Below are 144179 nucleotides of genomic sequence, written 5' to 3' on the forward strand. Positions count from 1 at the left end.
CAGTTATTCAGAGATGGAAGTATACCTCATGGTCATCATGTAGGTGAGTATAGAGACAAATGCCACAGTATGTAGGTGAGTATAGAGACAAATGCCACAGTATGCAGGTGAGTATAGAGACAAATGCCACAGTATGTAGGTGAGTATAGAGACACATGCCACAGTATGCAGGTGAGTATAAAGACAAATACCACAGTATGTAAGTGAGTATAGAGACAAATGCCACAGTATGTAGGTGAGTATAGAGACAAATGCCACAGTATGCAAGTGAGTATAGAGACAAATGCCACAGTATGTAAGTGAGTATAGAGACAAATGCCACAGTATGTAGGTGAGTATAGAGACAAATGCCACAGTATGTAGGTGAGTATAGAGACAAATGCCACAGTATGTGAGTATAGAGACAAATGCCACAGTATGTAGGTAAGTATAAAGACAAATGCCACAGTATGTAGGTGAGTATAGAGACAAATGCCACAGTATGTAGGTGAGTATAGAGACAAATGCCACAGTATGTAGGTGAGTATAGAGACAAATGCCACAGTATGTAGGTGAGTATAGAGACAAATGCCACAGTATGTAAGTGAGTATAGAGACAAATGCCACAGTATGTAAGCATAACTGCAATGCAGATACCTCCCCACTGTAGTGAGACCCTGGAGTTAGAATATATAGTAAGGGGTGTGTAGGGGGTACCACCCCCCCACATTGGGGGGAGTGGGGGGTAGCACCCCACCTATTTTAAATATTTTGAACTATACTCATGGATACTTGCAATTTCAATAAATTACTCTGGGGGGGCTATACCCCCCACACCCCCAATGTGGGGGGGTGGCAGTGCTCCCACACACCCCAATGTGGGGGGTGGTGTCCCCCTTTACTATATATTATAACTCCAGGGTCCTACTACAGTGGGGAAAAGGCCATATATAATTTTCAGAGAAATGAGTTTTCAGTGAATTGTGCTTTCAGTGATTTGTGCACAGTCATTTGACTTTCAGTGAAATGTGCTTTCAGTGAATAGTCCTAGACCCGTCTCATCATACCCGCTCCAGCATGTTAACTAGTAATAATGTCTGACAAGTAAAAGAAGATCTATAACCAGAAGAGAGACAGACAGGGTACAATAGAAGTGAACAGAAGAGAATGATGCATAATGGTTATTTTATATATAGTATTATATATCAGATTAGTTACACATAGCACAGCATTATGACATTGCATATACGGATCATAATTGATTTCCTATGAAGACTCTTGTGGTGTTTCACGTCTTTTATCTGTTCTGATGTAGCCTGTGCAATGCTACCAGTCAAGTTAGTGTCGCCTCATATCTTTGTTACTAGACTGTCGACCTCTGCAGAACTGAACATGTGTACCTTGAGAGCATCCCTTTCCTAACCACTACTCCTGTAAAACACTAATATATCTACTTCTAATTTACCTGCGGTTCCTTGCAATTTAAAGTAACCTCCAATTTTCCACAATCATTTCTTGCTTCTAGTTTCTAACAGTCCTAGGTACTTTTCACCAACACCTTATCCTCCATACTTCTATCTGTCTGTAACCCTCTCACTCTCACCCTCTCTTGTCTCCAAAGCTTACTGGCCATCCAGTTTAACTGCTTACTCAAAGCATCATTTCATACTCACCTCACTAGTTTCCTTCACAGTCACATAGCTCTTCTCTCTCCACTTTTACCTTCATTTAATCACCCTTGTCATTCCTTTGTACCTGCACATCCAGGTATCACTTCTTTCAGTACCACCGACCTTATGACATCAGCCTTCCATCTCTCTCCAGTTCTTGTTTTGCTCTGTGTTACTCCACATGTTCTCTCTTGTCTACACTATCTTCCTTCTAACCTCAGTTCTTTAGTTTGAACCTTGTTGTATCTTAGAAAGATGAACACTCTAAGGGTTCCAAAACTTTGATATGTGATTGAGACAATATGGAAGCAAAAACAAGAACAGTTTCCACAAAAGTGAACAGAATCTAGTTGGATTATGCAGGATCCAAAATACAACTTCATCACAAACACATCTTACTTTGAAAAAATACATAGTCTGGATAGTGACCCCCAACCCCATTCTTATGCTATGATCTTTGACAGATCTACTAAAGTAGTTCCACATGTAGACTTTTTTAACTGTAAAACTTATTTCATATTTCTATTTACTGTCTACATCTGAGCCTATTTTTTTTTTGCATTTAAATCTGATGTGTACAAATCAGCTATGGATGTCAGCCTTCAAAATATAACCATTTCTACATTTCTACGACAATAAATCCATCACCCCCGAGACACAATTCAAGAAATCAGCAGTCTTTTTTCCATATGTCTCAGCTTTCATTTTTCCCTTCTTATGAAAAGTGTACAATATTCTCTGCTGGGCCCTAGATGAAACATGGAGTGGTCATAAAATTATATTAAGAATTTCTTTCCTATTTAAAAAGATTGTAAATGATATACTAGTGAAACAATATCCACTATCAGAAACTAGCATTTCTAAAATGTTCCATATCCCAAAACTATGTTTTTCATTAATTGTCATTAATTTATGATATACACATCCACCCATTCTAAATAATCATCAGACAAAAACTAAAAACATTTTCTGATAAATGGGCGAACACAGATTGCATCCATTTTAAATTGTGGCTTTGGAAAAGTACATTAGGTGGTAATCAGCTATTTTTTTTCACACCCACCATGCTAATTTGCTTCCTTTACCACATTTTCACAAACTGATCCATGCCAGGCTAAAACACATATGATGCTTGATGCATCATTTTCACTGGTATAAAATTACCTCAGGTGGAAACTATGTCTATGAACCCCCATAGTATAGACCTGTCTGTGACACTTATGTCTATTGCATAATGTGTATTGGCTCAGTAATTACAAGTGAATTTTATTATTAAAAATTACAACAGGCAGAAACGAACTAGGAAACAAGCAAATCTACAGGGGAAGGGTACGGTAAAACAAACCTGAACACTGTCAATTTAAAAAAAATAGAACAATGCTAAAATGAACAAAGAAATAAACATTAACTTCATCTTCATGAGTAGCAAACATATTTAAATACATAGTGAAGAAGGCAAAACAAAAGAAGAAAAGTAGTATCTACTTTTAATAATTCAGTTCATTTTAACTTCTGTTTTGTTGAACTGAGACACTCACATACACACACACATACACACACACACACACACACACACACACACACACACACACACACACACACACACACACACACACACACTAACCAAGTAATGTGAGTCTACAGAGATTCTAGAGCAAGCATAGTTATGGACAGATCCCTCCCCTGGGGGATTCTTCCAAGCATTGACTCCTAATCTTGTTCATACTTCTGGTTCTAATCATCGTAGAACTGGTGTATGTATAAAATTCTTAAGCTATTTTCAGATATTCCCTTTCCCATCAACCTATCTAGGACAATCACTTTTCAGTGGGGAGATCTCTCATTGCCACCATCATGGAAAACATCTTCATTTTTAAACTCTGCTTTATAATTTCATCAACTTACACCCATGTTTGGGAGAGGTTCTGTTTATCTCCTGGAAATGACTTTCTCACTGGCCAGCATATAGCATAAAAGCAGTTGCAGTGCATGTTTATCCAAATTATTTGGGGTCAAAAGGACCAAAAAGAAAGAGAGGTTGGCCTGATACACCTTTCCTAGCCCAAAGAGTTTCATATTCCTATGCACATCTTTCAGGAACTGTCACAAGGAAAGGCAGTCCAAAAAAAAAAAGCACAACCAAGTACTATCAGGAGGGAAGAGCTACACCTCCAGTAATTTGTCATAGTGTTGTGAACTTCAGTCAGCCTTGACCCACTATAAAGGTATTCACATATGCAATGACATCCAAAAAGATCTAACGTGCAAAACAACCTCCTAATGCCAGTAATAATAGCTATTCCCTAGTGGTCATGTATGAGGTGTTCCAAAAATCCCTCACAAGCCAACCATAATGAAAGAAATGAGGAGAAAGCAGAGGCCTGCAGAGATTAATAAACCTTAACCAAGACCCTCCTTATGGATTTGTCCTTTAACAATTTGTTTAAAAATGCATCAAAGGGAGCGGATACTGGAAGATGATAATTTAGTGAGACATCTTGCTAGAACATTTCTCACCTATAAAAGAGGAAATCTATGGGTTGAAAATTCTGCTAGATCTGAAGGACTGCACCCAAGAGAAAATAGATCAGTGAGTTCAGGGTCCAGAAAATCCACCGTATACAAAATCCATTGTTAACCCCTGTTCATGAACTCGATCTTTATTTGCTACATCAAAACCTCAATTTCCAGATAAGGAATAGGGAATGACAAGCAAGGGGAAAGAACACACAATAAAGGAGATAGGGTGGGGTCCTGCATGGCTGACTGTGAGACAGGCCCAGCAGACAACAAGCCCAAGCATCACAGTTGGGTGACCATTTGGTCATCTGGAGGCCTGATAAGCAGGGCCTGACAGTGACATGCCTCTATCAGTCGCAATAAAAATTGATCCATGGTGACACTGTGGGCTTCCAGCTTGGGGTGAATGACCTTAGGTGCTCTACTCAGATGAACATGAGGAAGGATATGATTGATCTTGTTAAGCATTTCTCTGAGACACTGGTCTTTAATAGTATTTTTCCATCGCCCAGAGTGATGCCAAGATTAAGAGACACAGTAACTGGCTTTAATAATTGCCTTCATAGCTAGTGTCATTTTATGGGGATCCAGTATGTGTCAACTTGGGGCAATATGGCTAACAATTTTTCTTTCTTTGCCAAGGATTGTCTGTATCTGTGTTACCATGGAATTCTCATTCTGACTAATGTTTTTGCTGTTTCCATGATGCCTTTTTTTAGGCAGAGTCCGTCTGCTGGGCATTCCACCTTAGTAATGTCTAGTTCAGAACTCATTAATGTGGCTCTACTCAGTGCCAGGAGTCTTACCAAAAAATGCCTGAACATGAGTTATTCTGCAGCTTAAACACATTCACATACACGTACTTACAGAGCCATGGCTTTGACGCAATGAAGACTGTCCCTCCCTCTTTTCCTGGGTTTCATACTTATCGTGTCTAAGGACCTACTGCCACCTGCAGCTCACTGTCAGTAGTTGTCAAAGGTATCATCACCTGAACACTTAGATGTCCAAATCGTCTTAAACAAGATCAGTTACTACTTCAAAGCTAGTTATATAGCACCCTCTGTGCCTTGCACTGACCACAAAGTCTGTCTTAATGCCTTAACCAAAATGACCACTAATCCCATGCTAAGTGCAGAGATCCCAGCAAGTTTTGCTGCACGTAATGGAAAAGAAGAACTCAAAGCAGAGTTTTGTATGACTAAGATGGTGTTTTGAAAAGGCTACAGCTGTAAATTATGTACCCACACATAAAATGGTTCAGCAATACCCATATTTATGAAGACATGATAAAATGAAGTATTTAAGGGTGTGGATTAAAAAGGCTTTCGTTATGGCAGCTAAGGTGGGAAGAGACAAACCAAAAGATAATACAAAAACTGGGAAACTGGATGGTCTTGTTTATGGATATGGATAGCAAGATACAAGCTTTGAAAATGTCTTATTCCCTTCAGTTTTATATATAGGTCAGACATATTTTTGTCAACCAGAGGAAAAGATGTGGACAATATTTAATAAAGAACAAAAGGAATTTATTTGGGAGGGGAAGATGGCAAAGGTTAAGCAGGATAAGATGAACCTCCCAATAGATTAAGGTAGTTTAGGATTACCTGATTTGAAGGGATATTGTAGATCTATTCAGTTAAGGCTCATATGCCTAACACAAATAGAAAGCTATAATTCAAATAGAAAAGGGAAGATGATGATGAAACAGGGGTTAGAATTCAAGAAATAAAGAGAAAGTGGGATTTTTTTATGCAGAACCTTAAGAAGAATAACAACCACCATACAGAATATTATATTCATAAAGCAGCAGAAAGTATTCTAAGAACTAAGTCAGCATGAGACTGTAGAAAGGAGATGTTGCCAGTAGGGATGACTATAATTAGGGGTACAGGGAATAGTCAACAGAGGGCTGGAATTTACTGGGGAAAACTGTCAAAGGAACCAAGGCATTGGGAGCAAATAACTAGAGAAGGAAAAGTAATAGAATGGGACCAGGCCAGGAAGACATTTTTACTGCAGGCAAGAGAGACTGCCTTCCCTAACAGGGACTGATATCAGAATATAGGCAGAGAGATAGGGATAGGGGGATTTTAAGTGAAAGACCTACTCTGGTAGAGTTTTTAGTAGAATCCAGAGTAGAAGCTGCAGTTAAAAAATGATAAATTAGTAGAGCATGTAAAATAGTTCACGATAACTACAGGAATCAATCAGAGGAGGTTAGAAAAGATTGGGAAGAGAAACTGGATAAGCAATTTACAGGGGAATAATGGGGCATATGTATGGCTCCCAAGTATGCAACATAGCCTAGAAGATTTAGGAATTTTACTTGGAATTGTTTGCATAGTTATTTTATATCCCAAGCAGACTCCAAAGAAGTTTTACTCAGGTAGATGGCAAATGTTAGAGGTGTGATGGAAAAGAAAGAGGTGACTGGGAATATATGTTTTGGGAGTGTAATGAGTTGGCAGACTTTAAAAATTCCTTACAGAGTACTTTTTGGATAGTGATCTTTCTTATGATGGTCTAGGTATACAAACTAGTGATAATAAGAAACCTATTCATAGGAATAAATATTTACATAAAAATAGTATGCATGCAGAACATATGTTTAAAGGAATTGTGAAGGGACAGTATCTCCGGATTAGTAAGTTAAATACTGATTCCAATAGATGCCTTAATCAAATGCAGGAAGTAACTAAGGAATTTATAGCTAAAAGATATACTGACAGCTTATTAACAACTAGCATTGATGAGGTAGTTAATGATAGAAATGGTAACGTGCAACCTTATTTTTGGATGACTTCTATTCCTAATAATACGGTTAGATCTTTTGAACATAAAGATCTTTTACACTTTACTACTAGATATAGTAGATGCAGTAATGAGATTGAAAAAATTATTAAAAACAACTGGTGTATTTTAAAATCATTGCCTGAATTAGGAGAATATATAAGGTGATGCTCCTAGATTTTCTTATAGGAATTGTACTAACCTAAAAAGGTGATTATGTTATAAAGAGATGTCTTTTCCTAAGCAATCTAGGTCCTCTAGGGTAGGGACTGTTCCCTATTGCAATTGTTCTAGCTATGAATTAATTAATTCTGAAGACCTTTTTACACATACTGTCATGGGTAAACAATTTAAATGTTCTTGGTTGGCCACTTGTAATTCTATTACTATATGTAAAATATGTACCAATTTTAATATTGGAAAATCTACTAGCAAACTGAAGGATAGAATAGCTGAGAATAGGTCTGAGATGAGAAGGGGCACAATGACTAATTCCATAGCTCGACATCAAAAAGAAAAAGGTAGTGACCATTTATTTTTTTTTACTTTTAGAGTCATGGATATGCTTTCCAAGAACATTAGGGGCAGGGATTTAAATAATAAACTAAAATGTAGAAAACATGAATGGATTTTGTACCTGCAAGCAGATCGCACACTAGGCATTAATAAGATGGTCCCCAGGATTTAATAAACTCCACGTAGGCAAAATGTAGAGCCTACATGGAATGTATCCATGTACACTGCTACAGTTCCCCCTCGGCAGCGCAGCATGCATATTAATGATGGTGCTGAGGGAGATCATAGGAACAGGGATATTGAATCAGTGTAGGGAGATGTGTAGAGGCTACCCATGGTTGTGGATCCCTGGTCAGATGTTATGTACAGAGTATGGCTCCCTCTAATGCACCTCACTACTGTTCAAATGCTGTGAATTGTGTAAAATGTGTAATATATAAGTTATATGGTTTTCTTTTTTTTTTAATTTTGCTGCATGTTTGTGCAAGGTGGAGCATAGCAATGCCAAGACAGCTGACACTTGCTACACAAGCAGAAATAGAAACCAGATGTAATCAATCATAATTAATTATTTTAGTTTTTCATTTTTTTTCTTTTTTGCAATTACCGTTTGCGCGGCACAAAGAGCCACAGAGCTGAGCACCACTTATACATACATAGCCGATACCTGACAGACATGTAAAATAAAAACCGGATGTAATTATTTATTTATTTATAGGTTTGTTTATGCGTGTTTGTACAGTGTGGCACAGTGCTCAGCAGTGCCAACAGGTAGCCTAGCAATATATGTGACGGGATACTAGTTTTCATAATACCCAATTAGCCAAATGTGTAAAGTTACAGCGTTATGTGTAGTAGGTCCTGGGTTCAAGTCCATAGCAGGCAGAACATGCTTGTAATTTAATGTACAATTTTTGTTTAACAGCAAAATTGTGAAATATGGCACTGTTGTACTCTGCTAAGCTTTGCTCAACCATGTTAAACACTGCATAAACATGCTAATGGCTACCAATGTTTACGTGGTGCTAAGCTTTACTAAAACCACAGTTGTGTGAATTTTCACACTGCTCAGCTCTTCTTAGCTGCTTTACACACTGCTAAGTGATCCGGCGCTTTTTTGAATGTTGCTCAATGACGTGTAAGGGCAGGAAAACAGCCTATATTAAGTGTAATAGGCAGGAATTCTGTACCATTCATTGGAGTTCAATCAACTGTTGATATGGCAGGCAGTGCTGGTGAAGGTGCACACTTTTGGGCAAAGAACTGGGATATTCAGGAGTACATGGTCATGGTTGGGCTCCTGGTAAAAAAACATGTAACTAGGCAGCTGCAGGGTGGTTTCCAGGGTACGGAGTGTAAGGTAGAGACCTGGAACCATTGGAATAGGGAACTCACCAGTGTTACTGGTATCCCCTGCACAAGTGAGCAGTGTCATCACCATTAGGATGAGCTAAAGAGGAGAAAGAGGGAACCTTGGATACATGGCCCAAGAAGCTAGAGCAGGGAATGCTCCACAAATATGTAAGTACTTTTTCATCTGTTTTACCAGTATGCAAGCTAAACATCTTCAAAAGTGGTATGCATAATAGTGTGCATCTCTCCCAACAGCTGCAGCTGAGAGGGCTCGCAATGTCGAGTCCCATGCCAGGTGGTTGCCCAGGTTGCACCGTGAGTGTAGTAAGTACAGGTGGATTATGCTAACTGTAGTGCAATAAGCAAGAAAGAGTAAAGTATTTACTGCAATAAAGTATACACAAGATAAACTGTAGTACAATAAATGGGCATGTACAACTGTAGTGCAATAAATGGGCAATTAGAGCTGTAGTGCAATAAATGAACAATAACAGTTGTAGTGCAATAAACAATAAACAATATGAATAGCAGTAAGTGAAATGGTGTACAGCAGGATTGCGTTGTCATAACCATTGCCGTAGAGCTGTATGCATTGATTGTCGATGGTAAGGTTGCTGCAGTCAAGTGTAACACTGTAATAGCTGTAGAATTCAAAACTAATGGCCTGCAAGCTGTATTACTTAACTCATAGCACTGTCCAAGGCTGTCTCCAGGCCAATGTTGGTCACATAATGCTCTCTGTTCCTCCTATGTCAGGTAATAAAGGTATATGGGTGAGGTAGCCCACTCCATGGGCAGATATTTTGTGTGGACTTCACAGATATTTCAAAGCAATACCAATAAAAAGCATTCACCAGCATTGCTGATTCTAAAATAAAGCTGTATTAATATATGCAATACAGTTGTATTCCATGCATTTGTGTTCTACAGTCACTGCAGTCAATTATAACACTGTAATAGTTCTAGAATGCAAGAAGAATGTCCTGTAACTATTGCTTAGCTCATAGTATGGTTTCAGGTTATCTCTAGGCCAGTATCGGTCACTCAGTAATCAGCAATGACTCAGTAGTTCAGTCTGTTAAATGCCTTATGCACAGTACATTTTTCCACACACAGTCCTGGGTTCAAATCCAGTGGTGTGCAGCATTTCATTTTCAGTATCAGTCATGTAATGCTCACATTTTCTCTCCCCTCAGGAACAAAAGTTATATGGATGAGGTAGCCCATATTATGAGCAGATATTGTGTTTAGATTTCACAGAATTTTAAAATCAATAGCAAGAAAGTGTTCACCAGCATTGTGGATTCATAAATAAATCTGTTTGTTTGCAGTATGGCTGCATTCCTTGCATGTCTGTGCTAAGTTCCTGCAGTCAATTATTACATTATTTGCAGATGTCCCCTGCAGTCACATCTATTGGGTTCTATCCCCATGCCTCCCAACTAAGCCATGATGGTTATCTAGTTTATGTACTTTACACAAACATGCCTCTGAACTGTCACGATTTCTTGTAATGTAATTAAAACTGCCTAATCTGTCTGTCACAAGATTACCAGAAAAAGACTACCTGGAATGCAATGTATTACCAAATCAACTTACAGAACATCTTGGTAGTTATATTAGTCCACATTATGTGAAACTGTTCTCTGTAGTTTTATACCAGTATTTGTCAATGCTTGTCCCATACTGACCCATGCTAACAGCTTGAAAGGTATGTACATGCTGCATCAGCTATAGCAGAATTTTAGTCACTGTACCAAAACTGACACAACACACCTGTAGACTATTTATTATCAGTGTTTTCAGAGATATTATCTGCAATGCCATTAATGGAATGGTTTGCTCTCTCTCCCCACCCCTTATTTTCATTTATTTATTATTGTTATTTATTATTATGATTTAATATTAACACGTGGTGTTAAACTAACTATATTTTTGCAAAATGTGATATAATATTGTTATGTATTATTATGATTCACTATTAACATACTTTGTTAAACTATTGGGTTGCCCTTATGGCTTACTTCTTACTTGCATGCTGTTACCATACTGACTGTCATGTTATATATGTTATTTACTGTTGTGTTATGCATACTATACATTAATATGTATTTGCATGAATTAAAATGATGTTCCATTCTGTTAATACTAACAAAGGTTTGATTATTACTAACTTTAACCTAGTGCTATACTTCTATCACCATAGCACCTCAAGGTAGGCCAGTTCCGGCTGATCCCCCTACCTTGCCTCAACAGGCCATGGCACTGGGTCCCAGCACTTCTGGGACTCAGACCGGTGGTGCTCCCTCTGCTACCCCTGCACTATCTGTGGCATCAGGTAGTACCTCCCCATGGGATGGGGCCCACCCCCCTCTGGGAGCAGTAGTGGAGAGGGTGTTGTCACCCAGGATGAGCCGCTGGTCTTGGTGTACAGGATAGTCTATCATGGGTTTGACCGCCACCTGTGCCAGATTGAGGGTATGCTGGCTGACCTGGTGGAGCAGCCTCACCCTGGTTCCCAGCTTCCAGCTGCCACTCTCAGGGCAGTGAAGGAGCAATGTCGACAGTCTCATGTGTGGGGATGTGAGTCACACTGCTGCCATATGGAGGCACATGGGACTTGGATTCCATAACACCCTCCTTCACCAAGGTGTTCATCCACCTCATGTGTCACACACCACCCCTGTCTGCTGTCTTGTATGTTTGCAAATGCATCCTCACCTACCCAACTTACCTCCCCCACATGTACCTATCTCCAGTCCCCAACATTCCACTCACACCTTAAACACAAATGGGCACCTGTCCCAAAAACAAATATTGCCCCATACATAGCTCTCCATTTCACCCACATGTCCAGTGGACACAAATAATTTGATCCAATTGGCTTGACAACACAGTTATGTAGTCCTCACCCCTCTCTCTCTGTGGATGAAAGTTCAAATCCATGCACATATTCTGTCAAAGTGCACAGTTGTTGCTGTAAAAGAAATGGATAGCTATAGTTCTTTTCTATACCCTTCCTGCACATCCCTGCCTGCCTTCCACTACGTTTGTCCCCCTGCTTGCACCCCATTCCATCACTTTCCTATCTTCCCCATTTTTCTTTTCTTTATATTTTGTTAGCAAGATGCTGCGCAGCCTGCCATGTCATGCAGCTTCGCTAACCTCAGCTAAATAGAGCTATATTGATTATATGTGTCCTTAAAATTCTATTACACATTTAAAAAACAAACACCTCTTCCACGTTTCAAACCCGAGACCTGCAGACCAGGACATTAACCTGTCACACCACACAACTCTTACTTAAAATAGATGCTTTAAAAAAACATAGTAATTGTCAGTTGCAATCATTAAGCGCATTTCAGCATAGCTACACAGCACAGTGCATCATGCAAACTTGAATAAAACTTAATAGAAAAGATGGGAGTGTTCCTGGGACTCTGATGCAATAGTACACCACTACAAAGCCAAAGACATAATAATGGATGTAAGTGAGGCTTCAGATAGCGGGTACATGTGCCCTTTTATCAGCAACATGTAGAAAGACACCTGCTAATGCATTAATGGCAAAATACATGTGCAACTGAGACCCTGGTGCAGAAATACATCCATATAAAGCCTTGCACATACTGATGGATGTAGAAAATGATTGTCACAGCCTGTAAGTGTGCAGATATCTCTTCAAATAGACCTGCTGCAGCAGTGACACAACAGCTCAGTCTGTTAAATGCCTCATAAACAGTACATTTTTGCCACACACAGTCCTTGGTTCAAATCCAGTGGTGTGTAACACTGAATTTTCAGTATTGTAAAGCCAGCAATTAATGGCAGAGTCATGAACTCTTTAGCCACACAATACATGTCAAATCAATTGACTGCTTTTAACTGATGGAAGTCACAAGCCTGCAGGTAGGAGCACACTTCATGTATCCCTATAGCAAATGTATATGTGCATAAATTGTCACATCATGCAGTAATATGCATTCATAGAGAATGTCAGCTCAAGTACTGCAAATGAGGGCCAATAATATCAGAGTGCACCACACAATCTTTTCATAGTCACAGCGCAGATTACCACAGCTGAACAACAAACATTCACATTTGAAGTCCTTGCTTGTAACAAGGACTGCCCTCATACATGCTGCAAATTACTACCAGACTGTAAAGTATGGCCTGGCAGATGACCACATGGTGGACATATTCACACACACACACACACACACACACATATATATATATATATATATATATATATATATATATATATATATATATATACTGTTCCTGGAGGCCATAGATATTGGACAGTCAGAAGGTGGGGACATTGAACAGAAAAGTGTGGCAACTATGGCTCCAGTGAGTGTAGACACTGGCCATAGCCAGAGAGCTTTCGAGGCCCCACACACGTGGATTGACAGGAGTGCTTGTAGGAGGCCTGCTGTCTGTCCACAACCTGTTGCAGGTGTCACATCACAGGTCATTCGGCTCATGTTTTGGACTATCATGGAGGCACAAGCATGTTCTGAACTGAACACTAGATGTATGCTTAGGGTTATGGATACAGCACAGTCTGACATCAGTGACTGACTCCACCGCATTGGGGACATCCTGGATTGGTTCACTGTTGCAGTGGACAGACAGTGGGCTGAGACAGTGTCTGTCTTGGATTGCACATTGTTTCTGCTGGAATATGTGGTTGGAGTTGAGCATTGGACCTGTGGATATAAGTCAGCAACCCCATCTGCTGAGAGTCCAAATGGCCATGCACACTAACGCTCCCATAGTGGCAGTACATCCAGTGCTACAGAGGGGATTGTGCTGTCCACACCATGATGTGGCAGGCCATGGGCTCATGGTCCTGGGTGGTCCAATGGGGAACATGGACCCAGCAGAGAGCAGTCACCGTCAGGTACTAGCACCGCTTCTGACCTTGGGCATGGAGGTGCTAATGCAACTCCTGGCAAAGCCAGTTCCAGTGTTCTGGGCCAGAGATGGTGAACTGTCATCTCTACCATGTATGGTCCAAAGCTGTCCAACATACACACGTGTAGGGCTAGCACTGAGCTTGACTGTGTATATGCACACACTCACACACCACTGTCAAATGCAGGTTGCCTACAGACACACACAGCACTTCTCCGTGGTTCATAGGTTCATAGGTAGGTACTAGGCTATTGGCCCTAGGGCCTATATAAGCCTCGCCAAATGGCACCCTGGCTTTCGCCACCCAAGAAAATTATTTTCCTGTGCCCCTGTAGAGCTGAGCCACAGAATAGATCCCCGGGGTGAATTTCCTATCGCCCATCCAATCAAGATTTTTCTTGAAAACTGCTAATGAGGAGCTTTGTTTGATACAGATAGGCAGTTTGTTCCAGAGTATGGGAAGTCTCTGGGACAGGAATCTATCAATCAAGTATGTTCTGTTTATTGTGGTAACAAGGTTTAGGTCCCTAGAGCATGTAGCTCAGAGGGATTGGGATTTCTTTAAGTGGAGCATGTTCAACAGCTCTGGGTTTGACATAGCTTTGTATGTTAGGCAGAGATCACCACTGAGTAGGCGATATGTGAGGAGTAAAACTGGAGTTTTTTAAACGGTCTGCGTAGGGCATCTGTTTGAGGCTGTTAATCCTCTTTGTGAGGTATTTCTGCTGCCTATCCAGTTGTTGTAGATGTCTTGTGAGGTACATACCAAAAGGGGCATTGTACCCTATAATGGGTCTAATGAGTGACAAGTAAAGGGGAACAATGACCTCTTTTTTCCTGGATGAGAAACCTTTTGTGATGAGGTGTGCCATGTAGAAGGATTTCCTGACTACTGCGGTGATGTGATTATCAAAGGAGAGACTACTGTCCACCTGTGGTTCAAGGTCTCTTATCACACTTTCGGTGTTAAGTAGACTACCGCCTATGTGGTAGTTCATGGGTACAGAGTTTTTTACCAAAAGGGATGACAATGCACTTTTTGGCATTGAGCTTGAGGCCATGGCTTTGACACCAGGCATCTGTCTCAGTGAGGCCCTTTTGTAGGATGTCCACATCGTTAGCAGTTTTGATTATGGCTCCTAGATTTCAGTCATCTGTGAACTTCATTAGCCAAAGACCTTCTGTGTTAGCCTGTACTCCAGAGAAGTAGATACCAAACAGGAGAGGACCCAGGACTGAACCCTGTAGTACTCCACTTGTCACTGGTCTGAAGTTGGATTTAGAGTCTACTACTTTCACAGTGTGGGTTCTGTCAGTGAGCCAGTTGGCAACACATCTTGTGACATAGGGATTTATACCTAGTTTAGTGAGTTTATCTATAATTCCAGAGTGGGGGATGGTGTTGAAAGCCTTGGTGAGATCTAGATAGACTGTGTGAACCACCTTACCCTCATCTACAGCTTTGTTGACCACTTCAAAGAAGTCTATCAGATTTAGGAGACATGATCTGCCTTTTATAAACCTGAATTGGGTAGGGTCCAGAGTTTGGAGATTACCAATGTCATTGTTTACAAGTTCCATGATGATACGTTCCATAGCCTTGGCTCCACCTTTGTGGAGTGGGATAACCATTGCTGTGCACCATTCAGTGGGCACATATCCTGAGGTGAGGCTATGATGGAACATGGTACTTAGGTTGGGTGCCAATTTGTTCTGTAGTTCGTGTAGAACGCAGCCTGAGATGGTGTCAGGTCCCATGGATGCTGTGTTCTTGGCTTTGTAGAGTGAGGTTTTTACCTGTGCAGCCGTGATTACAGGAACTCTGCATTCTTTAGGTGTAGAGATGGGCCCTTTAGGGGATGAGAGGGGGGGGTAAAGTTAGCACTGAAGCTATCTGCCAGGATGTTGGCAATATCAGTTGGTTCTGTATATTTAGTGCCATTATGCTGTAACTCAGAGCAGATCTGAGTGTTGCCATTGAGATTCTTGGCATAGCTATAGAATGCTTTGTGGTTGTCTTTAGAATCAGTGGTGATTTTATTTTTGTAACTAGCTTTGGAGGATTTTATGAGGGATCTCAGCTTCTTACTGAGGCTGACAAGGGAGTTGGATTTTACTCTTTTTTCCAACAATTTCTTTCTTCTGTTGTAGAGTTTGTTTATGGCAGGGGACCACCAGATTGGCTTCCTTTTTTTGGAGGATAGCATATTGGTTCTGTTAGGGATTTCATGATCCATGCACTCGTGTAAGTGCATATAAAGTGCATTTGTGTAGGATTCAGCAGTCGTACCTCTATTGTCCTTCAACATGGGTGTTGTGAAGTTTGCCACTTATGTCTTAAGAACCGTGAAGTTAGCTTTGGAGAATTTTTTTACGGTAGTTTTTCTAATGGGGGGTGGGGATGGGATGTGGATGTCTAGGGTGATTAGCTTGTGGTCAGATCTGACCAATGAGGCATTGACCTCTGGTGTGGAACACCGGTTGCCCATGTTGGTAATGACCAGGTCTAGGATATTGCTGCCCCTGGTGGGGGTGTAGATAAGTTGATCCAAGGCATTGGAATTTATGAATTCCAGAAAACGTTGAGCACAAGAGTTGGTACATGAGTAGTTTTCCCAGTTAATGGTGGGGTAGTTGAAATCACCCATTATTAAGCTGTTGGGTTGTACCCTAATATTTTCCGGTGTAGCAAGAAATGAGGAGTGGGAATCTTGGGGCATGGTGGGGGATCTGTAGCAAGCTACAATTTGGATTGTGATCTTGCCCAGAGTTAGTTGCACTTGGATAATCTCGGATGCATTATGCTGAGCAACTAGCCTGGAGGTGTGGATATCCTTAATGAATATGGACACGCCTCCGTCTTTAGTGTTTCAATCCAGGTTAGGTGCCTGAAAGGTGTGGTATGAATTATAGCCTGGTAATGCAGGGGTGCTCTCTAGAGCCTTGAACCAGGTCTCTGGCATTGCACAGATGTCGATGTTCTCCATTTTAAGGAGTACCTCTAGTGAGTGCATTCTGAGGTTTAGATTTCTAGCATTGAGTAGCATTACACCCAGATTTTGCTTGCTTGTACCTGTTACGGTGGCAAATTTGTCATTTGAACATTTTGCCTAAAAAAAGGCACTATAATATAATAATATGACATAATTATATATATTAATAATAATATATAATTATATTAATAATAATATAATTATATTAATAATATAATTATATATAATTATATATAATTATATGTATATATATATATATATATATATATATATATATATATATATATAATTGAATAATATAAGGTCTATCTTACATGCTCCCCTCCTGACTCACACACATGCTGTCTACTGTTTGGGCCAGCCTAGTCCTCCTGTACCTCCACACAACACCCTGTGCAAGTGATGATACCTGTGTCACATCCCTGTCATCCTAGCCATCATTGCAGGAAAATGAAGCTATGTATCTGATGCACAGGGTAACTATATTAGTTAACATGAACTTGTGTAATGCAGTGTTGATTCAGCATGCCTCTTGTAGTGGTTACTGAAAAATACTGTATGCTGGCATTTGTCGTGAGTACACCACATATATTTGTGTACCTTATGTTTATGATGTTGTATTGGCCGTACAGCATAGTAGATGGATGACTCACTGTAAGGACAATAACCTAGCATGTGATATTAGTTCTACATGTTTGTGGGAGAGATTTGTCTAGCAGACTGAAATACACCCTTGGAAAAGAACCCTGCCTAATAGCACACAGAGCACCTCAACACATGCCATCTGTCTGATTGTCTGGGTGACCATCATCTCAACACAGGGTGTCTGCCTGTGTCCCTCTAGGAATGGAGCAATATGTGCTGATCCTGTAACTATGGGTATGATAATGTCTTTGATCGTGAGGGCTGTATGGCCATTATTCTAGTTCATGTCAAACATCCTATGGTTCCATAACATGATGTACAATGCTCTAACAGGCTCACACGTAAACATAGCTACATTGAGGCTAGCACCGCTTCCAATCACTGCATACAGGACATGCCAAGACACACATGTATTGCAAGTTGACTATGTGTAGATGTGAACACTTACCTGTATATAATGGCACATACTACAGATCACAGTACGTGTTGCTCGCAACACAGCTCATGTCTGCTTGTACTATCAGTTTAGGACATATTATACATGATGACATAAGCAGGCCTTGTTGTGGTCAGTCCTTTGGGGGGGCCACATCACCAGCTACAAATAAAACATTGCAAAACACTACCTATGTCTGGGTTATACCATATGGATACATACGCATGCACCAAGTGGGCTGAAGGGAGATTAGAATCGCTACCTATCTAGCCTTATACACTACAGATCACAGTATTTATTGCATTCTCCACAGCTTACGTCTGACACAACATTGTCAACTGATAGGCGTAAGGTGGCTGACATCATCAGGTCTTGTAGAAGGGGGCAGCCAACAGCAAGTTACAGACCCAAAAAGTGCATAACCATTGCAGGTGGATAGCTCATGAGAGCATTTCCATTGTTTTGCAGTGGAATACAAGCACACACATACACACCAAGTGAGCTGGAGTGAGATTAGAACCCTACCTATCTAGTCTTATACACTACAGATCACAGTACTTATCGCACATGCCACAGATTAAGTCTGCTGTGTATGTGGTTGCAGGTACAGCACTTTTAAATTACACAAACTAGGCTTGTGTTGAACAGTATCTGTGGCCTGCAAAGTGATATTGCTTCATACTGTTATCTGCAGCTAGTATCCTAGCAGTGAGATAACTTTTTTTTTCCTAGTTATGTGTGTACAGTTACCAGTGTGGTCATATGTGGCTGCTTGCAGTTACACAGGCAAACCTGTGGGCAGGGACAAAGTGCCCTGTCCATATATGTGCTGAATACATTATACATTACACCACCTGCTTACCTGTGTCTGTCTATATGGTGACATCCAGCGGGCATAGGGTATCTGTAGGTAAGTGGAGTATCTACTGTTGCTCCCTTAGTTTGGAGCCTTTGAATTACAGTATGGCTGTGTGATAGTGCAGATTTACTCACCATATTAGGGCATGTCAGACAATATAGACATCCACACACATATTTCTATATATAACAGGGATGTATATATACATGTGGCTGTGTGTGTGTATGCTATGTATATGTATTATGTAGATATATGGGGGAGTGTATGTAGTGCATGTATCATTTTAATATATATAGCTAAATATATCGATATATATCTGTTTGACACTACATAGCTATAGATAAACTATGCATGTGTGAGAAAGAGAGATAGTGACAGATGGATATGTATACGTATATGTCTGTGTGTATAGACATTTATACATAACAGGTCATTCTGATGAAAGGGCAACATATTTGCGCTCATTTTAACTATGTGTCTGGGCATGCCCAGTGGGACTGCCAGTACTTATAAAGTGACTACAGGCCACACATACCTGTACTCCAGTCTGGGATTTTGTATGTTACAAACATTAACATCTGCCCGTTTCTGCAGTACTGCACTTCATTCAAAATGTCCACAGCATTCCCCAGCTGTGTGCTGTACTTAATCTGTGACTGAGGTTGGTATTGCTACACCATCAACAGACTGAAAGTCTGCATACCTCTCAACTGTCCTGATGTTCACAGAATGTCCAGAGTTTTGTCTCATATACTTGCTCTGGTCTGCATACATTTGTGGTCTTCTGGTGAATTATTGAATATTGACATCACTACATTATACTAAATACAGACAAACATTTGTGTTTCAGACTTTATATCCTTCAGAAAATATGTAATAATGCAACACCTTTAATTCCAGCAACTTTTACGTTTATGGGCACAATATTTAAATTCTGTCCCTATGTTTGGACCTCTGTCACCCCCAATCTTTCTGGCTTTGTCCAGATTTTTTGCACTAAAAGGTTGAGAGGTATGACAGTCTGTGAAAACACCAACATAGTACTACCTCACATGCAAAAGATGTGAGTAATTCCAGATTAGAACCATCAACATCATCACCCATGCTAGCTTCCATAGTCCACTGAGCCACACAGGTCACCAGACAGAGGGGAGTTATTCATCACACAGTCAACAGCATACATATGTACATTGTTATCCTCCATGAAGAGAGACATACAATGTGTGAGAGATATGTATGTTACAGCCTTGAGATTGCCTGGTCCACTGACATACCATAGTTGATTTCTGTTAAAGCAGTTATATGGGTACAGTGCTGTGTTGGGGGTGGGGGAACAACAACACATGATCAGCTTGGGTAAACACTTGTCCACATATCATGTGTGGCCACTGTTTGACATCTCCCTTGCCTGATGTCGTGAATATTCCAACCATGAGGCCTAGTGAATATTAAGGAGCACATACTATTGGACTGAGTGTCTGTAGTCCTTACAATTTGTGTGTAGGTTAGAGACTCACCTTGTGAATGCAGCAGTTGACAGACCTGTACTTCAGGGCTGACTATGTGTGATGTAAGCAGTACACAGCCAATACATGGATAAGTACAGGTTGTGTGGGTTGCCTGGCAGCAGCTATTTTAATATATGTATGTGAGTAGGAGAAAGGTATCAGTCCCTAGGGCCCTATGTTGTCAGTGAATGTGCTATGCATTGTCTCCTAGCCATTGCCAGGGTGTACTGGGCACACCTACGTCTGCCTACACAGACAACATCAGGGGGCTCCTCCTCTGAGTCCTCCTGTGAGTTTGGCTGTGGTGGCTTAGGTGCTGGTGGGGGGCTGTGTACACCTTCCCTTTGCTGATCCTGCTGCAGCTGTTTCCATAAGATCATATTGTGTAGCATAGCACATATTGTGAATATGTGTGCACATGTGGCTGGAGTGTACTGCAGGGCTCCACCGGATATATCAAGGCACTGGAACTGTGACTTCAACAACCCAAACACATGCTCTGTGATGTTCCTAGTTTGCATGCCATGGAACTTCCCATGTTGGCACATGCATGCATGCCGTCCAGCAGTGTTTACTGGATCTCAGACCTGCTTACTTTCATGTAAGTAGTGTGGCACAATGCCTACACAGTAAAAAAGACCATGTAGGCTTTATGACATTTTCCCTGATTTCTTTGAACCCTGTTCTTAAACATAAACAAATGTGCTTGAGATAATTTCTTGTAAATTGTTTTATTAGTAATGTTGGTTTATTGGCTGCATGACATCATGTGACTATTAATGTTTTATTATTTAAACTGTGATGTTTAATATGTAGTGTGTACTGATGAAGCATTTTTATCTGAAAGCTCTAAGTTTTATTTACTAAAGTCATTTAGTGTTCTTCAAAGTTGCAGAGTTCGTTTGGTTTGTCGTACATTGCCAGTATTGCCATACAGCACATTTTCACAAGGACTAATGGTGCAGTGATGCCTATTAAACAGGAATCAATGCAAGTTAGAAATTCAACAGTCTTGCTCTTAGTTTTTCTGTGAAAAGATTGATCCTATTGGTGCATCATTAACTATGTTGGTCTTCAAAATAAGATACTGTTTCATGCAGAAACAAAAAATATGTTCAAGCACACTATACATGTTGTGTGTGTGTGTGTGTGTGTGTGTGTGTGTGTGTGTGTGTGTGTGTGTGTGTGTGTGTGTGTGTGTGTGTGTGTGTGTGTGTGTGTGTGAAATATTGTCTGATCCCTGGATTCCCCATAGTCACTTCACTCCTGGCTTAGGAGGTACCATGGATGTAAACTTTTGCTAGGTGGGTCTCATCCCTCCTGATGGGAAGACCTTGCAGTCACCATGGCTATGACCCCCCCATGACCAAATAAAGGAGTGGAAAAAATGAGGCTATCATTCTGCAGCTAGGAGGTATTTGCTGAGAAGCTATAATATATACATGCTGGTATATCTCCTTTGAAGTCACTCTTTCCAATTAGATGTGGTCTAGGAGAATTGCACTGCACCCCCCCCCAGACATTAGCCAAATCCTTCCTTATCCACAGCCTCTGCTCAAAGCTCCATTGTCCATTGGGGCTACAAATAATAGCCTTCACTTGCAGCATGTCATCCAATTCCCACCCCTGCAGAAAGGCAGGCAAAGCCTCAGTACTCCTCTCCCTTCCACACCTACCATTAGTTAAACTCAGCCCATCTGGGCTGTAGTCTGGATTTCACCCTCTACACCAACACAGCTAGACATTTCATGTCTGTATTTGTTTTAAATATCTTATGAAAGGAAATTATTAGAATAAACGTTTGACTACAGCTTCTGTTAGAGACCCTATCGGACATGTTTTCTTTTTCATATAACTATATGTACTTGCTGTGCTAAGAATCTGTTTTTGAATGAGCACTTATGCCCAAAAGTAATGTCAAAGGATATTGGTACAAAAAGATAAGAATAGCAAAACATCTAGAATTTTCAGTGGGAGTGTCCTGGAGCATTTTTCTTGGACCATCAACAGTTTACCATCAATTGCTGCTGGTGCCCCTCCTCGGTCTCTAAGTCCCCGAAGTTAGCTTCTCCCCCAGAGTTAACCCAATATTCAGGAATGAATAGGAGATCAAGGCATTCCAGCGCAGAACCAACCTGCTGCCATGAAGTTTTTGCTTTGTTATTCTATTCCCATCTGCACAAGAAGACACATGCAATAACATCAATCATCAAATCCAGCAGACATCTATTGGTGCATTATGAAAATTTTGCTGGCTACTTTACACCTTAAGTCCTCACTGAGATTTGCAGCACAAACCAGAGCACACTACACCTTCCCCAAGATGTGAGCTGAGAAAATGCCATTCATTTCCTGTTCCTTCTGCTCACACCTCTCAACCTTGTAGAACAAAAAATCTGGGCAACCCCTAAAATATTAGTGGGACAAAGGCCCAACAATAGGGACAGACTTTAAATATCGCTCTTACAAACTTGGAAAGTTGCTAGAATAACAGGATTTATGTTCAAATGCATTTTCTGAAGGATATGAAGTCTGAAACTCAAATGTATGTCATTATTTAGTGACTTCAGTCCTCAGTGATCCTCAGTGATTTGCCAGAAAAAAAAAACGTTTGAGGCAAAAATCTGGATATTCTGCGAAAATCTGGACAGTTGAGAGGTATGTCCCTGCTGACTCCTCAGGAGAGACAGCATTGCTAATCAAACTAGTGCCTTTTGGTTTTTCATCAGACTCCGTCTCCCTCCACCATGTAGCTGTCCTTCCTGAATTTAAATTATTATGAGCAGACTTTATGCAATGAAGAATGTACCAAAAATGTACTTACAAGGGAAGGTGTTGTAAAACAAGACAGGCCAAAAAAATAAGTTCCTGAACTTGTTAATGTATTAAGGACGGAGGACTAAATTCTATATTCAAGGCTTTCTTTGTATAATATATGCCATGTATCACTCATAGATCAAGAAGAGGATTAAAGTTCCAGGGTATTTTGCCAAAACTTATCACGAGCTTCTTCTCCCATTTATATCTGTGCAAAGAAGCCAAATGTGTTGCTAGACTTTGTGAGTTAATATAAAGTCTATCAAACTACTCTAAAGGTCAGTTATGTTTCTCCATAAAATGATTGTTTCTTGATGATAGTGTTACACAGGGACTGTCCACCCGTGTGAAGTTGACTAATGACAATCCAAATGACTTAAAGGCAAAAGTAGGTTGAGTCATTTAGTAACAAATGCTGCAAAGTAAATTCACATTTCAAATCTAGCTGTATATTCATTCTGCAATCATTTGCCACATTTACCTAAACATTATTTCCATTCAAATCTCATTTTCCCTCATTCACAGATAAAAAGAAGCCTCACAAGTCTCTGCTTGTCTGTATGGAAAAATCCATTTAAACAAACATACAATGACTGATGTGTTAAAATTAGCACACCCTATGTTATTTACACAGATTGAGCAAGTGTATTAAAACCTGTGACTGTAACAATGGTCTGAACCAGATGTTACAGGTCATTTCATGATTACACCTGCTTAACTGATGATACATATAAAAATAACATAAAGTCTTTTTTTGAACTAATAAGAAGAACTGATGCTATGCTTGATCTCAGCCAAAGGGCCAAAAACAGATTCAGTTTTACTCCTAACAAAAAAGTAATTGACTAAGCAGCTAAAAAGCTAATTTTCCACTGTATTTCAAACAGCAGTAAAAATAAAATAAAATGTGTATCTTTAGAAAAATCTATTCAGTTTCAGAATAAACTAGACACAGTTAATCATGGCCTGTATCATAATCTGCCACATATTATAATGTGCAAATTAAAGTGTGCACCAAAGAGCTGCAAATTAATATTTCTTGATAGACGTGTTCACGCCATCATTCTTCACATGTAAATCATATTAACAAGTCACTTAAATAGGCCAGGGGCCAAATTTATAAATGTTGCTGCTAGGTGTACACAAGATGTACATCTCATGGTAATTTCTGAATTCAGAGACAGTCCACCTCAGTTATTTTGCACAGATATTCAGCACAGCAGTAGGCTGTCTTTGCATGCTAATGAGGTAGTTCAGGGCAGAAGTATATTCCAATAATCTATGTGCTTTCCCCACAGAACTGCCTACGGGAAGTCATTTATGCAGTCAAGTGGCTGCATAGATTAGCACGGCCACTCATAGCCTCTTGCAGAATAAGTACAGATAAAAGAAGTACAGCTAAAAGATGGGGAGTTTAGTAGTAAAGTAGTGTATGGGGAGGGAGTGTATATTAGGGGCTGCATATTTAAGCACATGTGTGAGAGTGTGTGTCTGCCAGCGAGAAAGCACTGGGGGGTTAATGAAGGGGTACAGTAAGTATATGCGTGTGTGTGTGTGTGTGTGTGTGTGTGTGTGTGTGTGTGTGTGTGTGTGTGTGTGTGTGTGTGTGTGTGTGTGTGTGTGTGTGTGTGTGTGTGTGTGTGTGTGTGTGTGTGTGTGTGTGTGTGTGTTGTGTGTATGTGTGAGAGAGAGAGAGGTTGGGGTGGCTGTCATACTTCCATACTCTCCTAAACTAATAAACAAAGCCTGAAGCAATGGGTTGGGGGCACCACTACTCATCATGTATAAGTAAATATAAGGGTCAGGGAAACACTATACAAGATGGAGAACTCTTCCTTTTGTGCTTTAACAACACTTACATGTTTTCAGGGATTGGAAGAAGCACATGACACCAGGGAGAACTCTTTATTTTGTGCCTTAATGGCATTTACATGTAACGGGGATCAGGATGGAAAACACTAAACACCAGGGAGAACTCTTTCTTTTTTTTTTTTTTTTTTTGCATTAATGGCACTTACACATCACATGGGTTAGAGTAATGTTAGACACCAGGGACAACTACTCATTCTGTAACACCGCTTACACTTAATGGGGGTGGGGGAAACACTAGACACAAGGGATAGTGTGCCTTAAAGTCACTTAAACAATAATACAATTAAGTAGCACATCTTAAAGGCACTAAAGAGGAATTAAACTCTGTACCCTTGCCACAGTTTCATCAACACCAACCACTCTACTAACTGAGATGTTAGCACCATGAGGACATTTTACACATATATTCTTCTGATCTGGTAATTGCTGGGTGAAGGCTTATTGCACATTTGTTCTGGTTTAATCACTTGTGGTCAATATTCTTGTGGCAGGAGAGGATAGCCTACACCCATCTAAGCTGGAAATTGCTGGTTGACGGTCTATTGTGTCTGTTATTCTGAAGTGTCTTACTTCTGACTTAAGCACTTGAGCTCCAAAACTGGTTGTTTTACATTGAGATGGTTTGTGCTCTAGACTCTTGTGGTGGGACAGTGTGGCCTACACCCTTCTAAGCTTGGAATTGCTGGTGAATTACTGCTTTATTTAAACTGTTTTTTGCTGCTGTGACTGTGATTTTATGCACTTTAAAATTCTAGTACCTCTGCATTTTATAGCATTGGCCAGATTGAGGCTTGCTGAATCTAGACTGTTTGGTATCACTTGAGCATTAAAACCAGCCCTTCACTGAGATACTGAAAGATCTGCAGGATTCGTTGCATCCAACTAACTATAAGTACCTGCTTTTGCTCCTCTTTCTTTAATTTGTATTTGCATTCTGCTGTCTGTTTGAATTGTCTGAACTGTTTTTTGCCACATTTTACTGTACACTGTACTAGTTCAACTGTAGCATAGCCCAGTTCCAGGTTTGCTGTTTCTGGGTCTGTTTTGTAACTTCTGAGCATCAAATTCAAGCCATACTTGTTGAAGGCCCTTCTGCACCCTTGTGGGAGGAGAGTGCTGTCTGGGTCCCATCTAATCTGGGATCATTAGTCTAGAACTCAGAGAGAGCATCCTTATTGGCTAGCTTGAGTTAAAAAGGTTATTTCTTGTTTTATTTAAGCTCTGCATTTGTACTTGTTTGCATGTAGTGCACCACTGTGCACTGCCATGTAGCAGTGGTTACCATATAGATGTAAACATTTTGCTTGTTAAATTTTCCCTTGGCACTTTGCTTGTGGTCCTCCAGAGGTTTTTCGTGGCCCTGCTCTACTATAAGATAGAACACTAAGCCTAGCCTCAGAGGTACCAACACACCTCTCACCCACTAGCCATTCCTAATGTGGCCTCTTTTCCTGACCATATAAATTTACCTAACACTATAAATAGACAATTTCCCACAGCTTCTCCAGCAAGCTTGGTTGACTTGGGCATCCTGAGGCAGTGTAGCAACTGCCTCATGTTCACCGACAACCCTCTACTCCTAGTCCACACAAACTCTACTTGTGAGTGATGCAACTATATTAAGAACCTTGAATCCATGCTCTCTCACACACCAGTCAGTACATATGACAATGAGCGAGTTGTCAGCATGCACATCTCACCTCCTACTCCACCTAAACATATGTCACACATACCTACATATGCGGAGGTCCTCACCAGAAACATACCAAAACACCAGCAACCTCACAAACACAAGATCGCTACACATAATACTTCCTCTACAGGACACAGTACACATAATAGCTCATGCACCAGTTTCTCACCTGTCAAGCACTTAAGGTAAAACACAAAACCAAACATATTAGTCATAGGTGATTCCATCGTAAGACACACAGATTGTCCCTCTCATAAGGCTGGATAAGGAGAAGGTCATGGTCAGCTGTCTGTCAGGTGCCAGGATCTGCCATATCACACATGCAGTCACGTCTCTCAACAACAGGTACTGTTATGACTCAGCCATAGTCCATGTTGGTGTGAACGACATGAGACGTACCTCTTTGGAGTATATGGAGAGAGACGTGACTGAGCTCTCAGATTATGTGTCTCAGGCAGGTATGTCCCAAGCCTTAAGCAGCATTTTACCTTCACCTGGGATGATGGCTCACTACAAACTGAAAATGATTAACTTCAATAATTGGCTTAGTTTCTGGTGTCATTCTAAGGGGATCCAGTATTTGTCAGCCTGGAATGACATGATCGACAGACCTTGATGCTTTGCCAGAGATGGTCTTCATCTGTCGGCCCTGGGATTTCAGCTACAGGCTAAGGCTCTTGCCACCCCCATAGTGCCTATTTAGGTAGTGTCTCAAGAACAAAATTCCTAATGTAAAAACTCCATCTAAAAACAACCTTCAAGGTTATACTGTTAAACACTAGGAGTCTTGACATGAAACTGCACTCACTGGAAGCAGTCCTCACCTTGGATGCAGACTTTTGTGCAGTCGACTTGGTTCAAGGCTGTTGAGAGCACACCACAGGGTTACACCTCCTTCCACACATTCAGACCACAAACTGAAGGCATGAAAACTAAAGGAGGTGGTTAGCAATTTTCATTAAAGATAAATACATCTCCACATTGGTTAAACCATATGAGTCCTTGGAGATAATTCAGGTGCAATTAACTGTTGGTAGGACACCTATTCAAGTCATTCTCAGCTACAGGACCCCCTCAGTGAATCAGGACACCCACTCTTCCTGTTTGAATCTACTTGAGTCTATAAAGATACATCTGAACACCATGGTATTGGGTGACTTTAACTACCCATCCATTGACTTACTTGTGCTTAAACTCCCTTGCCCAAAGGTTCCTTGACTTCATTAACTCCAATGCCCTGGACCAGCTGGTTGACATCCCCACAAGGGGTGCCAACATCCCAGATCTGGTGCTTACCAATATGGGGGACCACTGTAGCACCCCCAAGGTGAGGTCTTCCCTGGTGAGATCTGACCATAGTTCAGTCTCATTCAAAGTAACTATTGCACTTGACCCCCCCCCCCCCCGCAGCAATTAAAATAAAAAACTTCTCCAAATTAGATTATAACCTCTTACAGGATAGTATAAATAGCTTCACTGCACCCCCCACCCCCACCCCACCCCAGTGGAACTGGCAACTATGCAGAGTTCTACACTAAAGCTTTATACAAACACCTATATAACTGCATTGACTCAGCCATACCTAATAGGACCAAAACAAGCTCCTCAAGGAAGAGCAAACCTGCCCACTGGACAACTGCCATTAACAGGCTTTACAACAAGAGGAAGAAATGGCTGTCTGAGAGTAAGAGGGAGTGAGCCCTAAATTGTAAACATTCCCTACTAAGCTTAAACAAACAAAGACTTCTTGTGAAGTTCTCCAAAGCAAACTATGAATCCAAATTAAATTCCTCAACTTAGGACAACCATAAGGCATTCTTTAGTTACATCCATAACCTAAAAGGAAAGGCCCAGATTTGTGCTGAACTGGTAGTTAATGATACCACATACACTGAGCCTGTGGACATAGCTAACCTGTTGGTCAACAGGTTCTGTGAAAACGTCACTCTCCTGCCTCCGCTACACATACCCCATGACATTCCTACCACCTGTTCTCTACCTTGTATCTCTAAAGAGCAGGTCGTAAATAACCTCTCTAAGGCCAAAAACACAGCATCTATGGGACCTGATAACATCCCAGGCTGCTTCCTACATGGGCTCCAGCAAGAATTAGCAACACCATTGGGTACTCTTTTCAATCATAGTTTAAGCACTGGCTTCATCCCAGCTGAATGAAAAATGGCCACCGTTACTCCCTTGAACAAAGGTGGTGCTTCCACTGACCCTGGGAACTATAGCCTTATTAGTTTGACTAGCCTTATCTGCAAGGCCATGGAGTGAATCATCATGGACCTTATCAACAAAGATATAGGTAATCTCCAAACACTTGACCCTACTCAGTTTGGATTTGTCAAAAGGAGATCATGCCTGTTAAACCTGGTGGACTTCTTTGAGACATTCACCAAGGCCCTGTCCTGAATGAGGGGAAATCTGTGCATACAGCCTACCTAGACTTAGTCAAGGCGTTTGACACTATCCTCAACTCAGGCATCATTGACAAACTCACCCAGCAAGGTATCAACCTTTATATTATTAGATGGTTTGTTAACTGGCTCACTGATAGAACACATATACTCAAAACAGGGGAATTCACCTATAACGGCAGACTTGTAACTAGTGGTGTTCCACAGGGATTAGTCCTGGGACCTCTACTTTTTGGAATCTATTTCTCCGAAGTACAAGCAAAAGCTAAAGATCTGTGGCTGACAAAGTTTGCTGATGACTGCAAACTGGGAGGGGTCATAGAATTTCCAAATGATGTCAACATCCAACAAGAGGGTCTTACAGAAACAAATGCTTGGTGCCAAAGTCATGGCCTTAAACTCAATGCAAAAAATGTGTTATATTCCCTTTCAGTAATGGCAATGTTCCTGCTTACTACCGCATCAGTAGCAACACCCTAAGTACGCACTTAGTGGTGAGAGACCTGGGCACACAGGTTGACAGCAATTTTACCTTTGATCACCATGTCCCCACAGTGGTAAGAAGGGCATTCTGTATTGCTCATCTCATAAGTAAGGGCATTGCTTCCAGAAAAAAAAGAAGTTATAACCTCCCTGTACTCTTCCTTCATCAGGCCAGTAATTGAGGGCAATACCCCTTTTGGCATGTAGCTTTCCAGGAACCTGCAGCAATTGGAGAAACCACAAAGGTTCCTCACAAGGAAAATTCAAGGTCTTCAGCATCTGTCCTATCTGGATCATCTGAAATCCCTGTCATTTTATTCTGTTTCATACAGATTACTCAGAGCTGATCTCTGCCTTGCATATAAGGCAATCTCTGACCCTGCTTTATTGGAAATGCTGCATATCTGCAAGTCAAATGGTACACAGGTTACTTGCTCTAAAAACCTTAACCTGGTATGTGACATTAATAGAACCTAATGGAGGGACACAATTGTCTCCCAGAGGTTACTACACTACATTATTCAAGGCCTGAAACAGTCTGTGATGTACAAAGGGTTGGGGCAGTGAGCAGTTGGCATACTTTTCAACACTGTAGTGCAAGACAGGAGAACTGCTGGGATGCTTTTAAATTATGCCTCCTACAAACCCAGAAAGTTGCTAACCTAACAGCTTTAGTGCAACCCTGGATTTACTGAAGGATATGAAGTGTGAAACTCTAATGCCTGCCATTAATGACTGGTTGATATCATCTGTAATTTAAAAGGGCAGGAAAAAAAGACATCAAGGGCATTCTGACAATATAGGGATGGGTGTGGGTATGTGGTGTGTGTGTGTGTGTGTGTGTGTGTGTGTGTGTGTGTGTGTGTGTGTGTGTGTGTGTGTGTGTGTGTGTGTGTGTAAATGTATATTGTGTTTGGGAGAGTAAATGGGAGGGGTACCTGCACAACGGAAACATGATGTGGCCACCGCCTCTGTTAACTAACACATGAAGTGTTAATCTGCATTTGTGTAAGTTCACATCCGTTCAGAGACATGCATCTTAGCTGCTAATGAGGTCATTCCTCATTGGAGCTAATATGTCTCTGAATGCACTAATAGTACATTGTGGAAACAGGGCCTTTGTAGCACAGCCATTAAAGTTAGCACTAGTATTTTTTTATGAGTCCTCAGGCACATCTCCTGATCATTCTTGAAAAGTGGTATTTGTGTTTAATGGGGATTAACTTGTTAAATAAAAACAAGAATTATGTGGATCATATTGGCTATTGGAGAAAACTGTAATCCAACAGTTTAATTAGAAAATTAAATAAGGTAATTGATTTAGCTCTGTTAGACTCACATACATGCATGCATCTCTACCCACACATATGATATCCACATCATCATGCTAATAAAAAAATCATTAAGCTTTGTCTACCATTTTTTGACTTTTCTGTTCTGGGCATATTAAACTGGCTACATTTCCATGTTACAGAAAAATACTTCTTAATTTGCATCAGCATATGATAATCGGGCAATGCATTAATGCAATTGTTCTTATAGCATAACTGCAGCTGAGCAATAAAAACAAACCCCCCAAAAATATTACTTGAAATATACTTCACTAATGAAACAACCATGGTTCAGTATAAGGGGTGGGGTTGGCATAATGGTTAAGGTCTTCACTTCATGGACTTTAGGTACAGGCCTTGATTCTAGTCTTAGATTATTAGCTACACTTCAAATGACCCCTTAGGGCAGCTAGCCTGGTATACACCTATGAACACACATATTATTCAGAGTGTGCATGTATAATGAAAGCAAATTTCTGAAAAGTTTTGCTTTAAATGTAATTCAGACCAGGCCATGTGATGAAGATAAGAGTCACTAAGTCACTCTAATCAGTAAAGGTGATACCATTTACCACCAGTTCAACATAATGCTGTGTGTTTCCTTTAAGGTTTTGGACAGTTGTAAAAGGCCTTATGATTGTCTTTAGGCTGAAAGGTAATCTAATCCTGGTAATTGGCCTTGTCACATTTAATTAGTCCCCTTATTTTGTTGTTTAATTTAATTAGTGAGCTCTTGCCATTATGAGAGTTGTTCTTTCTGATTTTGACCATGACTTTTTCCTTTTGTTATATACCCTGTTAAGGTTGGAATTTCACCAGTGTGGTTTGTTTTGGACTTATTTCTGGTAGGAACAAAAGCCTCTGTGCAGCCATTTACATGGTTGTACAGGGTTTCTGTGAACAATTCTACATAGGTTGCTTTGAACTTGGGGTTCAGAGGGGCACTGAATTTTGACAAACTGTCACTTAATAGGATGCAGTTTGCTTTAGAATAGTTCCTAAATGTTACAGATTTTGTTGGGTTTTCCATGTTGATTTTTATTTTGAAGATGACAACTTTGTAATCCGACTTCACCATGAGGACATGACATGGGGAGTACAGCTCTCTCTCACATTGGTGAGTAGTAGGTCCAGTATGTTTGAACTTCTGATTGGAGTGTGCACTCTCTGGTTAAGAGTATTTGTGTTAAATTCCAGTAAACATGCCTGCAAGCTGGAAGCAGTGCAAGTTCCAGTCTATAGTGGGGCAGTGAAGTCTCCCATGAATAGGGCATTTGGCTGGATGGTAAGCACCTACAGGGTTATGGGATTCATGGGGCATAAATGTTGACCTATAGCTTGCAACAATATGCTAAGGGATTTTATCTATAGTGGTTTGCACATGGATGAATTCCAAGGCATCATCCCATTTAACCAACCTAGAGGTATATCTTTTGCTAATGTAGATCAAGACACCTCCACCTTTAGTCCCCGTCTGTGTAGCTGATGGTCTAAATATGTGGAAGGCACTGAAGCTTCGCACTGCCAGAGTACTTTTTGTGACTTTAAACCATGTCATGGTAATGGCACAGATGCCTATATTCTCCAAAGTAAGTAGAGCTTGTAAGGTAAGGAGTTTCATGTTAAGGCTCATAGCATTCAGCAGTAATACCTTAAGGTTCCTTTAATTTTTATTTGCTAAGTTTGTAATTTTGTTGATTTGGCATTACCTAAAAAAGGCTCTGGGGAAAAAAAAGTTTTAGTCAACATCCTGAAGCTGAGAGTGGACAAGGGCAGACCATCCTTGGGAAAGTAACATGGTCTATTAACCATGTGTTCCCATGCTGACAAATACTAAACCCCCATGGAATGATGTCAGAAACTAAGCCAATTGTTAAAGTCATTTTTTGATCATACTGTGACATCATCACTAGTAAAGGTAGAATACTGTTCAATGCAAGGCAAGTACCTGTCTGTGACACTTATTCAGACAGATCCATAATGTCTCTCTTCATATAGTCCAGTGAGGTATGTCTCAGGTCATTTACACTCACATGGACTATGATAGAATCAAACTGGTACCTGTGGTGCATTGACTTAAGTGCATGCAGATAACAACTAACTTTACTCATCCAGTCTTGTGACAGAGACATATGTGTGTCATACAATGGAGTCCCCTACAACAAGAGTTCTGTCTAGAGTGTTTGCTTGCCTTATGGGTTTCATTCTTGGGGGTCCATTGGGTGTAGGTGGATGTGTGGTGTTTGTTGTTGTTTTTGGTGTGTGCTTTATAGAATACTGAGGATATGTTTTGCTGTTAGTAGGCTTAGGAAGTCTTTGAGGTTTAGGAATATTACTTTTTATTGCCTCAGCATAAGATTGTCTGTGGGTATATTGGACACTGTGTGTGGTGGATGTAGTTTGTGCATTCTTGACAGCCCTGTTTGTAACTGAGATTTTTGCTTCCAAGGGAATTGTGTAGGTACATCTCTTGCATACCATGCTAGTTTCTTTAAGGATTAAAAGGTTGTCTGTGAACATGATGATGATGATGATGACGATGATGTGAACATGAGACAATTCCTACATTGTCTCAGGATGTCAATATCTACCAAGCTTGCTACGGAGACATTTAGAAATTACATGTCCATGTAGTCTGGATTTGTATTAGGGTAGGCAATTATGCTATGAGGACTAGGTTATACAGAGGTCTCCAAGGTAGTCTGTATAGGTTCATAGGTGTTTACTAGGCTAATGACCACAAGGGCCTTTTTAAGACTAGCTATGCATCCTAAATCTCTGACAAGTTCTGGTACCCTTGATAAGTGTAAGCAGGGGCCTGGGAGATGAACTATTTATAGGCTGTCTGTGTCCATTAGAGACATAGATGCCAAACCAGGGATGAATTTGATGTTCTCCCATCCAATTGTCCAAGTTACACTTCAGTTGGGTCATGGAGAAACTCTGTCTTACATGGATGGGGAGCTTGTTCCAGAGAACAGGGTAGTGTCTGAGATAAAACTGTGTACCTTGTGTCTGTAAGGTAAGCACCTCAACCACAACATCAACTCCAACCCTAGGGTTAGGGACTAGAGTTAGATAGGGCTAAGATATGTTATTAGTGCTTTTAGACACACAACCACCCCCATTTTTTTACTGTTGCCACTTCATACTAGGTCAGAAAACAGTAGCGGTGTGAGTCCTTTCATTTGGTGGCACCATGAGGGTCAATGCCTTGAAGTGGAGAGAGCACTCTATTCAGGATGCAGTTGTCATTTAATTCTTGCAGGTGATTTTTTTAGTTCCCAGTAGGCAACTAGATATTATCTTTGGACTGCAATTACAGTATACACTGTCTATCTCTGGATTCCACTTGTTTTTATTTTTAATTTACTATGATGCTCATGGTGGGAAATGTAACAGCAAATTGAAACACATTGATGTGGCCATTTTTTTCTTTCAGTTATTCACAGTCTAACATTGGAAGGATACACAGAAGGTGTTTTTTTGAGGATCAGGGGGGTAGGGTAGGTGTGAAAGCATATGTAAGTTATGATGACCGTTGAATGACTATTGATATGTTTTGAAATTGGGGCAATATGTGTGTCTATAACAAACACGTTGAATGTGTCACTGTGGTCATTGTTTCTTTCACCTTCTTCACAGCTAAAACTCAGAGATGCACAAATAAGGTGGCTATCTTTGGGGCATGAGGTGAGGAGGCATGCTTTTTGTGAAAGCACAGGGTAGTTACATGATCATTGTAGACGGATCATTAATATTATTTGTCAGAGCAATGTAGGGGTCTGACAACAACAAGCTGAAATAAACTTCTGTTGTCATTGACTTTCATTTTTCTTAATGAAACATTAAAAAATGTGTATAATAAGGCTGTCGTTTTTTGTGTGGAAGGCTGCACCTGAAAACAAAGATCAGTTAAACAATTGCTGTTAAATAATCATTGACAAGTCTTGCAGTGGTGTTAGAGTATGTCTCTGAGATCTTGAAAGCAGCAAGATTAAAAACTGGCCATTATGTCTACAATTTCCTCCCAGTAAAACATAATGCATCTTCTCAGAAGGGATACATTCTACTGAGATAGTACATGTGTAAAAGAAGTTGAAGTTTATGTTTATTTTATTTTTAGAACTACAGTAAAGGCACAACCCATGCTTTGATTTCAAGCTGTTAATGTTTCTTATACTTTCACAGCCTCCATAATGAAAAAAAAATGCCTTCAAAGTTAGCTAACAACAAACATGGACATTTCACTTTTTCCGACAGAGGTTACGTGTGAAATTCATAAACTCATAACTATATTTTGCATTTATTACTCAACAAGACCACTAATTCTTTTTCCATAAATGTAGTGTTTTACAACATTTTAAATGTTACATAAAAATTAAGCATTGCTGGGAATTGTAACTTGGAATTCAGAAGTAATTCTGTAGCCGTCCTGTTACCTCTGCACCTGACAGCACAATATAACTGTTTTATAACAGAATTTCCAGATGAGTTGTCAAAAAGAAACACTAAAAATATCAAACAGTATCAAAGGCAGGACTCTATACTGGTAGCATCCATCACCAGGCCTACATGGCTATTAGAGCATGTAAGGCTGCCAAGTTAGATTATACTTAGTTTTCATTATGTCTGGGTACACACACATTTTTGTCAGTGTAGTGGACTGCAGCCTATATCCAGAATATGTCTTTACTGGGTTCTTGTTACATTAAAGATAAAAAAGGAAAAATAAACATTTCACCAGCATGAAATATTTTACTACATATAGGATGAGGCCTTAAGTCAATGTACTGAAGAAAAAAAAACAGTATGATGTCATCAGTCCTGAGATGCAGTGAAATACCTAGGAACTGAGTGGGATTCTTGAGTGTTTTATACCAAAGTATCTTCCTAGTTGACTAATCACCATAACTTCTATGTGTCAGCAAAAACAGATTGGGTTATCTGAAGATTATTGAACTATAAGGTGCCAAAACATTTTCATACTCTGGCTGGGATTCAGAGGAAAAGTTACAACAAAGTATCAGCGGTTTGCTTAGAAGTAGGATGCTGTACCACTGTTGATATTATATTGCTGTGTCATTAAAAATTATCAGGGAACACGGTTATACATTTACATTATGCGTCTCTGTATCTCATACGCATACTATCTGTGTAACAATCTTTGGTAGGTACAAGCAGGCTTGCCACGTATCTTTCATTTTGTGGAACAATTCTAGTTTGGACTTTTTCAAGCTATAGAAAAAAAAAGAAAATGCAATAATATCTTCAGATTTTTCTCCATACATGGCAGAAACTATTCCACTGTGTCTGAAATGCTATGACATGAGACAATAGAAACAACTAATAGTGCATGATACTAATTCTCAGTTTTAATAATAAAACAAAATAAGGTCCATTGTTTTGGTTGCTTATGTAAACTGCCCTGCAAAATCTTGCTTTTTTGCTACATATGACCTACTTAGGATGGACATCCAAAAAGATGGTAAACCTAAGTATCTTGCACAGTCTAAGGTGCTTAGAAGTGCATTATAGCACAGAAGAATGTTACTGAATTGCTTTTTAATTAAAGTAAGTAAACTTATGGGCTTAAATGTAGTAAGGTCCAATCCTACAAATTAATGGCACTACACAGTGTTGGACAGTAGATAGTGTAGCAATGTATAACACCTGGATAATATGCAAGTAAATATCATTATCCTGTTTTGGTGTGGCATGCTAGGCATTTGTCTTAGTGCTGGTGCAGGTAAATATCAGTGTACTGCACCAAGTTGTCCTCTGCATAAGTAAATAATATTTATATGGATAATGTGCCAAACTGCAGACAATGCAGACATTCATGTTAGTGTTGTAGTGCCCACATGTGCTAGTGTATGACAATGTATTGTGCAAATACATGGTTATTGCAGGCAGTCATGTGTACCCAGCAGAAACATGATAATTGTAGTCTGATGAGATGCAGTGTTATATGTCACTAGAGTATGATTATACTCTGACAATGCAGTATGCACTGTCATGACAGCCTATGAAAGGCACACCATCTCATACATGTGCTCTGCATAAGTCACATGTAGAAAAAAACAACATGGCTGAAAAGAGGGTAGGAGAAATGGTATTCTGATGTATGGCATGGTGCCATAAGCACAGATCATGGTGCACAAAGAGCAGGGACAAACTTCTGTGTGGAATCTCTGTGAAGTGCCAAAACAGGGATATACACAGCCACTTTTATTTATTTATTTATTTGTTTAACAATTGTTTACCAGGAAAGTCTAACTGGGTCAGGAACCCATTTTCAGGGGAGGCCCGGGGAGAAAACCTCCAAATGATGCATGAAAGTTAAGACATTTTACATGAATGATACAAAAGCAAGTATTAAAGCACACATTAAATAAGTTGTTGTTGTGTCTTTCGGCTTTTCCCGGTTAGGGGTCACCACAGCGGAACTCTGGTCTGCTAATGATTGGCAGTAGATTTTTACGTGCCGAGTTGCCAGCCCTGACGCACAACCTTCAACGAAGGTACGCCCATTCATGCATGTCTCCACACAGAAGACACTTTAGCTGAGAATCGAACAGGACAACGTCTTACTGTGAGGCGACAACACTACCGCAGCACCACCACCGCAGTACACACATTGAATAAGTAATGAATACAAAATAACTACAGAGAGGTAGATACAATAATAAAACATGTAGTAGAGCCAATAATAAAACATGTAGTAGAGCCAATACTAAATAAGGTAATGTTTTTTTTTTTAATCGGGTAGGATTAAGGTAAAGAGTGAAGGTCATGCAGCGGGTCAGAATATTAGAAGCAAGCATAAGCTTAGAATTGTCAAGTAGGATGGGAATAGTTAAGGGTGTAGAAATACATAAAGTCTCTTTGGTCAATGTGGTAATGGTTAATGGATGAAACTGATGGTCTAGCAATCTCCAGTTGTAGAAAGGAAAGGCCCTAGAGAGCGAATAGAGTTCACCTGTTAGGGATATAGATATAGATATATATATATATATATATATATATATATATATATATATATATATATATATATATATATATGAGTCTCATTTCAATAAATAAAATTACGTTTCTATGAAATGTAATCTCACAACCTCTTTTTCCCCAGAAAACAAAAAAAACACACACAAAAAAAAAACCACAACACTTACCACGTTTATGCAGAGGGACAAGCCCCCCTGCACCCCCCCACACTCCCACTACTTATATATTCTCACTCTGAGATTGCACTACAGTGGGGAAAAGGGAATATTCCCTTATTCCCGCAGTGCTGCGATCTAAGCAACAGCCTCCATTGCTGTTCACTTAGTTGCCTTTTCGCAAAAGTGCATTTTCAGAAAAATGCACTTTCGGGAAAAGAAGATCACCTAATTACATTTCAGAGATTTTTTTGGGTTGAGTTAGACATATATAAAATATATATATATATATATATATATATATATATATATATATATATATATATATATATATATATATATAGCTATAGATACATAAATATGGAGATGTATATGTATTAGTATTTGTTAACAAGAGTAGAGCACTGATCCACATGAATGTTTTTCAGACTCAGCTCAGAAGCATTGTCTGGTTAAGTGACTTGCTCAGAGTCAAACAGCAGGCAAATGGAGGTGGAAGAAATCAAACTTTTTACCACTGGTTGTAGGAAGCAGCTTGTTAATAGGTCAGAGCCTTAACTTTCTGAGCTAATTGCCAAATTTACACATGTACAGAGCAGACAGCTGTGACTGTCATGTTCATGTAGGACTATGTAACTGCAAGAAATGGGGTTCAAAAACAGATAAGTTATGTGCACTCATGAGCTCAGTAGTGTGCATGTAACACACTTGTGATGATGCTTATTCACGTGACCTAAAAAGTGACTGCAGAGCAAACTCCCTACTGCTGTTATATGATAAGTGGAAAGGGAATGGGTGCTTAGGACAAGCAGAACGTGGGAAGAACAAGAAGAGGAATACACAGAAGTGCAAGTGAAAAGAAAAAAAGAAAGAAAGAAAGAAAGAAAGAAAGAAAGAAAGAAAGAAAGAAAGAGCGGCATGGGGGGTTAGGGTCATGTTTTGTTTTTGGTATGACAGTTGCCCCTTTATATTTTCAGGAAGGTTAGAGGGAGAGATTGGCAAGGGGAAGGTATGGGCAGGTAAGAGGGTATAAGGATGGTAGCAGGGGCCGGCAAACAAAAAAAGACAGACAGCCCTACTGGAGAGGTGCTAACACAAATGGGGGGATACAAAGGAAAGACACAGACAGACAGAGGACAGTTGCTGATCAGGAGGTATAGACAACAAACTAGTGGGAAGTAACACACATGGAAAGGGAGCATTGTAGTGTAGGAGTGGGTGGAATGCCAGCCAATTTCTATGCTGCACAGTGTCACGCCCAACCTACGGTCAGTCACCTCTGTGACCACTTTCATGGCTGGTACCAGACACTGTCAGCTATCTAATAAGCAGGTAAAGGCCAGGCAGCAATATAACTCTGACAGTTGCAATATGAACCTGCTCCAGGCTGCCAGAGCAGGAACCCAGCCATTAGTCCACTGGACCAACCCGGTTAACAAATGCAAATAAATAATTAATAAATAATAAGACCATCACCAGGCCTTCCACCTCCTGCCAGGTGACATAACAGGACCCACCTGTGCCCCCCCCCCCCAACAAGAAACCTACATTCTCCTCTATCAGAAAAACACTGCCAAAAGGCAAGAAGGAACCATTCAGGTCATCCACTGCAGGATGACCTATATCACCATGCAAAGAGGCTGGCCTGCAGACTGCTTAGGACCTAGTAGGTGACAGCAAGGCATGTGCATGGTGAGTGATCATTACTGTACCACATCCATTGTAGTGATGAACACTGCATAAAGTATACATGTAAATGGAGAGAAACAAAACAAAGGGCACATTTAAAACAAAAGAAGACAGAGATAAATAGAGAGGAACACAAAAGTAAAAGCGATAATCAGTAATGTGTGCTATACTGGGTGTCAGTATAATTCTTTGAGGAGAAAAATGCTGCTAAGTATACAGTGGTAAACAAAAAATATAGAGACAAGATAAAATAGTACTACATCAATATGTGTGCTACAGAGATCAAGATGAAATGCTACCAAATCAGTACCCAGTGTATAAGGCATGTATACAGTGCTTGAGTTGCAAATAGTCTGACCCCAAGGGGCAGTAAAGCTGGGCTGAAAAAAACCATAAGCCTGATGTGGCCAGCCCATAGCAGCTATTTACCAACTGTCTAACACATCCTCCCCCACAATACCCTGCATATCAATGTGGAGGCTGCATCATGTAAACAGCACCCCAGATGTCAAAAAGTAATATACATGGGATTCTGAAATCCAGTGAGAATAACATTCAAAGAAATAGGGCAGCTACCATGATGCACCACCCAACAGCTTGTCAGAGGCACATCCATGGTACGCCAGGTGTATCTTGTACACACAGGGGAGTTGTCTGCCACACTTTTGGGCCACCCACATGGAGTCCCACTACTGACAAGTATGAAAAAGAGAGCACTATCTGTCATAGAGCCTGCAGTGATGGTGCCAGATCAGCCTTCACAGGGGTTAGACCAGATAATGGTTGTGCTCTAAAAAATAAATGCAACCTTAGGAGAATATATTTTAAAGCTGATGACAGGTACAAAGGCATTGAACAGACATGATCTACTCATTCAGATCTTCTAACCGAGTTTGACACAGATGTAAATGACCTAAAGAATAGAACAGAGGTCTCTAAAGCTAAACTGGAACAGACAGAACTTTAACTTATAGATTTAGAGGACAGAAGTTGCAGAGGCAATTTATGATTTGCCAGTATATCATAGAGAGCAGATGACAGTGTTCCCCTGCAATTTATGAAAAAAACCTGGTAGACTGGACCCAACTTTCTCTGGAGGAAATTAAGTGATACAGCACACAGGGTGTCCCTTTCACAGCAATTGTGGCTTAGATTTCCACAGCCAATGCTAATAAAATGTCAGCCTGTGGCAATCAAGGACAAAAATACTCACAGTGCTGTGGTTACAGGGCAAGGTAATTAGGTAGCAGCAGGACTCTGTGTGATCATGACTCTGTGGTCATGCTACAGCTAGAAGGTCTGCTTTTTGGCCAGCAATAAAACTCTATATACAGGCAAAGTGAAGATGATGCCGTTCGTATCCTGCACAATTGAGAATTGTTCTGCTGGGGGTTCAGTTGTTTTTTTCCATTGCCGAAGACAATTAACAAATCACATCAGGCAAGCTCATATTCATCCACACAGGGCTCCACCCCCAATCTACCACCTATCAGTGAGGATGGTGCCCAGGAAATTTCTAAAAACCTTTTTGTTATTTATAGAATGTATGTTATCAGCATACAGCAAAAAGGATACACCAAATGATTGGAATGAAGGTGCATTTACTTGCTTTAACTTTGTTTTATTAACGCTAAAGTTTAGCTAGATGACAACTATCATATCAGTTCATAATTGTGAACTATCAGGCAAGTTGAGTGGAGGGTGGATTTGCATATGAGTGTCTTCCTCCCTTCTACCTTTTTCCAGCATATACTATAACAGCCTTATAATGGGTTTCTTATGCTAGTATATAATTTAGGAGGTATTTGGATTGAGATTGTTTGCACTTGTAAAACTGTGTTATGACAAATATGTTAAAACTTGACGAGTTGCAATTTAGTTTTTGGTATCCTTACCAGTTGAATCCTCCACTCTTCAATTCTTTCCTCTTTTCCTCCCTTCCCTCCCACTGTTTTCTGTTTTTTTTTTTTTTTTTTATATACAACTTCTGTACATATGTATGGGATTATATAAATTGTGCTCATAGCTGAGTGTCTAAGCCTCCCCCTAGACTCATAAAGCTTGAGGTATCTTCTGTTTCAAACTATCCCACTCACTCAGTACATACTGTTTCAAACTATCCCACTCACTCGGTACATACTTCAAATTTAAGAGTATTGATGTTTTTTTTCCATCTTGCTTTTAGCATCTGTAATATCTGGGACTAGATTCACAATGTTTTGCTGCTGGTGAGAGAAGGATTTATTTCCCAGCATTTCTGGAAATTACCAATCACTGGCAAACTAGAAAATTGCTTCTGATGATTAATGCTACTGCTTTGCTTCTGGTGAGAGAAGGAGCAGTTGGACATTGGTTCCTGCTGGTCTCTGCTAGGGTAGTGTGTATGGGATTTCACTGAGTGAGCAGGTTGCAGTTTTGATAAGAACCAGTTCAGTGTCTTTGTGCAGCTTGTCTTTCTGTTGTATCCAGCTGCTATAGGTTCTATCCAGGGTATCTATCAAGAGAAAACAATAAGAGGTGTACTAAACCTAGCAACATCTGGATGAATACTACTTGTCAGGGAGCAGCTTGGGATTACTGCTTCTCATTTGCTTATGGTGAGAGGAAGAGCATCAGATCATTGATTCCTATCTGTATGCAATGTATTGATACCAACACTATCTCCACTACCACACAGACAGCACCTCAGGTAATCAACCCCAAACCTTATAAGCGCTACTCTCCCCTTCAGCCCCTATTAGTAAGCACCTGGAACCATGAATGTGCACTTTTCAACCATCTCCACAGCTAACTTAGTTAAAACAAGCATCTTGAAACAATGTAGCAATTGTCCCATGTTTACTGATATTCATAGAATCCCCCCAAGACACTAACATCTTACAAGAGACTCCAGCACAGACAAATGACTGCTGCCAAAGCCACTGCTTAAAATTCTATGCAAAGAAATGCATTATAGTACCTTTTGGGAAGTCAGCCACCCTGGGAAATTACATCATCAATAAAACACCTCTTCGACCAACATGTATCCAATGTAGTAAGGAAATCCTTCTATGCTGTTCAACTTATAAGTAAGTGCATGGCATCTAGGTCCAGCGAAGTCATCGTACCACTACACTCAGCCCTCATCAGACCCATCATTGAGCATAATACCCCATTCAGTATGTACCTGACCAGACGCATACAGCAACTGGAGCATCTGCAAAAGTTCCTTATAAAAAGAAGGCATAAACACAATGCCTTGTGTGGATCACTTCAAGGCCGTCTGTCTACACTTGGTCTCCTACAGACTACTGACAGGTGATCTATGCCTGGCATACAAGACATCCCTGGACACCACTCTGATGAACCTTTTGCACATCTGCAAAACAAACAACATCAGAACTACTAGATCTAAAGACCTAAATTTTGCTTGCAACATAAACAGGACATGTTGGAGATACTGATATGTATCTCAGAGAATTTCCTTTCTCTGGAACAGGCTCCCCATCCTATGAAACAAAGTCCCACCCTAACCCTATTTATGCATAACTTGGACCATTGGATGGGAAATTGAAAATTCACCCTGGTCTGGCACCCATGTCTCTGATGGACAGAGGCAGCCAGAAGATCATGTCATAACCAAGAATCACCCCTAAATGTCTAAAACATATAAAGTGTGGGACACATTTTAGTTGCATGGCTAGGCTTACAAAGGCCCTAATGGTCATTAGCCAAGTAAGCACCTATGAACCTATGGAAACCACCTGTTACTTAAACAGATAGTATGTTAGGGATGTAGTTATGTAATGTTATTGGAGAAAGTCTCTCACACAAACCCACAATAAATAACGTGTTTGCAGTATCACACAACACCACACTGAACCAATCAAACAGCTCATACCAAACACAAAGTCCTACATATGCTGAGGCTCTTAAAAGTAACATTCCTAAACCGCAAAGGCCCCCTTAATGTAACCCAAGAAACAAGTACCCTCAGCAGCCTGACAAACACACAACACAGGCAGCACACACCATGAAACATAAATCTAAGAGTCACCTGACTCAATTCAATAGCACATAAGGCAAACATATACCCATTCCAATACCCTAGTCATAGGTATCTCCATAGTGAGGTTATGCAAGGAGAGATTCACAGTTGGATGCCTACCAGGTGTCAAGATGCTACATTAGGTTCATAGTTGTGTACTAGGTTAACAGCCCTGGAGCCTATATAAACCTAGCCCAAAAAAGATTACTTGGCATCATGCTGCCCAACATTAGTTCCCAGTGCCCCTATCAAGCAAGGCCACTGAAGTGGTCCCCAGGGTGAATTTTCTATTGCCCATCCACTCATCAAGATTTCTCTTGAAGAGGGCCAGTGAGGTGCTCTGCTTGACGTGAATGGGAAGTTTGTTCCAGAGCATGGACAGTCTCTGGGTTAGGAACCTGTCCCTTCAGCATGTTCTGTTTATTCTGGTAATGAGGTTGAGATCCCTGGAGCATGTGGCATGGAGGTATTAGGATTTCTTTAGGTGTAGCATATCTAACAGCTCCGGGCCAGACATGACTTTGCAGGTCAAGCAGAGATCGCCTCTAAGTAGGCAATATGAGACAGAGTATAGCTGGAGTTTTTTGAGCCTGTCCATATAGGGCATGTGTTTAAGGCCTAAGATCCTCTTAGTGAGGTATTTTTGTGGCCTTTCCAGTTGTTGTAGGTGTCTAGTGAGGTATATGCCAAGTGGGGCATTGTATTCTATAATATGTCTAATGAGAGATGAGTAGAGAGGGATTATGACCTCTTTCTTCCTGGATGAGAAACCCTTTTTAATGACATGTGCCACATAGAAGGACTTTCTAACCACAGTGGCAATGTGGTTATCAAAGGAGAGGTTGCTGTCAACCTGTGTCCCCAGATCTCTTATCACACCTTCAGTGTTTAGTGGACTACTGCTGATGTGGTAATTCATGGGCACCAAGTTTTTCCCAAAGGGAACAACAATGCACTTTTTGTCATTGAGCTTAAGGCCATGGTTTTCGCACCAATCATTGGTCTCAGTGAGACCCTTTTGTAGAATGTCTACATCTGTTGGAGAATCAATAATGGCTCCCAGTTTGCAATCATCTGTAAACTTGGTCAGCCAGAGTCCCTTTGTGTTGACTTGAACTTCACAGAAATAGATGCCAAACAGGAGAGGACCCAGGACTGATCATGTGACTATGTCATATGTGTACTTGTGGTGCATTCATGTCTTTGCACCACAAGTACACATATGACATAGTCATAATGCACATAGGTGTAAATGACTTGAAACTTACCTCCTTGGACTAAATGAAAAGACACATGAATAAACTCTCAGGATATGTGTCTGAGGCAGGTATGAACTTAGTCTTGAGCGGCCTACTACCATTACTACGACAGAAACCAAGAAACAAGCAAAAAAATGATTGACTTCAAAGGAAGGGAAGTATCAATATCTTGGAAGAAAGCTGTGGTGGCTGTATTACTTAAAGATGGTAAAGACTCATCAGACCCAGCTTCATATAGGCCCATTTCAATTTTAAACCGTGATTACAAAGTGTTTATGTCTATTGTAATGTCCCTCGACTGGGCCAGTAATCAAGGAGTCTGAATCCTCAGCACTGACACTGGAGAGGGACAGTTACTTGAAATATAAATTAATACACCCAGTATTTCCAGATGCAGACCTGTCTGCATCAAGCACAATTTCCCTTAAGAGCACCCAGGGAACACGCTCATTCCGGGGGCTGGTTCCTCTCTATACCTGTCCAGATCCCCAATAAGACTCCCCACTGGCACACACAGAGTTGAGTCCTTAGCTGGAGTTCCAAGCTAAGTCCTCCCACACTCTCTCCATGAAACCAGTGCTTTGTGTCCCTGCTCTAAGCAGCTGATACACACACTTTTTGAGATTTGATTTTCATACACACACACACACACACACACACACACACACACACACACACACACACACACACCTGGGAAAGGCTGTCACAGATTCACTTGCTGTGCCTCCTTCTGTCCAGACTATAAGGTAGTTATCCCTCCCACCAGAACCCCTGCCAGCTACTTTAAGGCTCTTACAAGGGTACCCAATTATACTGACTGAAATTATTATTAATACAAATGGTAATGTTGACCAAACAGCAAGGCTTTCAAGAGTGGCCAGAGTTATCACCAAATAAATATGTGCAAATACTCTCAAAGATTAAATATTTTCTAAAAAGGACCATCCATGATGAGAAGTTTAAATATATTTAATAATAAATAATAAAATTACATGAAAATGCTAAATATCTACTTACAATAAACACCAGAGTTTCAAATACAGGGAATGTTAAAAATAACACCAATGGAAAGTTTCACACAGTTATAGAAAAACAGTATTTAGCTAGTCTCACTATCTATTCCTGATTGACTAAAAACATTACTGTTCCTTCTTACTGAATAGAGCAAGGCAAGATGGGTGAGTGGTCCTTGTTGCTAGATCCAAAACAGAATACAGAATGCTCCTGAGACTTCAGTCTCCTCCAATATTAAAACATTATTTCTGTACACAGTGACATCACATACATCTGATCATTTGACTCTGCTTCCCACACTATACCCCATCACTAGAAGCTATCAGGGTTTAGTACCTATGTGCTACAATACACAAAGACAGATTTGTTCAGATGTGGTGCAGCTGCTAGAAGTCATAAAGCTTTACTTTGCAAGCCAGTTTGCTCCTTCCAGAGTAGCAGTTGATGCTTCTGGTGGTGTACAGCAATAGCTTCACAACTTATTTTTCGTTTTCCTAAAAGACATAACAGCCTTCAACCTGCCAGCAAGATGTGCTCACCAGCCGCAAAATGGAAGCACAGGAATACACTTAAGCTCCTGCAACTTCAAGGTATCCAGGCACCAAATTGCTGATAGCATATGATGTATGTTTGTTAATTTTTTCCACAATCAGTACCCCACAAGCTACTTTTAAACAGTGCCTCCTATAGCACCAGAACTCATGCTCCTTGCCATTCCCATCTGCTACAAACCCATTGTCCTTCCCATACATTTTTTTCTTTTTTCAACTGTATTGACTACTTTCTAGATCCTTTGGTCCATTTTCTAATGCAATCTCTACTATTTTTTTCTAAGTCTGTATTTATTTACCTTCTATCTTGCAAGACAGTATTATATAGTGACCTGAGCTAACCTCACCTCCTGTAAGATCTGTCCTGATTTCCCCTCTGATTGTTTTTCTTCACAGCTTGGATCTCAGACTGGGCCAGCCCACTCCATTTGTCCTTGTTATACACAGGCTTTCTCTATTCCCCATACCCTTCTCCCAAATCCCACCCCCTACCACTCCTACATTTAAACTCAACTCCCTCCTCCCCTTACATCTCACCAACCTATCCACATTGTCCTGTTTCCCTCCAAATATCTCTACCCCTACCCACATTCCACTCCTTCCCCAACTCAGTCCACACCCCTCCCCTACCCTACCCTCTAGACTCACCACATTAGACTTCTACTAAAAAAGGTCTCCTTTGCTATACAATTACTTCTCACACACCTCAACCAAAATATCCACCCTTATCTCCCCTTACCTATATAACTCCTCATCACTAACAGTAACCCACCTCTGTTTTAAACCCACCTCCTCAAACCTAATAATGCAATCATCTGCTACACACATTCTAATATTGTCTCTTCTCCCCATACTCCACTTTCCACTACTACATCTCACCACCCTGAACCAAATCTCCTTCTCACCTCACTATTCCACCACCTCTACTTCATTGTCTACAAACATTAAAAGCTATACAACATATCCCCCAACCTCTACCAATTAAACCCCCTCTTCTAATACAAGTTAAAAATCATCCCTCTCATAAACACAAATCTCTTCACACCTATAAGCCACCCCATAAAACCCTCTCAAATTAACAACAAAAAAATCTCGCTCTAAACAAGTGCCTCTAGATTATATACCTGCTTTCACAATATCACCTTTATCAGGCGATATTCACCCAAACCCAGGCCCCACTCCAACTAATATCACCACACCTCCTCTGACAACATACTCCCATAAATCCATTTACATGGTTACTCTAAATAGTCAACGTATTAGCAACAAAATCTCCAGTTTTCATGCTTGGATTGCCCACAATCAACCAGACATTATAACCGTCACTGAACCCTGGCTAAAACCCTGCAATGAAGACTCTGAATTTCTCTCCTCAGGCCACCAAACTATAAGATCAGATAGGCCCAATAAAAAAGGAGGTGGAGTAGCACTAATCTTCCCTAACACTCTCAGTATAGTACCCTACACTAACCCTATCCCTTAATTTGGCAATGTAGAAATCAATATTGCTCTCCTAAAGATTAACAACTGCAAAAATCTTTGTATCATTGTCTTATACTTACCCCCTGGAAATAACATCCCTTTACTCAAAGATATTCTCACCTGGAACTCTGCTAACATTAAAAATTAAACTGTTATCCTAGGCAATGTAAATATTAACTGGCTAAACCTGAGCTCCAATTCCCACGCCTTCAGTATCAGTCTATTCAACTTAACACAACTTAAAAACACCCCAATCAGATCTCACAAGAATAATAACATAGGATTCACTCTAGATTGGCTTCTTGTCTCCCACCCTAATAAAATATCTGAAGCAGGCACTCTTCCGGACACAGTTACCACCTCCCCATCTATATCTGCCGCTCCTCTTCAGCCTACCAAAACCAACACCAGTACCAACAGATGAGGAACCTAACTGTTTTCAATCCCCAGACTTTCATTGATATCCTGGAAAAGATTAACTGGAACAAATTAAAAGCTCTCCCACTTGACAATGCAGTAGACTATTTCAATACTACATTATTGGACACACTAAGCAGCCTTGCGCCACTTCACATGAAAAGGATCAAAACTAAATGTGCTCCATGGCTGACCAAGCCTTCTAAAGATTTCATACACCTCAGAGATAAAACATGGAAACAATATCATACCCACAAAAACCTGGACACCTTGACATATTTTAAACAACTCCATAATCAGGTAAACAAAATCTAGTCCTAAAAGACAAAAAAAAACATACTTTACAAAAATTCAATCTAACCATAAACAAAACCCCAAACAATTCTGGAATTCCATCACATCTCTCCTGGACCCTTGCACTAAAAACAACCCATGCCCTCATCCAGAACCCTTCTCATGAAATAGCCTCTCTCTTTAAATAGTTTTTCATTAACTCTATTGCCAACATTACTGCTATTTTTCCACAAGACAGACACAGCTCAAGTAACACTGCTTCACCAAAAACCTCCTCCACCTTTTCTGTCTCTACAAACACCACTTCCACCCCTGAACCCAGCTCCCTTTCTACCCCTAGTTTCACAATTAAGCCCATCTCTACCTCACCTCTAAAAAAACTACTCCTTAAGCTCAAACCCTGCTCTAATGCGCCAGACAATTTATCCCCCATATTTCTTAAAATAGCTGCTAAAGCCATTGCATTCCCTATAAATATCCTCATTAGGTCCATCCAAGAATCTTGCTTGCTGAAATTATGGAAGAAAGCCTACATACTCCCTCTTCACAAAGGTGGCAAAAACAAAGACATCTCCAACTTTCATCCTATCGCTATCCTGTCCCAAATCTCTAAAATCCTGGAAAGTGGATTCACATTCAGTTAATACCCTGTCAAAACCACCTCTTGTCCTCTACTCAACATGGTTTCAGACCTAGCCACAGCACTACAATTGCCCTCATATCTTTTTTGTATAGTGTTAATAGAGCTTGAGATACCAGGAAAATTGTATCTACCTTATCTTTAGCTCTATCATACTAATTTGATACTGTTTCACACCCTTTGCTACTATCTCAACTCACAAATTTTAGGCTTTCCCCTACCACTCTCAACTGGTTCTCAAGCTATGTAAAAGACAGGCAACAGTCTGTCAAATGACAAAACTCCATCTCTCCATATCTCAATACCTCTACCAGAGTCCCTCAATGCTCCATACTTGGTCCCCTACCATTCAATATTTTCATTAGTAATTTCCACACATCTATGACAAATGGGGCCCTTATTCAATATGCAGACAACTCAACCATTGTCTGCTCAGCTGACTCCATCTCTGAACACCAACTCAAAACTCAATCAGCCTTTTCCATCACTGAATCCTAGATGTTTTTACAACCACCTAGTCCTTAACCCAAATAAATCCAAGATCATGGTTTTCACTCCTAAAAGATCAACCCTGCTGGACAAATCCATGCTCAATATCTATTCCCAAAGTCAAGCAAAAAATATAAATTGTCAGCCACACAAAACTTCTAGGAGTAACCGTAGATGAACACCTAAGATTTGATTTTCACCTGCAACAAAACATACAAAAAACTTGGGATGCTCTACAGGCACAAACAGTTTCTAAGCCCTCTCCACCAAACAAACCCTCACCTCCCCTTACCCATTCCCCTCTCTAATGTATGGCACTCCTCTACTTACCAACCTCCAGTCCTCTCTAAAAGCCAAACTCGAGACATGTTATAATAAAATTAGAAAATCTGCAATAATTTCCAAAAATGACTCCCATCACTGTACTGCTCCTCACTCACTACAATTGCTAGAACTACCAAACTACCTCAACGGCCTGCAGCTTACTACTACTCATAAACTCATCTTTAAACCTTCTGACTGTCCCGCTCTTAGCTCATTTTTCAGCCCTACCTCCCAAACAGACCCCTGAGATCTGAGAATCAGCACCTTCTTCAAGTTCATAACCTTAACCTGCCTCCTGGCCAACTTCTGTTCTCTTACTCTTTAGCCAAAAACTGGAATGCTCTACTTTAGCTATTAGAACAATCCAAAATCCTACTCATTTCAAAATCTCTCTACATGCATACCTGTCTTCTATCTGGAATTGTACTTGCACACAGACTTCCTGAATACATAGTTTAACAAAGTATTACCTTTCCTACTTTCTATGTCATGAGAAAAAAAATATTTATCTTTGCAATCTGTGACTGCTGTTTGCCTGACTACTGAATAGCTAAACATGTTTATAATATTGTTAACTAATCTGCTTGATGTTGGTTTGAGAATTGCATACTGCCAATGTATAGAATTTTGCTTTTAATTTGTACTGAGGAGCTTTTCTCCCTAGGCCTAAACTGAAAACAGGCTCTGTATGGCCCAGTGGACTTTCCTGGTTAAAAAACTGCAAATAAATAAATAAAACCATAAAAACATTTCACTCTTCCTACAAGAGCTACCAACTATTCTAGCATCGACATTGCATATCTGGCTTCATTCAAAACTGTGGGATAACATCTTTATAGCTTATTCCATAAAGTAATTTAATTTCAAGAATATTTTGCAAAGTCAGGTGGATTAAGATTAACCTCTTCCCCTCCAGTATATGCTGATACAATGTATACATTCAAACAGTTTCAGTAATGCATGTACATCTTTTTTCCTTCCAGCAGGGCACACTGTTGATATATTTTAACACAAGCAAACCTCACAAATATATTTTCAGCACAAGGATCTGTACAAATCAGTTTGATATACAAATGACATAATTATTTACAAAAAATACAGCTAGCTGTGCTGGCATATGTTACACATTCACTGCCCTAATTCTCCTGGCATGGCTGGCAGTACCTCCTATCTTCACATCTATAATAGCTAAAAGAATGGCAAAGATGTTGCCAAAATTGATAGATATGGATCAATGTGGTTTTGTGGGGAAGGAAAATATTTGACAACATTAATAGAACAGTGATGATCCAGAGAGAAGCAAAATGTAAGAAAATGCCACTGTTGTTGATAGGTCTTGAGTAAGCTAGGTTTTATGAGTAGAGCAATGGAAGCATCTGTATTAGAATTAGAAGACAGGGCATGCAGGGAAAAGCTGAGATTTTCTGCTATACCAGAGAACTGGAAGGAACAAAAATTTATGAAAAGCACATATAAACAACTGAACTGGTATTACACAGCAGGAACTGTTAATTGAAAGGGCACATCATGTGTATGCTCCAAACCTGGCCATATGAAAGCAGCCAAAATCTGTATTAGTAAAGATGCAATTATACCAGCAGAAAGAGTTGATTCTGACAAAACTGTGCCAAAAGGGCAAAGTATTAAAAACTGGAGACAGTAGAGTATTTGTAGAAAATGATTATTCACTGTACACCAAGCAGAAGAGGAGCAAATTTATTAGAGCAATCAGAGACTGTCAAGAGGCAGGTCTGAAATTCAAGCTGTTATTTCCAGCTGTCTTCAGAATTTTTTTCCCTGGAGGATCAAAGTTGTTTTGATACAGAATAGGCTAAGGAGGGAATACACAAGTTTGTCCCACAAAAAGTGAGCCAACAAACAAAAAGATAATCATTCTTCTGAAAACAAAGTTCTTTGCCAGTGAGACCTGTTCCAATGCTCCAAAGGAAAATGCTTGAGAGACAGAAAAAAAGCACAGGAGTTGACTGGGAGAACCAGGAGTACCTTGGACTTGAACCAGAGTCTGGGGTTGGGAGATGGAGATGAACAAGAAGAAGAGCATCAGTCAAGTTTGTGGAATATGGCTTTGCAAGAAAAAGGGGAAAGAAACATTGAATACAATGAAAAGTTTTATTTTAGTAAATAAATGTTCAGTTTGAGACTTCTATAGTTGAAGGCAGATGTATATTTTATTCTTAGATTTCCATAGAGATAAGCTGACTGGTATGCAATAAAAACACAGCTGCTTTTAAGTTAAAAGTTAATGTTTCCTGAAAACATACAAGTTTTTTTTTCTGGGAGGGGATTAAAGATAAGATAAGAACAGACAGCAATTGGTGTAAGTTCGAACACAGGCTATAACATGCCTCTTTACATGGATAACCTTAATTTTAGGTTTCATGTGTGAGCAGCTGTGAGTTTGGGACAATTGTTCCCATCAGGAGGGTTAAACTTCATTTTTTGAAGATGTACATAGTTTTGTGTGTTTTTTTTTAAGTTAATAGGTTAATCGGGTGTCCTGGTGGTATGTTTGTTTTTTTGTTTGAGACGTTTCATTAAATCAAAATTTGGCATAGGATCAAATGGAGATGACAAGAAATAATTGTATCAAAGATCAACCTGCCAAACTTTAATGGGTGCATATAATACAAAAGCTGAAAACAAGCTCATATATATATATATATATATATATATATATATATATATATATATATATATTTATTTATTTATTTTTTTTTATTATTATAGTGGCTACACTAAACATATACTTTTAGAATGTGAATGGCCTTACATGTATACACAAAAAGGAAATAGTATTGAATTATATCAAGAAATGCAGAGTGCAAATAGCAATGCTATAGGAGACACACTTAGAAAGAAATTAATAAATGAATTTGATAAAGAAAAGATTTCTGGAGGGATATTTAGCAGAGTATCAAGGACAAATGGCTAGAGGAACTCCAATAGTGATAGAAGAGAAAAAAAAAAAGATAATGATGGTAGATTAGTCGTAGTAAGGAGCTACTGGTGGACAGTGGTCTCACCTTCGATAACCACATCGCCACAACAGTCAGGAAATCCTTCTTTGTGACACACCTCATCACTAAGGGCTTTTCATCCAGAAAAAAGGAGGTCATTGTCCCACTGTACTCATCCCTCATTAGACCCATTATAGAATACAATGCCCCATTTGGTATGTACCTCTCAAGACATCTGCAACAACTGGAAAGGCCGCAGAAATACCTCACTAAAAGAATCACAGGCCTAAAGCAGATGCCCTATGCTGACCGCCTTACAAAGCTCCAGCTATACTCTGTCGCATATCGTCTACTAAAGGTGATCTCTGCTTAACATACAAGGCCATGTCAAGCCCAGAGCTGTTGGACATGCTACACTTAAAGAAATCCCAATCCCTCAGAGCTACACGCTCCAGGGATCTAAACCTTGTCATCACAATAAACAAAACATGCTGGAGGAATAGGTTCCTGACCCAGAGACTCCCCAGACTCTGGAATAGATTGCCCATACATGTCAAGCAGAGTGCCTCTTTGGCCTCTTCAAAAGGATCCTTGACGATTGGATGGGAGAAAGGAAATTCACCCCAGGGATTATGTCAGTCGCCCTGCTAGACAGGGGTCCAGGGAAGTAAATAGTATGGGAAGAAATAGCCAGGGAATTGTTATGGCTAGGCTTGTATAGGCCCTAGGGCTGATAACCTAGTACCAACCTATGAACCTATGAACCTACGAACCTATGCTGGCATGTATTTATATGCCACCTAAAACTGCTATTATGGAGCTTAAGAAAATTATGGAAGAAATAATCAGCTTTTAGCAGGAAATATTACTAATAGGTGGGGATTAGAATTTGATTTGCAAAAGTGGGGATGTATCTGGGGGACCTAGAAGGACATATATAACAAAAGAATGTAGATTTCTGAAGAAATTTATGAAAATATTTGGTATGGAAGATGTGAGTTAAGTAGTAGGAACTTTGAGGGAATTTTTATGTTATTCCATTGGTACAAAAATTGGGAAAGACTAGGCCAAAATTATATTTCACAGGAATATGTGCATTGAATTGAAAGCTTTGATGCATATCCAATAACTATTACAGATCATGTGCCAGATACTAAGATAAAAAGGGTCTATATCAGAACATCGAAGTTTTAAAACTTCAAATGTTCTAATATCAACCCGTTTTGAGTGAACGCTAAAAATAGCGAAGCTGCAGAACACTGAATTCTTTCCCTAGGAAAGAATTCGGTTGGCCAGTTCTGTGGCTTCGCTATTTTCAGCGCTGTGGTGGAAATTTACGGGTCGGGTTCAGGTAAGTGTGTGATTGTGTGGTTGTTAGGATTAGGGTGCAGGTTAGGTGAGTTAGGGTTAGGGTGCGGGTTAGGTGAGTTAGGGTTAGGGCATGAGTTAGGTGAATTAGGGTTAGGGGTGGGTTAAGTGAGTTAGGGTTAGGGCATGGGTTAGGTGAGTGTGCGATAGTGATGGACCTTAGGGTTAGGGGTTGGGTTAAGGTAAGTGGATAGATAGTAGTGTATGTATAGTTTAGTGTAGGATTAGTTGTACGATTATAAGTGTTTGTGTGTGTATTGATGTTTTTTAGGTGTGCTTGTGTTGTGTGTATGTGTTTTGGAATAGCAATTTTTTTCCCAAGGAAAAAATTTGCTGTTCTGAATGTTCGATATTATGAGGTTTAGATATTTTAGGTTCGATGAAATAGCATTCACTATTTTCATCTTTCGAGAACATGATATAAACGAGATAAAAATGCAGGGTAATGAAGTAAAAATGAGACACTGGCACTTCCCCACCTACCTTTTTAAATGAAAGGAATTTAAGGAATGGGTAGTGGAAATTATTCAAGAGTTATTAGGTAAGATAAAATTTTCTTTAGAAGTTATAGCTAATGAGTAGGATAAAATGAAAGTGGAGTTTAAGAATAGGGCAGCAATAATGGTTAAGAATAACAGGAATTATTTAGAGGGGCTGACAAAGGTTAAACTATTGCAGAATAAGGGCAATCTCACAGAACAAGAAAAGCTGTAATTGTAGAGTACTAAAGAGAAAATAAAGGAGTACCTTATAATATGCATGAGTTTAGAAAGATTTCTATTAAGCAGCAGTTTTTTATAATAACTTCAGAGCACAAAAACTTTGACAACAGAAAACGGAAAGGGTCGTTACCAAACTTAGCCTATAAAAAGAAAATAACCAGAGATATTTTGTATTTGCAGGTATTAGAGATATTTTGGAAATGTTATGAAAATTTGTATAAATCAGAGGAATGTATAAATCAAGAAAGAGCACAAAAGGAAATATTTATGGAAGACTTAAGTATGCCAAGATTAAAGGTAGATGAGGCTCCATAATTAACAGTTAAGATGGGAAGGGATGAGATAAAAATGGTGATGTACAATCAATCTGCATGAAAGTCTCCAGGAATCTATGGTATTCCCGTAAAAATTTGGAAGCTAGGAGGGAAGAAAGTGATCTGGAAGGTTTTGTTTTACAGCATTTTGAAAGCAGGAGAAGCACCAACATCCTGGAAAAAAGCTGTGGTGGCTTTAATACCTAAAGATAGTAAAGACCATCAGATCCAGCTTCATGTAGGCCTATTTCAATTCTAAACCACGATTATAAAATGTTTATGTTTGTAACGACTAAAAGAATGGCAAAGGTGATGTCAAAATGTATATATATGGTTTTGTGGAGGGAATGCAAACATTTGACAACATTATTAGAACAATAATGATCTAAAGAGAAGCAGAATGACATAGGACCCCCTCTATGTCCCCCTCAGCCCATACTTCCTACCTAACTAGTATAAATTTGCTATGCATTAAGAAAACACCATTCTCCTAGGAGACTTCTACTGCCCCTCCATTAACTGGGAGACTTACACTTTTTCAAATGTGTTTGCCCATAAATTTGTGGACTTCATTAGTGCAAACTCTCTGGACCAGTTAGCTTGCACCACAACCTGAAGCAAGCATTTCTTCATTTAGTTAATTGGGTGCTGGATGGCACAGAGCCAAAGGAGTACTTGAAACTGGCTACTATTTCAATCATTTTTAAACTAGACAAAGACACAACTTTGGTGACTTTATATCTCCCAGTATTGGTACTGAATCATGACTACAAGCTTTTTGCAACTGTTATTGCCAATACATTGGCCCCTTTTCTGGTTATTCTGATTCACCATCATATTTTGGGATTTACCCCTCATAGATCTACTTTTGATAGTTTGATTAAAATTGGAAGAGTTGACTAGATGAAGCCTCCTGTTCATATTTGTGACATTTGACACTGAGAAGGCATTGACAGGATTGGCTGGCATTCCTTGGTTTGCATACTGCAGGATATAGGCTTTCCTTCAGCCTTCATAAGACTGATTCAGTCACTTTACATTGCTGGGAGGGTGTGTATGAAGATGAATGACTGGCTTTCCTGTCCTGTACCACTGGCAGGTAGAACATGACATGGCTATCATTCTCTCCCCTTCTGTTTGCCCTGTATTTCAAGCCATTGGCAGTAAACTCACAACTAGTTAACTTCAGAAGCTTTATGATGGGGGAATAACAGAATAAAATGTCCCTTTATGTTGATAATTTGCTGATTTATCTCACTGATCTGAAAAGGAATGCCAGGTTGTTTTATTCCCTTTTACTAAAGTGTGGTAATTTAGTCAGTTATCACATTAATAAAAATAAAATAATGGCAACTGCACTCTCCCCACCTGGTCCTATAATTCTCTCTCCACCTCTAAACCCCTCTCCAGCTATGATTACTAGCCTCTCTAGCTATGATCTATAGGCTACCACACATATGTACATATTGTAAATATCAAATTTGTACCATGTACCTAAGAATTTACACCTGCTCTCTAACATGAAAAGTAACTGTAAATTGTTCATTAATAATATTGTGTCTGTATCTAAAGGTAACATGTACCTAAGAAATTACACCTGCTCTCTAGCATGAAACATAATTGTAAATTGTTCTTCTTTTCTATATTATATCTGTATCTAAACTTTGTAACATGGAGCTTTTCTCCCCGGGCCTCCACTGAAAACAGGCTCCCTGAGCCCAGTGGACATCCTCGGTCATCAAACTGGAAATAAATAAATAAATACATAAATAAATAAATAAATAATTTGGTTATATTGCCAGGGTAGTTGAGAGTCTTGGACACAGTACCCTTTTCTGAACCACAACATTCAACTTAAATATCTGAGATCGATACTGATATTTAGACATAATGTTGAAGTTATAGTAAAACTCAGTTATGGAGTAATTCTGCATAAACTTAAACACTTCTGGATAAAGCTAAACACTTAGTATGAAAATGGGAAGGGTTATTTTGGGATATGCAGCAGATAATTCAGGCATTAAGTTGGGCTATTCTACCATTTATTATCTCTACAGCCCTTAGAGTTTCAGTAATCTGAAAACAGTTTACTCTTTAATGGTTACCATCTGTAATCCAGTTTGGAAGCTATTGATTCCCAAGGTCACAAATGACCCTGTGTGGATCTATAGATATGTTGGGCTTTCAGGACTTGTGGACAGGACTGGACAGCAATACATACCAACTAATATCCAACAGGCAATAAGATGAATCTTTAAGATAACAAAGACATATGTTTGGATTCAGGATATTTATTTATTCCTTAAAATAACTGTTAGAAACATTTTGGCCATTCCTATTTGACTATTGTTAGATCACGCCCCTAAACTGAGGTTTTAGGAAGCTCTTTTGGTCAAAGACAAATTGGATCTTAGAAGAATTTTATTGTTGGAAGACAAACCTGATTCCAAAGTACTGAGAGGATGAGCACAGAATAAAAAGTTGACATTGATCCGTAGGGATGACTGGCCTACTTGGATCAAATGTTGGACTGATTCTAGGTTCCATACCTCTAGGGGTAGGAGGCTGATCAGTTATCTACATGGTATATTAAGTGATATGTGATCACATTTGACAGATAAGCATGGCATGGTTTGATTAAGGATCCGAAGAGTTCTATTTCTGTGGAAACTTAGAGTAACTTGATATCAGTACCTTGTTAAGCCTCTAAATCCTGAAAACATTTTTTTTTTATTAGCAATGGCTCTTCAAATATTTTTACACCTTAGTTAGGCTAAATTCTATGTTTCCCTGAGTACCTTTAGGTTGTTGGAGGTGTGAAACTGATGCACCTGGACACTGGATCCACATACTGTGGGACTATTCAAAGCTGCAGAATTTTATACTTAACCTGAATAAAATGGTTGTTCAAGTATGGACATCTTTGAGGGAGATATTGGCCCTTCTACTTTAGATAGGTCTTAGGATGGAAATTTATGCATCTGGGGAGACAAACAGTTACTTGATTTTGTTTTATTTACTGCTAAAAAATGTATAACGAGGAGGTGGAAACAGAAAGAGCCACCAGAGGTGAATGATGTGTGCTTGATCATGACAGACTTTAAGAAGGGAGAATTAACATTGTACCAGGGTACCCAAGGAAGGTAGCTGTTGGTCGAATGGCATATCTGGCAGATATTAGTGAGGCTTGAGGCTTAATTGATGACAAGCAATGAGCTAGTAGACTTTTATTAGCCCTATATGGATTAGAATGGAAAACTATTTATACAGGCGTTCTCCTTTTTTACTCTCTTACTTACCATGATGGTCTTGAATCCCTGTGCACAGTTTTAAATAAATGGAATTGTCTGAAAGGGCCAGTTTTGTTAGATGTTCCCCACTAGTTATTAGATGAGGGACTCATTTGACACCTGTAGACTCTTGCATATTCATTTTCACTCTCGTCTTTTCTGTTTGTATACTGCAGATATATGGTAAACAGAAGTGAGGCTGTTACTCAGATTCAAACTGATACTACCTCTAAACATTATGCATTTCAGATAATTTGGAGTGCCTTTTTTATCTGTAATTTTATCTATTAACTGTTAGAGACGTTTTTGATGCTTTATTGCTTGTTATTGAAAGGTCTGATCCATTACAAATTTGGTTCAATAGGATACTAAGGATAATAGTAAACATCCTCCATACTAAGGCAAGACAATGTACAAGTGAGGTACAGTCGAGTTTATTATTGCAATCAGTCCTTTAGTAACTGTATAAATAACAGTGTGAAGACAAAAAAAAGTGTGGAAAAAAGGTCCATGGTTGAGTTGATAGAATGTGTGAAGAAAAACTTAATAACCATGGAAAAATAATCAGCTATATTGCAGCTTAAATGGAATGCAAAAAAAATAATAATAATAGTAAACACTCATAGGAAGGTAAAAACAATGAACCAACTATTCAACACAAAGAAAGGTAAAATTAAAAAAAATCGAATGTCATGGAATTTTCCCAGCAAGTATACCAGAAAGTTACTATATTTAAACTATCTAAAATACATATAGAAACCAAATTCTAAACACTGATTGAATATAAGTTGTTCCTTAACAGAAGTGTGAGAGGTGATAATGGGAAACCTGGCACTTTGAAAAACTTGTAATACTTTCTAAGTATTCTTACCCGGAGCTTTGTTACGCTATACCACCACACCACTGCTACTTGTATATGTGTGTGTGGGGGGTATGAGTGTAAGGCGGGGACATTCCAAGATAGCATAGTCTCAGAGTTAGCACATATTTCACTATTCATACTTATTTTTCTAAGGTCTAGCAATCACAATTACTGTCCTCATTCAACAAGAATTCACATTTCTGATATAGCAAAATAATGGCATAGAGCAGTCAATAATACCACAGAGCTTGGCAAAACAAGAGGTAATGTTAGCAATCACTCAAAGATTTATTTAGAAAAGTCTCAAAAACATTTTCTTAGGAAATTATTCAGTCTTCTATCTACATTGTGCCTTGCTCTAACATTAAAAAGCAAGTAGTCAATGAGAAGGCATAGATGCTGTCACAATCTTTTGTTTGTGCATTCTGTTGCAGAAGACTTCTGATACCTTAAAATGTATACTTTTAAGGGAAATGCGGCACTACTGAGGAAGAACTAGGTACTGTATGCTATACTACTGAGTATCATAAGTAACCATATCTGTGCTGTTGGCTATACTCATTACTCATGTGAAGAGAGGCGAATGGACAATGCCAGAGAAAAGATGACAGATTGGATGTAGAGGAGGAGCTGTTTGGGCTGACTTCAACTGTCACACATAGAATGATATTGAAAGATATGAGAAATGTTGTTGAGTTTTGCTATTCCAGGAAGCTGGAAGTTTGCCATAGCTTCTTAAACAATCTGAAATTGCTATAGTTTTCATCTGATAGTATACTGGGCAGAACACAATGTTTTCTGCTTGTTTTTTCATCTGTTATATGCCCAGCAGTAGTATCATTTGCAGGATTCAACAAAGCAAGCTGTCTGTGTATAGTACCCACTTGGACTTTGTGGATTTCCTAGCACTACTTAAATTTTGCCTTAAAACTAACCCCACATGTGCATCATTCTTACAAGAGAGTACATAAGATACTTTCTTCTTTCTTTCTTTCTCTCTTGTGTCCCTTCATGTGTATTCTGAAAAAGTCCATGTATGACTTTTTATTGCCCTCCTCTGAACTACTTTCATTATCTCAAGCTCCTACAAAGACAAGATTTCCAGAACTGGTTACTGTACTTTGGATCTATTCTTGCCAATGGTATGCAGAGGCAAACCAGCTTCTTCTTTTTTCTGATGGTACTTCTGCGCTTACTTCCAGCCTTCTCATCATGCATTCATGTTACTTTGCCACACTGTTTGCTTGCATTTTGATCATGTGCTATGAGTAACCTCAGATTTATTTCTATTTTCGATGTAACTACTATTTCCTCTCCAAGTATGAACTCTTTTCCTGGCTTATTAATTCCCATATGCATTACTTTGTATCCTTTTACATTGAATTTAAGATATTGTGTGTTAGAACATTTCCCCAGTGCTTGTAAATATTGTTTTTTTTTTCATCCTCACTGTAGCATGTTGTATATCAACCATGGTGCATATCTTTGACTAACTGCTAAAAGTCCATCTATTTCCTCCAGATCTCCTGTTGTGTCATTTATACAGGCATTCAAAATAACTAACCCCATTTCTGACTCATGTTCTACACCACTGGTTGCCATCCTTTCACATAACTAGACTCCAGCTTTTGTGCCTTTTTGTCTAGTCAACATTTTACATATGCTGCGACCAACAACTCACTCCACATCTGTCTAATCTGTTGTGGTATCACACCAAAAGCCTAAACTCTCTTTAGAACATTTCTACAGCCTCAGTATGGACAGCTGCATTGGTTATCTAGTCAAAAAGTATTATTAGATTTCGCAATCAGTGATGGTGAGAGTATACAAAACAATAAGACTTCCTTAAAAATACTTCCAGAAAACATTGCCTTGGCAAGTGCCTTTTTACAATTTTTGCAATTTTTGCATTAGTTTAAGGTACTACCCTGTTTACAGCTCAAAGTTAAATACTCAACCTAGCAAAGCAACAAACTAATTTACATAACTTGTTCACCCATTCGTTAAGTCAGCCTAAGTGTGAGAAACCAAACATAGGCCAATACATACACTGTGCATAAATGTTACTATAATAAGTATAGATGTAATTATCACAGAAATGTTTTCTAAAGATGAAATCATTTATACTTTTTAGTATCAGTGTACCTTACTTTAAAATAAAACAAGTTTCTTTATTTTTCTACCAATTTCTTTCCAATTAAGACATTACTTCTATTTGGAATTTAGAATTTGATACAGAACAGAGGTGAGCCATCATATAGTTGCAGATGGCTGTGCACTCTAAAGTACATGAGGACCTGAGAATGGTTATGGAAATAATTAGTGAGTCTGTGGAATTAACAGACTTAAAAATGAAAATGTCAGTAGTGGCAGCGGATAAATGAAAGGAAGAAAAAGATGCTGTAGGACAACTTTTGCCAAAACGACCAATTAAATATCTTACTTTAAGGGTATAAAATTGGATGAAAAGGCAGTTCATCTGAGCTATAAGACAGTTGAGGTAGGATGACTAAATGCTGAGTAGAAGAAAAAATTTTCTTCAGACAGAGCAGAAAAAGTGGCACTGGTAAAGCATGAAGGTCATCCCAAATCTGTCTATGTCTGAGGCATATTGCAGTAATGAGAAATAAAGACAGAGCAGTCGAAAACTAACAGACATCAGCTATGATTTTTGTATGGAATGAAAAGAAGTGAATCTGCAGAAGAGTATGAAGAGGAACATACCTCTCAACTATCCAGATTGCCACAGAATGTCCAGATTTTTGCCTCAGATTTTTGGTTTGTTCCTCATACAATTTATTGTTTTCTGGCAAATCACTAAGGATTGAAATCACTAAGTAATGACACACATTTGAGTTTCAGATTTCATATCTTTCAGAAAATGCATGCTAGCACACATTCTGTTAGTATATCAACTTTCTAAGTTTATAAGAGTAATAATTAAAGTCTGTCTCTATTTTTGGACTTTGTCCCTCCATTTTTTTATGCTTTGTCCCAATTTCTCGCACTAAGAGGTTGAGAGGTTTGAAGGGGGATAAAGATTCATATGTTTCAGGGAATACACCTATAGTATGGTGTTGCATACGTGTAGTGTGACGATTACATGAGTGGAGACAGGCAGGGCAGGAAATGAGGGATCCCTACAAATAGGGCTGAGGACAGGAATGCAGACAAGGCATGGAGGGAAACAGAGGCAATGCATATTGAAAGAGGGAAGGGTTATGAGAGAGGCTATGGGTGAATAGTAAGTTCAGGGTAGACAGAAAGAAGCTACACAACCCGAAGAGGTAAAGAAGAGAAGTGGAATGCTTTACAAACAACTACTTATAGAGAACATAGAAGTTACTGGCCTTCTGAATAAATGAATGAAAGATTTAAACTGAGAAAGAAGGACACCTGAGAGTGCCTGAAGATTAAAAGTCTAATGGTGGAAAATACAGGGATGGTAAATGAGCAAAAGGAGATAAAAATAAGGATGTGTCCATGGGGGTAAAAACAACTGAAAGAGAGGAAACATCTACAGATTCATAAATATGGAATTAAGGGAGAATCTAATAAAGGAAACTTGAAAGCAGGCCTGGAATGGGGGGAACTGCCTGTGACATACAGACGAAGAGATAGAAGCTGTTTTGGAAAATGATGAAGGAGCTGAGGTTCTTGTGCAAAGTGCATGTAGTCATATGCAATTCCTAAATAGTATTTATCCACCAGAGGACATGGGGGGGGGCAGTGGGAAGGATTGAGATGTAGGCAGAGAGAAGTAGGTAGGTTTATCCATATGAAAAGAAAATGCAACAGAGCTAAGAACATCTGCAGAAAGAAGAAGAACATCATTAATAGAGGGAGGAGTAGATGCCAGGAGACCAGTATAAGGTATGGTTCTTTGATTAAACTGGGAAGGGATGATGATGGTGGGAGATGCTGTGCCCCTTGATGTGTGGACAAAGAAGTATGTCTGGAGTTGTTTAATGACCTACTCGAAGGGAGGAAAAGGGAAGGAGGGGTATAACATATCTAAACAATAAAGATATAGCGAGAAGAATATATATTTATCAGAGGAGGAGCGCATATGGTTTAGAGAAAAAATTAAATGGGGTAATGGGCAAATTAATAGATAAGGGGGGACTTAAAGATCTAAATGGAAAATGGAAACGTGAGATGCTGGAATGTAAAAGGGAGGAGAATGTGCAAAAGATTAGGAAATGTATGGTATTACTACTTATGTTTAAAAGCTAAATGAAATCTATAAAATTGTACAATGGGAAAGATACATTAAGACAAGGAACAAAGGTATATTTGTGTCAAACAAAATGTTTTTCAAGGGAAGGTTACTTCTCTTTATCTTCCCTGTAATGAGACAAAGGTAAATTCTGCACTAATGCATGATGTTGATTCCTAATGGAGTGTAAACTGCTTCAGAGTAGAGTTGCTCATGGTGCATGCTTCTTCAAAGAAAATTAGCCCAGTTGGGGTAACTCAGATTCAGGATTTCTATATTTTAATCCAAAGTGATGCCAGGAAACCCAAGTCCATGGACCAGGTTGTAGACATGTTTTCAGGTGACTGAACATATCTCTATGGCATTTGCAGGAGTAAACTCTAATGGCAAATAACATCCACAAGCATTCAATTCATCTTAATGGGAATTAGACTGAACTAAAATAATTTCAGCTTGGTTTCTTGTAATAAACTACTTTTTCAGATATCATGATACCACTGAAGCATCTCATTTAGAATTGCACTACAGATGGCATCCAATTAACTAGAAACCACTTATTTTGTACAGCCCTTCACTGTGTTCAGGAGAAAGAGGGATATAGCTGTATATTTACAATTTTAAATATCCACAAAGCAAATCAGTAAAATACATGTACTACATTTGTCCTGGCAGTGTTAGCTGAAAATATAGTTGTTAGAATATGGTAATCGTAAACACTGCAGTTGAATATTCCATCCGTGTCAGCAGATTCCCTCACTGCATTTGCATTAGCATAATCAGCCACTTTTTGCCACAGCCCTAGTATTGTTATCTCACTACACATGCCTGGAGAACTTTCTCAAAAGCAGATGACTGGAACAATTGTTTTATTATCAAGATGCTTATCTGCAGAAAGAGCTGGCGTTCAGGTGAGCAGCAAACTAAATATTACATGGCACTATTTTACTGTTTCAGAATCATATAAACTCAAAAGCTATGGTACAACTACAAGGTGTAAAGAGACAGACCATATTATAACTCATCTTGTAGACAACATAATCTGGAAGATAAGTAGGATCCATAGATTATCCAGCAGGTGGAGATCAAATGGACTCTTTGAGCCAAGCGGTCCCTATTACCTGTCAGACTTTGCTTCTATTTTTCTGTTATGGTTAGCACTAACAAAGTTATTCTGAGCAACTAAGATGAGCCTCCAGTACTTCTTTTTCTTCCTCCCTTGTGAATATGAAGCAGGAGAATTTATTCAATAGCCTTGTATTTTATTGTCTTTTTCTGCCTCTTCGCCCAGTTTATTTAGTGTCTCTTTTTTAGCAGTTTTATGTACTACAAAAAGCAGTGTGTCAAAAAGATGTCTCAAACAAGACTATCAAAAAGCATAAAAAGCCATCCTGAGCAAGTAACTGACCCCACACGACTGTGCCATATCCAATACAAATGCTAGTAGTATCCAAAAAATCCAAAATCCAAAGGCAAGTAAAACTATTTATTAACATAAAACATACGAAAGGTTAAGCGCTTTCGTCTCAGGCTGTTAAAAACTTCATCAGAACAAATGCCAATAGTAACTGAATCCTTTATATAATAATCTGTTACTAATTAGAATAATTGAGTATGGAGGCACTTAAAGGTACAAAGCATAAAAGACATGTAACAATTCTAAATAAAGTAAATCAAGCATGACAATTGTACATCCTATGATGAATATAAAACATAAAATTAATTCTGACCTAAACACACACACACACACATATATATGTATATACATATATATATATATATATATATATATATATATATATATATATATATATATAAAAGAGTGTATGTTCTGTTATGAATAATATTTATAAAGTAAGAGCATGTTTTTTGAGAAGGGGGACAATAGTTTTGCTGTTGTTCATACCTGGAGGTACCATGGCATTTAATTTTAGCTTCCAATATAATTCTCTGATTTCCAGCTCTAGTTCCCACCAACCTCCTCTTATATTGTCAACTACAATGTCCAAAATCCCAAATTTGAACTTACTAATACCTTTACAAACTAAGCTATGCTTATAAAGGGCATTATTTGTATTGGCTTTATTAATAGCATAAATACACTTCCTAAGGCTATGTTCTGTTTTCCCTTTATAGAAAGAACCACACGTGGTGCACAAGTATTCTAAGTTGGGAACTGCTGATTGAGAGCCCAGTGTCTGTTATTCTTAAAGTGTATTAGTTCTGGTTTAAGCACTTGGACTTCAGGCCAGTTATTTTACATTAAGAAGGTTTGTGGTCTGCACTCTTGTGGGAGAAGAGGCTGGACTCTGCCCTTTGAGCTGGGAATTTCTGGTTAAAGGTTTATAGTGCCTGAATATTTGAACTGTATCTTGCTGAAATTGGTACACCTTGTTTGCTGTAGCATAGACTAGATCCAGGCTTGCTGAATCTAGCTTTGTTTATATGCTTGTTGTTTGTTTGCTTGTTATTTCCCTGGAACGCTAATTCCACCTGTCTGCTTCTCAGCTTCTGTGGATCACTAGTGATATCTGCATTGCTTACTGTACTTATTTCCTTGTTTCACTTGAAAGAAAGTTACTGTTTGTCGTTTTTGCATTTAAGTTACCTGTAACACATTGCACTTAAGTTACTTGGCACTTGCTCACTAAAGCAATTATACAAGTCAGCACTAAAAATTAAAAGCACTACACCCTCACTCCCCACTGGCCCTTGTTTTCAATTATTAAGGAATTCCCAATATTATTCTAGCATGTCCAAAGGTCATTTGTCAATCTCCTCTCCGGTCCAGCTGGTGAATCTGCGAATCTTGAGGCAATGTTACAACTGCCTCATGTACACAGACAACCCTCTCCTCCTCCCAACAAATTCCAACACATGTGAGAGATGCAACCATATAGCCAAACTGGAGGCTAAGCTCTCTCAACTCAGTAATGGCATAACCAGTCAGGAGGAGAAGGAAACCACACTCACTACAATTCCAGTCTCACATAGACCTACCACGACAGCAAACCAAACACATAATCACACAAAAACATACTCGGACACTCTAAATAAAGATCTGCCTAAGCAGCAGAGACCTCCAAAGCAGACACCCAAGCAACCGCTACCCCAAAACAAAACACGTGCAACACATATCTCACAAAGCCAGTGTGCCGAACAGTCACAGCCCTTAAGACTAAACAACACACCTCATACACTTGTAATAGGTGACTCTATCGTCAGGCACACTGACATCCCGCTCACCAGGCTGAACAAGGAGAGGGTCACGGTGAGCAGCCTGTCGGGTGCTAGGATCCGCCACATAACACAAGCACTCAGGTCACTCCAAGGCAAGTACAAATATGACTCAGTCATTGTCCATGCTGGTGTGAATGACCTGAGACGTACCTCCCTGGACTAAATGAAAAGAGACATAAAGGAGCTCTCTGAGCATGTAGCCCAGGCCGGTATGACCCTAACCTTGAGTAGCATCTTACCCTCACCAAGAATGATGCCACAATATGAAGACAAGATGATCAATTTCAACAATTGGCTTAAGTACTGGTGTCATTCAAAGGGGATCCAATGCCTGTCAGCTTGGGATGATATGCTCAACAAGCCACGATGCTTCGCTAGGGACGGCTTGCACCTGTCACCCCTGGGCTTTGGATATTGGCAAAGGCTCTTGCTACCCCATAGTGCCTTTTTAGGCAAGGCTCAAAAGACAAACCCACCTCCATAGGTATCACAAGGGATAAGAAACTAAGAGTAATGCTACTCAACGCCAGAAGTCTAAACCTCAAGATGCATGCACTCGAAACTCTCCTTAGCATGGAGAACATCGATATCTGTGCAGTAACAGAAACCTGGTTCAGGGCTCCCGAGAGCACCCCAGCACTACCAGGTTATACCTCATACCATGCTTTTCGCCCCCAAAACTTGGACCGAACCACAAAAGGAGGGGGAGTATCGATATTTATCAAAGATATCCATACCTCCTGGTTGGTGGCAAAGCACGAAGCATCAGAGACTATCCATGTGCAACTAGCAGTGGGTAAAACTGCCTTCCAGTTTATAGCCTGCTACAGACTACCCTCCCAAACCCAGGAACCCCACTCGGCCTTCCTGAGAACACTGGAAAATATGAAGGTCTCTCCAAACACCATTATATTGGGCGACTTCAACTACCCAAACATAGACTGGGAGCATTACTCTAGCTCCAACACCCTAGCCCAAAGGTTCCTAGAATTTATAAACTCAAATGCTATGGAACAACTTGTTACCACTCCCACAAGTGGGGAAAACATACTGGACCTGATCATCACCAACATGGGGACTCTATGCTCCAGACCAGAAGTGTATCCCTCACTGGTAAGATCAGACCATAAACTAATCTCACTGGATATTCACATCCCGACCCCAGCCCCTGCCCAGAAAACCACAGTGAAAAACTTCTCTAAAGCAAATTTCACACTCCTCAAAACTGAGGTGGAATCCTTCAAAGCCCCCAGGCCTGTGGAAAATACGGCCCAGACCACAGAATCCTTTATAAATGCATTCTATGAACACCTTCAGGAATGCATGGATCATGCGATCCCAAATAAAACCAAGACCCAATCCTCCAAAGGCAGACGTCCTGTCTGGTGGACCCCAGCCATAAACAAACTATACAATAGAAGGAGGAAGCTACTAAAAAATTTGGAACTAAACCTGCTGTGAGTTTTATCTTTAAACAAAGTTATATCTAAAAAATCTATATTGTTTTCAGATTCAGTTCCTGTAAAAAGGAAAGTGTCACCAACACTATTTAGATAATTCAAAAATACATCTATCTTGTTATCAGACTTCCACAAAATAAAGACATCGTCAAGGTATTTATAATAGGCTAGCCAGACCTCTGGGAATTTTGATCCAAAAAACATGTTTTTTTCTCCCACATATATTGGACTAAATTGGTGTATATGGGTATGCAGCTCGCACCCACAGCTACCCCTTTAACTTGTTTGAAAAATTCTCCTTCAAACATAAAGTAATTATTATTCAAATATATTCCATAGTGGCCATCAAAAGGTTCAGCATTGTGTCACTTAAGGGGGTTAGTTCTCTAACTGCATCATAAAATAAATGAAGTCCTTCAGAATGGGGAATAGAAGTAAACAAGTCTTTAACATCAATTATTGAGAAGCTACACTCATCACTAAACCAACTGACCTGAATTTTGGTTAAAAAATCCCATGGGTCCTTTAATAAGTGGTCAACAGGTTTTATTAAGTCCTTAAGAAGCCTGTCTGCAAATACCCCTAAAGAGTACATGGGGCTATTATGAGCTGCTATTATAACCCTGCAGGGTGGATGGTCAATACTTTTGTGAATTTTAGGAACTCCAAAGGCCAGTGGAATAATAGGATGTTCTAATTTCAAAAATTCAAATAAGTTCTCATTAATGACACCCTGTAAGAGGAAATATTCAAGAAAAAGCTGGAATTTTCTATGCATAATAAACACTTCATTCCTAGAAGTCTGTTGGTATTTGTCAGTAGCAAAGAAAATTTCTAAAAGTTGGTTATTGTAATTCATTCTATCAAACAAAACCACTTCCCAACCTTTATCAAGTTTCATAATTATATATCTCAGTTTCCCTTAATTCTCTTAATAATTGTGTTTCTTCCTTTGACATGTTATGAAAACTCTTTTTCTTACGATTAAAGGTGTGGTGGATATCTTTCACAGAGGACTTTTCAAAAACTGAAATGTGGATGTAGCACAGTCATGTAGGGTCAGTTACTTACTCAGGATGGCTTTTTATGTTTTCTAATTTTCTATGATACTGGTTGGGATAAGACTAAGATTTTTCCCAACTCTGAGACATACTTGCAAATACATGAAAACAATAAAATTTCAGTAAAAGGCACAGTGAGGAGTCAGATAACTGGAAAAACAACACCAACGGCCAAAGTTAATGTTTTATTTAGTGCTTTCGTCCCGGTAAATTGGACTTCATCAAAATAATAATAAAATAAAACAGGTATAGGAATCAAGCATTATATACTAGTTGCTTCAATCAGACTGGTTATCCAATTATTAAACCAAGCTCTACATAAACAGTTTTAAAAACACAGCCAAAATATATATAAATATGTCACTAGATAAAAATGTATAAAAAATGTGTGTATGTAATATAAAATTCTAATTCTTAGTTAAATCCCTATAACACCAACTACTCCAATAATAAATATGCAGATTTAAGTCTAAATAATCCACTTATTGAAATCTGGTCATTAAGACCAGGAAACTCAGCTGCATTAGTTTTATTCTGACATTTACATTCTTTTTATTCCATAAATCATCCATAGGACCCCCCCCCCCCAGTACCCAAGATCCACATGGTCAATGACAAAGAATTTAAAAGAATGTTAGGGGTGTGAGCTGATATGTTTGAATAGGACATGTGACAAAAATCTCCCATATTCTCCATATTTCTGGACTATAGGATAGGGTTACAAGACGGAAGCCTTTTCTTACACACAAAAACATCCAGGCCCAGCTAAAATTTGCAAAACAATACATCAAGTCAACCAAAAGCATATGGAAAAATGTGTTATGGTCTGATGAGCCCAAGGGTGAACTTTTAGCCACAATTCCAAAAGGTATGTTTGGCCCAAAAACAAAACTTTGCATCATCAAAAGAACACCATCCCCACGATAAAGCATGATAGTGGCAGTATCATGCTTTGGGCTTGCTTTTCTTCAACTGGAACTGGGGCTTTAGTCAAGGTGGAGGGAATTATGAACAGTTCCAAATACAAGTCACTTTTGGCCCAAAACCTTCAGGAGTCTGCTAGAAAGTTAAAGATGAAGAGGAATTTCACCTTTCAACATGACAATGACCCTAAGCATACATCCAAATCAACAAAAGAATGGCTTCACCAGAAGAAAATTAAAGTTTTGGAATGGCCCAGCCAGATCCCAGACCTAAATTCAATAGAAAATCTGTGGGGTGACCTGAAGAGGGCTGTGCACAAAAGATGCCCTGGCAATTTGACAGATTTGGAGTGCTTTTGCAAGGAAGACTGGGCAAATATTGTCTAGTCAAGATGTGCCATGCTGATAGACTCCTACCCAAAAAGAATGTTGTAATTAAATCAAAAGGTGTTTCAACAAAGTATTAGTTTAAGGGTGTGCACACACAACAAAGTATTAGTTTAAGGGTGTGCACACTTATGCAACCAACTTATTGTACGTTTTTTATTTTTCATATTTTTTTCCTAACAGATTTGTTTGTTTTTCAATTGAATTGTATAGGTTATAGGTCACATTAAAGGTGGGAAAAGTTTTGAAATTATTTATTGTGGTCTCATTTTTTTATATCACAAACACTTGGCATTTTAACAGGGGTGTGTAAACTTTTTATATCCACTGTATATATGTGTGTGTACATATATATATATATATATATATATATATATATATATATATGGCACAATCCACACTGTCACAAATGATATCTATGCCATTAATGTTGTCAGACACCTATATATGTAGCATGTGCATCAACAGAACAAGTAGTACACGTGCATCTGATGTAACAACTTGATTGGTGTTCCCCACCATCAGACTGTCATGTTTATACCACCAAAAGAATACCTAGGTATGGCCAATACGCTGTGTAACAGCTCACTGTGACAAAAGTGGTGCACTTCAGTTATACATCACTGGAAGATGTGTATAGGGAAGAAAGGTGCATTGTAATCAGTTATTGGTGTGATGAAGGCTGGGAACTATGGAGGTATTGTGGTCTCTGATGTGGATGTCCTTCACATACTCAGTTCCTGTGTTACATACAAGGGAGTGGTCAGCACGGTGACCACATGCTTGTGAATGTTTCACTTACCATCTACCCAGGACAAAGGTCACATACCTGTTCATCTGATTATAGGGTACGATGTCCACATTATACTTCGGTTGTGTGTTTGTTTTCTTGACTTAACAAATCTCCCAATGTTTTCTTGTCATTGCAGGTGTTGTCATGGCTGTGAAAGCAATCATTGGTATGTGTTGATACTGTCTGTATTATACTAATATCACAGTTGGAGTCAATGATTGCCCACAATCTGTAACCCTTCAGGCATGTAGAGCTAGCACAGAGCTTGACTGTGTTCATGCAGACACTCACATACCAGTTTCACCTGTAGGACCACTAAGACACAGACGCGCGTGCACACACACACACACACACACACACACACACACACACACACACACACACACACACACACAACAGTTATGTTGTTCAGCCATGCAGATTAAAACTCATTTTGTCTCAATGATGATTTGTTGATTTATCCACATCTGTCTGCTTCTCTTTCTTACTCACACAAACACTCACTGATCTTTTGTGTCAGTCTAGGCATCCTGTCCCCCACACAACATCCTGTGGAAGTGATGATAACTGTGCCATATCCCTGTTTTGTATCTTTTGGATTCAGGCATACATAAGCGTTGTGTGTGATGCTGACATAGTGCTTAGTATATCTGCATTTGTGATGTTGAACTGGTAACTGTACCTTTGACTTATATTGGCCTTAGAAAGGCAGACAGTTGATAGCATCAATATTTCCCAACTTTAGTGCGAATGATCTTGTGAGGGTTATGAAGTCTGAAACAGCAATGTGTATCATCACTTTCTAACTTCTCTCTTTAATGATTTTCCAGTAGAAATGTATGGTGTTAAAGTGATGGCATGCAGTAATCATCTGTACTTTTGAAAAGTATGGCTGTGTGAATCTTTGATGCCTAAAGCCTACTATTTAATAATGGACACATATAAGTCAAATATGTCTCTGATGTCACATATTAAGGTCATTTCTGTACAAATCTCCCACCTTTTACTTGTTTAGAGTACCAAGTAATGAAATGCAATGATATGTCACTCATTCATATTATTACACAATACACTCCAGGTTCAATACTTACCTTGTAAATGCAGCAGTTGCCACAATTTTAGTTCAGAGCTGACTCTGATGCAAGCACAACACAGCCAATACATGGGGAGGTAAAGGTTGTGAAAGTAGCCTGGCATCACTGTTACTATATGTGTGTGTGTAGGAGGAAGGTTTTAGGCCCTTAGTTGGTGAGTGAGTGTGCTATGTGTTGTCTCTTAGCCAATGAGAAGGCATACTGAGCATGACTACATCTACCTACACCCACAGCAGCTGGTAGTTCCCCCTATGACTCCTCATCTGTGTGTGAATGTCGTGACCTTGGCACTGGTGGTGGGATGTGTGCTCCTTCCCCTTGCTGATTCTGCTGAAGATGTTTTCTCAGGATGATGTTGTGTAGCATGGCACATGCTGTCAGTATTTCTGTACATGTCCATGGACTGTACTGCAGGGATCCCCTAGATGTATCTAGGCACTGGAACTATGACTTCAACAGCCCAAACACATGCTCTATGATAGTTCTGGTTTGTATGTGTGCCTCATTAGGGCATTCTTCAGTGGGTTTGTATACATTTCTGATGGATGTCAGCCACAGTTACAGTGCATAACTTGCATCCACCAGTAAATGACCCTGTGGGATATCCCCCCTAGCGAACGTCTGATACATTTGGGAGGTGTGCCAGATATATGAGTCATGGTAACTGCCAGGGCTGCCAGCACACACATTCAAGATTATTCCCTTGGCATTACACACAACTTGGCAGTTAATAGAGTGGAAGCCCTTTCTATTTATGTAGTGCCTACCCTGTTCCTGGGTAAGGCCTTAATTTCTATATGTGTGCAATCTATGGCACCCAGTACTTTAGGGTAGTGTGCTACACTGTGGAACTCCTGCATATTACTCATCCTGTCCTCAGAAGCATGGGGAAAATGTATGTGTTCACTGGCATGTTGGAGCATAGCATTTAGGAATTGATGGAGGATCCTGGATGCTGATGTCTATGAAACCCCCAGAATGTCCCCTGTTGGTCTCTGAAAGGTACCTGTAGCTAAGCTTCTAAGTGTTACACATACGTTTGTCTCCACTGGGATGGGATCCCCTCATTTTGCACTGGCTCTGAGTTGAGAACAACAGAGGTTACAGAGTTCCTGTAGTGTGTCTCTATCCATGCTGTACCTCTCTACAATTTCCATATCATATAAGTTATGATAAGTTAAATGGGGTCTGAAAACTCTTCTCCTTCTTGGCCTTGATCTATTAGCAGCAGCAGCATAGACATCAACCTGTTGCACATACAAATGAATTAAAGCAACAGCAACCCCTAACATTCTTTCCGTGTAGCCTCGTTTTCATGACTGTATTCCAAGAGGTTTTGGAATTTGTAGGGAAAACCAGGCATTGAGTCTACACTGTTGCTTTTGTAGATTGGTGAATAGCTCCTCCATCTTGGATTAGTTGATTAGCATACAATTTAGCTCCTTATGCTGTAATTAGCATGCCACGGTGTTTATCTTGTTTGAGTGGCAGTGCGCACTGCTTACTGAATCCAAAATGGTGTGCTACCATGTGCGGTATAAACAGACTGTGTAGGCTTTTTTTAATCTGGCTGTATGTCTTTTAAAATGTTTATAGCTTTTACATAAATTTTCCCAGAGACGTTTCCTCCAAAAGAGTGCTGCCTTAATTATTTCTTTCATTTAGGAAAGAACCATGGCACTGATAACTATGTGCCACTTGTGACAAAAAAATAAAGATTTTAACATAGATAACCTAATTTCAAGGCATTTCTTCAGCATAAAATACTTCTTTCTCTGACTCTTGTTCTATATACCTCTGTCTATTCTATTTCTTCTACTACTGCATTTCTAAAAAAAATAGTGATTTGTGACTCTATAGTTAAACATTCTGATTCTGTTCTCACTAGGCTGGACAAGGACATTGTGATGGTGATTTCTCTTTCGGGTGTCAGGATCTCTGATATCTCAAGGGCCCTTAAGGATATTTCACATAGCAAATGTGACTATTATATGGTGGTGGTCAATATGAATTAGGCAAAGAGGCATGTCAAAACTCTCCATGCATGTCATAAATGCAGGCAAGACTCTGGTCCTGAGTGGAATCCTTCCTTCTCCAAGAATGATGCCTACATGCAAAGAAATGATAACTGGCTTCAACAATTGACTAAACAGTTGGTGTCATTTCAGGGGAATCCAGTATGCATTAGTACTGAATGAGATGCTTGACAGTCCTACTTGCAAAGGATGATTTGTGTGACATCCTTCCTCTGGGCTAGTAATCAAGAAGCCTCAATCCTCACCACTCACACTAGTGGGGAATGTTCACTTAGAACATAAATGGATACATACAGGGCCGGATTCACGAAGGTTTGCACGGAGTCTTAGAGTAGAGTAAGACTCCATGCAGCCATCGTGTCCGACGAGCGATCTAGGAACAGCCTGTAGGGGCGTGTAAGAGAGCTCCTAAAACGGCTCTTACACGGACAGGGCTGGGATATGCAAATTACCTCAATTGCAGGTGAAAGGCATGCAAATGAGGTAGATTTGCGATTCAGGAAACCCGAACCTGTCCAAGTAAGAGCAGTGTTATTTGCAGAAATGTACTCAGTTGACAACTGAGTACCATTCTGCAAATAGCAAAACGGAGCCATGACAGCTCCAAATAAAGGTTGCATCCAGTGCAGGAAGCATGCCAATGGCCAAATATACAGCCATGTGAAATGTTTCCTGATGCAACATGAAAATAATAATATTTTATTTTTTTTCGCCGATTTCCGATGTTTAAGCGTAGTGCAGCGCCGCACAAACAGGGTGCGCTCTAAAACCCAGAATACTAAAAATTAAAACCCACAAATGTGGATTTTATTGAAATTGTTAATGTACAATGCAAGGGAATGGCAGGCTGAAGACAACATGGCCACCGAGTAGAGGTTGCTAAGGGGGGAAGCTCAGTCTAAGACATGTAACCAAGCATTAGTAGGCAATCCTATGTAAATGAGCATTAGGATAGTGAATCACAAGTTTACATAGCAAATGAGCACAGTCAGTGGAGTGTAGGAGTAGGATATGGGGAGTAACAGAGTAGAAGATAGGTGACATCATGAGGGGGGTATGTATGAAAGAAGTGAAGCTCATTGGAGCAGAGTGGCATGTGTCAGTTGTCATTCACACATCATGAAAAGAGGTGTGTCAACAGGTAGGCTAGGGAAAGGCAAGAAATGGAAGGTGTATGCCGTGGATAACACCAAAGTTTCTTGCTGAACGGGTATGCACGCATGTGCGCGCGTGTAAACCCGAGTAAAACAGAGTGCGAGTGTGTAAGCGTGAGTGCGCGAGTTTAAGCCAGAGTAAGCATGTATAAGGCTGTTTAAAGAGTTGTATGTGTGTTTGTGCTGGTGTGTGTGCGTTTTAACCTGAATAAGCAAGTTTTAGTCCATGTAAGCATGTGTGCGTGCGTGTTAGCTGCTGTGCATGTGTTTGTGCTGGTGTGTGCAGCACTCCCCCCCCTGAGGAAACAGAAAGGAAAAAGGAAGCACAACAAATAGTAGGAAGCTACCAGGGAGTACTAGCAGAGCTTGCAGGTGAAAACAATCAGAATCAGCCAATTACACAGGCAGTACACTTGCCCAGTCCAGCCTAGCACTTAAAACTCTGCAAACAACAGTCCATTATGTTTCTCACAACAGACACTGCAGTAAGCTAATAGAAGTGAAAACTGAAAAAGCTTTACTGAGACAAAGAAATGTTAGGGGCTGTCATTGCTGTTATAAGGCGACATATGTAACATGCTGAGGGTGGTGACAATGGAAATGCTGCTGGACAACCCACAGTGAGGAGATGGAGAAGAGTGTACAGGCCCAGGTTAACCTACCAGAGGCTACATGAGCTGGAGATAGTGGAGCGCTATAGAGTGGACAGAGACCTCCTGCAGCAAATTGTTGAGCTGTGCAGGCCATGCCTCACACACAGAGAACAAACAGAGGGGAACTCATCCCAGTGAAAACCAAGGTTATGTGTTGGCCTAAGAATATTAGCAATAGGTACCTTCCAGAGACCAACTGGTGATATGATGGGGATATCACAGGCATCAGCATCCAGGGTACTACACCAGTTCCTGGATGCCATGTCAGCACATGTCGGTGATCATGTATATTTCCCCAATTCCCGTGAGGTATTGGCCAGCAATATGCGTCTCTTCCAGCAAATAGCAGAATACCCTGAGGTAGTGGGTGCAATCAACTGCACGCACATATGCATCAAAGCACCAGCCGGTGAGCGGGGTAGGGTCTACTTCAACCGCAAGGGCTTCCCCTCTATCAACTGCCAGGTCATGTGTGATGCCCAGGGCATAATACTGAATGTGTGTGCAGGCTACCCTGGAAGCTACCATGATTCCCATATCTGGCATCTGATGCAGCTGTACCAGACATTTGCCAATGGGGACATCCCACATGGTCACCTAGTGGGAAATGCTGGCTATGCACTGGAGCCGTGGCTGATGACACCCATCAGAAATGCACACACACCTGAACAGGAACGCCATAATGAGGCACACGCACAAACACGTAATGTAATAGAGCGTGTGTTTGGGCTGCTCAAGTCAAGGTTCCGGTGCCTGGACACATCTGGTGGAGCCTTGCAGTACTCACCAACTACATGTACCCAAATTGTCATGGTATGTATTATGCTACATAATATGATCCTGCGAAAACAGCTGCAGCAGGACCAGCATAGGCCTGGGCCAAACAGCCCCCCACCATTGCCAAGGCCATCACAGGCAGAACATGACTCAGAGGAGGAACAACCTGTGCCTGCCCCAGTAGGCAGAAGGAGGCATGGCCAGTATGCGCTGGCCTTGGCAAAGTGGCAATGCATAGCACATACACTGGCTCAGTAGGAACTCTGGAAATGATACCTCTCTCTGACTCGCACATATAGTAAAAGGGATGCCTAAGTTGACACTACCTGCTTTCAAACATGTACAGGGAGTGTAGTATGTGCATCCAACATAGGCAGCCCTGCAGCACCACCTAAGGCATGATTGCCATGTGTTAAGCAATATAAAGCAGTGCTAAACAGCATTTACCACCATGTAGTATATGCAAACAAAATCGCACACACCAACTAGCACAACTGTGGTCAATGTTCAGTAATATTGGGCAACGTCCAGCAATGTTGGTGAATATTGAGCAATGTCAGACAAGCCTGGTCTAAGTAGGGCATAGCTGAACAAAAGCCAGCATGCTCATATTTGCTTAACTGGCCCATAAGCAGTCTGGTCTGCTCAGTATGAAAATATAAAGCAGTGATGGGCCTCGAACCCAAAATACTATGCACTATAGCCAAAGTACTGAACCACTAAACCATAACAGTATTGCAGTGGTCAGCCTGTATGCAGGAATGTTGATAAGTCTATGCAAAGTATTTCATGGAAACCCTGCAGGCACAGCATAATCCTTGTCGAGTTATGACACAAAGGTGAGTCCTGCAGTGAGAACAGAACTTGACTTCCAACACACACAGTATAAATGTTAATATCGGTCATGTTCGCACACATCAACAAATGTAGTGGACCTCAGATAGCAACATACTGAAAGGTCACACTGGGCATGCTCACACACTTGAATAAATGAGACAAATGTCAGGCAACAAAACACGGAATGGCAGAACTGGGCATGCTCACACACTTAGGCCATGTCTGAGTACAGCAGTGGGCCATACTTATCTGGCAGTTGCATGTGTTAACCCAGGAACCTGTCACTATACAGCAATCCACCCTGTGCACACAGTTATATGACAACAGACACATCTATAATATAGTGGAACCCTGTCATAATCAAATATGTTCTGCAGATACCAAAGTTGTTCATAGAAACTGGTAAATCAAAGATGATAAAGACCTGCAAACAGTATCAGAAATAAACATTGTGCATCTTGAACATTATCATAGGTTCAGAGGTTGATACTAGGCTATCTGCCCTAGGGCATCTACAAGCCTAGCCAGAGTGTGTTTGGCATTCACAACCCTGCCAGATTACTACACTGTGTGTGTGAATAGTAGGTCACACAAGATAGCCCATGTACGTTTAGGCTAGTTTGCCTCTGTCTAGCAGGGACACAGAAGATATCCCAGGGGTAAACATACGATCACCCATACAGTCGTCAAGATGTCTCCTGTAGGTGTTCAGTGGGTGGCTCTGCCTATGTGAAACTGGGATTACATTCTGGAATGAGTAGAGCCTCTGGGATAAAAAATTGTCCCTCCACAATGTCCTATAAACATCTGTGCTGAGGTATACTTCCCTGGAGTGTGTAGCTCCAAGGTCGTCGGATATCCTGAGGTGGAGCATGTCCAGTAATTCTGGGTTGGGTATATCTGTAAACAACAGGCACACATCATATCTGAGTAGGTGGTAAGCGACTGAGTAGAGCTGGAGTTACTGCATCTGAACTGTGCAGGGCATCTGTGTGAGTCCCTAGATCTGCTTGGTGAGGAACTTCCATGGCCAGTACAGTTGCTACAGGTGTTGGGTAAGGTACACCCCAAATGTGGCATTGTAACCAAGCATGGATGCGATGAGTATAGGGGCACAATGACCTCACTTGATCTAGATGTGAAACCATATGGGATAAGGTGGCCCACACAGAAGGTGTGTCCAACCACTTTGGCAACATGAATGTCAAAGGCGACAGTACGAGCAAGTCATGACCCCAAACCCCTAACAACTCCTACCGTATGTAATGAAGTACTACCTATGTGGTAATGTGTGGGCATGTTGTTATTCCCAAAGGGGATGACTATGCAACTAATGGCATTTAGCTGTAGGCCATGGCTCAGGCACCAGTCATCCATCTCTGTGAGACCCTGTTTGAGTATGCATGTGGCAGCTGGAGAGTTGATCATGGCACCCAGTTTGAGGTCAAGTGCAAACATGTTCAGCCATATTCCCCCTGTGGTCGCCTGTATGTCAGACAAATATATACTGAACAAGAGAGGTCCCAGGATGCCACGTGTAAGTGGTGTATAGTCAGACATGGCACCTGCAATTCTGACCTTGTGGGTGCTATCCCTGATCCAGGTATCAATCCATCGTGTGAGATATGTGTCCATATCGACGCTGGTGAGCCTATGCATAATGGCCCAGTGGGTTATTGTGTTGAAGGGTTTTGCAAGGTTCAGGTAGGCTGTGTGGACAGCGTCCCTATGTCGATGGACCTGTTAGCCATTTAAAGAATACAAACAGGTTCAAGAGGCAAGATCTGCCCACAACAACGCTGAAATGTGTAGGACACCATGTCTGTAGGTTCCCGAAGTCTATGTGTATGAGTCCCATGACAATACGCTCCACAGCTTTGCAGAACAGGCTACTTAGGCTTATAGGGCAATATTGTCTGTGGTCCGTTGTGGCACCAACTCTGTGGAGTGGGACCACTGTCACTGTACGCCATTCCTTGGGTACATATACTGTGGTAACTCCGATATTGAACAGTGATGTAATGTGAGGGTTGCATCTGTCATGATGCTCATGTATGATGCAGGCTGGGACACTGTCTGGTCACATTGATACTGTGATGTACGCTTTGGGGAGGGCAGCACTCACCTGTTACTGTGTGATATCAGGGAGGTTATACTCTGTTGGGATGGATAGTTGCTCCTTAGGGGGGATGGGTGGGAGACATCTGCACTGAACCAGTTTGCCAGGATGTTGGCAATGTCAGTGGGTTCAGGGTAGGTTTAGTCAGTATGCAGTAACTCACAGCATATCAGTGAGTGTCCACCCAGGTTCCTGACATAACTGAAGAAGGCCATGTGATAGTCCTACATGTCTGTTGCAATTGTCTGGTAGAAGCGGCCCTTAGAAAAGTTCATGAGTGATTGTAGCTGTCTGCTAGTACAGATCACAGATGCCTTACCAGTCTGGGATTGTGCTCTATCATGTAGTAGCTTCCTCCTGACGTTGTACAGCTTATTAATGGCTGGGGTCTACCAGACAGGTCACCTGCCATTGGAGTAGTGAGTCCTGTTGTTATTTGGGATAGCACAATCCATGCAGTCCACTAGATGTCCATAGAATGTGTATGTAAAGGATGCAGCAGTGTGAGCCGTATTTGCTACTGTCTCAGGGTCTCTGAAGGATACCACCTTGCTTTGATGAAGTGAGACATTGGCTCATGAGAAGTTCACCAAGATTACCCAGGATGGGAGTGTGGAGGGTATATGTATGTCCAGTGAGATACATGTATGTTCTGACCTTACCAATGAGGGGTATATCACTGCTGTGGAACATACAGTCCCCATGTTGTTGATGATCAGGTCCAATATGTATTCCCCCTTGTGGCTGTGCTGACTGGCTGTGCCATAGCATATGAGTCTACAAATTGTAGCGACTGTTGGGTGAGGGTGTCGGGGCTTGAGTAGTATCCCCAGTCAAAATTTGTGTATATGAAGTCACACAATATAATGGTGTTTGTGGAGACCTTCATATTCTCCATAGTTCCCACGAAAGCTGAGTGTGGTTCCTGAGTTTGGGAGTGTGTTCTGCAGCAGGCAACAAACTGAAAGGCAGTATTGCACAATGGTAGTTGTATATGTATGGTCTGTGATGCTTTGTGCAGTGCTACTAACCCGGAGGTGTGTGTATCTGTGATGTATATGGATACTCCCCCTAATTGTGTTGTCTGTTCCAAGTCTTGTTGTCAGACAGCATGGTATGAAACATAACCTGGTAGTGCTGGTGTGCATAAGCGAGCCTGAACCAGGTGTCTGTCAGTGCACAGATATCGCTATCCTCCATACTGAGGAGAGTCCTGAGTGGCCGCAATATGAGGTTAACACAACTGTTGTTGAGCAGCATTACCCTTAGTTTCATTTAACCTGTAATGTCTATGGAGGTGGGTTTGTCTTCTGAGCCCTGCTTAAAAAGGCACTATGGTGGTAGCAAGAGCCTTAGCCAGCATTCCAAAGTCCAAGGGTGACAGGTGCAAGCTGTCCATAGTGAAGCTACGTGGCATGTTGAGCATGTCACCATAGGCTGACAGACACTGTATCCCCTATGAATTAAACAAATTTGTTAGGCAACTGTTAAATGTGATATGTGTGTCCGTATACTGTGACATCATAATTGGTGGGTGTAAGATGCTAGACAAGGTCAGGGTCATACTGGCCTGGGCTACATGATCAGAGTGTTCCTCCATGTATCATGTCATGTGGCCCAGGGAGTAACGTCTGAGGTTATACACACCAGCATGGACAATGATGGTGCCAGTCCTGTACTTGCTTTTGAGTGACATGACTGCCTGTGTTATGCAGCAGATCCTGGCACCCAACAGACAGCCCAAAGTGACTATTCCCTTGTTAGGGCTGGTGAGTGGTACATCAGTGTGTCTGACAATAAGTGTCACCTATTACAAGTGTATTAGGTGTGTTGTTTAGCCCAAAGGGCAGTGACTGTGTGGCACACTGACATTGTGAACTATGTGATATGTGGGTATTGTAATGGGGTAGCAGGTGTGTGTGTGTCTGCTTTGGAGGTCTCTGCTGCTTAGGTAGAGTACATTTACAGCATCTGAGTATGTCTATGTGTGATAATGTGGTTTGAGTGCTGTTGCTAGAGGATATGTGAGACTGATATGTGGTGTGTGTGGTTACCTTCACCACCTGACAGACTGTGCCAGTCATGGGTCGAGAGAGTTCAGCACCCTGTATGTCTATATAGGTGCATCTCACACATATATCTGAGTTTGTCGGGAGGAGGAGAGGGTTGTCTGTGTACATGAGGCAGATGTGACATTGTGTCAGTATCACAATATCCACCAGCTGGACTGAAGAGTACACACGAAACCGACCCCTGGACATGCCAGGATATTATCATGACATACTCTGTAGCCTGATCACAAAGGATCAGTAGGGTGTTAAGCATGTAAAAGAGTATAACAGGGATTAGTGCTCATGTTCGTTGGTGTTTTGTAAAGAGTAGCTGAGAAGGAGTCCAGACTGAATCATGACACCTCCTTCAGCTATGTCATAAATAGCAATGTACACCCATATATGTCCTGAGTCAGGGCCAACTGTACCTCAGTGACAATGCCGACATCATGACAGACAGGCCCATATGTACATACCCATCTCCCACTGACAATAGTCCATATCATCATACCAGGAGATATCACATGTAGAATGGATGAGCAGCTACCCCCACTGCCAAAAGCATGGCAGCAAGTGGAATACATTGATTCCCAATATGTGTCATGCACAAACTACAGAACAAACAGATCATGCACCTGAACAGTCAGCGGAGCCTCACCCAATACACAGGATGTGGAACCGTTGAATGTGTCACAGCTACATATGGCACTCCCCACAAGTGTTGGTGCACAACACACCATGGGAAGTCAAGTCCAGTACGCCTATGAAGTCTGATCTGCAAGGTCATGGAGTCCATCATGGTTGCAGTCATAAACAGAGCTTTTGGAAGCTGACATACACACAACCCTACCAACTGTGGTATGTTCATGTGCGGATCATGGTTCCCAAACATGCTAGACTGTTTGCAAGGCAGCCACCCAGGACATACATCAATGAACACATCTACACATGTGTCACATAGACTTTGAATAGCCCTTTATCAACATCCCAGACACATGTAGTATCCACAAAACCAACAAGCTGTGCATAAATATATGTTGACATATGACGGAATGTCAATGTGTCCACAGATAGATCACACAAGGTAAGGATTTTGAGGTCTTGTTCAAGCTGTTGACACCTGCTGACCCACATGGACCATTCCTGGAATGGCATAAAACAAAGTGTACACACATCACCATGTCCAGTCTGATGATGTCACCATCCTATAAATACAGCAGGAGAAGAGAAACCAGTCAATAAAGCAAATAGCGCACCGTGTTAATGCGTCTTTCTCTAGTATCATAACATAGTTAAGTAGGGATTTGAATCCTGAAAACAGTGAGTGTGTGTGTGTGGGGGGTGTACGTGTGCAGTTTCCTTTCAGAGGTGTTCCCTTTTTGGAGACTGGGAAAACTCACTAAAAGAGGTACATTCCTCTTTGGAAAGTCTGATGATGTCACCATCCTACAAATACAGCAGGAGATGGATAACCAACCAGTAAAGCAAATAGTGTGCCATGTTAATGTGTCTCTCTCTAGTATCATAACATAGTTAGGTAGGGGTTTGAATCCTGCAAACAGTGTGTATATGTGCATTCTCCTTTGAGAGGTATCCATTTTTTGGAGACTGGGAATGCTCACTAAAAGAGGTACATTCCTCTTTGGAAAGTGATGATGTCATTGTCTTTGAAAGGAGTGCCCTTTTTGGAGACTGGGAAAACACACTAAAAGAGGTACACTCCTCTTTGGAAAGACTGATGATGTCACCATCCTACAAATACAGCCGGAGAAGGGAAACCACCCAGTAAAGCAGATAGCGTGCCGTGTTAATGCATCACTCTCTAGTATCATAACATAGCTAGGTAGGGGGTTGAATCCTGCAAATGCTGACTGTGCGTGTGTCACTGTTGGTCAATGTGGTGTGGGTTTTGTTTTTACTATGGTATGATTACAACAGTAAGTGCATTGCACGCATCAGGTATCTGCGTGGCAAATATATATGTGTACATGTCCCCTCAATCAGTACATAGGTGTGAAGCCTGCATACTACATGAATACATTTGTTTCCATTGACAGGTTGTGCCGCTGCTTCTCAGATCGTAGGTCACATATGTATGTATGTGACAAGGCCGTCCTCTGTTGTGTTCTGTGGCCAAGGTCATCTGTGGTACACACACCCATGACAGTTACTTAAGAGTAGTGTGAGTGAGGGTATATGCCTGGGGTATATGTCAGACATGGTCATACACAACAAAGACTGCCAAGAATAAACAGTCTTTATAGGTGTACGACTGCCTTGTGGATATGCATTCAGGCCTCTAATGTCTTATGTGATACACCTTGGGACTCCACAATACCTATGAATATGTGGATACCAAGGGACACATGACATAACATGAGGCTGTATGTACACATTGGTACCCAACATACATGTTGAGGGCTACCACCTGTGTGGTACTGACGGGATAGTATGTATAGTACATGAGGATGACTATGCCATATGTATCAGACAACAGGTATCTGTCTGTATGATACCCTTGTGTAGGATATGCGTCCCATCCAGGGAATGCATTGTAGGCCAATCCATGCATTTCCAGATTTGGATGGACACATCCCTAGTGTGTCTGCATGTACCTAAGGGGACTATATGCCAAACAGGTGTGGTCACTGGAATGGGTGGCGGTCATTACCACTGGTTAGTGTTATAGTGTAGCACTGGAAGGATCCATTTGTTACTGGGTTCCCTACTACTGTGTGTCATTTGTCAGGACATCATCCAATGATTACTTATAGTCATGCTGTTGAGGTTGTTTATACTACCAGACCGTAAATCATTGACAGATATTAACGGTATCACCCACAGCATAGTGTCAACCCATGTCATACACTCGTCTACCCATGTTAGTACATAACTGTAGTAGAATGCATACTGGCCATTGAAAGATACTATGAGATGTTAACAATGTGTACGACATGGTATGCCACATGTCCCATGTGTGCACTATGCACGTACATCCAGACAGTGCGCACCCACCATGTTCACAGATGTACACTTGCTAATATGTACTGCACACATCACACACGTACTGTCCACTCACTAACACATGCTGGCAACACAATACACTTCAGCCAAGTGGCACATGGGTGGACAATACATACTCAGACCTAACAGTAGTGTAAACAATGCTACATTGACAATCAGAGCTTTGATGCATAATGTCTGCTCAGATATACCTACAAGGATGTCATTTCACTTTCTTGTTGACAACTTGCTATTATTGCTACACTGCTATAGTGTCACCCTGTGCATCAGCACCATGTTAGCATGTCCCTCTGTCAATGATGCAGATGACAGGAGGCAACACAGGTATCATCATATGCACAGGGCGTTTTGTTGTTTGCTAGAGCCTGACATTGACTCATCCAATCGAGATGTGTGTGTGTGTGTGTGTGTGTGTGTGTGTGTGTGTGTGTGTGTGTGTGTGTGTGTGTGAGGGACAACAGTACAGCATGGGCCAATGTTGATGTAATGTGTGTGTGTATGTGTGAGCCCTAGTTGTTTGGTTAATGTGTGTGTCTGCATGCACACAGCTCCACCATGTGGCTGCCAAATATGGTAGTTTGTGGGACAGCCACAGACTGTACCTGCTAGGCTGTACAGATCACTGTCTCCGGCCACGGACACAGTACCTGTGCCTGGCAGGGGTGCTACGGACAGTATCGGGTACCAACCCTGACTGGGTACTGTCATCAGAGGCAGAGGTATGACGACTGGACCCATGTCCCTGCTGGGACTGGCCAGAGCCACGTGCACGTGGTCTACTGGGATGGTCAATGGACAGGCCAGCCCCAGCATTGCTGGGGCTGGTACTGCCACTATGGGAGCAGCTGTGAACTGTGGGCCATCCGCGACCACTGCCAGCTGTTGCTGTTGCGTCCACGTCAACATCGCAACCGTCCCGCATGGTCCTGCCTCATGGAAGACATGTTGTGGAGGGCATCTAATGTCTCCCCCAAACGTCTATCAACGACCTCGGTGTAAGTCCGGATGGCACCGGCAAGGTCACATATGCTGTCATTGATAGCGATGTAATGTGCCCTCTGTGCCCTAAGTCCCTGCCTGGTGTACCGTTCCATACGTGCCTGAGCCTGCATTACAGCCCGGAACATACTGGTCATCATAAGACCTGTGAGGGTACGCCTGCCAGGGGCAATACTACCAGTGGTGCTCCCCCGAGAACCCCTGGACCTCCGCCTATGTGGTACTGTTCCGGGTCTACGGCTATGGCTGCTGTGAGGGGATGCAAGTGCCATGGGTACTACACTCTCCTGGTCAATGCCAACTGTATGCTGTCCCTCGCCTATGGCCATTGGTGGTGAGGGATGTATTGACAGTATGAGTGTGCACATAGATGCAGTTGAACACTGTGTACTGTCGATTGGCGGACCAATGACAGACCCTGTCAAATCTTCCTGTGCCAAAATACATGTGTCATCATCACCACTATTCGTGGCAGTGGCTTCAGGTTGCCTGCTGATTTCGCCAATCCCTAACTCAGCACCTGTTAGAGGAAGACAGGAAACACACTTTATGGTCTGCACATGCACACATGCACACATGAACACATGAACACATGCACACATGCACACATGGACACATGCACACATGAACACATGCACACATGCACACATGAACACATGCACATATGCACACATGCATACATGAACACTAATACACACCTCACTACAGCACATACACACACATACCAGCAATCCAACACATACTCTATAGTGGGTGAAGGTGGGTGTCAGTATCACAAGGTAAACAGTCACCACACATGTGTCAGCATGCAGAATATGTGTTGCACAAGACCATGCATTGCAAGTGTAGACGCCCCTATTAAATGGCAGTATACATGGCTTTGATGCAACTGTGTAGTTGTTCAGTGATTGGCTACACCCTGGAACACAATGTGTACATGGACACAACATTGCTGTGCAGGTATTATCAGCTCTGCAATGCCCTGTGCACCATCACTCACAAGTATACATGCCATGGCTGCATGTGTTATCTGTGTGATACATAGATATCCATGTCTGAGTGCAGTGTCTGTGTCCATAGCAGATAATAGTGGGCACGGGTATAGCACATGCATGCTATGTACACACACAGGATGTGTGGTGCATGTTGATGTGAAGGAAGCCCAATGCTCAACATGGGCAGTGTACAGTGGTTATGGTGAGTGTGGGACATATTGCAGATATGTGGGTGCCAGACATGGCATGGCATGCTACACAACTGCAACATTAAACACCATGCATACCCAATGTGTGTCAAGTGACCTATACACCCACTAGCATTCCAGGACATATATGTGACACTTTGTGTGGATGGTGACTGCTGTGCATATTGTGTATACTGGCATATGTAAGCACACAGACAACATGCTATGCATATTGTGTATAGGTGCATATGTTTGCACACACACAACACTGAGGTGCAAAGCAATGGCTGCTATGAGTAGTACTGTGGTCACTGTAACTGGATGGGGTGTAGTACCCTGTGCCATCATCAACATGCATCTTGTGGTCACTCACAGCTACTAATGTGTGCAAGACCACCGCCTAGCATGCTGTACCTGAACTGCAGTGCTGTGGCTACGTTCACAATTACACAACCACCTTGTACATGGGTGTGTATGGTGCCCAATAGGGAGCATTGCTTAACATGACTGTGTTATGTGCTGCAGAGTGTTGCACAGCCCCATGATAGGCCTCTACCCCTGAGGTGCATCATGTGTGTGTGTGCATGACATGTGGGATACTGAAGTGTGACCTTACAGCAGGTGTGTGGTAATGCCAAATGTAGCATGTTTTCGTGTACTGTGTATGATAAACATGTTCTGTTGTGTACAGCTGTAGAAACTATGCCTATCTAATATGCAGTACAGTGTTGCCACAATTGTGTCTGCTGCACTGTGCATTGCATGTGATTGAGGCAGCTACTGACTTTACTGAGATGATTGATGTCTCACAGCAAACATGCACAGCATGCATTATGCGTAGGTGTGTTACGTGTACATGGCCTACACCTCACCTATGACATGCACATTTCATTACCAATATTAAAGTGTTAACACACTCACCAGCATGTATTGTCTGCCCTGCTGTCACACCAGAGGGAAATAGAAGAATATGACACAGTTTGTCAGTGGCCACAACTGGAACAACAGTCAACAGTCACAGGTGTAGAGACACTATTCCAAATATCAGTATTGCACACGTTAGGCAGCACAACTGCTAAACACACAGTACACATCTCACATATGCATATTCTAACAATACAGGTAACGGTAGTCTACAGCTAGGGCGTATTACCTGCACGCTCCATGTCATCCTGCTGGGTGGCTCCAGCCTCCATGATGACACATGTGTGATGCTGTTGCTGCTGTAGGCCAGGAGCCACCATGCTTAGGAGCAGCTCCTCCACTCTGGTGAGGAGGGGATGTATGGCCACCCCACACCTGTGGCAAGCTGTTGCCTATGGATATCAGATGCATGCCACTGGACATGTCTAATTAAATCACTGCAGTGATGGCGTACCTGCTCATATGTCCGGTTATGCATGCCTATGTCATTTACCCAGTGAACAAGGTCTTGCCACAGTGCAGTACGGTCATGCTGGTGCTGGCTGGCCCTGGAAAAAAGCAGGTTATAGTGCTGCACCAGGCTGTTCATAATTTCCTGCTCCTCCACAGCTGAATACGATGGATTACGTTGATGAGCCATAACCCTGGAAGACAATTAAACGATATGTGTGAGCATGTCATGTGGCACACTTAACATTATGAAGTACAGATATCACTTAACTGCCATATATAGCATCTATCTGTCTATCAGTGGATACACACATTCAATACCACATATCAGTGCTCAGCCCACAACTGGCTGACAGTGCCTGCAACACTCCATATAACACACCAGTATTCACCAGTAGTCGGCACACTGTTTGGGATACAATGCACAACCTCGCCCCGGGGGTATATATCAAGCTAATGCATGAAGAAATATGTCATCCAATGCAATGAATGTCATGTACATTTACAGTATTACCGGTAAACCATCCTAGTCTTTGAAGCCGTACCCCTACCTAACATATGTGCACGGTTGTTAATATAGCTGGCATACTGCTGTAACAGAGTATACATGTTGCTAGGTACACACACATACCCTGTAACACACATGTCATTGCGGGCATGGTACAGGCATCATTAAACACACATCAGACATACATACAACACACAGATGTATGGCGACACAGATGAGCATTACCTGTGTACCTTATAGTACTGTGTGCCCCTACTTACAGATACCTATGTCTGTGGTATGTAATCTGTGCAGACTACAGGAAACACACAAGACAGTGTTACCAGGGACTGTGAACATACACCATACTGTGCTGTTTAGGCCTACAGCTTCAGGTAGTACAACAGTTCATATGTGAGCTGGAGTCACCAGCAGTACCACTTACTGAGCATACATGTATTGCTTCAGCCTACAGTGGGACACCACAGTCATACACAAGGAACTACATCACAACATATGCCATCCTACTATGTCTGCATCCCAATAACTGACACATCTTTCTCCGGCCTCACACCTAGGACACAAACTACCATGACAGACACAACCTCACACTAAGCTATCACACCTTTACAAACCTTGCACACAGTCACTGTCACACTCATTCCACCTCACATAGCAGGTATTGCACTGAGTACATGTGTGTGTGCATTGTGTCATAGGTAGGTAATATGCTATTGGCCCTAGGGCCTAGAGCAGCCTAGCCATATGCTACCCTGGCCTTTGACACACATGTAATGTGATTTCACTTGCTCCTGTCAACCGGATACACAGAGGTGACTCCCAGGGCATATTACCTATCTCCAAAACAATCATCAGGGGTATGTATGACATCTGCTAATGAGGAGCCTTGTTTGTTCATGCTGGGTGGTTTAGTCCAGAGTATGGCATATTTGTGAATAGGAACCTGTACCTCCAGCATGTGCTGTTTAGTGAGGTGACAAGGATTAGGGCCCTAAGTCATGTAGCCCGGAGGGATTGTGAGGTGTTGTCATGGTGGTTGGCCGACTGCTATGGGTGTGACATACCTCTGTATGTCCAGCAGTGGTAACCTCTGGGTGGGCGGTATGCAACGCACTCTAGCTGTGGTTTGTGAGTCAGTCTGCATAGGGCATGTGTTTGAGGGCAGTATTACTCTTTGTTAGGTATGTCTGTGGCCTTTCCACTTGCTGTAGTTGTCATGTGAGGTACATACCACATGGGGCATTGTGATGAGTAGAGGGGAACACCAACCTATATTTCCCTAGATGACACACCATTTGTGATGACACATACCACATAGACAGATTACATTACTACTGTTGTTACTGTGATTATCAAAGGGGAGCCTACTGTCCACCTGTGTCCCGTGTACCCTTCTGACACCGTCAGTGTTAGGCAGGCTACCACCTATGTGGCAGGTGCTTTGGAATGGGGTATGGCACTGCGGTATCAACACTGGTGTTCAGTCCAAACCTTGGACAACAGGCACCTGTTGCAGTACATATGACTCTGTGTCTCCCTCACTCTCTCTCATATATATATATATATATATATATATATATATATATATATATATATATATATACATATCTATCCGTATCTATCCATATCTATACATATCTATACATATCCATACATATCCATACATATCTATATATATCCATATATATCTATATATATCCATATATATATATATATATATATATATATATATATATATATATATATATATATATATTTATCCATATATATCTAAATATATCCATATATATATATATCTATATATCTATACACACATATATATGTATATATACATGTATATATACACATACATGTAAACATCCATTGCTGTACATATAGCTGCACATATAGGCACATATACTGCCCACCTTTCATGGTGGTGATGTCAATTATGCAACAGTTGTGAGACATACGGTTATGTAATACTATTGCACAATGTTGTGCAGAATGCATTCTGCTGTCCTCAGGCCGTATAGCTGTTGCAGGCCTCACTGCCTGTAGCTCAGTCCCACAGCGTTTAACATCACATGACATATACCGGCACTGCTTGCTTTCTACAATGCCACACACTACAACCTACATACATATGTGCACATAGCAGCCTTCTACAACATACTTATGTCCAGCCTTCACTAACAGTTGCAGTATGTCCCTTGCCCTATGCAAATGTGCATGTACATATAGATACGGACTGCTGCCACATATGGATGATTCACAGTATGTACAGTACCCTTCAGACACATCTTTCGGATGTCACCAAATACATATCTGTTACATACCTTACCTTTGTATTTCTCACCTCCGTCTGTTGTAGGTGTTGTTTTTTAATTTTTTTTATTTTTTATTTTTTTTTGTTTTGTTTCCTCTGTGTGTTGCTATTTGTTTTCAGCGTCTGTCTCCTTCTGCCTGTTTGTGTCTGTCTGTCTCTCTCGCTTGTGCTCTATCTCTCTCCCAGTTGTTGCAATGATATTATTGCATGTGTGGACAGCAGATACAGGCTGCTTTTCTAGGTATCTGCACATGTGCATGTGATGGCCTCTGCACCAATTGGTGCCCACCATTTAGTAATTGCATGCAGCCTGCTGTGTGGTAATTGCAGTTCTCACTGTGATTTCAGGACACTGCTATAAAATGATAGGTTAGGTAGGCGTAGCCCTTTCAGTTTTGCAAGGTGGGGACCATGCTTGTTTGCTGTGGACACTGTTGTCTCAATCAGAAGGTTGGTATATGTCTCATATCTGAAGCTGGGTTGTAGCCAGTGAAATGCATGTTGTACTGAAACCTGACTGTTGCTTCTTCCAGTACACTCTTCTCAGTGTGTAGGTTTACTCACACCTCCTAATGCTAACACTGGATACATGGGAGTATGTACTTTCTTTTCAAATTAGAGAATTAACTGGCATACAACAGTAGTTATTGCAATGTATTCCTATGGCTTTCCTATTTTCCCTTTACATTCACTTATTGTAATGCATGTTATATTTCTTTCAGCACCAAGTTATTGTGTATCTGTTGTGGTGTAGTGGTACTTCATGCAGACTGGTGAGTCCAAGGTCCCAGGTTTGAGACTGACAAGGTTTTTTATTTTGCTGCTGAGCAGTACAAGGGTCTTGTCATACAGAGTGACTAAGGCACTTTTAAGCAGTTGTAAGCGGGTTTGCATGGGTTTGTGTGATGGTTAGCAATGCTTAGCTAAGAGCACACAAGTTCACACTCACGCACCCCCACTAACTACTGCTTAAAAGTGCTTACTCCTGCTAACCCCCGCGCTAATTTCTTTTAAAGAAAAGAAAATGGGGAGATAGGAAAGTGGTGAAAAAGGGGGCACAAAGAGGGAAAGACAGTAGGGAAACCAGCTCAGGATGTGCAGGACGGGTGTAGGGAAGGTCCATAGCTGCCCATTTCTTTACCAGCAACAGCTGTGCATATGTTTGAAATTTGGTGTGAAATTTGAAACCTTCCACCCGTGAGAGAGGGGTGAGGACAACAAAATATGTTGTACTGCCAATTAGAATTATCAGTTTACATGTCCAGTGGACATGTGTGCGAATTGGGCAGCTATGTATGGGGCGTAATTTTTTTTGTGGGAACAGATTGCCCTTTTTTTTAATTTTTTTTTTCAGGTGAGAGTGGAATGTGAGGTAGAGGAAGTAGGTATAATTGGGGAGGTAGGTTGGGGAGGTAAACAGACAAGACAAACAAGACGCATACAGGGGCGGTGTTTGACACATGGGGTGGGTGAACACAATTGACGGGGAAGGATGTTTGGAAATCGCAAGCCCATGAGCCCACAGATGGTAACAGTGGAACTGAGATCCCCACCCATGGGCAGTCACCACTGCAACTTCACAGCCCTGAGGGTCGCTATGCTGAGGGCTGTGTAGGACAGGCAGGCTCACCCGAGAGACACGCCACTCTCGCCTCGAGCTGGCGTAGGGGATCAGCGACTGAACACTGGATCTCCCTATGCACCACAGCCCGGACCCTAGCAAGGGTGACAGGTGGCCCTCCTCCGCCCATGCTTGCATGGGGGGGACGAGCCCCATCCCCTGCAGTGCTTCCACCCGAAGGTGGCACAGGACCAACAGAGGAGGGGAGCCCGGGCTGGGCACCAGAGCCGCTGGTGCCAGGTGCACTCGCCAACTGAGGAGGAACAGGTGGGTCCACTGGGACCAGCCTTCCCATACGTTCTGTGATTAGGTGTGTTTAATTACAACATAAACAACAGCATTCCAGATTAGTTGTAACAGCATGCAGTAATATTCCCATTAACCCAACACACCAAGGTTCCAACAGTTGAACAGCAAGCATAACACATGCATATATTGAATGACAATGGATATTCCAACAGCATGCAGGGATGTTTGGTAGCAACAGGCCACCATGAACGTGGTGTTTGAATAGGGCAAATGCATCAACATCAATGCAAATATTTATAAAACAATAGGACATATGTCCCAACAAATATTTAAGGTTACACATACCCATTGAGGTGTGGAATTGCATGGTTTATGCACATATTGTAGGGTGTAGAAAAAACCTCGGTTAACATCTTATAATGACCTTTTAGTCTACACTACATTCCCAGTGACTGCAAGTGTATATCCCCTACCTGTATTATTACACTTGCCACCATACATTAGGTTGTGTCATGGGTTTGGCTAGTTCAATATATGCCTGACCTATATCTGACATACTAACTGTCCATGATGCAGATGTTACTGCTACATATTTCTTGTTTGCATTTATATTTCTTTATCTACATATCTGGGATGTTTTCACATGACATTTTCACTTTAATTTGTACAGAACCCTGCATTTCTTGACACACACTCACATTTCTGGTGAATAATTACATGCTACATGTGTGCCAGGTTTACTTATTAATGCCAGCCAGTAACTGACTATTGTGGACTGTATATATGTTTCACAGCTACTAGCACTTCCATCACCCACTTTATATGGGACTGCATAACTCTGGGTTGCCAGCACATTTTCAAACAGTACTGTTTGTATAATGCAAGGGTACAACAACATTTCAGACTCTGTGACACAGACACACTCTGGGTTTTAGACCTTTATTAATGACATTGCACACTTTTCCACAGGCTCACTCCTTTATTTGTTTTAACGGTGTTTATGGCAGACATGTTCAAGACATATTATACCTTTATTAATAGGTTAGAACAATCTTTTTTCAGGCTCACTCACTTATGTTATATGACAGTGCCTGCAGAGATATTATTCCAGACATATGTTACCTTTCTTAATGAGTTACTACACTCTTTTTCTGCCTCTCTGATGTTTTTATCTGACAGTACATGCAGAGGACTTATTCAGACAATTCTATGGCTGTTTTATTGGTCTACAACACTTTCTTTCATGCACTCTCCCATATTTTATATAACAATACATGCAGAATAATCACTAACCTGCCTGGTGGCGCAGCCTTAGCAGCCTGTCAGCATAGGCTTGCTGATTCATAGCACGGACACCTGCAGCTGTAAAGTAAAAGAAGGGATATTGAGACATACCTATCCGTTATACATACTCCATTATCAATACATACTGCATTCCATGGCTACATACTCAGTTGTGGGGCATTCTGCATCCCACGGGCCTCCTGTATCCACTGGTTCAGGCAGTTCTGCTTTTGTCTCTTCAGGTCTGCATGGTGGTGACGGACCTGCTCACCAGTCCGAGGAACGCCTGTGGCACTGGTGAGGTCACGAGCTAACCGGTTCTAAGCCTCTGCCTTGTACTCCGTCCCTTGGAACTGGCCCTGCAGGAGTCTTGACTCGTGATGGTGGACAAGGAGCCAAACCATGTATTTGGACTCCTCGATGCCCCAACGTTGTGCTCGGAAGCGTGAACCCTCTCCTGCACCTGCCATTCTGACTGCAAATGTGAGCTACAATCAGTTATGGCGAGTATTCTTGCCTATGGGGCTTAAATATGCCGCATTTCCCGCACTTTTTTGTGACTGACCATTTTGTAAAATTCTCGGCTGACTGCAGACCTGCTTAGTAATGGTTAAACTACCATTCGTAAGTTTATGAATGTTAATAGTGGCTGCTTCCCCTGTGTTGTCATGGCTTAGTGGTTCTGTACTTTGATTATGATGCACAGGGTCCTGGGTTTGAACCTTGTCATTCTTTTATTTTAATACTGTCTAGACAGGCTAGGGGGTGTGGCTGTGTTTAAGCAACTTAGCTCTACGTTGCTCCATGGTGCCCTACGGTGCCCTGGTTGGCGTGGCGCGCACGTCCGCACAAACACATTGCGCTGGGTAAAGCGGTTTTAAACTTTGGGCAACTCTATTGCGCTGGGTAAAGTACTATTAAACTATGGGCAACTCTGTTTAGCTGGGTAAAGCGCTATTAAACTATGGGCAACTCTGTTTAGCTGGGTAAAGCACTATTAAACTATGGGCAACTCTGTTTAGCTGGGTAAAGCGCTATTAGACTATGGGCACATCTGTTTAGCTGGGTAAAGTGCTATTAAACTATGGGCACCAGTGTTTAGCTGTGTAAAGCGTTGTTTAACAACAGGCTATTATATATCTGGGTCCTTTAAAATATTTAGTTTGTTCACTGATACAATGGCCATGTCACTGCTTTTAATAAAATTTTAATCATATATGTCTGGTATTATTTTAAATACTGATTTAAAACATAAATAAGAAGGGAAGTGGTGGGACTCGAACCGTGATGCCTTCTCTTTGTGCATACGCTCTATCATTACACTATTGCAACTTGATGTAATTTGCATAAACATTCTTTCTTATGCTCTTCCATGTCAGAATTGCTAACTCTAGCTAAGCAATGGGCACACATGCGCAAATATGGGCAGCTACATTGTGGATTTAAAAAAATATATATATATATATATATATATATATATATATATATATATATATATATATATATAATTATTTACTTTATATAAGTGTGATGGGGTTTACAGTGTCAGGGAGTGTGGTGTTGGGTGCAAGTACATTTGAGCGAACTCGCTCTTGTGTGTTGACATTATGCTTTTTAAAACCTTGCAGGGGCATGCACATTTAGACTGCTCGGCAGACGGACACACCCCCTGCTTTCCTACTCAATCCCTGTAAGAGTTACGGTTGAGTCAGTGTGCCCTCATGAATATTCATGGCATGCTGATGTCAAACCGTTCAACTGCAGCCTCTGAGTAAGACTTATTAAGTCTTACACGGGTGATTAGTGAATCCGGGGGACAGTATTTTCAGATGCAGCTCACTGCACTGTCACAATTTCCCTTAAGAGCACACAGGGAGCACAGTCAGTCCTGAGGCTGGGTTTTCATCTCCAGGCCCCAAATTAGACTTCAACTTTCTCTCTCTGCAGAAATCAGTGTTCTGTGTTCTTGTTCCTAGTATCTGACACATGCACTCTTTGAGATTTGATTTTCAAACACTCACACACCTAGGAAAGGCTGGTACAGATTCACCCACTATACTACCTTCACCCAGACTATAAGGTAGATTTAATGCTCTTGCCAGGGTACCAAATTACTCTTAGTAAAAATAATACTTATACTTATGGTAATGTTTGGCTAATGGCAAGACTTGCAGGAGCATGAAGCCACAATGTCAACAAATAAATGGAATTGCTCCCAAGGGTTAAAATATTTTCTAAAAGACCAGCCACAATGAAAGGTATAGATATATTTAATAATAAATAATAAAATAGAAAATATGAAAATACTGAATATCTATTTACAATAAACATAAGAGTTTAATTTCATAGGAAATATAAAAAAATAACACAGATGGAAAGACTCAGACAGATACAGAAAAGCAGTACTTAACTAATCTTGCTATATTTTCTAACTAACTGAAGAATTACTATTCCCTTCTTACTTGCTAGAGCAAGGCAAGATAAAGTGGATGACTGTCTTTGTCAGTTCCAATAATAGAGTGCTGAGTGTCACTATCACATCTCTTACTAATATCTAAAATAGTTTCAGTGCCGACAAAGAATGGCATCACAACTGGTCACGTGATTCTGTGGTTCCTATACTACCTCCTGACTAGCAACTGAGATAGGATCTAGCACAGATGTGTTGCAATACTCACAGCTTTGCTAAGGCATCTGGCAGACTGTAAAACAATTCCAATACTTTCATCCTTTCTGCAGAGACTAGCCAGCCATTCTCTGTTACCCCAGGTTAGCAATTAGTTCACCACTAAGGACAATAAGAGCAGGACCCCTGCCCAGCATTGTGTCTCTGCTGCATTCAGGCTTGTAAGATAAAATCTTTATGGTCTAAACCAAGTCATTTAATTTCAAGCTATTTTTCTTAAGGTAAGGTGGGCTGAGCTTAACCCCTTCCCTTCCAGCATCCTCTGTTAACATCTATACATTTCTTCAGTTGCAACAGTACAGTCTGATATAAATGTACACTTCTTTTCTGTCCAGCAGGACCCAATGTTATACATTTTAACACACGCAACTTTACAAATATATGATATATAGGGTCTATATTGGAATCGCGAATGTTCACAATGTCGAATCTGACATTGTCGACACGTAAATGGCAAAACCGCAGAACATCAAAGAGGTAAACGGAAATCTCAGTAAGGGGAGATTTCCATTTACTGCAATGTAGTGTGGTCTCAGAGTTGGAATATTTAAGTAGCGGGGGGGTGCAGCCCTCCACAAGGGGGGTGTAGGGGGGCCTGCCCCCCTGCTTAAAGCAAGTAGTTCTGTTTTTTGACTTTTTTCATATCTTTATTAGATATTTGATGTTACTGGACTTTGACGATATGGTGTCGATCATATCATATTCGAAGTTCAGTAACTTTGAGTATCTAATATAGACACTATATATATATATATATATATATATATATATATATATATATATATGGGTTCCATACACTAGATCGAATTTTCACTAATTCGAAATAGTGCATGGAATGCTCACTGCAATGAAAGTGCACTTAATCGAAAGTGCACTTATGCGAAGTTCAGTACAATGAATGGGTGTTGTACTGAACTTCTGTGCAGTACTCACGGACCTTAGGGTTAGGACACGGGTCATAGTAAGGGGATAGCCTATAAGGTCCGTGACGACTGCAGCGCAGTGAAGGACATAGCAATGTCCTCCACTATGGTGCGATAGTCATGAACCTTAGGGTTAGGGCATGGGTTAGGGTAAGGGGATAGCTTTACTAACTATCCCCTTACCCTAATCCGTGCCCTATTGCACCATACTGGAGGCCATAGCTTGTTTTTTATGTCCTCCACTGTGCTGCGGTGTTTCGGTGAAGTGCACTTACACAAAAGTTCACGTGAACTTTCACAGACATAAGGCTTCCTATTACAAGTTCAAAGTAGTGAACTTTCGTTCTTGAAGGAACAGACTGTATTCATTTTATGAAGACACAAACAAGCAACTAGAGTGGTATTCCACAGCAGGATTTCTTATTTGAAAGGGCACATTGAGTGTATGCACCAAAGCTTGCCCTGAGAATGCAGCTGAGATATATCTTAGGAAAGATGCAGTCATACCAGGAAAAGGAGCTGATCTTTAGAAAACTGTGGCTGAAGGGAAGCGTATTAAAACTTGAAAATAGCAGAGCGCTTGTGGAAAATGATTATTCACTGTACACCTGCAAGAAGAGGAGAAGGTTTTTCCTAGCAATCAGGGAATGTTGAGAGGCAAGTGTGAGATTTGAGTTGCTGTATCCAGCTGTATTCAGAGTATTTTTTCTGGTGGATCAAAGAATATAGAAGTAATGAATAACCAGTAAAATAACAATAAAAAACAAATCATGATTGCTGCTGTAAGGAAGGCACATCAGTTTGATTGTATCATCTTTTTGATATAAGGGTGGATTTTTAATGGGACTTTATCTGATGAAGTTCCCTTTTACTAATTAAAAGAATGAAAGCTCTCATTCAACTTTTGTTGTCAGACATGTCTTCCTTACAGCAGTGATCATGTTTTGTTTTTATTGTGATTTTACTGGTGGATCAAAGACATTTTTGATGCAGAACAAGCTAAGGATAAAACAGAAAAGTGAAGCAGGGAAGCAGAAGGGGACTGCTTCTCATTCTTCTGACATTAAAGTTAATAGAGAGACTTTACCAGTGAAACTATTTCCAGTGTTCCAAATGAAAATGCTTGAGATAGAAAAAAACACAGGAATTGTATAGACGAATCAGGAGTACCTTGGACTTGAACCAGAGTTTAATGTTGGGAGATGGAGATGATCAGAAAGTAGACCAGCAACACTGACTTAGTGAGATTATAAAGAATCAATAACATTTGTGAAATATGGCTCTACAGATAAAACAGGACTTTTGTTGACTTTGTTAAACTTGTCAGTGGGGTGTAAAGCATATACCAAAAATTGGGCACCTGAAGTCCTCTAGTGAACCACCAAAATGCAACTGGGGAATGAAACATCAAGTAACAATAATCCAAAAGAATGGTATGCAAATAAAACCAAAATGCATTTAATAGTCTAAGTGCTTTTGCCCTCTACCCAAAGAGTTTATCAGAGATAAAAAAAATACATGCATTCACTTGTTTTAAATACACCTTACATAAACTAGGTAGCCTATCAGAACCATGAATTAATTAACAGCAGTTCTTTCTTAAAGACATCAAGTATGTACACCACTTTAAACAATTGTTTCAAAAACAATAAGCCAATACAATATGTTAAAAATGTTATATACTCTATCTGTTTATAATTTAGCTGCCCTTTTTTAAGAATACAGTTCAGGGAAATCATATTGTTTAATCCCAGTTTCTTTGTTGCATCTGGCCATAACTGCCAGTGCAATTATTTTCGTTCAAGAAGCAGGTCATCATTTTCTCTTCTATCTGTTGTAAGCACTCTATCTATTACAAAAACAAGAATCTTTTAAAGGGATCATGCCAGTAAACGCAATGAAGGACAGGGCCAAGTTGAAGTACAGAATTATATCCCTAAAATGCAGAACCATACTTCTGCAACAAATCTGCATGCTTCAGCTGGTTCAAAAAATGTCCCCATTGACAGCACAGCCTCTACTGATACTAGTGAAGCTGGGACCAGTAGTATGACCATAGGGCTTGACCTGCAGCAATGTGAATCTAGTGTCAATTTTGATATGGGAACTAGACCGAAAGAAGGAACTGTATTCACTACTGCTAATTGGCCTCTACCGGTTTTTGTAAAGCACTCCTTCCACAGAAATCCTCAAACACAGAGTCAAGAATGCAAGCACAAAAAGGTGACAGCTTGAAAACACCTAATGTGGGTTTAGTTGTCAATCTATCAAATTTCACTCAGTTTAGAACAGATTTCAGTATTAGGACGTGGTTTGAGTTTATTCCTGCTTTATCTTCAGATCTTAATGAATTCATGATGGATATTAGACTCTTTTGCAGGAATATCTCACTGAAATGTATCTTTGGAGATAATAGCAGACAAGCAGCAAATTATCCTAGGAAACTCAGTAATTTTGTACCGGCAAACTCTCCAGCAACTGAACTTTTTTTGAAATTATGTGAGGATGAGGTCAGTAAATTGAGAATACACTCTAACCATGGAAGCTTTCATAACATTACATACAAAGAAAGGGCACTCCAGCAACTAAGAACTATGGATAATCTAGTCATCAAACCAGCGGACAAAGGTGGCTGTATAGTGGTCATGGATGCTGATTGGTATAAAGCCAAAATGATGGCAATGTTAGAGGATGGACGCACTTACACCAAATTGAACAAACGGCAAGTGGACATGAGGATTAAAATTGTACACCAAGAGCTATATGATTTATTCATGGAGCAATGTTTAAGTAAAGAACTATATGATTTTTTTGTTTGCCCTAATCCTATGATTCCTAGTATAGGTGGCTTGCCTAAGATTCATAAAGACCAGAAGGACCCCCCCACACACACTACGTCCGATTGTATCAGGGAGAGATTGGAGTACTGAGTCGCTATCTATTTATATTAAAGTGAATTAAAAAAAGTTCTTTGTAATGTTGATACTGTTCTAAAAGAAACCGGAGGCTTTCTTAGGGATCTATATTCCAAAATCAGTGGCATGACCAACTTTGAAAATGTTATCTTGGTAACCATGGATATAACTAGTCTTTTCACCGTAATACCCAACAGTGGCAGCTGGTGACTTCAAATCAAAGGAGGGCTGCAGAAGACAGCTGAATGGGTGGGGTCAATGGGAATGGGTGTGACCAACTAGAAAGGGGAGGAGCTATGTTCAAAACCACAAAAACTTTAATTAAATACACTGCCCTGGGTGCAAAACTATCATTATGGGAGTCCAATCAGGACAAAATGAAGTGTAGAAGAAAAAAAAAATATTCCAATCCATTGGCTGCATGACAGCTTACTTAATATCTAGATGGAAACAAAAAGGATGTGAGGCATGAAAAAATAAATTACTTTTTAAATACATTACTGGAATGCCAGTCAAAATCAAGTATAAGAAAAACAAGCAGCACTTAACTCAAATCACTTCTCCTTGCACTCCAGTTCTAATTATAATTTATATTCAGCTTTATTAAAGTACCAAGTAACATGCTGAAAGTAGCAATCTCTGTGAAACCCTCACTTGTAAAAATGTTTCTTATCCAAAAAAGACCTGCTGCCTGACAACTATCTACTTGTTTCATGGGGAAAACATGATCAAAGTAAAAAATGAAAAGCAAACAAGAAACAAGCTCAAGATATATTGCTTAAAGGATTGCTGTACAGGATATGGACCACGCATGATAGACTGGCATTCTGTTTAGTTTGCAGGTAAAGCCTGTAATGAGCTTAACATAATCTAATCCTGGCCTTTATTACAAATACTGTCATATGCATTTCAATACCCAAGGCTTATACATCACCTAGTTATGTAAGTATTCTCTGCATAGCAACAACAGAAAGGCTTTCAATGTTGGCAATACTACTTATTAAAACTTACTTGCATCTTACAATATCAGACAAGCTTACCTGATGGCCATTAAAGCACTGCTACTTAAACACAGAGCAAAAGGCACTTTCTGAATAATAATAAGCATAAATCAACAGTATAAAAATATGACAGAAACCAGAACATTCTGCAAAATCAATGACAGATGAAAAGCCACTGTAGTACTTGTGTTTACCTTGGATGGGGGGGGGGAATAGTCTGCACATTTACACTGCACAACTGCTCCTTGCCTTGCTTGGACACATCCAGAATCACTACATGGGGGAGTGGGGTACAACAAGTTTGTCACAATTTGAAATGTCTCTGGCTGACTGTGATGGCCCTGACACATTTGTCATTCTTCTCAACCTCAGAGCAAGAAATCTGGACAAAGCCATACATAGAAATGGGACAAAGGCCCAAAAATAAGGACAACTTTTAAATATTGCTCTTATAAACTTAGAAAGATAAGAGAATAGTAGGTCTTGCATTAGTATGAATTTTCTGAACGGTACAAAATCTGAAACTCAAATGTCTTTCATTATTTTCTAACTTCAGTCTTTAATGATCTGCTACTAATTTGCCAAAAAAAAAACACAATTTTATGAAAAATTGACCAAAAATGTGATGCAAAAATATAAAATAGCCACACAATACAGCTGGGAACCTGTCAAAGAAGGGACACTTTTAATATTAGTACTGCTAACTTGAGCAGCTGACAAAATAAAAGAATCTACATGCATTTCTGAAATAAAAGTAATCTATAACCGATTATTACAGTTATTTATTAATTGTAAACCCTCCATGTTTTCTTATAAAATTGCCATTTTGCAGAGGGATTATTAGGAGAAGAGTAACATTTTGAGCCAAAATCGGGGACAGTTGAGAGGTTTGGATATGCCTAATTCTATAAAGCAATTTTATTTGCACGTACCTCTCAACCTGTTAATGCAGGAAATCTGGACAAGGCCAAATATATTGGGGGACCATACAAACACTACTAAAAATTGCTCTTGTATAAACTTAAGACAGTTGATAGAATAACAGGTCTTGCTTTCGCATTAATTTTTCTGAAGGTTATGACGTAAAACTCAATGTCTGTCATTTAGTGACTTAATTCCTAAATGATTTGCCAGAAAACCACACATTTTATGAGGAACAAACCAAAAATAAGAATCAAATATCTATTCATTCTGCAAAAATATGGACTGCTGAGAGGTATAGTTCAACCAGGGCTGTCTGAGTTTGCTGCCCTTCCCCTCTCAAAATCATGGTCGATTGGAGCCTCCTCCCTGCAACCATTCCAGTGTCCCATTTCCTGGTTATTTTGCCCCATTTACTATAAACACTGTAATGTGCATACTGCTTTACTTCTGCGATGATTTGGATTTCATTTGAAAGTTTTATTTTGCATTTTTACAGCACAAACCCCAATAGATATCTGCTAAAACAAAGCAATGCAGTCTCACAATGAAAACAGACTTGGCATTAAAACTTCTCTGCCCTTGAAACTCACATGCATTGAAACAGCATTGAAACCCACATTCAAAGAAAATACATTTTGCCAGTGGCAGATAAAGATTAACTTTGGGCTGTTTTCAAATCATAGGCCCCTTTTGAGCTGTTTTCAAATCATAGGCCCCTTGAACACGAAACAAACACATGCTCTTTGATACACATTCCCGATTGTATTAAATTGTATTCCTTGGACAATACAGTACAGTTGTTAGAGGGCATTTTAAATTTATTGTTTTGAACATTAGTAAACAATGAAACAAAATGCATGCACCAATGACAAAACTACCCAATTCAGAACATTTCCATCATAAAAGTCTACTTAACCTTCTACACTCCACCAGTATCAGTAAATGTGCACCATCTCTGAAGTGTAAAAGTCATCTAAATAATTCCACATTAAAGAAATCTGTAACAATGAAGAGGTTGCTGCTAGCAAACAACTTTATATGTCATTGTTTATTCATCTATGAATAAAGTGCCTGTTGCCCTTGAGGAATAAATTGCCTATGTTGCATGCACTAAAAAAATGATAATGCTAGTAATATCGCAACAGGGACTGTATGGCAAACTGATAACAGGTTCATAGTTACTACTCTACGTATCTTTGCCAAAAAGGACTGCAGCATCCACCCACTTTACAACGCAGTACAGTATCAGCAATGCATCTATCTACTGTGGGAGTAGAACCCACAACCTTCTGCATCAAAAGTAAGTATACTACCTGTTGTGCTATTAACAATGCAAGCAAACTCACAATAAGCAGCACTAAAGTTTTGTTTCCCTGCAGCTCTCAGCTCCTTGTAAAATCTACTCAACACACAGTTGTATCTCTGAACTTTGCAGCACAAGAAATCTGGAAAAAGCCAAAATTTATTGGGGGGGACAAAAGCTCAAAAACCAGGGACACATTTTAAACATTGCTTGTACAATGTTGGAAAGTTGCTAGAATAAAATGCTGTGTTACCACCATACATTTCACTGCCACGTCTTTAACCCAGGGGGGCCCTGTGCAAAACAGAGGAACATACCACTATGCCAAATCAGCTGTTTTGTGAAAAAGAGGAAGACAAATTTAAATGGCTACCATTTAGTGAATTCAGTTCTCACCATAGCTGTCAACCTCTTGGCACAAAACACCTGAACAAAGCCAATAATGGGGGAATACAACCCCCAAACATATTCAGTGAATTCAGTTCTCACCATAGCTCTCAACCTCTTAGTAAAAAAACATGTGGACAAAGCCAGTAATGGGGGGAATACAGCCCTCAAACATTCAATGAATTCAGTTCTCACCATAGATAGCTCTCAACCTTAGCACAAAATACCTGGACAAAGCCAATAATGGGGGAATACTGTCCCAAAAATAGGGACACATTTCAAATATCCATGTTATAAACTTCGACATCTGCTAGAATAAACAGTTTTGTGTTACCATGTACTTTCTGAAGAATATGAAGTCTGAAATTTAAATTCCTGTTATTTTTAAACATTTAACCAGGAAACTAGTCTGACTTGCAACAAAAGACAATTTTCAACAGAGCAGGGAGAAACTCCAGACACATCTTTGTAAGATAGGAGGACATGCAGACTCCACACAGAAGGCACCCCCACCAAGAATCAAACCAGAGAACCTGTAGCTGTCAGGTAGCAATGCTATCAGTGCACCACTGACTTTGTAAGCCATGGAAAAATGTAGATACATAAACCACAGATTTTATGAGGAACAGAACAAATATGAGGCAAAAATCTGCACATTTTTTTAAAAATGGTGGTGGATAGGGGATTCAGGTCCTTGCCACCTGCATCCAAAGTACAGGGTTCAAGCCTGAGTGTCTCTACCCACCACCAGTATATAGCAACTGGGGCATTTTAAACACACCACCACCAGTTACAGCTTCCTGGTTGATACCCCACCATCACATGCCTCTTCTTTATCTGTCCCTGATTTTGCATCTAAATTATTGTTTGTCTGGAGTATTATGGTCAGTCAGTAATGCCAGACAATTTGGGTTTTGCATTTCTTCAAATTGTCGAAAGACGTTGGTCTTCTCTTACTCTCGCTATGTTTTTTTCTCTCTCAATCTCACAGATGCACTGATGCACAGATCAGATGCACCCCTCACACACATGCACATGCACACAAACACACACACACACACACACACACACACACACACACACACACACACACACACACACACACACACACACACACACACTTCTTTTATTTACTTTTTTAAATTTTTATAATCACATTTAATGAGTGTAAAAATGGAGGCTGCTTGTTTATTTTTCTTTTCAATTTTCTCAACACCTTCATATGGTGCCATGAAGCAGCAGGCTTGTTTTTCAGCAGGCATTACCTGTACATTAACATCCTGCTGGAGAAGCTGCATTCTCTAATCAGGGTGGCAATGCACAGGTTGCACATTCTCTCATCTGAATTACTGTACCACATTTTACTAAGTACATAAAAGTGTAATAATATCAACGATGTGTATGTAGCCCCCCCCCAACACTTGTTGATAACTACCATAGGAACTTTTAAAACCATCTAAATTGACAGCAACACGGGCTGATGGGGGATTGGTTTAACATGTCCTCTGAAGGATAACACATTCAGGAGTGCAATACTCACCTTATGCTGCATTACAATCTCAGTAATGAAAATCACAGCATTCAGTACGAGAAAAGAACCCAGGACCTTTTGCTCTTCCAAGATTCAAAAGCAAGTATGCTACCTATAAAGCCACTGATATAAATGGGTGTGAGCATATGTCAATCAAATTCCTTTATGTCAGTTAACATTTACTGAAAACCTACCTACCAAATGCCTTGACTATGTAATAGTGGAGAAAAGGATACTTGCTACCACACTGTAATGTTTTCTCTCTGTTTGACATAACTTATAACTGGGGCTATGTGTTCAACTATAGTTTATCAGTTATTGAAGTGGCAATCTATTGAACAGGTATGTATCACACACACACACACACACACACACACACACACACACACACACACACACACACACACATACACACACAAAAAGCACTTCTAGATGGAAACTGTAGTACCTGGGAAAAGACTGTGTCATGCAAACAGAGGTGAACATGAAATCCTTGCACTGAAAGTGTGACTACAGGACAGAAATGAATCTTATACTCTGTAGCTATAAGACAGAGGATTTTACACTGCCACCATGCATAAATATGTGATCCAAAAAAATTCACCAATAGTCAAAAAGATTGGTGTTGTATGTAAAAATAAAAAAACACAGACACAAGTGAACACACATGCGTGTCGATGAGCGCACACATACACAAAACATACACACACACACACACACACACACACACACACACACACACACACACACACACACACACAGTCTTCACCTACCTGTTTCATGAACAGAACATGTCTGAAGCCTCACCTTCACGAACATCCCATCCAGCCAGCGACCATTTGTTCTACTCATTTCATGAACATCCCATCCAGCCAGCAACCATTTGTCCAGCATTCACGAAGCCCGCACAGCGAAATCCCCACGAGAGCTCTCAGCTCACCCCTCATTGGCCCTGCGTGCAAGAGAAGCAGTCCGGAGCTCCTCTGTTCTGTGCGGTCGTCAACTGCACAGATTCCTGGGTATCTCACAGAACAGGTTGCTGGGTACCTCTTTCTCTGCATCCGGATTGCTGATAAAGAAAGTCTGAGTGTCCGCGCATGCGCAGAGGAGTCGGGACGCGTGATTTTTTGTTTCACAGATTTTTTTTCTTTTGTTTTTTGTAGGTGGGAGGGCTGCAGTCCGGCAGTCCAATAGCACGAGCCACCCCTGATACCCAGTGACTATATTATACATGCTGTGAAGACCAACTTGTCATGAAATAACATCAATTCCAACTTGATATGTACTTTATTGGAATTAGTCTTAGAAAACAACATCTTTGTATATGGTGAAGACTTTTATCTACAGACATAGGGAGTAGCCATGGGCACCCCATGTGCGAATAGTTATTCGAATTTGGTTCTGGCACAGTGGGAAAGTACTGAAGTTGTAAGTGGTATCAATCCATGGAATGGTCATCTTCTTTACTATGGTCATTTTGTAGATGACATTTTTATTCTGTGGAAGGGGAACACTGATGAACTGACTTCTTTTGTTGACTATATTAATCAAAACACTGACGTCTTAGAGTTTAAAGTAAAATACTCATCTACAGAAATATATTTCCTAGATGTGAAGATCTGTCTGCATCCAACACGAGGATTAAGTACTAATATTTTTTGGAAACCAACCTGGAATAATCACTATCTACACAGGCAAAGTATGCACCCAAAGCACATTTTCAATAGTATTTATGAAAATCAAGTACTACGTGCTTCCAGACTTTGCACAGAGGGAGAAGATTTTGAAGTCAAACAGGCTAATCTTCTTGAGAGCCTGAGAGATAGAGGTTATAAAGATGGCAATTTAATTCTGAAAAATAACCCTGAAGAACTCAGGAGAAATCAAGGTAGACCCTACTTCCCATCCCAAGCAGCTTTCCCCTTCAACAGCTGCTTCCACGAATAGAGCTAATGATATGCCACTCAAGTGTATGTTGACCTACAGCAATGACAACTCACAAATTTGTGATGTCATCAGGAGATTCTGGCCAATATTAATCACTGACAGCAAGATTGAAAAAGTAATTGGTGACACCCCTTGCTTCCTCTTCAAAAATAAGAAAAATATTAAAAGACTTTTGTGCAATAAGGATGGATTTGCTTGTAGAAAATGTTCTGAGAGGAAAGGCACGTTTAAGTGCCTTAGATGTAAAGCCTGCCCATACATAGATAATGCCAATTCTTTTATCCATCCCATTACAGGAAAGGCTTATTCACTTAACTGCTATGCTGACTGCAACACCAAACATCTAATCTATTTAGCAACATGTTGTCAATGTGAGGTGTTCTATATTGGCAAGACTAACCAAAGATTTAAAGATCGAATCCTGAGACATCTCAGGGATATTCTACATAAAGATATGAATAATGCACTGGCAGCGCATCATTTTGATAATCCCACACACCACTTTAAGTTTAAAGCCCTGGAAGTTATGGCCATAACAAATAGAGAAGGTGACATTAACAACCGTACGTTGCTACGTGAGATCAGTTGGATAGTTAATTTACAAGCCCACCACTGACCCGTTTAAATTCTGTTGTTCCATTACAACCAATATTAAAAGCTAGAAGGAACGTTTTTGGTCATTAATAAAATCCATTTTTTTCTCTGAAGGTTTGCTTGGAGAATGAACTGTATTCTATCCAATGAAAAGCCACCTTATGCAGCGTCTCCACCAATCTATACTGTAAAGGTGAATGGGAGAAGAACAGTGACTGCTATGCAATTTTAATTTTGGATTGGCTATAAAAAGAGAAGTTCCTTGCTGATTGGAGTGTACGTTGACCGTACACTTAGCCGCTGGTTATGTATATCATCCAGTAAGGAACCAGCACCATTATTACAGCTATTGGTTAGTTGCTCTATCTAATGGCCATTTTGGGCCAATAGTGGAGGAGGTGTGTTGTAGGAATGAGCAGCGATTGGTACGTAATTTTGCCGTTCAATTGGATGTGAGCCCTCTTGGGGAACTGGTGTCATTGGAGCATTTCTTCATTGTGTAGACGCCCCTGTGGACCTATGGTGAATGAAGCATCTTTTGTTCGTTCGCCTAATTTTAATCAATAAGGAACCAGCTTTATTTACGTTTTGTCTTTTGACTGGTTATAAGTTTTCATGTTATTATACACAATTATCCATGGGATGCAATATATACATATATGTTATGCTATGCATATCATTCCGTAAAGAACCAGTGCCATTTTTACAGCCATTGGTTAGTTGCTCTATCTAATGGCCATTTTGGGCCAATAGTGGAGGAGGTGTGTTGGAAGAATGAGCAGCGATTGGCATGTGATTCTGCTGTTCAGTTGGAAGTGAGCCCTTTTGGGGAACTGGTGCCATTGGAACGTTTTTTCACTGTGTAGACGCCTCTGTGGATCTATGGTGTATGAAGTGCCTTTGTTCATTTGCCTGGTTTTAACCAGTAAGGAACCAGCCTTTTTGTGTTCTGCCCTTTGACTGGCTATAAGTTTTTATGCCGACCAAGAGTTACTATATACAACTATCTATGGGACACATTATATACATATTTTATATATTTTTATATTTTTCTCCTTGTATTTTGATCTGTGAGGAGTTATGGTTACAGTTATCTGGAGAATTGCTGTTTTAGTGGTCATCGTAAACCTCAGATGAAGAGATGTGTATGTAATGGCTGATGTGCGATCCTGTCACTTGATTGTTTGGGACTGTTCATGGGGAGTTGGCGATATTGGTTTGCCACTCCTTATAGTAGCCCTTGTGGACCTCTGACAGTATTTTTGCTTAGGGGCTTGGAGAGTGTTTTTTTGTGATCGATACAAGCTCTTATTGGAGGGGGTGTGCACACAATGATTGATGTGCAACATTACCATCTGATTGGCTATGCTTACTAATGAAGAGCTAGCACTATTGGTTAGTTATTTTGCATACTAGTTCTTGTGAACCTATGATGTGTGTACAATCCTTCTGCTTTACTGGCTATGAAGATTGTTAAATGGAGCATTATTTGACAATTTGTTTGGTTGACAGCTTTGTTTTTCTTCCTATAGGAAGTCAGTATTATAGTTATAATCACTGGCCATTAGTTTACCAGGATGTCAGAAATGAAAAAAATGATTGGTTAAGCTAGTCTTTTTAAACACAAAGCAGTAATACGTTTTATGATCTGAAGAAGGCTGAATAGCCAAAAGCACTCATCTGATGTTATTTTATTTTGTATTTTGTTTTATTTGAATATTTGTCTATTTAATAAATATTTTATTTTACTGGATTGCCTGACTGGGATATTAGGAAGTTCAAGAACTGCATTGCTGTGGTGGTGTTTCAAAGTCTTTTTCTCTTGTTGCTGTTTTTTTGTCTTCAACACCTTCAGCAGAGTTTCAAAGTATTTTCTCATTAATCTTTTAAAGTTTGGACATTTTAGGGTGTGTTTGCATAATGTGTTATTGCTTTTACATTTCCTAATTTCATAAACATGTACATAAGCTCACTCTTTGAACATCCTAGTTGTTTTTCCTGTATAGAATGCAGGACATGAGATACAGGTAGCTAGATTATTGTTTTGCAGTCATAAATGCCTGGGCAAGTTAAAGTCTTGTCATAGCCTTCTACTATATCATAAGGACTGCCATTAATAAACTTACAGTATTTACAAAAGCCACATTTCATAATTTTTGAATGAATAATTATTTTGTTGGTACAGTTATTCTTTTCAAAAATATTTTTTAGGCTTTCAACCTTATTATATGCAATTCTAGGACAATGATATAATACTCGTTTATTTTCCATCGTAAAAACAAGTCCCATGTGTTTCGTAATGTTCTTATAAGTAATAGTGCCTGATGGTTATATCTGATTATCATAGCACCCAATTTATTTGCATTTATGTTGTTGTTTGAAACCTAATTCTATCTGTGTGTCCTTATTGTTTAAAATGGGAAAATATTTCTCTTTTTCCTTCCACTAAATATCTCTACTTTAACTTCTTCAGTTAAATGAGTCAGGATAACTTCTCTCAAGGAAGATCCGACATAGTTTGCTAACTCAACCTCAAAAGTCACGTCCTCTGAAACTAATCTGGAGAGATGGACTATTTGTCCTTTAATTATGTTCTTTTCTGATGGAAAGGATGCCAACTTTGATAGTGTAACAATGAGTTTGAAAATGTGTCCATATATATATATATATATATATATATATATATATATATATATATAACATCATTAAGTAAATCTAACATTTTGCTAGCATAAAGAAAAAAAGTCCATTATAACTGCACCTCCTCCTTTATCTGATTTCATGACTTGAATGTCTTTGTTACCTTTAATTTGAACCAACAACTTTCTCTTTTGAGAGGTCAGGTTGTTAGTACCTTTTTTGCTTCTCTTAAGTAAGCCCTTCAAATTGTTTTTACATATTCTGTCAAATACTGCCACAATAGGACAATTAGGGGGCATGAATGTACTCTTCCTCTTCAATATAAGTAATGTATACGAAGGAAGGATATTCCCAAAATCATTTTCAAATTCAGCTGTCTAACATACAGCTTAAACTGTACCAACAGATTAACAATGTCTTGATTAAACATAGGAATTCATTTGAATCCTTTTTAAATAATGAAACATGGTCTGTTTGTAAGTAAACATGACTATAATTAAAGACTTTAAAGCCATCCTTAAGAATAATAGTGCACGGTAGATTATAAGAAACCACACTCAAGTCAGTAAATGTTCCATTTAATTTTTCTTTTTGTTCTGTCCCTTCCCTGTACGTCCCGGTGGTTTGGGAGATTTCATCTGGTGATTCCCAAAAGTGGGACTTTGAAGGGCATGCCTAAAGGATGGCCTTAGTTCATTGTTCACACTTTCCCTGTTATTAAAATTATCAAATGTTCCTGTCTTATTTGGGATAAAAGGACTTGTGTTTAATCCATAATCAACCTCTTGTCCTTCATTAAATGCACTAAATAATTTGCTGTTAATGAAACTTTTTGGTTTATGACAAGCACTGTGTTCATCAGTTCATCATATTCCTGCTTATCTCTAAGAAGCTTTTTTTGTTTCCTCATTTTATTCGTTTTAACCAAATGATCCACCCTGTTAAAAATCGTTAAGTATTCTTGTTTGTATGAAAAAAGATGGATCAGTTTCTATACTGGTATTAAGTTGTAACACTTCTGTTTCTAGGAGCTGGATTTTACATTTGTTATCCGCAAATACAAGTTTCATTAATTCGATACATGTTCTATCAAACAATTCAATTAGTTCATGGTGTAAAGGGGTGTTAATTATAACACCCATAGGATATTTCCAAAATCTTAGTCCTCTTGGCACTCTTTTAGATTTTATACATTCTGCCAAGTAAATATTGTCTAATTGCAAATTTCTATACTTGATTAGATTTTGTTAGAATAGTTCAATCTGGGAAATAACAATGCCTTTGTTGTAAAACATATACTCCACATTATGTCTTTAATGTTTAGAAGAACAAAGAAGTAACTGTATTTGTATAAAACATTCCATGGCATAAATTGCATGATATATTGTAAAGCAGTATTTTATAGTGTGCAATCAGGGGTATTTTAAATGTGTTGGCGGTAGTCATTTCAATGACTGCTGTATGTATTAAAGATATTAATGTAAACTTGTACTTTTTTAGATTCAGGAAATATAACGGTGTAGTGGTGCAGCAGTTATCATTGTCACCTCACAGCAAGAGGTTCTCTGGTTTGATTCTCTGCTGGGGTTCCTTTTCTGTGGAATCTGCATGTCCTTCCTGTGTTTGTGTGGGTTTCTTTCGGGTGCTCTGGTTTCCTCCCACATTCCAAAGACGTGCATCTGGAGTGTTTCTCCCTGGGCCCCCACTGAAAATAGGCTCTGTCCTAGTCAGACTTTCCCGTTCAACAAATGTTAAATAAATAAAAATAAAATAGATTTTGCAGTATGAACAAAGGAAGAAATGCTGGACAGAAGTAGTTTTAAGTTAATATAATGCTGTGAATAGGGCTACTGCAATGAGGGTAAGGTGCAAACGTGTATTGATTATATTATATGTAGAACTAAGATGATAATTTGTGGATAATAGTGGATGATAATCTTAAATTCAGCCTGCATATGCAAAATTGCATAAGAAAAACTCATCAAAAATTAGGGATGCTTTACAGACCCAAAAACGTTTTCACTGACATAACTAAAGCTACACTTGCCAGTACTTATATCCATGCTTCTTTATGGCACTCCCATCATTACTAATCTTCACACATCACAAAAATCAAAACTTGAACAATGTTATAACAACGTTGCTAAATTTGCAGCAAATACCCCTTTCAGAACCCATCACTATATAGCAATAAAACAAAGCAAAAAGTTGAGTACTATACCAAAGTCCAGCCTACGATTCCAAAATCAAATATGCACCAAAAAACGCGGCAAGGACACTGCTATTCCTTAAAATCTTTATTGCACATAAACACAAGATTAGGGCAATGGCTACACTCAGCTAGATAAAATATCCGTCATTCGACAGGTAGCCCTCCCTTTTAACACAAATTGCCTATGTGTGACAGGATGCTCAAAGTTAGTCTTCTTATTGATGTGGCCACAAGCTTTGCACCTCCCACACGGAATGTGCCCGTCGTTATTGTTGCCACTGTATTTTGACTACTTAGCCTTTCTTTGCATAACAAATCCTTCAGATTCTTGTTTCTTCTATATCTGAAGTTAGGTCTACAACCTACTATATCACTCAGCCCTTCATCACTAGTCAGAATGTTCCAGTTATTCTGTACAACATTGCAGATATCACCTATGTTGCTACTATAGGTAAACATTAACTGGGGACTCCTTACAACTGTGGGTCTTTTATTTTTGTCTATCTGGGCTGGAGTGCGTCTAAGCCAAGGTTTATATTTGCTTTCCCTAAAGCCTTTGCTGGTGTTTATCAGCTTATCCACTTTAAGGTAAGCAAGCTACAACGTTTACAATGGCAGAACTTTCATCTAGAGGCTTGCATAGATTATGGCATTGTTCCTAGAGGGATGAGGATCCTCTGTATGCCAGCACAGGGTGATCGTTATCCGGATTTACTGGCTAAGTGGCAATCACTAAACATCAACACCAGTTTCAAATACATGGAGTTGCTGAATGATTATTTTGCACCGGATATTGAAAAGCTGAAAAAAGAAGTAGCTGAGCTTCAGAGTAAGCTGGAAAAAGACTATGTAGATAGATGGAGCATAGAACGCCTGCATCAATTGTATGCCACTTTTGCTAATAATGATGAACGTTTGAAGAAGCTAAACTGGGTAAAATACAGAGAGACTTTGAAGATTTTACCCAAAGGTAATATCTTCGTTTGGCCCAGAACCACTGGAGTACAGTCTAACGATATTCAGCCCAATGGTAATGTACGCAGATGGGAGAAAGCACGCCAACAGGTCAGTGTGAGACGGAATGCTAGTACTGTTGTAATGCATCAGCAAGCGGCAGAAGTATTTCACGCAGATCCACCAGAACCAAGTACAGTTAGCGAGCAGGTCCAGTTGACTTTGCCAGGGACATCGAAAGAATCTCTGCCAGATAGAGATGACAACAATTTGCGACCAGCAGAGTCCATTACCAACTCGGCCTCCACTACTCACTCCACGGAAGTATTAACTGTAACCTGCACTACAGCTCGCGTTACGATGGATGACTTACTATCAGGAGAAAGCAATATGGGGCCGACCGAAAACACAACGGGGAAACAGCATTTTTGAGAAGTTGCCAGCACCTATGAAGAAAAAAGGTGCATGGAAAAGGTCAAAAAGCGAGGACCGGAGGGTGGACAAAAGGTGGAAAATGTTGGACTGACTAATAATGTGGACTGTTTATGGGGGAGCTGACGATATTGGTTTGTCACTCCTTATAGCAGCCCTTGTGGACCTTTGATAGTATTTTTGCTTAGGAGCTTGGAGAGTGTTTTTTTGTGATTGCTACAAGCTTTTATCGGAGGGGGTGTGCACACAATGACTGATGTGCAACATTACCATCTGATTGGCTATGCTTACTAATGAAGAGCTAGTGCTATTGGTTAGTTATTTTGCATACTAGTTCTTGTGAACCTATGATGTGTGTACAATCCTTCTGCTTTACTGGCTATGAAGATTGTTAAATGGAGCATTATTTGACAATTTGTTTGGTTGACAGCTTTGTTTTTCTTCCTATAGGAAGTCAGTATTATAGTTATAATCACTGGCCATTAGTTTACCAGGATGTCAGAAATGAAAAAATGATTGGTTAAGCTAGTCTTTTTAAACACAAAGCAGTAATACGTTTTATGATCTGAAGAAGGCTGAATAGCCAAAAGCACTCATCTGATGTTATTTTATTTTGTATTTTGTTTTATTTGAATATTCGTTTATTTAATAAATATTTTATTTTACTGGATCGCCTGACTGGGATATTAGGAAGTTCAAGAACTGCATTGCCGTGGTGGTGTGTCGAAGTCTTTTTCTCTTGTTGCTGTTTTTTTGTCTTCAACACCTTCAGCAGAGTTTCAAAGTATTTTCTCATTAATCTTTTAAAGTTTGGACATTTTAGGGTGTGTTTGCATAATGTGTTATTGCTTTTACATTTCTTAATTTCATAAACATGTATATAAGCTCACTCTTTGAACATCCTAGTTGTTTTTCCTATATAGAATGCAGGACATGAGATACAGGTAGCTAGATTCTTGTTTTGCAGTCATAAATGCCTGGGCAAGTTAAAGTCTTGTCATAGCCTTCTACTATATCATAAGGACTGCCATTAATAAACTTACAGTATTTACAAAAGCCACATTTCATCATTTTTGAATGAATAATTATTTTGTTGGTACAGTTATTCTTTTCAAAAATATTTTTTAGGCTTTCAACCTTATTATATGCAATTCTAGGACAATGATATAATACTCGTTTATTTTCCATCGTAAAAACAAGTCCCATGTGTTTCGTAATATTCTTATAAGTAATAGTGCCTGATGGTTATATCTGATTATCATAGCACCCAATTTATTTGCATTTATGTTGTTGTTTGAAACCTAATTCTATCTGTGTGTCCTTATTGTTTAAAATGGGAAAATATTTCTCTTTTTCCTTCCACTAAATATCTCTACTTTAACTTCTTCAGTTAAATGAGTCAGGATAACTTCTCTCAAGGAACATCCTACATAGTTTGCTAACTCAACCTCAAAAGTCACGTCCTCTGAAACTAATCTGGAGAGATGGACTATTTGTCCTTTAATTATGTTTCTTTTCTGATGGAAAGGATGCCAACTTTGATAGTGTAACAATGAGTTTGAAAATGTGTCCATATATATATATATATATATATATATATATATATATATATATATAAACATCATTAAGTAAATCTAACATTTTGCTAGCATAAAGAAAAAAGTCCATTATAACTGCACCTCCTCCTTCATCTGATTTCATGACTTGAATGTCTTTGTTACCTTTAATTTGAACCAACAACTTTCTCTTTTGAGAGGTCAGGTTGTTAGTACCTTTTTTGCTTCTCTTAAGTAAGCCCTTCAAATTGTTTTTACATATTCTGTCAAATACTGCCACAATAGGACAATTAGGGGGCATGAATGTACTCTTCCTCTTCAATATAAGTAATGTATACGAAGGAAGGATATTCCCAAAATCATTTTCAAATTCAGCTAACATACAGCTTAAACTGTACCAACAGATTAACAATGTCTTGATTAAACATAGGAATTCATTTGAATCCTTTTTAAGTAATGAAACATGGTCTGTTTGTAAGTAAACATGACTATAAAGACTTTAAAGCCATCCTTAAGAATAATAGTGCACGGTAGATTATAAGAAACCACACTCAAGTCAGTAAATGTTCCATTTAATTTTTGTTTTTGTTCTGTCCCTTCCCTGTACGTCCCGGTGGTTTGGGAGATTTCATCTGGTGATTCCCAAAAGTGGGACTTTGAAGGGCATGCCTAAAGGATGGCCTTCGTTCATTGTTCACACTTTCCCTGTTATTAAAATTATCAAATGTTCCTGTCTTATTGGGGATAAAAGGACTTGTGTTTAATCCATAATCAACCTCTTGTCCTTCATTAAATGCACTAAATAATTTGCTGTTAATGAAACTTTTTGGTTTAGGATAAGCACTGTGTTCATCAGTTCATCATATTCCTGCTTATCTCTAAGAAGCTTTTTTTGTTTCCTCATTTTATTCTTTTTAACCAAATGATCCACCCTGTTAAAAATCGTTAAGTATTCTTGTTTGTATGGAAAAAGATGGATCAGTTTCTATATTGGTATTAAGTTATAACACTTCTGTTTCTAGGAGCTGGATTTTACATTTGTTATCCGCAAATACAAGTTTCATTAATTCGATACATGTTCTATCAAACAATTCAATTAGTTCATATTGTAAATGGGGTGTTAATTATAACACCCATAGGATATTTCCAAAATCTTAGTCCTCTTGGCACTCTTTTAGATTTTATACATTCTGCCAAGTAAATATTGTCTAATTGCAAATTTCTATACTTGATTAGATTTTGTTAGAATAGTTCAATCTGGGAAATAACAATGCCTTTGTTGTAAAACATATACTCCACATTATGTCTTTAATGTTTAGAAGAACAAAGAAGTAACAGTATTTGTATAAAACATTCCATGGCATAAATTACATGATATATTGTAAAGCAGTATTTTATAGTGTGCAGTCAGGGGTATTTTAAATGTGTGGGGGGTAGTCTTTTCAATGACTGCTGTATGTATTAAAGATATTAATGTAAACTTGTACTTTTTTAGTTTCAGGAAATATAACGGTGTAGTGGTGCAACAGTTATCATTGTCACCTCACAGCAAGAGGTTCTCTGGTTTGATTCTCTGCTGGGGTTCCTTTTCTGTGGAATCTGCATGTCCTTCCTGCGTTTGTGTGGGTTTCCTTCGGGTGCTCTGGTTTCCTCCCACATTCCAAAGACGTGCATCTGGAGTGTTTCTCCCTGGGCCCCCACTGAAAATAGGCTCTGTCCTAGTCGGACTTTCCCGTTCAACAAATGTTAAATAAATAAAAATAAAATAGATTTCGCAGTATGAACAAAGGAAGAAATGCTGGACAGAAGTAGTTTTAAGTTAATATAATGCTGTGAATAGGGCTACTGCAATGAGGGTAAGGTGCAAACGTGTATTGATTATATTATATGTAGAACTAAGATGATAATTTGTGGATAATAGTGGATGATAATCTTAAATTCAGCCTGCATATACAAAATTGCATAAGAAAAACTCATCAAAAATTAGGGATGCTTTACAGACCCAAAAACGTTTTCACTGACATAACTAAAGCTACACTTGCCAGTACTTATATCCATGCTTCTTTATGGCACTCCCATCATTACTAATCTTCACGCATCACAAAAATCAAAACTTGAACAATGTTATAACAACGTTGCTAAATTTGCAGCAAATACCCCTTTCAGAACCCATCACTATATAGCAATAAAACAAAGCAAAAAGTTGAGTACTATACCAAAGTCCAGCCTACGATTCCAAAATCAAATATGCACCAAAAAACGCGGCAAGGACACTGCTATTCCTTAAAATCTTTATTGCACATAAACACAAGATTAGGGCAATGGCTACACTCAGCTAGATAAAATATCCGTCATTCGACAGGTAGCCCTCCCTTTTAACACAAATTGCCTATGTGTGACAGGATGCTCAAAGTTAGTCTTCTTATTGATGTGGCCACAAGCTTTGCACCTCCCACACGGAATGTGCCGTCGTTATTGTTGCCACTGTATTTTGACTACTTAGCCTTTCTTTGCATAACAAATCCTTCAGATTCTTGTTTCTTCTATATCTGAAGTTAGGTCTACAACCTACTATATCACTCAGCCCTTCATCACTAGTCAGAATGTTCCAGTTATTCTGTACAACATTGCAGATATCACCTATGTTGCTACTATAGGTAAACATTAACTGGGGACTCCTTACAACTGTGGGTCTTTTATTTTTGTCTATCTGGGCTGGAGTGCGTCTAAGCCAAGGTTTATATTTGCTTTCCCTAAAGCCTTTGCTGGTGTTTATCAGCTTATCCACTTTAAGGTAAGCAAGCTACAACGTTTACAATGGCAGAACTTTCATCTAGAGGCTTGCATAGATTATGGCATTGTTCCTAGAGGGATGAGGATCCTCTGTATGCCAGCACAGGGTGATCGTTATCCGGATTTACTGGCTAAGTGGCAATCACTAAACATCAACACCAGTTTCAAATACATGGAGTTGCTGAATGATTATTTTGCACCGGATATTGAAAAGCTGAAAAAAGAAGTAGCTGAGCTTCAGAGTAAGCTGGAAAAAGACTATGTAGATAGAAGGAGCATAGAACGCCTGCATCAATTGTATGCCACTTTTGCTAATAATGATGAACGTTTGAAGAAGCAAAAACTGGGTAAAATACAGAGAGACTTTGGAGATTTTACCAAAGGTAATATCTTCGTTTGGCCCAGAACCAATGGAGTACAGTCGAACGATATTCAGCCCAATGGTAATGTACGCAGATGGGAGAAAGCATGCCAACAGGTCAGTGTGAGACGGAATGCTAGTACTGTTGTAATGCATCAGCAAGCGGCAGAAGTATTTCACGCAGATCCACCAGAACCAAGTACAGTTAGCGAGCAGGTCCAGTTGACTTTGCCAGGGACATCGAAAGAATCTCTGCCAGATAGAGATGACAACAATTTGCGACCAGCAGAGTCCATTACCAACTCGGCCTCCACTACTCACTCCACGGAAGTATTAACAGTAACCTGCACTACAGCGGCTACGCCGATGGATGACTTACTATCAGGAGAAAGCAATATGGGGGCACGACCGAAAACACAACGGGGGAAACAGCATTTTTTGGAGAAGTTGCCAGCACCTATGAAGAAAAAAGGTGCATGGAAAAGGTCATTAAGCGAGGACCGGAGCGTGGACAAAAGGTGGAAAATGTTGGACTGACTAATAATGTGGACTTTGGTATTGTTTTTAATTTATCTACATATGTTTTAAATAATGATGAGTTAGCAGTACTTAACAAAGGGCTTACCTTTGTGCCCAGCAATAGCAGTGTATATAATGAAATAATAATGGATATCATGCTTTTCTGTCGCAATGTAGCTCTGAAAATGATATATGGGGATAATGATAGAGGTAATTTGACCTTAAAGAAACCGAGTAGTTTTGTACCACCACTTACACCCACCCTGAATTTGTTCATTAGGGGATGTGAGCAAGATTTGATAAGATACTTCGTTGAAGGAGATACCAGCAGATTTTACAATCTTACTCAAACACAGAGGACAGCATTGCAGAGTTTATGTAATAATACAGATTTAACAATAAAACCGGCGGATAAGGGTGGGGTGGTTGTTGTGCTAGATACAACCTGGTATAATAGTAGATTGAGAGAACTACTCCAAGACGAAAGCACATATACCCAGATTAATCCATTGGGTGTGAGACAAGCCATAGATAGGGTACACCATGCCCTGCAAAGGCTGAAATTTGAGATGAGAATTACTGATGATACTTTTGACTTTCTTTGGTTAGAAAAAGCAGTCACGCCTGTCTTCAAGACACTCCCTAAGATTCATAAGTCCCTGGTTAACCCACCCCTGAGACCCATAGTTTCAGGGAGGGGGTGGGTGACTGAGAATATCTCTATATGGTTGGAACATCAATTAAAACCCTATGTTGAAGGGATTGAGAATATCTTGTTGGACACAGGTGACTTCTTGATGAAGTTGGGTAGGGTAGATTATATGGATAAGAAGGATAAGTTATTGATGGCCACCCTAGATATAAACAACTTATTCACAGTCATTAACAATGAATATGGAGTGGATATGTTAAGTACCCTTTTGAACGACCTAGGAGTTACTGAGGTCAAGATTAGCCTAATAAAGGAACTTCTGCTATTGGTATTGGAGAACAATATTTTCATAGGAGCAGAGTCTATATATAGACAGGCACAGGGGGTAGCCATGGGCACCCCTTTTGCCAACACTTATGCTAATCTAGTCCTTGCTCAATGGGAGAAAAACCACATATTGAGTAATGATGCATGGAAGGGATATATAAAGATGTATGTGCATTTTGTGGACGTCTTTATATTATGGAATGGAAATTTGAACATGTTACAGAAATTTGTGAGTTTTTTACATTCGACCACAACATTCTTTAGGTTCACTTTATAAGCTTCCTTTGATTCTATAGATTTTTTGGATGTAAACTTAGCACAGAGTGTAGATGGTTTCACATCAAAACTATACAAGAAAGAATGTTGGAAGAACACGATACTGTCATATGATAGCATGCATCCACGTTATACATATTCGAACATTGTACAGGGGCAGGCGAGTAGGATCTCCAGGTTATGTTTGGATAATGGTGATTATGACAAAGAACTAGCTATACTTAAGGGCTGTTTACAACAGAGGGGTTATCGGGAAGATAAAGTGGATAAGCTGATAAACACCAGCAAAGGCTTTAGGGAAAGCAAATATAAACCTTGGCTTAGACGCACTCCAGCCCAGATAGACAAAAATAAAAGACCCACAGTTGTAAGGAGTCCCCAGTTAATGTTTACCTATAGTAGCAACATAGGTGATATCTGCAATGTTGTACAGAATAACTGGAACATTCTGACTAGTGATGAAGGGCTGAGTGATATAGTAGGTTGTAGACCTAACTTCAGATATAGAAGAAACAAGAATCTGAAGGATTTGTTATGCAAAGAAAGGCTAAGTAGTCAAAATACAGTGGCAACAATAACGATGGGCACATTCCCGTGTGGGAGGTGCAAAGCTTGTGGCCACATCAATAAGAAGACTAACTTTGAGCATCCTGTCACACATAGGCAATTTGTGTTAAAAGGGAGAGCTACCTGTCGAACGGCGGATATAGTTTATCTAGCTGAGTGTAGCCATTGCCCTAATCTTGTGTTTATGTGCAATAAAGATTTTAAGGAATAGCAGTGTCCTTGCCGCGTTTTTTGGTGTATACAGCAATAAAAAGCCTAAATTGTTTAGAACTACCCCATCAACTAACATACACATCTTCTTACCATCTATAAAATTATCCAGAATCCATCTGCTTGTTCAGCACTAAATAACATTCTACACAACTATGTTCCCAGTCAGTCATTATGATCCAATGACCAAAAACTCATGTCTGTCCACAAACCTATTAAATCTGCTGGCCTAAAACTCCTTATCTATATCCATCAGTTCAATAACCACCCTCCCATCCTTCAAAACCACTTTGAAAGACTTCCTAGCCAAATGCTGGTTCTGTTTTTGCTCAACACCAGGATACACTATATCCCTAAATGTGAACAAATTCCAGTTAATACTCTCCTTAATCTCCCTTCTTCACTCACATCCTTACTTCTATAAATTCTCTCCCTTGGCTTTCTGTCTAAATATACCATTAGCCTGCTTTTCTCTCACTTCATATTGCAACTCCTGTTTGTATTACACTAACTTACACTTGATTTCTCTATAAACTGGCTAACATTTCTCCAACTATTAAATCATTGTCATATAACCTGTAACTATTCTTAACCAATGTTTTATATTATGTCTAATTTAGAATAATTATTTAAACTGCAGTTATTTTTGCATTATTTTTAAAGACTGTAAAATTATTGCTCTTAAAATGTTTTGTAATACTTTGGAGCTTTTCTCCCCAAGCCTCCATTGAAAATGGACTCCTACTCAATCGGACTTTCCTGATAATCAAATGTCAGTAAAGACATAAATAAATAAATTTCCTTTGTTTTTACAAGGGTGGATGTCTAGATTAATGTCATTGACTTAAATAAATAGGCTTGAAAATGATATAAAATAATGAAAGCCATGAAAATGCTAGTCTTTTTGCACTTGTAATGATATTAACTTGTTTTTGTTTTTTGTTTTTTTGTTTTTTTTTCATTAGCAAATATTCTTAGTGACAGACAAGTAGTCTGCAGCTGAATGCAGTTAGCCATGGGAATTAGGTACATTCTTTTCTACATGAAATTTACAAAGATTCCTTCAGGCATCTAAAACTTATCTGTTCTTTTTTTCATTGATGACTACTTTTACATGGAGACAAACTGATGGCAAGTGCAAACAATTAATCTTTGGAGTTCTGAGCATTCTTTGTTGAGGGAAACATAACATTTAAAGGTACAATTTCTAGAAGTTCAGTGAAAAATAAAGTTTGAAATTATGTAAAGTGAGTAAAAGAGAGCTGCCTCCCCAGCAGCGTTAACACTTTAATGCTTTTAATAGAACCATACATAATTTAGCTTTATTTGGGGATAACCAGTGCACTTTTTCTTAGGGGTAAAAGATAATGCTTTCTTAAAGCACACAAGCTGTCCTTCATATCTGGAAGGGCAATATAGATAAGGAAAGTAATTTGTAACACAGGCTGTAAAATGCTCTATAACATAGACAACCTTAATTTTAGATTAGCTTATGTCTGTGGTTGCAACTGTTAATTTGAGCCAGTTGTCCATATCTGAAAGATTAAATTTCATTTGTTAAAAATGCACATTGTTGTGAGTAGTTCTAAGTTATAGGGGATGGGGTGCTCTGAAAATGTATTTATTTTTTGTTTGAGGGGTTTCATTAAAAAAAAGTCTTGAGAAATGTGACATATATTCAGATGGAGATGGGAAGAAACGACTGTACAAATTAGCCTGCAAAACCTTTAGGTATGTAAGACAAGAGTTGGAAATATGCATTCAAAAGAAAAAAAAACTGTCATGTATAATATGTGAGAACAATACCTTTCTATCGTGACGGCTACTATATCCATAGTATCTTGGAATGTAAATGATCTTACGGGTATAGATAAAACATGAAAGAGTATTGAATTATATTAAGAAATGCAGAGTGCAAATAGCAATATTTCAGGAGACACATTTAGAAAGAAATGTGCATGTGACTTAGACAAAGAAAAGATTTTCAGGATGGATATTCACTACAATATCATTGCAAGGGAAAAGGGGAGTAATCATACTGATTATGAGAGGAGTTAAAATACTGATAGAAGAAAAAAAAGATTATAATGTAGATTTTTGGCAGTAGGGACTATTGGCAAGCAAGGAAGATTAAGCTGGCATGTATTTACATTCCACCAAAAATACTATTAAGAAGCTTAAGAAAATTTGTGGAGAAATAATCAGCCTTCAGCAGGGAATATTACTTACAGGAAGGGACTGGAACTTGATTTGTGACAGTGAGGATGTATTGAAGACCTATAAGGGAAACTATACCAAAAGAGGGTAGATTTCTGAAGTCATTTATGAAAATATTTGGTATGGAAGATGTGAATTAAATACTAGGAACTCAGACACAATGTATGTATTATTTCTCAAGGTAAAATAACTGGGCTAGATTGGATAGAAATTATATTTCACAGAAACGTGCATTTAATTAAAAGCTTTGACAGACATCAAGTAAATATTTCAGATCATGCACTAATACAAGCTAAGATAAAAATGAAGGGTAGTGAAGTAAAAATAAGACACTGGTATTTTCTCACCTACCTGTTAAAAACAGAGGAAGTTAAGAAATTGGTAGTGGAAATTATTCAAGCGTTATTAGAGAAGACAAACATTTCTTCAGAAGGAATATCTAGTAAGTGGGATAAAATGAAAACAGAGTTTAAAATAGTGTAGAAATATAAAGGGAAAGAGATACAATTAAGGAGTCATAGTAATTACTTAGAGGGGTTGACAGAAGTTAAGTATTGCAGAATAGGGAATCTCACAGAACAAGAAGAGGAGCAACAGCATAATGCTAAACAGAAAAATAAGGGAATATTTGGATAATATGCATGAGTTTAGAAAGACTGCTGTTAAGTAGCAATTTTTGATAACAACTCCAGAGCACAAAACTTTTATGACAATGACTTAGACAACTGAAAGTAGAAAGCATTGTAGCCAAACCTAGGTAAAAAATGGAACCTACTTCCTCCAAACCTGACATCCCAAACCTCTGTCTCTATATTTAAAACTAATCTAAAACACCACCTAAACAACCACTGGCTTTGTTCCTGTGACTACCCAAGCTGATCACCCTGGCTGCCATCTCCTACACATATATCTTTCTTTCTTTCAGCTTTATGCTTTTAGTATTACCTATATTACTAATACAAACCCTCTTTATCTTGTAACTTTTCCCTAATCTACTTTACTTGGCCTACTTTTAATATCCTACTTTATGCAATATTTACTCTATCCATTCTCTTACTCTATTTACAGTACTACCCCTTTTACCTTCCTCTTTCTATCTCATTCTAATGTCCCAAGTATTGTGTATGCTTGTACATCCTTTCACTGTGTACTTTTTCTCAATGCCAATTCCTAATATTCTGTATCATACTGTCACTCATGGGTGGAATATGTGTATGTATTTTGATAATATACTGTTAATTATCATGTAGTAGATAGTGGAGCTTTTCTCACTGAAAATGGACATGTATCCAGTTAAAATAAATAAAATAAATAAAGAAAAATAACCAGAGATCCTATAGAGGTATTAGAGATATTTCTGAAATTTTACGAAAATGTGCATAAAACAGAGAAATGTGGAGACCAAGAAAGTGCACAAATAGAAATATTTATGGAAGACTAAACTTTGCAATATTAGAGGAAGTTGAGGCTCAAAACCTAATAGTTAAGATAGAAGGAGATGAGATAAAAACAATGATGTATGGTTAATATGCAGGGAAGTCTACAGAAACAGGTGGTATTCTTGGGGAAGTTTGGAAGTTAGGAGGGAAGAAAGTGATAAAGTTCTGAAAGATTGTGTTTAACATAATTTTAAATGGAGAAGAAGTACCAGTATATTGAAAGAAAGCTGTGATAGTTATACTGCAAAAGAAGTGTAAAGATTGATCAGACTCAGCCTCATAGATGCTCATTTCAATTTTAAACCATAGTTATAAACTGTTTATGTCAATTATAACTAAAAGAATGGCAAAAGTGTTGCCAAAATTGATATATGTGAATCAGTGTGGTTGTGTGAAGGGAAGGCAAATATCTGACAACATTATTAGAACAATGATGAGCCAGAGGGAAGCAGAATGTAACAGAAACATGGTCTATATGTAGATAAGCATTTGATGCAGTAAGCTGGGATTTTATTTATTTATTTATTTATTTATTTTACATTTGTTGACCGGGATAGTCCGACTGGATACATGTCCTTTTTCAGCGGAGGCCCGGGGAGAAAAGCTCCACAGCAATAACAATATACACATAGGTTTACAAAATACATATTTGAGAATGGAGAGACAGATGCAGAGACAAAAAAGCTCCACAGACAAAGCAATATACAAGTAGGTTTACAGATCTATGGAAGAGATGCAGAGACAGCTGTTAATTCACATTATTTAGTCTAAGATACAGTAAAGCAGCAATAGATTTTAATACACTCTGGTACAACATCGCAGCCATTGTAACATATCAAGGATGGGTGAAGGAACAAAGAATACTGCAGCAGAACCAGGTGGATTAATGGTCAGCTAAGTAATGATTGTATACAAGGCAACAGGAGGCCCAGATTAGTACTAGTGAGGTAGGATAAGAAGAAACTAATCAGATTTATGAACATAGCCATTGTGCCTTAAAGAATTGAGTTAGATTTTTTTGAATTGAGAAGGGGAGGTGGAAAGTCTAAGGTTGTTAGGGAGGGAGTTCCAAATCTTACCTATAGAGTGGCGAAGAGCATCACCTCCCTGTTATAAGATTTGATGGTTTGTATCAAATGTTTGTTAGAGGAACGAAGACTGCTTAGGTTAGAGTAGGGGTCAATAGGTTATTGAGTGAGGGTTTTATCAGGTTCCTTAATGATTTTAAATGCTTCAGTGAGTTGGTTCAGTTTGAGGAGATTGGGTAATTCTAACCAGCCAAGGGTTTGTAGGTTAAGGCAATGATGTGTTCTATAAGGAAGTCCAGTTATAAGTCTGGCAATATGATTATAGGTCACAGAGAGTTTATTGATGTCATTTGTGAAGAGAATAAAATACAGGAGAGGCATACAGTAGCGTGGAGAGGAGATAGTATGCGTGCAATTGTTAGTTTAGCGTTGGGGGTTAGAAAGTTCTTAATTCTATACAAGGATCCAAGTAACTTATTTACGGTCTTAATTGTCTGGCTGATGTGCAGGTTAAATCAATGGTGACCCCTAGTAGTTTAGTACTGGTGTCAGGCTCAATAATGGTACCATTATTAGATTGGACAAAGAAGGTAGTATTGTTGGGATTTGAAGTGGGGGCAGAGGTAGGAAAGAATAGTAGTAGCTTAGTTTTTTTTGGATTTAGGATGAGATTCCTCACTGAGAGCCATTTTTGTATTGTAGTAAAGCAGTGTTGGGTTGTAACTTGTAAATCGGAGAGAGAGATATCTGAGCAAATAAGGGTGGAATCATCCGCATATTGGATGCAGGTAGCTTTAGGGATAACTGTGTGAAGTCATAATGAACACGGAAAGAGAAGAGGACCTAGTATGGATCCTTGGGGACTCCTATGGTGTTGGGTAGCAGGTGAGAGAGCTTGTTTTACCATTGGACTGCTTGTTGCCTACCAGAGAGATAAGCAGAGAACCAATTGAGAGATGAATAGTCAAAGTGTAAGGTTTCTAGCGTATGGAGTAGTAGCTGATGATTGACCATGTCAAAGGCTTTTGACAGGTCGAGAAAATATTTTTTGTGATTTTTATTAAGTGAGTCGGTGAAAGAAAGGATGGCAGTATTTAGTCAGTAGATTATTTAGGGTGAGGTAGTGAAGAAATTGCTTATGTTCCATAATTTTGGCTAATGGAGACAATATTGCTATTGGTCTGTAGTTAGATGGTTCAGTGGAAGGGCCACCCTTATGGAGTGGTATGACATAGGAAATTTTCCAAATGGAGGGGATAGTGGCTTCAGTGATAGTTCTATTAATCAGGATAGAGATAGGGTAGGCTATGGCGTCTGCTGCAATTTGCAGGTATTCAGCTGGAAGTGTGTAGGGCAATGGAAACATTTTGATTCCTTGATACAATAATAAAATTAATTAGGAGGATATATTAAAGATTGGAAGCAAAAATTAAAGTGGGAGGGTTCTTGTCTAATAAGTTGTGTTTGAGCAGAAGAACCAGGCAGCGGTGTCCTCTTTCCCCTTTGTTATTTGTTTCATATGTAGAACTACTGGCAAGGAAAATAAGAAACTCAGAAATTCAAAGATATAATTGGTATGATAATCAAGAAATGCTGGCACTGTGTGCAGATGATAGCATTTTTTTGTACTTGATAAATCCAAAAAAGGACATCTCAGTGCTGAAAATCATTTTAAGATATTTTCAAGTATTTTCAGAATATAAAATTAATGAAGGTAAATTAAAGGCTGTAGCTGTAAATTAGGTACCCACTCATGACTTGCTGCAACAGTACCCATATTTGTGGAGACATGCTAAGATGAAGTATTTAGGAGTATAGATTAAAAAGGTTGTTGTTATGGCAGCTAAGGATATGTGGGAAGAAACTAAACAAAAGATAATACAAAAACTGAGAAAATGGAAGCTCTTGTTTATGGATACAGATAGTAAAATACAAGCAGTGAAAATGTTTTAGTCCCTTAGTTTTATATACAAGTCAAGCATATTTTATCAACCAGAGGAAATGTTGTGGCCAATAATTAATAAAGAGCCGAAGGAGATTTTCTGGTAGGAAAAGAGGGCAAGAGTTAAGTGAGATAAGTTGATCCTACAAATAGAGCAAGTGGTTTACGATTATCTGATTTGAAACCATATTTTAGAGCTGTGGGAAAAATGATGAAGAAGCAGGGGGGAATCCAAGAAAGAAGGAGACTGGGATTTTGGATGCAGATCTTTTAAGATCTTTATATTTGTAAAGATGCAGAAAGTATTCTAAAAACTAAGCTAACACAAGTAGGGGTGAGAAAATAGGTAAGAAGGGGTTGGAATATACTGCAGAAAAATGGCAAAGGAACCAAGGTATTGGAAGCAAATAACTAAAGAGGGAAAAGTAATAGAGTGGAATGAGGCCAAGAAATAGTTTGGACTGCATGTTAGAGACTACCTTCCTTATCATGAATTGATATCAGAATATAGACAAAAAGAAATGGATAGGAGAGTCCTAAGTGAAGACTTGTTCTAGTAGAATTTTTAGTTAAATCTAGAATAGAAACTGATGTTAAAGGTGGGATAATTAGTAGGATATATAAAATATTGCATGATAACTACAAGAATCGATCAAAGAAGGTTAGAAAAGACCGGGAAGGCAGACTGGAAAAGCAATTTACAAGGGAGCAATAGCAGGCCGTATGAATAGCTCAGAAATACGCAACAAAGTCTAGAAAATTCAGGATTTCTGCTTGGAAGTGTTTGCATAAGTATTTTTATACCCCAGGTAGACTTTGAAGAATTTTCTCTCAGGTAAACAGCAAATGTTTGAGGTGTGATGAGGAAGAAAGAGGTAACTAGGAACATGTGTTTTGGGAGTGTAATAAGTTGACAGATTTGAAAAAAATCACAAACAACAAAAAAAAAAAAAAGAAGAAAACGGCATCAGCCAAAAAACAACGCCAGTTCCACAAAAGATTTAATCTTCAATGATTACATTTGAAAAAAATCCCTACAGCCTGTTCTGTCAGAATTATTGGGGGAGCAAATGGCTGTAGTTAAGGAAATGATTCTTTTGAGCTGGAACAAAGTGTCTAAATTGTTGAGATATATTAAGGCCTTATTAAGTTTAAATTTGTTGGTTGCCAAAAAGCAGTAACTAGAAAACTGAAATCAAAATCTAATCCAATTTTGTTTGAAGTATTAAATATTGTAAAAGAGACAAAAAAACTGCAAGAGGGATCTTTGGAAAAAGGAAGGAGTAAGTTACATAAAAATAAATGGAATTTGTCAGTACAAAACATACATAATAATGTTAAGGAGGAATGAGGTTTAAGGGTAGGGAAGAACTGAGTGATTTATGTAATGTTGGACTGAAGAACAGCTATAAAAAAAGTAATGTTTAATGTGTATACATGGACAATTTTAATGTAGTTTATTTTCTTTTCTGTTAATGTATGTGTGCCTCTATCTTACTTGATATTTTAATAAAGGTGTTCAAAAAAAGTACATAGTAGAAATTCTTTGTTGTGGGATATTTTGCCTTATAAGGTTTATAAGATTGTGTGACCTTTACTTAAGAATGAGTTGGTGAAATCTTTCATTATATTTCCTATAACACTTTTAAAGTATATAGTGGACCCTACAAGATGCATTTAGATGGAGGCCTATTTTTTGTTAAATGTGTATCTGAAGCTGCCAACACCAGAAGTACTTTGACTGTTGCCCAGGTGACCCGGGTTGGATTAGTGATTCAGACATCCCCTGGTGCTGCTGTGGGGAGGACAAGCACACCTGCCCATTTTGGGGGAGAGGGAGGTATTGCAGCCTGCAGATCACCACACTACATCAGAGGAGGGGCAGCAGATAAAAATGCAGTCCAGGGGAAGGTATTTAGCTCACCAATCTACCTCTTGCTAACAGCTTTCATTCTTTGGTGTGCTGCAGAGAAGGCTGCACTTAACTGTGGCAAGGCACAGTGGCCCCAGCAGTGACATGGGCCCCATGCCCCTCCACCATACCCAGAGGAGGAGTTTGGGTCATAATTGCAATGCTCTCATTGCCAGGATGTTGATTAGGGCACAGCCAACCACCACTAATTCCTGAATGATAATCAAACTGATCAGCTGTTGCCTCCATAGTGAGGATACCCAGTACAAGGGAGGGGGATGGAATGGACTTGTAATCAGTAAAGGGGAGGTATGATAACCAGCAGGCACAATGACAAAGCATGCAGGAAATTAGATGAATGAGAAACTAATTGTGAAACTCCAAAGATGATTAGTAGGTTTCAGATTTTTGAGAAATAAAGGACTACTGTACTTTTTTATTCTTTGCGAATATTATGGGACACTGATGAAAGAGGCAGCTGGATGGGTATATTTTATCATTAGCAAAGAAAGCCTGTTGCTAATGTCGCACAACATTTTGATGAATTAGGGATGTATAAGAAGTTGGCATGTTGGTTGAGAAATTGGTATAATAATATAAGGGGACATTTGTTTACTGGTAGGTTGGGTAGACACTTCTGTCTAGACAGTTTATCCTATGTAAAGAGGGGCATTCATCAAAGATGCCTTATAAATACTCTTTTATACACATAGCATTTGAAAAGAGCTATACTTGCTTGACAAGGAATATTTATGTGAGGTATATGTATATGTCAGGAAAAGCAGTAGCAAAAAATTCAGCTTGTGAGAATGATTTCTAGCTACTGGTTAAAAATCAAAAGGATGTAATTATTGCATCATTCTGCCATGAACAACACCGTCATCATTGTTTTTTCAGGTATCTTGGTAGAAAACTGGAAGAACTGGGTGCAGAAGCTTTATCTTTACATTACTTTAGGACTGTATGAGTAAAGAAGTCTCAGCTGCAACTTTTCTCTGTATTGCAGGTAGTGATGCTGTTAAGGTGTTAATACAGTTGATGCAAAAATGGTACTATGCTAAAGCAAATGTAATTGTTTGCATTGGAAAAATGAGACAGGCTATGTTTGCAATTGTCATTTAGCAAAACATACATAAAGTAGTACTAAGATGAGGTAATTGTAACTGTCATTTCATAAAACTGCATAAATGAAATTGTTGCTGCTTCTTCCAGTAAGTCTTACAGAATATGCAATTGCTTTCACTGAAAATGCAGCAGAGTTGTTAGAAATTAAACCGGTTTCTTAAATGTACCCACACCTGCAGTGCATAACATTCAATGCTCCCTGAAACATTACTCTAGGTCAAAAGAATGTATTCCATATTGTACTTTCCCTCACAGGCATATGACTGTGAAAACAGGAAACTTTTCATTCAGGCTGAAAACAAATCAGGGAATACTTCCCATAATGTTTTAAGTAGAACAAGAGAAAAAGAGAGCGAGAGAGACTGCTAGTTACTTCCAAGCTTATGGAGTGTGCATTGTGGACAGAATTCCTGGATTTAACTCTTTTTTTATCTTTATTACCTATATACTTGTGCAGCTGTTGTTTAGTCTTGAAAGCCAGATGTAGGTAGAAAATGAAGTTAATATTTATCTATGGTGCTGACTGAAAAAGATTAACTGCTTGACAGAGTTCTTCTGTCTGTTTAAACCCATTTATCATATGTTTCTCTGTGCAAATATGAAGCTGTTTGTATATTTACTGCTTTGCTTAATTGTATTTATTTATAGTAAGGAATTTTTATTATTTAATTTTAAATATTACCAGTGTTTTATTTACTAGCTTATATGTGTTAATGTATTGAACTGATCTAACATAATATGTTGCCTTCTGACTTTTGAGGAGCTATTGCTCAAGATATTATCATTGTACAAATATTTAATGCTTGACTTATTTGAAGAGTAAGCACTAGTTTTGTTCCTAGTGTGCCATAATGGTCTGGCTGATGGCATTGTTACCAAACAGACAGAAAAGGTAGTGTCGGTACCTGTCAAATAAATATTGTGTATTCATTTTGTGCAACATAATCTTGGACAAATTTCAGTTACTATTGGCAAATCTACACTGGAACTCATTGGCTCAGTCTTAGTTGAATGACATTTTGGGGTACCATTGATTAGAATTATGATCTGCAACTGTACAATATAAAGCTTATATGGGTTGCCTGTAAGCTGAAGCAGCAGTGTGCATTTCCTGTATATCCTTAAAGTCAGTCACCCCAGTCACATATTATTTGGTGGTCATCAGTGTAGCTTATGAGACTATAGCCCTCGACCACCACATATTAATTGGTAGTGGGGAATGGGATTATATCTTGTTCATCACAGTTCCCATTAAAATAAATTACAGGAAAACTGTGAGCCTTAAAAGATCATACCACATACATGCTTTTTCCCCACTAGAAACAATGATTCACAGGAATCTCTTGATGCAAATGAACTGAATTAAAGCATGGAACTAAAGATTGTGAGTTTATTGGTTAGCATGTTTCACTACTAAGGGACAGAAGTTTTGTGGCATAAAAACTAGAAAAGAAAGGATTAACCTTTTGTGTGAATTGGATATGGCACTCATGAAGCTGTGAGCATATGTGCAGCAGCAAAGTTAACCAATATCCAGATAAAGGAGCTTGCAGATGACTTAAAGGATTAAGACTATGACCAGTTAATGAATTGCTTCCTCAGGTACAAGGTTTGATTTCCATAGCCTTCAACTACCTATTGTTTGACCTTGACCAAGTCACTTAACCAGAGAGTTTTGGGCAATTACAAAATTGGGCTAGGTTCTTCAATGATCCCCAACATTGCATGCCTAGTAATTATCTGTGAACCTATGAACTTAAATGTCTGTACAATAAAAATGTAGTTAAAGTCTGTTTATAATAGAACAGTGCTGTGAAGTCAAATCATAATGTCAAAAACCCTTCAAATGGAACAGTGACAAGCTTCAGTTAGGCATGAGACTGATGACACAAGATGAGGAGTTTTCAGCTCAGCATGCACTGTTTTGTTCAGGGCAAGGTTGTCACTTTTCAGGATGACAAAAACCCATATACCTGACTTAATGGAGGATGCAGGAAGTATAGTCAAGCCAACAATTCATCTCAGGTGTGCAAGTCTAGGAAGAAAAGGACAAAACCCTGTCTAGCGAATGATTTTTCTAACTGAAGAAAATAGCTTTGCAAAGTCTGAAGCATCCACTATCCAGACTTACGTGGGTAATGCATGTGACAACTTGTTTGAGTGCTGCTAATTTGTGTGTCCAAACTCTGAGCATAGTTTCTTAAGAAAGCTCAAAATCTCAAGACGTTTGCCAATGTAAAATTCACTGGGTTGAAAAGATTTCTATAAATTGCATATTTATCAGTTTTTACACACACACACATATATATATATATATATATATATATATATATATATATATATGATATAAATGTAACATAAATACTAAGAGTTTTAGTACAAATGTTTGTGAGAAACTCACTGTCTGAGTCAAGAACTGCATTAACAACTTATTCCTGACATAAACTGAAACCATTGGATCATATAAAACGGTGTTGTTTGTGTGCAAAAATAAAGAGTACAATTTATTATTTCAAGCCATGACAGTTCAGCCAATGTATTAAGAGGGTCTTTGTGAGAATAACTGTAATAATATTAAAAATGTTAACTTTCCAAATAAAAATGCATAAAAAGTAAGCTAGAAAATGCTTCTTTAACTCACAAAAGTAAAACAAATTGCATTTTATTTGCTTTATAGGTAAAGGTGCACTGTTTTACAGGAAATGTGTGAAGTAGAATGCAATGTAGAAATGTGCTTTGTGTATGTTTGCAGACTCTGCTTGGTAGTTACTGCACTAGATCTCCTTATTCCAAATATGGATGAATCATACACTTCCCCTTGGACATGTAACTGTGAACAGAGGAAATACATCTAAATTCAAACTAAAGCCATATAAATCATGTTTAGAAACTTATAGATGAATTGTCTCTTAATCCAGGTATCTTAACATTTTCTATTTGAAAATATCCTTGGGACAGAACTACTGCATGTAAGCACTCTGTATATTTTAATTTTGGACTTAAACATCAAAGAAGGAAGGAGCATAGGGTTTCTTTAGCCAAATGCAGACAGATTTTAGTCCAAATTTATTTTGATTTTTGGCAGAGATGGCACAGTAAACTCTCAGTTTATCAGCACCCATGGGGATTGGTAGATGCCAGATAAGTGTAGTTTCTGGTTGCTTGAGAGTTACTATTAAAAACAGACCTGGCAAAAACTGTACCCTATACTATACCATACCATACCATAAACACTGTATTGATTTGATTTTAATATTGAAATACAGTAATTAAAAGCCTGGCTGTAATAATAATATTTTAAACTTATATTTACACTAGAAAGAGTGGCATGCAGAACTGTTTTCTGAGTGGACAGGAATTAAATGAACTGAATAGAGAGAGACAGAGAGAGAAAGAGTGAATGCATGTATGAAAGCAGAAGTGACTGTGTGTGAAAGAGCGGAGAGATGTATGAAAGCTGAAGAGAGTGTGTGTGAGAGATCAGTGAGAGAAAGAGTGAGTGAATGCATGTATGAAAGCTGAAGAGACTGTGTGTGAGATCGGAGAGAGAATGTGCAATCTAATGCAAACTGACTGAGCGAGTATGGAGTGAGTGTTGACATTTTAATGATTTGACTTGTTTTGTTTGACTTGTTCTCAGGCTAGGAAGAGAGGGAATTTATTTGTATCTTCATTTGTAAAACTCTAAAACTCTAAAAATGCAAGGTGTGTTTCTGCAGGGAGAAAACAAATTGCAACACATGAAAAACTGAATTATTCATACTGTACTGTATTTCTTTGATTTTCTTCTGGATGCCTGAGAGTTCTGGTTGCTTGAGCTCTGGTTAACTGAGAGTATACTGTAACGAGTTCTGATGAAGTCCTAAATATAAAGGATGAAAGCACTAAACTTTTGGATTTACTTTTGGATGAATAAATTGGTTTTCAAAATGTATTAGCTCAGACTGTCCAGCTGTTTGTTTGCTAAGATATTTTTGGTTATTGTTCTTTAATCTTGGCTTGCACTTGGTACATAGTTTTAGATGTTCTCAAAAAAGTATAATTTTGCATTTTTGCTTATACTTTCTGGTATAAGCCTTTCACTATTTGCACATTTTCTTAAAAAACAAATGCTTCATATTGTTTATTTCATGTAAATAATTATGCTATTTGACATTGAATGTTTGTGTCTAATGGTTTATTTATTGACTTTATACATTTTATTGGTTAAAGTCACTCTGGGGTATCCACCAGTTACAAAGTTGTAGTGCTTAAGCTAGGGCTATGATTCAGATATGTAAATGCTGACTTATTGTAATGGTAAGCAGTACTTGTATGTTCTTATTTTCTTAGTTTTGACTAACTGCTGACAGAGTACATTAAATCCTAGGAAGGAGGTAGTTGGTGCAACATAGTCAGTATTTATCCGAGTTCTAAAATATTGTGTGAGCATGTATCCTGCATGTGCAAAATATTTCTGATCAAACCCCAACTGCTTTTGCTAAGGTTGCACAGAAAGGCACCATTCTCAGTCTGAGGTGGATGAAATCCTGAGAATTCACTGATTACAACTGTGATCTGCAGCTGAGCAGTGTAGAGCTTATCTGGGTGTCACAGTTATGTGATGTTACCCAAGGCAGCACTTCACAGTTATCATACAATATATATATATATATATATATATATATATATATATATATATATATATATATATATATATCCTCATGGCCAATTGCACTTTATGTTTTAATGGGTACCAATGGTGGGAGTCAAACCCTCTACCACTGGTTCCATTGCACATTCCAGTACTGATGGCAGAAAAGTAAAACATGTAGTCTTTGGCTGTCTCAGTCTGCTTGTGAACTAATGATCAATTTTAAACAAATTCAAAGTGTGCTGTTGCAGGAACAGTGCACTAAAAAGTACACTTCAGCCAAAGCAGTGATTTGCTGCAGAGGCATGATCTGTACAGTTATAAAGAAACTGAGTTTCACTGTTACAGCAAGGTTGGCTGGAATCACAGAGATGTGCTTCACACTGGAGTAAAACTTGTCACAGCAGAGGGGCACTGTAGTGTAAAGAACACACAAAATCCAAATGGAAACAAGTTGTGCTCTGATGCAAAAATTAGAGTAAGTCTACAAAGTCACAAGGCAACTATGCTGGAGCAGAGTAAGAAGTAGATTATAGCGCCAAAGAGTGACCAATCACTATTTAGTGCAGACCTCATGAGACTGGGATGCAGTAGGTAAAGTAAGCTGTGAGCTGATGTGTGCTGGGCAGTTCAGACTTACAGCACAGTGTAAGCAGCTTCTGTCTGGTATCCAGGTATCCAGCAAACTAGACACTTATTAATTCCACAAAATGCTGCATGGCAGAGTAGAAAATAAGGGAATGTAACAACCAGAGGTACACACAGAAAGGAAGTATGAAGGAAGAGTGGGTCGGGAAAGATGGGAGCTTTACTTAGAGAAGGTACTACAATTCATATATATAAAGAGAATATGGGATGATGGAATCAGTGATAACAAAATAGTGGGAGGAAAGATGGAAAAGTGCAGGCAATGGGGACACACAAACAAACATAAAACAGTACAGATAAACAGGGGTGGATATGCACTCATTAGGAGGGAAAAACAAGGGTTGGACAGAGGAAAATGACAAAGGCAACAAACAAACCAAATGAAGAAGAACACTGGCAGGAAGGGTCCCAAGGAACACTGGACACAAAATGTTGAGTAAAAGCATAACCTTAATGCTAAATAAATCCAATAAAATCGATGTGAGCGTTTTTGTTAAAACAATGTTAACTTCATCAGACAAGAGTCAATATGCACAACCAATGTTTAAATACCTTTTTAAAACACAGTTTAAAACAATCTGATTAGACACAGAGAACCAGCTAAAACATGACTAAGATGAATGGATATAGTTAACCCTTTGCTAACTGTTGCAACAACACTTCACATTTAAAATATATATATATATATATATATATATATATATATATATATATATATATATATTGGGAATATTTCCAGAAATTAAATATGTGTAAAAAAGTGAATTATTTTCTCTAAACACAAAGTTGAACTATTAAAAACCTTATGTTAGTGTTCTAATGGCCAAGCTTTAAGAGTAATATACAAACTAAATTAAAAAACATCAAACCTTTTCTAATAAAGTGCTTGTGCAGGTCGTTAAATTTGTACTATTTTCTTCCTTTCCAAGGCTTTCAGTTTTAAGACAGGAGTGATGGATGTCCTGTCATTAATGCCAGGCCATTTGTCTGCATGCAAGAGAATCTGCCATCTCAATTCTTTTAACTCCAGTTGGAACCCCCAAGGTATCTTGTCACTAATGACAGCATGGGCAATGGCCATAAAACTGAAGCTGAGGCTGTTATTGTCATGGATGTGCCTAGCCAGTGCATTGTTCATGTTATTTTTCCTAATGGCAGAGTCATGTTTGTAGATCCTTGCCCTAAATTTTCTCCCCGTTTTGCCTATGCAAAACGCTGAGCACATGTCACCACATAAACAACTGCTTTGGAAGAGCAATTTTACCTCCCTTTTACTTTAAAGATCATGTTATTGATTAAAAACTTAATACCAGTTTCGACCTTATGACACCATTTACATGACTCACACTTATGCATGCCACCCCGGCTAGTTATTGTGTGAGTGTGTTCCTTTCTAAGGAGGTCTTTTAAGTTCGGACCTCTTCTGTATGTTATTATTGGTTTGTCACCCACATGAGTTATGATGTCCCTATCTTCCATTAAAATGTCCCAGTTTTTACTAAATATTTACTTCAAGCTATAAGAATCAGAATTGTAAGTGACTGTTAAAGATCTGAGGAAGGGGCTTGTATTTTCAACCAATCTTTTCATCCCAATGACAGGTGGACTATTGTCAGGAGTGTAGGCACCAACTATGGGCATGAAGTGGCCTATTTTTCATCAATAAGGTCATTGAGCAATTCAACTGAGTAGGCCCTCCTTTCAAACATAGATTTCAAGTTACTACACTCTATTATAAAGTCTTCTTCCCCAGAGGTCATACAGGCATCTTGGACAAGCTGCCCTTTTACCACTGACCTCTTTTGATGTGAACAAGTGTACATCTAAATAGTTCATATGGGTCAAGTCAATTACCCAAGTGAAAATGTTGAGGTACTGTAAAAACTCATCCAACTCGAAAGAAGACCCCTTCCAAATTAAACTAATATCATCCTGGAACCTGAAGTACAACTTAACACTGGAATAAAATTGGGATTTGAAAATAAAATTCCTCTCCCAGTGTGCCATGACCATATTTGTAAATGCCCCTCCACAAGCTGATCCCATGGCCACTCCAGTTGTCTGCAAAAAGTACCTGTCATTGAAAGAGAAGTAATTATTTTTTAAGACTAATTCCAGTAATTCTAAAATTAAATTAATCTTCTCCTGGTTTACTTTATGTTCTAATAACGAGTTGCCAACCCAGTCAAGGCCGGTGCTGTGTGGAATGACAGTATACAAATCTTTGACATCTATTGTGACCAATATGTTACATTCTCATTATACTCAACTCTATTGACCTGCTCTAAAAAGGTTCAGGAATCCTTGCATAGCTGGTGTTCTTTTTGCAATATTTTCTTAGGCTCATGGTCTAAATATTGGGCACAGGCCATGGTGATGGAATCCCTACCATCCACTAAGGGTCTCATAGGAGAATCTAAAAGACTCTTATGAATCTTAAGGATTACAAAAAACACTGGGACTCTTGGGCTAATGATGTTCAAATAATTTTATAGGGAAAGATCTATCATTCTCTTGAGAAATATGTCAGTTAATTGGTCATAAATGTTCTTGTATGCAGTGTTTAATTAATTTAGGGACACCTCTGTGTAATTAATCGTGTCCAGAATAGATAACATTTTTGTTGTGTACATAGAAGCATCCATAATTACCACCCTTCCCCCTTATCAGGTTTCATGACTCTTACATCATGCTCTTGTAACATTAACAAGCTGTCACGTTCATTTTGGTTCATGTTGACAAAGTTGTGTGCTTGACTGTGTTTATTCTTGTTTAGAAAATTTAAATTGTATAGGTCAAGCTCACATAATTTGTCATATATTGCCAGTTTGGGGTGTAAAGGGGGGTTATAGGTGGAACAAATTCTAAAGATACTGCCAGTGTTAATGTTGGTCTGCAAAATAGTTTCTTGCATTATACACAAATTCAATGGCTACTACAATAACAGGCAACAGCCCCAGGCGGGGTTTCGATGGGCCAGGCCAAAAAACAAGAACTGGAGGGCTTAGATTTTCCCTCAGTTAATGACATCAGTATTGAATTTCCTGTTAATGGTCTTTTAGAACTGAATGATCATTTAGAACAGTCTACCAATGTATGTACAGTGTTTTATAATAACCAGAAAGATTTTGCAGTGTATAATTATTCTGAGCTATGTATTGATGAGGCCACGGCCGATCTACTCTCAAAGGGAATGACTTTTGTACCTACTAATAAGTTCAATGTTGTAGACACATTAATAGATTTAAAAATGCATTTTAGGAAATTGAATTTGTGTATAATGCAATAAACTATTTTGCAGACCAACATTAACACCAGCAGCATCTTTAGAATTAGTTCCACCTATAACCCCCCTTTACACCCCAAACTGGCAATATATGACAAATTATGTGAGGTTGACCTATACAATTTAAATTCTCTAAACAAGAATAAACACAGTCAAGCACACAATCTTGTCAACATGAACCAGAATGAACGTGACAGCTTGTTAATGCTACAAGAGCATGATGTAAGAGTCATGAAACCTGATAAGGGGGAAGGGGTGGTAATTATGGATGCTTCTATGTACACAGCAAAAATGTTATCTATTCTGGACACGACGAATTACACAGAGGTGTCCCTAAATGAATTAAACACTGCATACAAGAAAATTTATGGCCAATTAACTGACATATTTCTCGAGAGAAGGATAGATCTTTCTCTATACAATTATTTGAACATCATTAGCCCAAGTGTCCCAGTGTTTTTTGGAATCCCTAAGACTCATAAGAGTCTTTTAGATTCACCTATGAGACCCTTAGTGGATGTTAGGGATTCCATCACCATCGCCTGTGCCCAATATTTAGACCACGAGCTTAAGAAAATATTGCAAAAAGAACACCAGCTATGCAAGGATTCCTGGACGTTTTTAGAGCAGGTCAATAGAGTTGAGTATAATGCGAATGTAACATATTGGTCACAATAGATGTCAAAGATTTGTATACTGTCATTCCACACAGCACCGGCCTTGACTGGGTTGGCAACTTGTTATTAGAACATAAAGTAAACCACAAGAAGTTTAATTTAATTTTAGAATTACTGGAATTAGTCTTAAAAAATAATTACTTCTCTTTCAATGACAGATACGTTTTGCAGACAACTGGAGTGGCCATGGGATCAGCTTGTGGAGGGGCATTTACAAATATGGTCATGGCACACTGAGAGAGGAATTTTGTTTTCAAATCCCAATTTTATTCCAGTGTTAAGTTGTACTTCAGGTTCCAGGATGATATTAGTTTAATTTGGAAGGGGTCTTCTTTCGAGCTGGATGAGTTTTTACAGTACCTCAACATTACAACCACATTTTTGCGGTTCACTTGGGTAATTGACTTGACCCATATGAACTATTTAGATGTACACTTGTTCAAAGACACACTTACTGGAAGGTATGCTACAAGAATTCACATAAAAGAAACCTACTCCAATTCTTTTTGCATTACACCAGCTCCCACCCCAAACATCAAAAGAGGTCAGTGGTAAACCAAGCTACCTGTATGACCTCTGGGGAAGAAGACTTTATAGTAGAGTGTAGTAACTTGAAATTTATGTTTGAAAGGAGGGCCTACCTGGTTGAATTGCTCAATGAGCATATTGATGAGGTCACGTAGAAAAGAAAAATAGGCCACTTTAAGCCCATAGTTGATGTCTACACTCCTGACAATAGTCTACTTGTCATTGTGATGAAAAGATTGGATGAAAATACAAGCCTCTTCCTCAGATCTTTAACAGTCACTTACAGTTCTGACTCTTATAACTTGAAGTAAATTTTTAGTAAAAACTGGGATATTTTAATGGAAGATAGGGACATCATAACTCATCTGGGTGACAAACCAATAATAACATACAGAAGAGGTCCGAACTTAAAAGACCTCCTTAGAAAGGGACACACACACAATAACTAGCCCATGTTGCATGTATAAGTGGGAGTCATGTAAATGGTATCATAAGGTCAAAACTGGTATTAAGTTTTTAACCAACAAGATGATCTTTAAAGTAAAAGGGAGGTGCAATTGTTTATGTGGCGAAATGTGACCAGTGCTCAGTGTTTTACATAGGCAAAATGGTGAGAAAATTTAGGGCAAGGATCTACGAACATGACTATGCCATTAGGAAAAATAATATGAACAATGCACTGGCTAGGCACATCCATGACAATAACAGCCACAGCTTCAGTTTTACAGCCATTGACCATGCTGTTATTAATGACAAGATACCTTGGGGGCACCAATTGGAGTTAAAAGAATTGAGATGGCAGATTCTCTTGCATGCAGACAAATGGCATGGCATTAATGACAGGACATCCATCACTCCTGTCTTAAAACTGAAAGCCTTGGAAAGGAAAAAAAATAGTACAACTTTAAAGATCCTGCACAAGCACTTTATTAGAAAAGGTTTGATGTTTTTTAATTTAGTTTGTATATTACTTTTAAAGCTTGGCCATTAGAACACTAACATAAGGTTTTTAATAGTTTAACTTTGTGTTTAGAAAAAATAATTCACTTTTTTACACATATTTAATTTCTAGAAGTATTCACAATATATATATTATATATATATATATATATATATATATATATATATATATATATATATATATATATATATATGGGTCTAGGTTAGAAGATCGACAGCCGATATAACCGACAACGGATTAGCGGCGCCAGATGATCGACACTCGGAAGACCGACGCTACGGATGAACATGCCCACGCCAGGGATAGTGAGTTGGAAAGAAGGCTGTGTGAGTATGCGGTGGTGACGGACGTTAGGGTGCGAGTAAGGTAAGTGTGGATAGTGACAGTCTGTGGGGATAGGGGTGGGTTAAGTGAGTTAGGGTTAGGGCGCGGGTTAGGTAAGTGTGCGGTAGTGGTATTATTTGGGTTAGGGGCAGGTTAAGTGAGTTAGGGTTAGGGTGCGGGTTAGGTAAGTGTGCGGTAGTGGTATTTTTTGGGTTAGGGGCGGGTTAAGTGAGTTAGGGTTAGGGCGCAGGTTAGCTGAGTGTGCGATAGTGACGGACCTTAGGGTAAGGGTTTGGGTTAGGGTTGTACATAGTTGTGTGTGTGAGGTTTAGTGTGGGTTTGTGAGGATTTTGGTGTGCTTGTGTTCTGTGTGTGGTTTTTGGATAAGGGGATGTGTTTTGTTAGTTGATTGTTGTTATTGTGGTGTGTGCAGTGTATGGGGTTTCGTGTTTGTGGACCGTCGGTTACTTGTTTGTCGGGCATGTGAGGTGTCGTGTTTATGGTTTGTCGGTAATGTGGTGTCGATGTTTCTGTTGTCGGTGAAAGTGGCTGTCGATCTTATGACCTAGAACCATATATATATATATATATATATATATATATATATTATTTTTAATGTGAAGTGTTGCAACAGTTAGCAAAGGGTTAACTATATCCATTCATCTTAGTCATGTTTTAGCTGGTTCTCTGTGTCCAAT

The sequence above is a fragment of the Protopterus annectens genome, chromosome 1.part0 (assembly GCF_019279795.1).
Source record: "Protopterus annectens isolate FY-2018-M chromosome 1.part0, PAN1.0, whole genome shotgun sequence".
NCBI lineage: Eukaryota > Metazoa > Chordata > Ceratodontiformes > Protopteridae > Protopterus > Protopterus annectens.